Source organism: Ptychodera flava, chromosome 1, assembly GCF_041260155.1.
Source record: "Ptychodera flava strain L36383 chromosome 1, AS_Pfla_20210202, whole genome shotgun sequence".
NCBI lineage: Eukaryota > Metazoa > Hemichordata > Enteropneusta > Ptychoderidae > Ptychodera > Ptychodera flava.
Window position 1 is genome coordinate 31116484 of NC_091928.1, and position 119793 is coordinate 31236276.

The 119793-nt window shown below is 36.8% G+C and overlaps 6 protein-coding genes and 2 long non-coding RNA genes across 9 annotated transcripts in view; 3 read left to right on the top strand and 5 right to left on the bottom strand.

Annotated features, from left to right (window-relative positions):
• LOC139135144 (histamine N-methyltransferase-like) overlaps window positions 1–617 on the bottom strand; it is a 13220-nt gene extending 12603 nt beyond the window's left edge. Inside the window, exon 1 of the mRNA XM_070702402.1 lies at window positions 503–617. The gene's annotated coding sequence lies outside the window, so the exon portion shown is untranslated. The remainder of the gene's footprint in view (window positions 1–502) is intronic.
• Window positions 618–13228: 12611 nt separating this feature from the next.
• On the bottom strand, window positions 13229–33627 carry LOC139135154 (histamine N-methyltransferase-like). The gene is made up of 10 exons (XM_070702413.1): window positions 33401–33627; window positions 30676–30760; window positions 30065–30188; window positions 29617–29862; window positions 29003–29079; window positions 28264–28347; window positions 27638–27724; window positions 18405–18613; window positions 16367–16708; window positions 13229–14318 (listed from the first exon to the last, which is right to left on the bottom strand). Exons 1-10 carry the CDS (start codon window positions 33486–33488, stop codon window positions 13975–13977), a joined length of 1686 nt encoding a protein of 561 aa, XP_070558514.1. The 5' UTR covers window positions 33489–33627; the 3' UTR covers window positions 13229–13974.
• An 11580-nt stretch (window positions 33628–45207) lies between these two features.
• Window positions 45208–62010, top strand: LOC139143989 (ADP-ribosyl cyclase/cyclic ADP-ribose hydrolase-like). Its single transcript, XM_070714620.1, has 5 exons — window positions 45208–45316; window positions 57930–58014; window positions 59402–59522; window positions 60935–61150; window positions 61957–62010. Exons 1-5 carry the CDS (start codon window positions 45229–45231, stop codon window positions 62008–62010), a joined length of 564 nt encoding a protein of 187 aa, XP_070570721.1. The 5' UTR covers window positions 45208–45228.
• A 3315-nt stretch (window positions 62011–65325) lies between these two features.
• Window positions 65326–68381, top strand: LOC139135161 (uncharacterized). Its single transcript, XR_011552939.1, has 3 exons — window positions 65326–65512; window positions 67363–67449; window positions 68145–68381. It is a non-coding gene; the product is annotated as an uncharacterized lncRNA (long non-coding RNA).
• A 9491-nt stretch (window positions 68382–77872) lies between these two features.
• LOC139135169 (ADP-ribosyl cyclase/cyclic ADP-ribose hydrolase-like) lies at window positions 77873–86194 on the top strand. Its single transcript, XM_070702432.1, has 8 exons — window positions 77873–78067; window positions 81132–81216; window positions 81690–81810; window positions 82184–82399; window positions 83111–83184; window positions 84297–84377; window positions 84741–84827; window positions 85521–86194. Exons 1-8 carry the CDS (start codon window positions 77980–77982, stop codon window positions 85642–85644), a joined length of 876 nt encoding a protein of 291 aa, XP_070558533.1. The 5' UTR covers window positions 77873–77979; the 3' UTR covers window positions 85645–86194.
• A 2524-nt stretch (window positions 86195–88718) lies between these two features.
• On the bottom strand, window positions 88719–97133 carry LOC139135176 (uncharacterized). The gene is made up of 7 exons (XR_011552941.1): window positions 96941–97133; window positions 95885–96009; window positions 95306–95539; window positions 94953–95029; window positions 93445–93527; window positions 92607–92693; window positions 88719–89848 (listed from the first exon to the last, which is right to left on the bottom strand). It is a non-coding gene; the product is annotated as an uncharacterized lncRNA (long non-coding RNA).
• A 3501-nt stretch (window positions 97134–100634) lies between these two features.
• Window positions 100635–108415, bottom strand: LOC139135182 (uncharacterized). Of its 2 annotated transcripts, XM_070702459.1 has the most exons (6): window positions 108344–108415; window positions 104892–105464; window positions 104088–104144; window positions 103191–103337; window positions 102197–102322; window positions 100635–101869 (listed from the first exon to the last, which is right to left on the bottom strand). In XM_070702459.1, the coding sequence occupies exons 2-6, from the start codon at window positions 105120–105122 to the stop codon at window positions 101867–101869; spliced, it is 564 nt and encodes a 187-aa protein (XP_070558560.1). In that variant the 5' UTR covers window positions 105123–105464; window positions 108344–108415; the 3' UTR covers window positions 100635–101866. The 2 variants fall into 2 exon arrangements, with proteins under 2 accessions (XP_070558560.1, XP_070558552.1); XM_070702451.1 differs by lacking the exon at window positions 108344–108415 and having other exon boundaries at window positions 100635–101866; window positions 104892–105211.
• Window positions 108416–110269: 1854 nt separating this feature from the next.
• LOC139135196 (mesocentin-like) lies at window positions 110270–117376 on the bottom strand. Its single transcript, XM_070702469.1, has 4 exons — window positions 117281–117376; window positions 116670–116783; window positions 114935–115001; window positions 110270–113585 (listed from the first exon to the last, which is right to left on the bottom strand). The coding sequence occupies exons 1-4, from the start codon at window positions 117281–117283 to the stop codon at window positions 111157–111159; spliced, it is 2613 nt and encodes an 870-aa protein (XP_070558570.1). The 5' UTR covers window positions 117284–117376; the 3' UTR covers window positions 110270–111156.
• Between the last annotated feature and the right edge of the window lie 2417 nt (window positions 117377–119793).

The following is a 119793-nucleotide window of genomic DNA, read 5'->3' on the forward strand; positions in this document are numbered from 1 at the left end:
AACTTTTACTTGGGGGAAAAAAGTTCAGTCCTAGGATCATAATGTTTCGTGGCGCGCCGCGCGGATGCTGGCCGTAAGTTAGTTTGTGTTCAGAAGTTGAGAGGTCACGGCCCTACGTCACTGTAGTGACGTACTGCAGGGATCCTCGACCAACAGTTTTACGCTAGCAAAATGGCGGTCTACGTGTAGTCATGTCGCGCAAACTTAGAAAAAAGGCGATATTTCAGTGAATTTTGAGCGGATATCTGGTCTGGTGAGTCCCTAATAACCAAGCTGTCGATGAGTGTTGGCAATTTGTAATTTGGATGGAAAATTTTTCGAAATATCGTCGAGCAAACTTGCGCAAAGGGTGCTTGCGGCGGATTTGGACGCTAGTCTATGGAATATCCCATAGCTGTGGTGGCGGGGTTTAAAATCGTAAAAGTCAAAAAACAGCCCGTAAAAGGCATGAATCCCGTCTGAAAACACCACAGCTATGGACCCACAGCTATCTTAAACATACCTATTCGAGTCTGTAATTTCAGTTTCTTGACTATGATGCTGAAGAAGTTTACGCCTTGACACTTTTTACAAAATAACGTGCAGGTCACTGGCTGAATACAAGAAGTTGAACTGTGTCCTTGTCTGGTTCCCTGACCCATTTCTACCGCTGGCTGCGCTGCTAACGAAAATAGGGTCAGGTATGGACTATTGTAAGTATGGCTATAATTGATCAACAGTACGAGTGCAGTAATTGCGTTGAATATATTTCCAACTTGGAGCTACCTTCGAATTTAGATTTCGTATGCCCATGGAGCCATTTTTAGCTCACGTGTTCATACACGTTGGCTAATGTCGCATCGATGTCTGTCTATGTGTCTGTCTGAATGTCTGTCTGTCTGTCTGTCTGTCTGTCTCTCTGTGCGCTAAAGCTCGATATCTCAAAAACGGCTTATCAGATCAGAATCAAATCTTGTACATAGATTCAGTTTACAAATGGCAAAAACTGATTAATTTGTGGTGGGTGTGACTTGTTTACTTTTTGCTCATTTGCATACTTAATGATTTTAGAAAAAAACGGCTATACATTGAGAACGACTGTACACAATTTGATGTGATGTGCTACAGATGTTGATCACACCAAGATATATCAGTTGTGGGAACGATTAAGGGGTGACATGAATGACAGTTGCTAGTTTGCATATTTAATGATCTTTCCTTATTAGGGATATATATTTGACTTGATCAAAATTGACCAAACGTGGTTTGTATATTGTAGATACTATGATTTAACATTATCGAAAGTCATTGAGCATTTTAACTTCAGCCAATTCCTAATTACATGTTTAATGAACTTTCCTAATTAGGGATATATATATCTGAATTGACTTGACCAAAGTTGATGAAACTTGCTTAATATATATGATACAACATTCTTGAAACTCATTAAGCATTTTTACTTCAGTCAATTCCTAATTTGCATACTTAATGACTTTCCTAATTAGGGATATATGTCTGAATTAACTTATTTGCAGTTGTTGAAACTTGCTGTTTACATCGAAGATACGATGATGTAACATTATTGAAAGTCAAAGGACATTTTTACTTCAGCCAATTCCTAATATGCATATTAAATGAATTTTCCTAATTAGTGATATATAGCTGAATTAACTTGACCAAAGTTGATGTAGCTTGCCATGTACAGCGAAACCTGTCTAAACTGAACCCTGTCTTAACTGGAAACCTGTCTCAACTGAACCCTTTTCCCAGTCCCATTCAAATAGAACTTACGTTAAAAGGACCTCTATAAACCAAACACCTCTCCAAACCGAAAAATTTTCTCAGTCCCTGAACGATTCAGTTTAGAGAGGTTTCACTGTACATTGAAGATACTATGTTACAACATTATTGAAAATCATTGAGCATTTTGACTTCAGCCAATTTCCGATTTGCATATTAAATAAACTTCGCTAATTAGGTATATATATCTGAATTGACTTGACGAAAGTTCACAAAACTTGCTACACATATTGAAAATATTATGATACAACATTATTGAAAATCATTAAGCATTATTACTTCGGCTAATTCCTAATTTGCAAATTTAATGAACTTTCTTAATCAGGGACATTTATCTGAATTGACTAGACCAAAGTTGACGCAATTTGCTATTTACATTAAAGATACTATGGTACAACATTATTTAAAGTCAAAAGACATTTTTCTTCAGCCAATTCTTAATTTGCATTTTCAATAATCTTTTCTAATTACGGATATATACTGGGATTTACTTGATCAAAGTTGACAAAACATGCGATGTACATTGATGATTATACCAGGTTAAAGCAATATTAAAAGTCATTCCACATTTTCATGTTAGCTAAATTATAATTTGCATATCTAATGAGCTTTCACAGTTTGGCATATATGGCTTGAGGGACTTGGCCAAAGGTAATTACACTTGCTATATAAAGTGGTGATAGAATGACAGCAGTCAAAGAAATTCAATATTTTATTTCAGCTAATTACATATTTGTAATACTTTATGACCTTTTAGAATTAATCTGTGATAAATATTGTTCATTATGTTGATCATAATACTTTCATTGAAGTTGCAAACATGTGGCAAAGGTTCAAATTTACATATAACTGCAAGATATAATGAAACACGTGAGAATTTTCAGTTCATATCTGGTACCTTCACAGTCTCCCGAACCAAGCATCCTATGTCGACATTGAATAATATGCAAAAGGTCACCACGGTCACCAGGCCACGTCTGAGAAAAAAATCATAGACGATAATCGTCATTTCACAAACATTAGCCCATACCTGACCCTATTTTTGTTTAGCAGCGCAGCCAGCTGTAGAAATGGGTCCGGGAACAAGACTAAATTTGTCCTTGAAAGTCATCGTTTGATGGCGCTCGCCTATCCTATTAAAACCCATTTTGAGTGATAAATTTGTTACTCACAGCATTGTGTATGGTTACAGCACATGTCCCATGCTAAATGTTCAAGCACTTGCCACCCGATCATAATTTATAGTAATTTACGCCTATCAAGCTCCAGCCTATTCTTAACGGTATTGGTGAGGAAAGGCGCCAGATGGTATTTGAAATTTTAGATAATTTTGATGATAAGTAATAAGGGGTGAATGAAGGCTATTTTCACTACAGAAAATTAGAACAGAAGATTATAAACCACAATGGACAGTTAAAGGTTCAGGGACTTGTTTTTTTTCAGCATGGTATCTTTCCTAAAAATGACTCGGCCGGTCACCGGATTAAAATATGATTTTATAGATTTGTAATGTCACAAGTACTTCTAAATTTGCAAATCTGTACACATAATGATTGTATTCTGACATGGTCCATACCGATTCCTATGATCATTCGCAACAATGATCTAGTAGATAACCCCGGGTATTGCCAAATGACCACTTCTTATTTTCTATATTATGTAATAATCACATTAAAGCTACCATTAATTCATGTCAAGACGCAGTAGTAAATACTTAGAGGTTATTACCCAATATCGCCTGTTCCTGTGTCGTATCAGCATTCGTGTCATTTGTGCTGCGTCAGACACTCGACTTCGTCTCGTGTCTGACGCAGCACAAATGACACTCATGCTGATACGACACAAGGAACAGGCGATATTGGGTAATAACCGATTTATCATATACCCATGCCCATAATTTTAGGGAATTTTTACTAATAGAACGAAAAACCTTAAATTTGAGGCTTTACTTTATTACGCCTTGCGCATAAATATCAGAATGTTTATGTGAACAGGCTTCATTCATAAAGTATACGACGAAGATGTCAACATCACGCGCGACATCGCTGCAAGTCGTCCATATCTCAATGAAAACCCAAGAAGGAAGACACCGGGATACAAAAATCGTCATACAGAAGGAACATTTTAAGGTGCAATATGCTATTACAACTGTAGCCGATCAAAAACTGTTCAGCTTTAAATCTATCCTGATTTCGATCGTCGTACGGCACGGAGCTCGCGCGGAGAGGGGACGCCATTTTGTTAGTTTACCTTTAGAGTTGCCATGTCAACAGTCGTCGCGCGCGCGACATCGCTGTCACGCCACGCGCTCACTACCTGTTCGGTGGAGACCGTGCACAGTGCCGGCGCCGTGCGAACGGCAGAATGTTTGCTAGAACTTGACCAAAAAATACCATGGGAAAACATTTCAAGACTCAACGTGATATTTCCGTATTTTGCAACCAGAAATACTCGTGTTCCTCGAAGCCCTTCAAGTTTTTACGTCGGCGACATCGCTTCGCAGGCGGGGAGCGGCAGCCATTTTGTTGTTTACGTTGTTTACCAACAAACTGCTAATGTAGTTCGGGAAAACTCTAAAACTGATGACGTTCATCGTGCATATCTCGACGTTTACCGTGAAATATCACGGCTGATATTTTACGTTGAACGTCACTATGATGTAGCAATATGGGCATGGGTATATGATAATACCACTAACTTGCTGAGTAAGGGACGATTCAGAATTTACTTCCAGGGGGGTGGAGGATTTTCAGGGGAGGCCCACCCATTTTTCCCAAGAAAATTTAGGGGGCCAGACAAAAATACCACAATCTTTTAGGGGGGGCCAAGGAAAAAAAACATTAATTCAATATTTGCCAAGAATTTCTGATCTCTACAAAAGAGAACCATAGACGCTACCTGGGTGACAGATAAACTCAACATGTTTAGTTAAACTCCTTTAGCTGCCAAATTCGGTAATATTCACAGTGGTTTGTTTTATGCATCTATTGCAGTATCTTGTTCTCCTCCCTGATGCGCTATGAAATGTCCAGTATTTAGCATGTCAATACAAACCATACAGTGAACAGTCAGGGTTGTTTTTGTTGAAAAGAGATCTCAGATCAAGTCCAGACTAGAATTCATTATCAACAATAACAATGGTCATTTATGTTCACACTGGTATGTTGCTAAATACAGCATTGGGTGTTCTATGTAGTGATAGAATAACAAACAAATGCTGATACACAGAGATGAACATTGAACAAATGCTAAAAATTACAGCAAATGTCTTTTTAAGGTTGGGTTTACCGTGCAGCTTGTAAAGCAGTTGAAAGTTGCATGATAAAGAAGTGTTAATTTATGCAAATGTATGCAAATCACCCGATTTCTTGGCTTCTTTTGCCTCCCAATTTCAAAATTTCCAAAGAATTTAACTCCACTCCGGCTGGGTCAAATTTTCTGAAATTTCACATTATGTTTTTTAAATGCTATATAACACAACAACTATCAATTGGTTTTGTTTTGCAATAAAGCTCTTACATTTTTAATAAGAGGCATTTTGAATAAGAGGCATTTTAATTTTGCTGATCATGATTTTAATCAATTATTAGAGTGTCAGTCTTTAAACCCCTACAATTTTAAAATGAGGATGGATAATGCCAAATAAAATAGTTGTTTTTTCTACATGAATACTCTCCTTTCAAGTGAAATATTACATTTCAGAAAATACTGTCTAGATTTTGACTTAAATAAATTTTTATCATTAATACAAAAATTGAGGTTTTTTACCCCAAATATACACCCACTTCATCCTTCGAGTAAACTACTGCTACTGATACTCTTCTTTTCTGCTACTTTTTTCTATGTTTCATTCTCATCAATTTTACCCTTTCTAAATTTTTAAATGTTCTACATAACTTTTTACAGTGCTTACATCTACTATAAACTTTTTGAAAATAAATTTATGGCCGTCTCATCTTCAAGGTGTTTTTCAGCGAATAGTTTTTTTAAGTTGAAAATAAAAATATTATGTATTACTGTCAAAAATATATGGTGAAAAATTTACAAAAGGGTTGATTTTCCAGTAATCCTGTATGTGCATCCAGAAGATCATGTGGCACTGCACCAATGCTATGGTGTCGGATTGTTGAAATATTGTGTACACAAGAAATTTGCTGTAGTCCAAGAAGTGATCTCAGTGTGTATGAGGCTAGGAGAAATGTGGATAGGCTTACACATTGTGTATTGATGCTAATACTTATGTGTCCCATTCATTCTGATATGTATAATCAAAGATTTCACAGTGGCGGCTGGCAGAAAAGGCAAAAAAAACAAATTAACATGTATTGTTTCGTGTCATCTGAAAACATGCGTATCATGACTATTTTAAAATTAAAGTTTGTTAAAAAAATTTGAAATATGCATGCTCTGTCAATTTTGAAAAATACTGCTGACAAAATGTGAATTTTGACTTGCACAGGGTTGTCTGCATTTTAATATGAACATTGGATTGTGAATGGAATGAGCAGAATAAAATGTGAATTCATGTTTTGGATAAGGTGTTTTGTCCAAGAAATGTTCTAAAATATTCCTCAGCATTTTTGCTTTCAGTGGCAGCTACTTGGTTTTATGATAACCAAATTAGAAAAAAAGAGAAAATTAAAAACAAGTTGGCTTTCACCAATTTTAATTCCTAATGTTTAAAACTTTCACCGTGAGTCTGCAAATATTCAGCATCATCAGCAGTGTATGTTGCCCGATTCAGCTAGAACTGGACGCTGACACTGCTCGTTGCATCCGATGTCAACTTTCGTCGCAGTCACAGGAATCATCGCATTCTTGGTCTGCATCGTTGGAACACCCTGGTATGTTACAGCCCAATCTTCAGGAAAGAATATCTGACATACATTTATTCTGAGAAAGTGTCAACTTATTGCCTATGACAGAACACTAGGTTTATTTTATGAGTGGTGAAGTATATTTATCGAGCGTCTCGACTCCCGCTGAATCAAGCAAAGTGCACGCTTTTGCCGAAATGCAATGATTTGTGTACATCATACTTAAATGTGCTGTTTCGGAGATTTCTTTCATCATCGACCCCAACTTATTTCACCAAGAGATGCGCTACAAAAGCATACTTTATCTGTATGTAAGCTTATCGAAATTCGGATTTCGGTCTTTGAAACAAAGCGGACTGTTTTGAATTATAGTTTAGATACTAAAAAATAGGCACGGAATGCACCGACTTGGCGATTTTCTTATATGCTGGTTTAGAGGCCTCTTTACGCACTGCTAAAACAAACACCACGGCAACTTATTTTTGTTAACTGGGTCAAATTAATTGCAAAAAAGAAAGTAGATGAGCTTAGATTTGCTGCTTAAACCAACGGTATTACGATATCATATTACCCAAAATTAGTTCTGATCGTGTTAACAGTATTTAAGCATCGGTGGAATGATCTCCGCTCAAATTAGAATGGCGCACAGTGGCAAGTAATAATATAATTGTCATGTTAAATTATGTCAAACATGATTTGTCTTTACTATAAGTGATTAAGTGCGGGAGACCCCCATCAATCATATGGCCAAACATATATTTACCCAACAATTATTAAATACTACAGTTTTTATAAGTTTTACTTTTGTGCTCTTCAACGCCAATGTCTGTTTTTCAACCTACCATGTTGTCAATAGTAATTATTCAGCTAATCAATACAGCTTGCTTAACTGGTATGTTCACTTGTTTTGCGGGCAGTTTATTTCTGTCCAGACAAATTAAAAGTGAAATATCATTAAGGCAATACTGCATATTCATAACTATATCCTTTCAAACATTTAAATGTTTCAATTGATGTGAAGTAAAATATTCGTTGTCTGACAGACATGACATTAAGGAATGAAATTAAATTCACTGAAGGGAAATCAAACGGAAGTTTAAAAAGTGTACATACAGCTCTTTTCTGAAGTATTAAAACGTTATCAATATTCTTAACTGTTGTGTTTCCCGAAACTACACAGATATAATCAAGAATGCTCTGGATTAGACCATAATACAGTACTATACGCTGATCAAAAGGAATATAAGTACGAAGTTTACGTCAAGATCCAGTGCGCATACTCAATTACTTGCATAAATTATCAATATGAACATCCCAGGATAAGGTGTCATCTAAAGATATACCTAAAATCTCCCCTGAAATAACTTTTGGAATCTTGGTATCAGCTATCTCTACAGTCGGTGAAACATCAGATTTATTCAAATGATCAAACTTGAAAAGTGAAGTTACCAAATGCACTTCGTTTTCTTGCGTTTATACGCATATGGTTATTGATTATCCAATTAAAAATTGAGACAATATCATAATTTACAAAATAATAGACTTCACTTATACACTTTCCCTTCGTAAGTAGTGTCTGATCATCAGCATACATATGGAGGGTAGAGGAATAAACAGACAATGGCATATCATTAATAAAACTCAAGAAAAGTAAAGGTCCTAAAATAGACCCTTGCGGCACACACACGACAAATGGTCGATCTACTACCCATGTAATCCACAATCTGTTGACGATTTGAGACATAACGTCTAAACCAGTTATTCACTCAATCAGATAGCCCATTAACGTGTAGTTTAGCTAGTTTAGCTTTTCCAAGGTTTGTCTCAACACTTTTGGTGAAGGTTAGATTGAACCAGATGATGTTACGTTGTCTCTGCCTTCTTGCCTGACCTTTAAATTCATTTTACTCTGTGTATTTTATCTCTTCGTCGTAGCCGCTGGCCTTGAACGCGTTGTTGTAGATAGGTACTACTTTGTGTAAGATCTGTTCATCGCTTGAGAACGCCGATATACGCTTGCTGATCGCGGACGGTAGGTTTTGGTGATCGCGGGGGTGGGATGGGGGTGGGTAGTTGGACTGTTTGTGAATATATACAATTAGGTCGTTCGGCTTTCTATACGGAGAGTACTTCCCATCTGAGAGTTTCAATGTTAGTTCTAAGTAGTCAACTATTTTAAGTTCGCCTCGATAATTGTTTTCAGTCCTAAGTAGTCAACTATTTTAAGTTCGCCTCGATAATTGTTTTCAGTCCTATATCGCGGAAAAGTGATGCAATGTCTTTCTTTACTCTCTCTGCCTTGTTACCAGAGATATTTTTGAAGACAACGAGGTCGTCGTCTCTGTAAAAACCGATATGGATTTTGTCGTATTTTTCTGTAAGAATGTTTAGGATGTAGAGACCTACCAGTTCACATATTTTGGCACTCTCAAGCGATGAACAGATCTTCAACAAATCTTATTTCAATGATATAAACACACTGGACAAGATTTTTGTGAGAAGAGCTAAACAGATCTGAACACATTTTGAGCATGCAAAGGGAAAGCAAGACAGGAAGATAAAAGAGTCGTCAGTGTTAATCTACATCCGGCATATTCGAAGATTTGTGATGTATCTCTTGTGTCTTTACCTTCCTCAGAAATCCCTTTAAATTTGCTGCATTGAACATACAGTCTTCATCGTTTGCGGGGAAAAAAACCAATTTTTTATTACGCATCGATTAAACAAGGCAACTTCTAAATGTCAGTTATTCGTGTATTTTTGTTCGGATCAATTTATTACAAACAAAATATCATCTTTCTCTTTTCCGCCATGAGATGTTGACCGTTGATAAGTAAAAATGAGAAAATGATTTCTTTGCCATTGTGTATTACAGAAGTTTGAGGCTTGAAATTTCCAAACGAATCTTTAAACTCTTGTTTTTCTTGACGAAGACATTGAAAACACGATTGGAACTTATTTGGGATAATTTGGTGGTGAAGTAAGGCCAATTTAATCTACAAATATAATCTCATCTGCTTTTTTTACATTACACACTTGTTTTTATGTGTAATTTGCAATATTGTAACATTCAGCTATACATCACCTAACACTTTTGAGAAATATGAAAAATATGAAAATCCAACTATCCCAAATTAGTTCCAATCGTGTACCAGGAGGCTTTGTGCAACATATTAGATTTGAAAAGGCCAGAACAACAAAGTCACCAATACTTGAAGTTTCAGATTCCTTGTTCGAATTCACTTTAATATCACCAAGAATGAGAGCTGGCACCTAAAATCGTTTGAAAAGAAATTACTATGCTTAGTTCTATATTCTCGTTTTTTAGTCTGCACTGCAGATTCAGCACATCATACAAACCGTCAAGGCTCGGAATCAAATTAAACAGTAATGAGCTGATGCTGTAACGCATACAATAACCTGAATTTGTGACGAGTCAGAAATCTTTCACGTTCATTTTGGAAGGAACATCATTAATGTGATCAATTACTTACTCAGGATCATCGACGCAAGAATAATCGAGTCGAAGACTGTCGATCTCTTTAGTTAAATCTAAGACTGCCGTTGGAGCAGTTTTCTCTGAAAATGCAAAGCAAGACATCGGCCATAATATGATGTTACAATAAGTAATGATTTTAGTACTGACATATTTCAAGTCATAAAGGTTTAACATTCGAATTTTTATCACCCTTTTATCCATTGATGTCATGTTCTCCAACGATACTATACCACTTACAAAAATGATTTTCTTTGTCCTTATCACTATACAGATGCAAACGAACGAACGGAATAATGAATACATCCGGATCTGTGAGAAGTTGAAACTAAAAGAGGAAAACGCTCGCAAGATTGAACGTTGGGGCCGTTCGTCGTCAGATGTACATACATGCAGAATGAATAGGAAATGCTGACCTTCTTAAGTGAACTGCCAAATCAATTCAACCGAATTACATGCGTCGTGATGGCATATGATACTAACTGGAAACATATTTAAATATTACTTGTCAGTTTTGTCAAGGAGAATAATTCTTACAACGTTTACTTTTCCATGAAGGTTAGGCAGTTCGCAGCACGGCTGTAGGCAAGTTGTTAAAAAGTTCAAAAAGGTAACCAAATTGACAGAGAGACGGTTCATGTTTGAGGAAGCTTAGACACTACTCGGCGACATTTCACTTTTCGATTCTCGTGAACGAGCTGGACATGAAATTAAGCCAAATTATATTGCCGAGCGAACAAGACCTAACATACTCTTGCCCAACTCAAGTGATTTTGTTTATTTAGTGCTGTGTGGTGTGTCCTTTTGCGGGGGCAAGGGTTACATGATGAACTTGGTCACAAATCGCAAAAACTAAGCCGTGGCAGAGACAAGGAGACTTGTCTGTGGCGTAGTTAAAGGTTGTGAAAAGAGTCAGTTCTTGCATAGACGTCGATAGGTCCATGATTTTTGCCAAATTAGTTAAGTATCACTGAAATGTGCGAAGAGCCTATTTAGTCCTGTTTTGCATTGTTCTAAGTTGACCTCGCCAGAGTTGTAATCCCTTTCTCTCTTCTTTGTAGCATTTCGTAAAATGTAAAGATGTGGTTTATTTCAGGCATTGTCTTGATATCTGGTTATCGTTCAAAAACTCCTTTGCTTGCAAAGGCCCTTATGACTTAAACGAGGAAAGCTATTCCATATACGTTAAATGACACCCTTCAAGAAATACCCACTAACAAGATACGAAACCAAGAAACAAACATTATTTTACACCAGTCCTCCTATTATATATTATATTAATTAATTTATTTCCCTTCAGTTGTATGAAAAAAAGCAAGGAAACATCTAACCGGGTAAGAGACTCAGTAAATATACTCCCGTCGTAGCGTATGTGTGAGTTGAAAATACCATCGAGAAATGGGATGTTTGAAAGTAATCGAGATACAAACTATAAGCTGTTGACTCATATTAATTAGCTCTTCATTATATTCATCAGCGAAGCGAGCAATAGCTTTTCATCATGATAATCACGGTCAGGTTCATGAATTTGCATTGACAACGCGATTGGAACTTATTTTGGATAATTGGATTTTTATATTTTTAAATTTCTCAAAAGAATTAGGTGCCATATAGTTGAATGTTGCAATAATACAAATTGCTCATAAAAACAAATGTGTAATGTAAAAAGAAAAGCAGATGAGATTACATTTGTAGCTTAGATCGACATTACTTCACCATCCAATTATCCCAAATTAGTTCCAATCGTGTTTGAGAATATCGAGAGTAGATGATCGAAATTCTAGTAAACACGTTTAAGGCGGCTCTGAATTTCATTCTGTCAAAATATCTCACTCACAGCGAGGAAATCAAATCAAAGTACAGTATTTATTTATTATTTATTTATTTATTATTATTCATTCTGACATCCAACAGGCATAGCCCAATAACTGGATGCAAACAGAGAAAAATTAAAACATGAAAAAGACAAATTACAACATGCAGAAACTAATTTAAAAAAAGGCACTAAACAAGTAACAACAGAGACTGACAAACATCAAAAACTCTCGGTAGTAAAATGACTATCAGCAAGAGATAATAAAACAGATGACACTTGTGTTTTAAAAGCACTAAGACTGGTAAACAAATCAATATCAAAACGATAGACACTATTTAAGCAAATTACTAATAAAAACAAGTGTGTAATGTAAAAAGAAAAGCAGATGAGATTACATTTGTAGCTTAGATCGACATTACTTCACCATCCAATTATCCCAAATTAACTGTGATGGTTTGTTGAAATGACTCTTTCAGACACTTTTATGATCAGGAATAGAACTCATTAACAGTCCTGCAATAAACTACTCAAGATCGTGATATTTAATAACCCTTGGAGACACGATCACCGGTTGCCTGCCGGATGACCTGTCATGGTCTGGAAGGCAGAAAGAATTGGATTATAACTTTGATTTCGGTCTACTTCAACCGGAAGACCATTGTGTTGACTTTGATGCCTGCATGACGTGTGACGATTATGTGACGTCGTCAGAGGCAGTTTTGTTGGCGCCAGGTATCAGTTAGTGTAGGTATAGTTCTCGATGGAGCTGGTGTTAACTTTATGCTGGCGTTTTTCTGTTTCATAGCTCCTGTTTGCACACATTGATCTAACATGGCAAACTCACCTGCAAACACTCCGCGCCCTCGTTCAGCCAACTTTGCAACGTCTCGGGGATATTTATTGCCTTTGTATCATTTTTGAAATGTATAGATCGCCACGCAATCATCAGAAGTTGTGTCAGTAATGCTGAGCGGAGGACGGGATGGCGGAGCCTACCGGGAAGACAGACAAGCAACATTTTTCTATTTTGAAAGAAGGCGAGAGAGAGAGTGAAATTATCGCCGTTTTCCCGTTACCGTAAGTTATGGAAGTGATGAAATAAATAGCATGTATTACAACCCCTTCTCCTACATAATTATATTCTTATGGAAAATTAAAAGCGTGTATCCGTCTGATCGTCATATCTCATCTTCACGTCCCTTTCACAACAAATTTATCACGAGTTTTAGTCAAGTGCATGTTTTGGTGGTTTGCGAGAGTAATTTCATCTCTCGACTTTTGATGATCTCAATGAAAGAAAGTTTGTTTTCACGCATCAAATGATTTTGGGTGAGACGTTTATTTTGAATATTCATGTCTGATCTCATGCTAAAAGCCAAAGTATGGTCGAGGACAAAACAAGCATTTAGTAGCTTTACAAGCCTTCTATTTATTTTAGAACTTGCAGTGAATTAGATACAATAAGATGACTTGACTAAGCCCAGCTCTACTATGTTAAATTAAGACAAAGAGTTGGTATACCATAGAGATATCACTGTTCAAAAGGCAAGTAAATTCGATTCGTACGTCTAAGGTCATACCACGGGAATTTCAGATTATAGTTAAATGTAAGAATTCAATAATAGTTTGATATTTGACAAACATTATCCCAAGCTTAATGATCAAGCCTACAATTCGTGTAAAAAGGTAACTTAATTTTTCTACTTTTTTTCTGATACACACCTATGATAGTCATCGTAGTATTATTTGTTCAGGCAGTTCATTTGTTTATTATATATAAACATAGCCCTTCCAACTGTATTTTTCATAATGGAATCAGATACAGTGACTAATATTTTTATGGCATGTATATGCTATATTTTGGTAATTTTGTAAAAATTTGATAACAATAGTGATGCGTTTAAGACCTTGTGCTGCCCGAGTCATGCGTTACACTCTTAGTATCATAGTAGCCTGGACTTTATCTTCCAGTGTTATTGTTTGTTCGGTTCTCTTTGGAGGGGTGTCGAATTGGTATATTTAGTGCAGATGGATTCTACTATGTGTGTTGTGTCTCAATTGCGACACTAAACAGGTTTCACAACAACTATGTCAACCTCATCGCAGGTCATATAACGTCTTCCCTTCTCTTCGCGAGAATTTTCCGTTACAAAATCTAGGACTTTCGTCAATAAGGCCTTGGGAGCGTTCACGCGGAAGTCTCTCCGTTCCACAAGAAAATTAAGAACCACGTTGCCCTCCGTTGACTTCTCTTCAAATACGCCAGTTATATTATTGAGGGCCCTGCGCATATACATTTGATAAGACAGTCCCTTTGTTTTCATGTACGAAGTAACATCGTTGGAAATTACAAGGTTTGTTGGATTTCCTTCCCACTCCCTGTATTTAATAAACAGCTTACCGCAATCACCTGTAGTAAAAAGTGATAAAAAATTCAAGGTAAATACGCGAATGGAGTTAATGTCATATATATATAATATATATATATATATATATATATATATATATATATATATATATATATATATATATATATATATATATATATATATATATAGATATATATATATAGATAGATAGATAGATAGATAGATAGATAGATAGATAGATAGATAGATAGATAGATAGATAGATAGATAGATAGATAGATAGATACATAGATAACCGGGAGGGCACATTGTATACATTATATATATATATATATATATATATATATATATATATATATATATATATATATATATATATACACAAACAAACACACACAGGTATAGGCTAACAGCACATAATGATCGAACTATATCTGGCACTAAAAATCTAAGGACAAACCATTCAATATTTCGTTGACAATCCTATCAGATTTAAGCAGTCACTTCAATTTGTCTAAGGAATTCAATATTTGCTTTACTGAGTAACCAAGAAGCTATTTATGCCGAATTTAGATAAGTTCGTCTCTTTAACAGCGAAGCATAACTTATAAGTTCGGTTCAGCCAACCTCAATGTGATAAAAATCGTGTAGCGATCCTGTCTGTTTTGCTCTACATTAGAAAACACAATCAATACCGATAACAATATCCTTAATGTCAAGGAAAATATGTAAATGTCCAGAACAACATGCCTAATGCCCCTTCACCTGAGTTTACACTGGGCTAAATGCTTGATATACAACAATATATTACACATATACTGATTCCGTACATGTGTCAAATACGTTGTGTATACACTTATATATGCTTATTAAATGCGTAAGTCAAGTGTTCACTTTGTGTGCAAAGATACGTATTATGTATACTCTTGATCTGCATAGATATACAATACGCATATCAATTGCAACGTATTGAAATGTACCATATACAAAGATATACGTTCCATATACAATCAATATTGTGTTTCATACACGTCAATACACGTAAATATACAGCACGTATATCAGGCATTTTGTCTAATTAATCTAGAATGCTATTCAGGTCATTCTCCTCCATTACCTGGAATTCAGTCAATTGTGTTTACTACATGTGAAGATATTTAAGAAAAGTAATTAGCATATCGATAGATGTTCCATATTGTTCTTATATTCTCTAGATCGATTCATTCAGTATAAATAGGGGCGGCACGGTTGTTCAGGGAGACTTTTTCCGGATCATGGTATAACGGTGATTACTTCAAGATATCCACACACACGCTGTATTCATTCTTTGAACTTTGCACGGACCAACCTCAAGCCTAAACGACTTCTCACTAATCAGTCTGTCTGACGTAACTCTAGAGCGTTGTGCCGTCCCGGCTGAGATAAGTAGCCTATAAACTTTACAGTTCGCACTTTACCCCTTGACTCAGTGATCAGTTTTATTTTATTTCAATAAATTTTATTTTAAAGAAAATCGCTGACTTGAGCATTTTTGATACGTTACACTAGAACAGCATATTACATGTCTAGGACAGCACAGTTAATGCCTAAGACAGTATACTAAATACCTAGGATAATATGTTTAATGCCTAGGACAACATAAGTAAAGCCAAGGACAATAATATAATGCTGGTGCATGATGCCAAATGCCTGGGAGAACATTGCAAATACCTTAAAAGATATATTAAATGCAAATCACAACATGGTAATACTCATGACAATATTTTGTTAGGCCAATTATCTACCACGGCTAAAGCAAGTCGACTCTGTCTATTACAAAGTGCATACATATTCTCGTTAAATACCTTTGTGTGGTGCTCTAGCATTTTAATAGAAGGGATCAAAGTTTTACTCTATTACCAATGCAATCTAATTTTTGCTTCTGTTATCATTGCAATCAAGGTAAAATACATCTTGGACTTTGGATAAAATGTTAAGCGACCGTGTGCTCTGAAAAACTTCATTCAGGAAATGTATAATATATGAGTTTTATTTATTTCAGTGAATTCACAGCTTTTTTGCGACTTGACTATTTGAAAGTGGTACTCACTGTCTCCGCTAGCGATTGTGTTTATCATCACTCCCCCCGGCAACACGAGGTCGTAAAATTGGTCGACTGCCCATGACCAGTCTTCAAAGTAATACACACCGTGTACGCACATCAGGAAATGGAATTTAGTTTCGTAGTCATTCTCTTGTCTTTTAGCCATGTATCCCTCGAAAGTGTCCTCAAACCACTGGAATGTGACATTAGGATGTTCCGTGGCAATGTCTCTCGCACTGCCTCTGAACTTGTCAAGCTGGATTTTGGCGGGCTCGACAACGTCGACCTTTAGCTTTGAATTAGGGAACAGTTTTACCAATATCTCGATGACATTTTGTTCTGAATTACCTATAAGAGGACGCGATAGAGAAATGAAAGAGTTTAAAATTTGACCTTGATCATTGGACGTGTACATATATCGCTTAATCTCTCTAGACTCACGCGAGCCCGAGTTGTCTCTCTCTTTAAAACATATCAAAATGACTCAATCAGTTATCAATTAGAATCAATTAGACCCAATAAATTGTTTAGAAATTACGGACGGCATCGAGACCACGTGAGCCCGAGTCTCTTTAAAACATATCAAAACGATTATAATCCTAAAAATATACCTGGCAATGTTGAAAATGCTCAAAAATCGAAGAGTTGAAATAACTAATTTAAATGGTTAACGTCAAACACTGTGCATAGCAATCACTGAAGGCTGGGATATATATAGCAAAAATGGGTTTAAATCAGCAAGAAACAACAGCCGCTTATCTATTTTTGGATTTCGCTGATTGTTTGCTTTGTTATTTGGCATATAAAAAGGAAACTGAAAAAAAATGTTTTATGGACATATTTACTTTATCCAGCTGGTATTTCTACTGCTAAGGCTTATTAAAGCTTCAACTTTCATGATTACTCGGCTAAACCTAAATCCGCAATACTTACCATGAATTGATTTAGCGTCAATGATGTGTATTTCTAGAATATTTAAAAATGTGAAAGCTCCTTGAAATTCACTTTGCTTACGTGAACGCGAATAATATTCAATACAAACCCTTTCCTTTGATGCATTATGTTGCAATTTACTCACTACGACGTTCATTGTTGCACGACCAACATCGTCATCGAGCAAGAAATACCACCAGTACATAAATGTTCAAAACAGCACATTATGGGTATTTCATGTTTTAGCACTGAACATTTGTTTCGTTTCGGAACAAAGCATGGGAGTACAGTTCTACTTTTCAGGCATATGAACGAGAAACAGTCTGAAATCTCTGAATACTGAATTAAACACTGGCCAACACGTACTTTACCCAATTCATAATTCCCATTTGTAATTTGAACATAGGATCCATTTTTTCAATTTTAATCGATTGATCATGTGTATCAATCATAAATAAGTAAAAATTGCCCATATTTCGACCGCCATGGTTTGATTTTAGGCTTAAATAATGGTTGACCCCATAATGTCACTGATTCAAAGATACTGACCAAAGTACACGAGAGTTTCAATATTGACTTGACGTTTTCAACGCAATTGTATTTAGCTATTTTGAGTGCCTGTCAACAGAATCTGCTACAGATTTGTGAATACATGGAATTCAAGTCCTGATTCCCAGTGAATATTCTTCAATGTATTACTTTTAATTGCATTTGACAACGATGAAAGTCCACAGAACGCTAGAGATTGGTTTCTGGTACAATGTGTACATGTCTTTACATCGGTAGCCTTTTCTTCACCGAATCAGTTTATTAGAACAGCGATCGTTGTATATAGTGCGTTAAAGTTTTGCAAAATATATCAAAGGAGAGGTTTATTATGAATACTGTTAGCGTTATTTTCATTTCTTGTAAAGTTTGTCTTATTACCCTGGCACTGTCACATGCCAAACTATTTTTAATATAATACTATAAAGGCAGTAAATGTGGCATGAAATGAAGTATGCTATTTGTACTTAACCACCAATTACTATATATAGAGTCATGTTATGATCTTCAATTGAACTACGAGTCCTCATTTCTCTTTATGAATATCCAAATTATACTCATCTACCTTGTCCTGTTGCTACTGTCAGCATCCTGATATCATCCTTATCTTTAACCACTGCCCTCTCAGACAAACCCTTGATGATGCTCTCCCATTCTGCCTTCCATTGTTCATCAAACACAGTGGTCAATCTCTGTTTGTAAAGTTCGAATGTCTTGAAATAGTATTCCACGTCGCTGTATATGTTTTTCAGGGAAGACGCCATTCTCAGAGTGCTAGTTAAAAACAAATTCCAAAGGCACAGAATATAACCGTAGAAGTTTTTGCAGTTTCCAAAATAAACGTAAATCTATGTAACCTCCAGTAGGAAAAGGTAGGACATAGTCTCAGTGCGGGAAAAGACACATTTACTTAACTCTTCATCATAATCATTTGTTCATTGTGGATATTTCTACCTGAATGTTTATTGCCTTGTCAAAGTGAGAAATCACGTACATTACGCGTCATAAATAATTTACAAACGATAATATTACTGCTTTTAAGCGATATGTTACTTAAACTTGTCATATTTACATCAACCAGTTGCACACTATAGTTAATAAATAACAAGTATATAGCAGTTTTCGATTGATAATCGCACCATTTATAGCTGTCAATTGTATAGCTGTCATTTGCTTCAACAGCGTATCTATACGCGTCAGAGCTAGACCTTCGAGATTAGCTGTGAACGATTTGAGTTATCCCCTATTTGAAATCACTTTCCCACTATTAATTCAAACTTTATGCTCATCATCTAGCTTGATCACTGAAAGTTGCAATTTCACATTGAAAGTCACACCTTGTATGCGATGTTACTTATGATTGATGTTACTTATAAAAGTCAGCAAAACCTCTAATTCTATGTCTGAATATATTATAAACGGCATCATTTAACAAATATATTGTCTCTTAATTTGCAACTGTACTTGGGATTTTTTGGAAGTATATGATGGTGATATAAATTTTTGCATGACTAAATTGCGATTACCTGACCTTTTTAAGTCCAACTTTTCCAAACGTAGCTGGAAAAGCAAATACCATTGAAAACAAAATGACAAACACAAAGAAGTCCTGACAGAGTACAGAGGAAGCACTTAAGCTTTGAAGGACTGTACACGTCATTTCAGCTGCGAGTTGACTTCAAAAACGTAGCGGCTCAAATCGGCCACTTATTAAAGGTATACAGGACAAGCAGCTTGTTGTGAAATAAGTCTGTGTAGCATCAACACCGTGTATGAATTAACACAACTACCGAGAGGTATTTCATGTGATTCAGCTGAAAATAGAGTGCATTTGTATAGCCTTCTAATTTCACAGACTTTAATCCTTCTAGGAACATACAAACTAAGTTTCAAAGCAATTGGAGAAACGGTTTCAGAGAAGATTATTGTTTGACCAAAGGGGAACCTGACCCGAAAATACAAATATTCAGCTTAGATTTATCATGCACTCAGAAATCCCAACTTTGCTCTTTTTATTCACTCTTTAAGTTGCATTTTGATTTTTCTACCATGCAATGTGAAGAGAAATGACGCAAGATGCTACAGTAACCCAGAGTTCTTTCGATAGCAATATCCCGCGGTACATAGCAAGTTTCATCAACTTTGTTGATGTCAATTCAGATATATATCCCAAATTAAAAAATTTAATTAAATATGCAAATTAGCATTAATCTTTCATGTCAACCCTTAATACCTTTCATAGCTGATATACCTTGGTGTGATCAATATTTGTTGCAGATCCCATCAAATTGTGTGCAGTCGTCCTTAATGTATATCCGTTCTTTTCTCAAATCATAAATTATGCAAATTAGCAGAAAGTAAGCAAGCCACACCCACCAAATACAAAACGTTCTTACCATTTGAAAACTGAATTATTTGTGTACCAGATTTGATTCTGATTTGATGAGCCACAGACGGTCAGAAAGACACAGAGACATCGCTGCGACATTAGCTCAACGCTGTAAACACGTGAAAACACTTAGAAATCAACCATGGTCGAAAGAGAGGCTAGCATAAACATGTAATTCATCAAACAAATTTCAGAACAAACTTACAAGAGTAAATGAAGTGAAGTAAAAACAACAAACAAAACAAAAAATAAATCGCCAAACGGAGTCAAAGTGCGATACAAACATCGATATACCTGGTGCTTCTTTTCTTGAATAAGAGGAACACTGAATTCACAGAAAATATCAAAAACGTAAACACAAACAGGTGAAAGAATACACCTTGCGACTGATGAGAAACCACATTCAAAATGTAAGCACAAATGACCACCCTATTAACATTTTACACACTTTAGGTCGAAATCAGCTTTCCAACACTAACAAACACAAATATTACACATTAAATATTTCCTACACAAACACTATTGCAACAAACAAAATATTAGATCGTTAGTTCGGGAGCCGCTTTAACATTTTTATTCTCTTTGTGAGTGTGTGGTGCTTAATGATCAATTACACTCGTGGCCGCTTAACAGTTGATAAAAGCCAACTTGTACAGTCAGAAATTCTGTTTCTACAAAGGCAAATCCAGCTCTATCTGGGGGTATAAATGAGAGTGTACGATTGGCTACCTGTGTTCAAGATTGAGATACAATATAACATTACTATGCATTGGTCCATGTGCAAGTCTTGTTAAGACAACTTATTTGTAATATCTATACCACTAATCAAAGGGAAAAACATATGTTATTGTATCTTACAGACTATCGTCTATAGACCAAATATGAATCTAATATCACTGTGTCCTGTTAGTTTAATGAAAGTCAGTGCAGTTGATTTCAATTTCCCAAGACACACTGTCTGCATTACACACACACGTTTGCGTGATTCAATAGCAGTGCAGTGATCTCATAAAAGTGTGTTGCCTCAGTATACTACTTTTCACGTACAGCCTTTAATGAAAGGAATTGGTATCATTTGTCTTAATTTTTAACACAGGGTGCCAATCATTGGCTCTTATTTACAACCCTTGGCATGGTCTGTTTTGTCTGTATACAAGCAGAATTTCTCACTGTATCAAGTAGGTTCAATCAACAGTAAAGTGGCCATGGGTGTACTTATTTGTAGCTGTGGAAACGCAGCTGTCGGTGGTGGGGTAGGCTGTGTCTGTGCGAGTCATCGAAAGGTCAACCCGGCTGTCCGATTCATCGAAGGCAACTCGCTGTCCGTTCACGTGCTTAAGCGAGACCCAGCTGCAGTTTCACACAAATTTACTTTATCGATCAAGTACACTGATATATCACAATGTGGACTTCAAGGGCGCCTTCTCTATGCATGACGTGGTTCTCTACTGTGGCGATGACCCTTAACCCGAGCGCGATCAATAAACGGCAATGCAACGCTGCGATATCAAAGCTACTGTCAAGGTACATCAGGCAAAATGCTTGGTCATGATATACATCAATATACACATAGATAGGTTTAGAAGGCCATTCAGCCGGTACTCTTTGTCTTCTAATTATCTGTACCCAAAATATACCGACGTTTCGACAACACACAAGTTGCCTTCTTAACGGTAAAAACTGACAAATAAAAGTGAGCACATACAAAAGTAAAAATCGGGTTGGTAAAAGGTAAACTAGGGATTGAATAGAAATCAAATGAAAATTACAATGCTAATGAAAACTGGAACTACAGCAAGCCAATAAACCTATACTACAGTAGTATAAAACGAAATTATGATATATAAGCATTGAAAAGCGCTATTACTAAAAATTAAAAGATCAGTTAACTGTTTGAAACAAGAAATATGGTGAAAACAAAGGTACAATGGAATGAAACTGACCTGGGTACGGAGAGTAGAATTATACAGGCTGAAGTGGAGGGTTGGAATGAAGAAGTTCAAGGTGGAGGGACTCCTTAGACGAAAAGAAATAGTCAATACTAAGGGGTCCCCTAAGGGTTGGAAAAAGGGAAGAGTTGAAAACGTGGGGAAGTTGGTTTCTCTTCTCTTTGGTTAATGCCCTTGGGTGTGAGTGAGTCAATTTCTGCAATGTATTTTTGTTCACGTAGTCTTCTTTTGTGGGTATTCGTGTGTTCGTCTCTGTTTTTTAACGAAACCTAACCGATAATCTTAAACTCATTTCATAACTGTTAATTAGGTGTAATGTCCAAGTTCGATGAAACTTGAAAATAAATAAAGGTATTGTGAGTCTTCAATCAAATGTGGTTCTGTGTTCTCTCAATCTCTGACAATAACATGACTCTCAGAAATCAATTATGGCTTCCAATATCTTGAAACACATTATGTATTCATGTTGAGACTATAAATTTCATCAGCTTAACCGTCTTTTTCCTCACGGGAAACTGCCTTTTAAACTTGAAAGGCACTATAAGAAGAATGGTGTAATACCAAGACAACATGGTTTGAAAGGGAGAAAACCAGTCAATACATACACCTTTCAGGTAAAGATTGAGTACAATACTTTCTTGGATCCAGTCACTTATTTTTCACCAGTAAATATTTTCTGTTATAAGTTTCTATGGTTGTAAATTGCTTAGACTTCTTCAAGACAAATTTGAACATGGGGGACTTTCAGTTGACTTAACAATTCAAACCTGGATTTAAATACCACTGGAAATGTTGAAAGTTGAGTGGGTAGGGTGAGAAAATAACTTTTGTCAGTAGTTCGGTTTTTTTAAATATTCACTCATTCTACAATTTGATATATTGAAAAATGTTAAAACTGTCTTCTTATAAGTCATCTACTTTATATCTAAAATTACTGTTATAGGTAACGTCAAATTCCATTTTTTTACATAGCCATAACAAATAAGGCAATGCTGTGTATGAATTCTGTTTTACTTGCTGTTGTTTCATTTCAGAAATATGAAATAGACTTTTAAAAGAAAAGATATTGAGACTGTATAGCTGTAACAGTCATATTTTGAAGGGTATCGCAAAATCACTGTATAGCCGACTAGCATGCATTTTGTTAAATCTGTCTTCTTACAAGTCATCTGATGAGCTTATCTTTTAGCTTAACCTGGTTCGTTTCATATCCTTAGAAAGGTAATTAACTAGTTCTTAAAATGATCCATTGTAATATGCAATATCTTGTATGGTTGACATGGAATATGGCCAAACCTTACCCCTTTCCCCCAAGTTTATATCGAACATTACTGTTATAGCTACCATAAAATTCTGCCAATTCAACCTAGATACAACAAAAAGGCAATGCTGTGTGTAAAAATCAGTTTTATTTGATACAGGGACATGTCAGAAATATTAAATAGAATTTAGAACAGAAAAAATATCAGGATTCTATAGCTGTAACAGTCATATTTTGAAGGGTACCGCAAAGTCCCAGCATTGCTGACTCGCATGCATTTTTGTTAAATCTGTCTTCTTATAGGTCATCTACTGAGCTTGTTTTTGTATATAACCTGGCTTGTTAGGTATCATTAGAAAGGTAATTAACTAATCTTTAAAATGACATATTATTATACGCAATATCTTATTTTCATGAAGTAGTACCAAAGCTTACCCCATACCCCAAATTGTACACAGCAAATTACAGCGAATCTCAGACTCTACAAATTCTTTACAATTTATTAACTGTTTATACAAAAGAAAATGCTTGTATAAAATATGTATTTTTGTTACAGAAGTATGTCATAAATATGAAATAAACTTTTAACAGGAATATGATATCATTTAGTAGCCATCTGTGATTATATTTGGAAGGATACCAAGGTATCATGGCAAATTTGATGCAACACATACATTTTCCATGTCTGGGTTACCCTCCAAAAATGATCCGAATGGCTACTAAATCATATTGTCTTCCGTTAAAAGTTTATTTTATATTTGTGACATACGTTTTAACAAACAAATCAGATGTCATACAAGCATTGCCGTTTACATTAGGTGGTAGAATTTAAGATAAGCCGTAATTTGCGATTTTAACTTTTGGGGTATTGACTAAAGTTTGACCCTATTTCATGAAAACTATAGAGGACATTGCATATTACAATATGTCACATTTAAGAGGAATAAATTGCCCTAGGGTTTGTATAAGTTAGGCTAAGTAGATTGCTGACAAGAAGACTGATTTAACAAAAATGCTCGTTGTTCGCAAAATCGTGACTTTACAGTACCCTTCAAAACATGACTGTAACAGCTATTGCATCCCAATAGTTTTTATGTTAAAAGTATATAGCATATTTGTACTAAGCAGATGATGACTTACAAAAAGACAGATTTGACGAACATGCATGTTGATCGTGATTTTGCGATACCCTTCAAAGCATGTCCGTAACAGCTATTGCATCTCTATATTTTTTCTGTTCAAATTCCACTTCGTACTCTAGGGATCCCAAGGCTTCTGAAAAATAGAGGTTTTTATCCTGTTGGATGGGGGTGCACGTAGGCCCCCTCTAGCCTACTGCCTATGTGGTCGATTTGATTAAAAATTTCTGAGATTTAGTTCCCTTTTCGTTTCCCCAATGTACTGTTTTGTACACTTTTGGCAAGTGATAATGTAATGAGGTTGCGGGCGTTGCCTGAGATTTTACTTATGATTTTATGGGTTTTGCCCGTAATTGTATTTGTTTCTGTAATAAATTAGCGAATAATGGTTGCAGTTGCCGCAGCGTTTAGATTCACCTGCTGTGGGTTGATGTGATTGTTGTTTGACATGTGCTCTCACGAGAATTTTTTTTCGATTTTGAGGTTGTTTGAAGGCTGTTATCGGTATGGAATCACTTTGCTTATTTCTGAATCATCATTTTATTAATATTGTACAATGAAGATCCAAAGACGAATCATCATATATTCCACTACAAGGTCAAATAACAAAATAATAACAAAGTTTTTCATCGACAGATATATAATGATGATGAATATTTTCATATCTTTCATACCTACCATAGCAACGTATTAGTGTAGACAGTCTACGATACTTAACTGCCATAATAAATAACACAGATATTCATTTTCCTGTTATGCAATCTAATATAATAATATAATGCTACTTAGAGACGTTTCAACATACGTGTATTTGGATGTAAAGATTAACATCCTTGCCCCATTATAGGATCTAAAATGATGAACAAACTCAACTGAACTTTGACTTCTGATAACGGCAAAGCATAAACAGCACCAAGGCTTCATGCGAGAGCTTAATACTTTCATGTTTACATAGAAGAAACAAAGAGAACGTAAATATTTTGCATGAATGATGTTTTTATAGTTCTGAATTATTGTAGACATTAACCCATGTTATCAACAATGTTAACTTTGCAGGATAGGTGTGTACACCATAAGCTTGGTAAATATTTTACATTGGGTAAATTGACAAAGTGATATATGACACGAATGATATATATAGACACGAAGGCATTCATCAGCCTCTGTGCGAGTAGTAAGTGATATTAAGTAAATTGCGTATACCGTAGTAGGCTATATAAGTCATATATGCTCATATTCTTTCGACAAAGCCATGCGTCAATCAAATAAAAATCCCTGTATAGCCAGGTAAGAATCTGTAGCTAGAAATTAAAAGGGTTGCACTTTCGCCCAATCTTTCCGTGAAAGACCTTTAGAGTATTCCCTTTAAAGTCAAAATTGCAAATAATCGATGTCCGTGAAAATTTTGGTACAAGAGAGAAAACATTAACCTATATTTCTAGACACTTGAAATTCAGAATGGCCGCCATTTCTTTGTTAACTATTTGTTGGGGAAATTAAACTTTTGGTTGCCACAAAAATAAATAATTAATAAATGATCAAAGAAAATACTCGGGCAAATTGCCAACTTAATCAACTTTTGATAAACAAAAGTATATTTCCGCCAACCTAATCTTGTTCTGTCGTTTTTGAGTAGCCATTTTACAAATTTTAAAGTGGTTTTACCGACGGATTGTGTAATATCTTTTTCTATTCCTGCCCCTTTGCTCATATTATAAAGCTGACATTCCTACGCTGTGTTCCTGGCAGAAAACATGAGGAAAAAGTGATAATGGTTTTGAAGAACCACCGCCAGTGGTCTGTAATAATTAACGGGAAGACAAAAAGCACATGTAGATGGTAAAGCATACGGCCAGTGATTATTTTTTATTGTTTAACATGTCTCAATATACCGTCCAATGTTTGTGAGTTTCCTCAAAAGCGAAGTATTGAGCATACACCTTAAAGTTAAAATCACAGTTATATACTGACAATGATACAGTAATATTGTGTCATATCATTGAATGTGAAGGAAAATAATTACTTTTGGATGATACATGCGAGAAGTTATTATAATTTATGTGAATGCTGTCCAAGGTCAAGAAAACTTATGTGTATATGTTGTCCGGGCTTTCAAAGGAAGAGACAAAAAGGTGATTGCAGGAGGCCGGGGACAAGCCGCTAGTAACAGACTTTAATTGCATACGAATTGACGGTCTAACTATTCTTTCTCCTTATCATACCAAACGAATTTTAAAGCGGTGTGGCAATTATGAATCAAATGTCTTATATCAACGATTTAAGCACACTAGACAAGATGTTTTTGTTAGAAGAGCCAACAAGATCTGAACACTTGTCTGAGCATGCAAAGAGAAATCAAGACAGGAAGATAGAGAGTCGTCAGTGTTGATCTACATCCGGCACATTGGTAGAATTGTGATGTATCTCTCGTCTCTTTACCTTCCTCACAAATCTCTTCGATTTCTCTGCAATGATATAAAAACAGTCTTCTTCGTTTGCTTGAAAAACGATCTTTTTATTTATGCCTCAATTAAACAAGGCTCTCTGTACAAAATGTCAGTTATCCATCTATTGTTGTTCGAATCAAACTTTTACGAACAAAATATCATCTTTCATTTTCCAACCGTAAGGTGTTGACCTTTGATAAGTAAATGGGTGTTAGAGTAGTATGCGACTGGAAAATTTTGAAACGAATCTTTAAACTCGTGTTTTCCTGAAAGACAGAGGGTATCAGGAAGCTTGGTGCAGAACATTAGATTTGAGAAGGCCTGAACGACAAAGTCGCCAATACTGAAAGTTTACGTTTCCTTAAACCTGGTCGAATTAACTTTCAGATGACAAAAGATGAGAGCTTGCAACTAAAATCATTTGAATAGAAATTAAAATGCTTAGTTCTATATTCTCATTTTCTAGACTCAACATTTTACATTGAACGCGTTATACAAACTGTCAAGGCTCGGAACCAAAGGTCAAATAATGAGCTTATGCTTTAACCTTCACAATAACCCACATTTTTGACGAGTCAGACTCCTTTCCGGTTCTATGTGATCAATTACTTACTCAGGGTCATCGATGCAAGAATGGTCAAATCCAATGTCTTTGATCTTCTCAATTAAATCCAAGACAGTGCCTTTTGAGCATGTTTCGCTGAAAATGCAGAGCAAGTCATCAGCGATAATATGATGCTACAATATGTTAGGAGTAAATGACTTGTCTTAGGACTGCAAATTTTAATCTTCGATTTTCATCGTCCTTTCATCCCTTCATGGTTGTGTAAAGTTATAAAGCACCGCAAAATGTGAACTCGGACATTATTAAGCGCTCTGCATGCTACTCAGAGATACAGTTATTGAAATCCCTGAAGTATTTTATATTCATTTGAACTCTTTTTTTTTAATATTAAAAGTATATTTTATGTCATACCAAAATCAGTGAAGAACCATACTGTCTCGTTGACGCAATATGACATGAAGAGATCTAGAGAGATTAAACTGTGTGGGGGAAATAGGTGCTGTACTTTAACGGTATAAGAACACTTAAAAAAAGTGATCTTCTTTGTTCTTATCACTTAGATCAATGTACGGAGGAAAGCGAACGAACGAAAGGACAAATGAACACTTTCCAGATATTCCAGATGCCGTGATGATATATGACGTTAACTGAAAACATATACCAGTATTACTTACCTGTCGGTTTTGTCAAGAAGAAGAATTCTGACAACGGTTACAATTTCATGTTGAAGGTTGGGCAGTTCGCAGCACGCTAAGAAGCTGTGGGTAAGTTGTTAAAAAGTTCATAACGTAAACTAAACTGAGAGAGAGGCATGCATGCATGCATTCGTGACTTATATTTCGGGAGAGAGAGAGAGAGAGAGAGAGAGAAGAGAGAGAGAGAGAGAGAGACCGATATACATTTCGATGAGCTTGATTTTTACCTGTTCATATCATTGTATATTCACTTATATGAGTATGTATAAGAAGATAATGAAACACATTCTGAATATTATAGTTTACGAATATCGTAATGTTAGCTTGGTTAAAACATAACTAACATTACATTTTGCATTATGACCAAAAAGAAATTCAATTATCAAGCGTATTCTATAAACTTTTGGTTGCCCTTCATGACTTAGAACCGACTCACAGGCACTCTATACTACATTGCTTTTGGCCGTCTGTTAAGTCAAGGTAAACTAGTGAGCATTTCAGTCTAATACCTTAACTTATTGTGCCGACAGTGACTATAAAAAGGTGAAAGAAATTTAAGATTAAGATAGCAATATGTTGTGACCAAAGAAGACATTAGAATTTTCGTAAACATTTCAGATAATGCGGCAATTGAAGGCTAAATACATATACATCGTTAATCAGAACATTTTCGAAAATAAGCGAAAACAAGCCAAACGAAGCTGATATCTCATCTTACCTATCTTCATGATAAGCGCCATTTTCTCTCTTTCCACTAAGCATTATCGACACTGTGCCTGAAGACAAACTGGCAAGCTGAAAGAATTCGGAACAGGTCATTATAAGGTAGCAATTCCTGCAATCCAGCAAATATCTATTTATTGTTTAGCACAGTCTCAACGGCACAAAAGTATGTACTTGAGAAGGAAGGTATGTTGATATTTAGGCAGGTAGGTAGGTAGGCAGCAGGTGGGTAAGTAGGTATGCATGAAGGCATGTATGCATGCATACAGCCAGGCAGACATACAGACACGCAGGTATGTAGATAGGTACAATGGTCTGTCTGTCTGTCTGTCTGTCTGTCTGTCTGTCTGTCTGTCTGTCTGTCTGTCTGTCTGTATGTATGTATGTATGTATGTATGTATGTATGTTATGTATATGTTTGTATCTCTGTTTACCTACCTACTACCTAATTACCTACCTACCTGCCTATCGATCTATCTATCTATCTATCTATCTATCTATCTATCTATCTATCTATCTATCTATCTATCTATCTATCTATCTATCTATCTATCTATGAATGCATGCATGCATGAATGAATAAATGAATGAATCAATGGAATAGCTTACATTACTGGAAGCTTGATTCCAAAATGATCCCATTGACGATGTTTCTCTGTTTGACTCGCAGTTTTCACATGACTCATAGTTAATGCAGTTATATGCAACGACTTCATCTTCGCTTTCTTGTCCACACCAAATAAGGTCATCTGGCATACATCCGGTGAGTGTGTCTCCAAGCGTAACAAAAGCACAATTCTTCGAGTAATCCATCGCTCTGTCTTTAACAATGTCATACCCAGACCAAAAGAGCGTCTGTTAAGAAGGCAGAACAATTGCTTTATATATATATATATATATATATATATATATATATATATATATATATATATATATAATTTCTTCATTTAAATCATAGTCTTCTTAATTGATTAAAGGGAGTCATTCAACGGTATGGTTTTTCTGAGCAAACAAGGTAATACTCTTTCATTGTTTCTGATCTGTGTCCTATCCTTACCGCATCTTTTGGAATATCTTGGTGTGTTTTTTCTATATAATCAGAATAGCCGTCTTTCTTAAGATCACACTGGTCTTTGCATGCAAATGCATCTTGGAATGTTGACCAAATGGTTTCGCAGTCCCTGCCAGAAGGAACATTCGCAAAGACAAAAAATTGTGATAGACATGACTTGCCTTTGATTCTTGATATAATGTGTGGTGTTCATGCAGTCTTTCGAACTCACAACACTACTTTTAAAGGCACAGTATTGATCCAACCCTACGTGGTGAAAAAGGGTCCACTTATCAAAAGATATCTTTAGGTCATAGATGTAACTGTTAATAATGTTTTGATATGATATGTACACATATACGCTTCGATCATGGATTCGGCCGTCGCAGCTGTGTTCAATTCATATAGCAACATGAATTCAGTGGTTTTGAAGCATAATGGTGTAAGTGGAAACATAGCCTCATAGTAGGACTAGGTTATCGTTTGCATGACCTATGGGCCTGCATATTTTCTAAGCCAGAATTGGTCACTTTTTTCAAGACCTGACCGTGTAGACGTAAAAGAAACAACAACGAGAGCATGCTATTGATTAAGGACACATATATGAAACCGCACACCATTGTGTTCCCGTTTCGTCCCCAAATTTCACACATCGCTCCATCATGATATTATCGATATCTTCCGTCGTACCGCCGCCATTTGCTGAGAGAGAGAGAGAGAGAGAGAGAGAGAGAGAGAGAGAGAGAAGAGAGAGAGAGAGAGAGAGAGAGAGAGAGAGAGAGAGAGAGAGGAAACAGCGGAGACAAGGGGTTACGTGAACGTCGAATTGTTCATTCCTTGTCATCCGATAGGGGAACAGTAGAACGCAAAGGGCAAAGTACAATTAGACCATGAGGTGCAATTGATGAAAAACAAGTCATCAAATAGTCACAGGGATTGATTAATACAAAAACACGTCAAAAAACTTGCAAGATTACTTACAAACTTATGTTTAACGGATACACTATCAGACCCTACCACAAATTATTTAAACACAAAACTCCTAAACATAGTTTAATAGCCGCTGTGCGGTACCACGTTCCTTCATTTTACTACACGACGGCAACCGAGGACGCTCATGAAATTATTTTTAATGGTTTACTCAAAACTGTTGCACGATAATTCTTATTGCTGTCACTTTTTTTTAATATTAAATTGCATTTCCAACGTGACTTAAATTTATCAAATGTTAATTAAATCTTTTTTTTTTAATAGCATGGTGATTTTGCCCTACTTTAGATATCCTTTATATTTTCTTTTGCGTTTTAAAGATAGAACCATTTTAATTTCTTAAAATGAGATTCATTGTAATTTCGAGATAAATTTAATTTCAATTTCTATTTTATTAATTTTTTATCGAAATTGAGATACATTTTGCTTTATTTTCTGGTTTGAATTGTGTAAGATTTTGCAATTGCAAATGAAATCCATTGATTTAAATTTTGATTTTGATTTTTAGCTGATTTGTAAGGAGAAAGTCATTCTCGTTTTAAATTATGTTCTTATTTCCATATTAATACTTAGTTTAAAAATTGTCTTAAAATGAAATACAAAATAAAAATCAGAACAAAAAACAAAAATAAAAATTAGTATTCATTATTTAAAAAAAATGTATTTACCTTTACAAACGGAAATCAAAACGGAAAGAAAACCTGAAGTCAAAATCGCCATTGAAATTAAACTTTTTATAAAATGACAAATAAAGCTTTAATGAAGATGCAATTTAATACTAAAATGCATATGAAAACCTGAAACATTTGTTATATTAAATAAATTATCTAATAAATCAACATGGCTTGATGAGCCTCCTCGGTTGTCGTCCTACACATTTTGACCTTGAGGGCGCTTTAAGTAGTCCATTGTTTTTATTTGGTTTGTAAAGTTCTCACTGCAATGGTCCTGGAGCAATAGGAAGTACGTGGAAACAGATATATGATAACGAGTTTGCAGGGTATCTAAAGTGTTTTTTTTTTTAATTTCGTGCTGGCGCGATAAGGAATCAACATCGCTTTTCGTGGGTATAAACATGAGCGGACTCAAACTATTAATCCTCCATGTTTGCAAATCACAAATAGTGTTGCTAAAATATGTCCAATTTAACCTAGTTTGAACACAGTAACAGTAGTAAAACTTTAAATCTCTTAACAGTATGCCGCTCTAACCATCACACTCAAGTTAATGACCCGTAAATCAACACTGTCGTCGTCATTTTCTCGTTACATATAAACTTAGGTGAGTACTCGAGCTGTTGACATGCTGGTAGAGTGTAATGAAAATATCAGTAAAGTATCCGAGTACGTGATGAGGCAAGGATTTTGTTATGTATTATCTAATCTGATAACAAAAACAATCACGTTAGTAATTACATTTGAAATGCCTCAATCATGCTGCTCTAACCGTCGCAAATAGATTACTGACACGTAAATCAACATTATCGATATCCATTTTCCCTCGACCTGTAATCGCACTTATGAACTTTAGCAAGCTATTGACATGCTGGTTGAGTATTATAAAAGTTGTGTAATGTTTTTGAGCTCGTTACATGGAATGAAGTTAATTTATTATATAAGCTTATAACAAAACCATCCTAGGTAAAAATTTAGGTAACATTGGAAACCTGTTTGCATGCAAAAATATCGTTAAATGTTTCAACTATACAGGTCTCTCTGTTGTAAAGAGATTACTGACCCGTGATTCAACATTATCGGCATCAAGTTTCTCGCGACCTGTAATCGCAATTACAAACTTACGCGAGTAACATTGACATGCTGGTACAGCGTTATAAAATTCCGTACATTAAAAGTATTTGAGTATGTTATAAAGCATGAATTTAGTTATATATTATCTAATTTGATAACAAAACCAATTAGTTTAATGAGTAAACTTTGAATATCTCAACTATGCCGCTGTAACCGTCATAAACAGATTACTGACCCGTACATAAAATCAAATCAATAAAGCAACATGTAATTTTCGCAGAAGTATATCTTTGAGTCATCTTCTATAATCAAAATGTCCGGGTAACGACACATCCCCCATCCGGAATATGGTATGGGATCGGTACGGTCATTAGTTTGATTTTTAAACACAAACCTTCAGCAAACAGCCGTTGATATTCTTTTATAAAAACATATGAGGTTTAAATTCACGCTCACAGCAGTGAAGGTAAAATCAAGGACATACGGACTACCTGGAAGAATGAGGTTGATTGACATCTATGAAGACAGGCACTGTATACGAATGTCATCGTATGCGAATCAGCACGAACAAGAAGAATATTGTTATCAGCAAATTAAGACTCACCTGCAAAGTGACTGTATGATGAAGTACGAGGTATTGACACGGCAACTATGGCCATAATAGTGAGATACACTAATTTTACCGCGTTCATTTTGGTGGCAAGCTTATGAAAGCTCTTTGACGATGTGCATGAGTGTGGATGGACTGATTTCCAGCTATCTATAGGAGTGACGGGTTAAAGAGTGTTGTGGTCGATTTGATTATTAACCATAGCATGTAATTGTTCTAGCGATTACATCTGTATAGGTGTTGTAGCACAAAGGTGAAATAAACACAAAATATAAATAATACATCAATATTGATATATGAATAATTTCCGCCTCGTTCCTAAAGAGGCACTCCCATTTTGTAACATTTTTAAAACACATTTTTTAATGCCAACGGTCGATATTTGACTTGGCGACCGCGCGCGGATCGCGAGATATCGATAAAAACATGTCATTTCCCGAGCGTATTTTTCACATCCCGAAGTTTTACGATCGTTCTAATTTTGACTCGAAATCCCCCGAAGGTTTGTTGTTGTGCTGATTGACGATATTCTAGGGAGTCTACAATAAGTTCGAACGACGCAATTAATTTACTTCCCACTGCAAAGACTTTATATACAGCATTATGCCTTTACCTCAGGTAAGCTTTTTAAAACTTCTCCGTAGTTTTTGTCGTTTTCATTATTCTAAATCAGTTGTATTATATTTTTAACCAATACTTCATAAACATCAGTTTTTACGTGTCAAATATTAGCCGCCTCCGATGACTACATTTTGTCGTCTGCCACACAGTACGCCGCGCGCGTGGTGTGCGCGCGTGGCATGCGTCTATGCATATCACGCGGCGGCCGCTATGTATCAACCGCACGTAACTGTGCTAGTCACCTTTGCCAATTCTGGTGGAATCAGCAAAAATTGTTTTTCGTTTATACGCCAAGTCAGTAAGACTCAGCTTTCTCCCACAGGCCATGACCGATCACCGACGCCAGTGGTACTGTGGCGTACAGCAGCGTCAGCGTAGACTCGTACTCCATAGCTTAGTTGACAATGGCCCCAGTGCCGAACGTTCGATGTTCGGAAGCTGAATTTAGGTGGGCCACCGGAATTCAAACTTTTACTTTTTTGAAGACATGTTTTTATCGATATCTCGCGATCCGCGCGCAGTCGCCTCGTCCAGTATCGACCGTTGGCATTTAAAATGTGCTTTAAAAATGTTACCAAGTGTGAGTGCCACTTTAATGTCCCTTTTTAAAAATTGCATAAGTCGCGATTTCTGTTTGTCAGTTTGCGACATTTATGATGAACGCATACAAGTCAATTTTGGCAACACTTGCTGACCTGATGGAATTCCAACTTGCAACGGCGGGCGGATGTTCCTTCATTTACAGTTTTTAAAAATTCGTTAAGAAATGGGATTTCTCAAGTATTTTCTTTTTCACTATCGTTAGCTTATGCCGACGCTATTTGACCTCGTCGTTAACCCTCTCTATCATTGACTTTATTTTTGGTTGTTGAGTGAGAAATAAACAAATGCAATAATGAAACATTATTTCCTTTTGACACCCTACAAAACACTGTTGTTTAAAATGTGTGACTATTGACCTGCTACAAATTTACGAAGTTAACCATTGATACTTCGAAAGCCCTGATAGTAACAAAATAATCTTATCACAAAAGTACGGTGATAGAGGAAACATGTTCACATACGGTAACCTGCTTGGGGGAAGGAGGTGATTAAACACAGTGCATTGACGTCAGCATATAATTAACGTTTGCGTGTCGTTATCCCAAAAGGCATGTAAAACATGCTTGTTGTTATATATCGTATATTTTGACAGTACCTCCAGATAGATACTATTTTCAAACTCATGAACTGAGTAGTTGTCATTTTGCACTCCCAGGCTAGGTCAGCCTAGTCAATTTCAAATTCCAGAGACTGGTTATATGTACCTGTTAGAATACACTGTGCCAAACATACAAAACTTTGCGACTGCAATGCCAAGTTGCATTTTTGTTCGATTTTGCATTTGATTATAAGTAGTAAGTACGGGAATCGGGGTTAGTTGGCGGATAGTGTCACATATAGAATACAGCAAGGATACAAAATAAGGCAAGAAAAATATATTAATTGTTCGGAAATTATGGACATTGAATTATCATATTATTAATATGCAAGGTGTAATCTGAACATGAAATATGAGTTATCATTTCCATGCAAACAAAGGAGCACGATATGGCAAAGCCGACTTTTAATATTTTAACCATAGATGTTCAACACTAAGTATGAAATTTAGCAAACCAATGCTACAGATGACTATAATCATGATCAAATGCGGATTAGTGATGTGCAAACTACCTTTATAACGGTAAAATATTGGATCCACCGCTTTCATATTACAACGCGACGACACCTGAACAATTTCACAGAGAATGTGAGTAAAATTACCCATGGAAGCAACGAGGTCAAGAACTGGACAATAAACTATGTTGATTACAAGTACTAGTGTTCTTGGAACAGTTCCACGTTTGATAAGAAGTATGGTTCGATATCAAAACAATATTTATCATGTTCTGACAAAGGTTACTCGGCAGGTGGTATAGATATGTCTCGCAACCGCCGTAGAGTACATCTGATTACAGTAAGTTTACACCTTTGTACACACTACATTTCACGCAAACGATTCAACCCTGGTTGCACTTCAAACGTTTTCACAAACTTGCGACAAAGGCACTGGAAATATTTTGTATTGGCTGGTCATTAAAAGCCAGACAAAAGAAACCAATAGGAATAAGATGGTGTGCCTTATGAGCAATTGTGCAGCATTACGAGAGAAAATTACCTTGGAACTTTTCGGCGTACTTATTTTGCCTCCAAATTGGTTACTTTGCGACAAGTCAACCAAGCGGAGGGGAAGATCACGAAATTCGGATCAGAGCACAGCGTAATCAATACGCTATTGCTCATGCATATATTGATTGAATTGGTCGAAATCGACTGCTAGACCCGTATTTGAGGTGGTTAATAGCTACTGTGTCATTACAGTATATTATAATTCAGGCCGGAAAATTAAAAAAAGGAATACAGCTTAGACCTCGAGCTTGTTCCAGCCTTGCTGTGTCGTGAATATAGCACGGCTTTGCTGCCTCATATCTTGGCAATTTAGATCGCTGTGTTTGGACCAGATGACTACGAATATTATGGGCAACCATGGAAAAGTTAAGAAAGCGTTGTTAGAAATCGCATCATCATCACAGCGAAAAAAAATAACATTAACTTCACTTACACTGATTTTTCAAAATATTTACTGTGGTGAACAAAACAGTATTTGCAAATTGACTGGAATTTTAAGTTTTTAAACTTTTAACAATGTACCTGTAACGTGATGATTGTCAATTCTTCAGGTTCGACGCTTGTGAAGCTGTCTGAAGCCTTCTTAAATTTGACATTCCCTAGTAAGCAAAAAAACAACGCAAATTAGGGAAAAACAATCTCAGATCAACCGCACAAAATGCAGTATCTTTTCTCTTACAAGAAAAACCAAACATAACGATGTTCAACAAGTTTGACCAAAATCCGGTAAAGAAAGTGGTACTTAAACTCTTCCCGTTATTTTTACCATAACGTTATATTTATTTATTTATTTATTTTATTTATTTATTTCTTTACTTACTTACTTACCTACTTACTTACTTAATCTTACTTACTTACTTACTTACTTACTTACTTACTTACCTACTAACTTACTTACCTAATTTCTTACCTACTTACTTATTCATTATTTTTTTCGAAGTCCGACACAGACATGTTACACGGGTCGTCGCAGGTTTATATGAGGGTAAAATGGTCTGTCACCAGCTGTATGGCGTACTCTTAAAACAAAATCGATGCGATGCAGAATACAAGTGACATTCAAGATTTGGATTAATTTGGTCAAATAATCTAACTATCGAGGAGTAAATATTTTGAAAAGAGACATAAACTTAAGCTAGTCCCGTTTTTTACGACGTTTATCAAAGTTCATTGCGTTAGACGTCTCATACGGGCCAGTATCACGTATTGCAGCATTAATTGGCAAAGGATAATTATACAATATATGATAGTAGTACTGAACAGAGACAATAAAATTCAAAAGATGCCATGACCCATCGCCTTCATAAACGTTTTCTCGCCCTGCATCTACGAGAAACTGAATTCTCGCAATCAACCGGCAAGAAATTAGTTAGTGTAATGGTTGTGAGAAATGAATTTGTCACAGATGCAGAGCGAGAAAACACAGTTCTCTCTGAGTTTTGGGTACGAATGTAATACCTTGTGCATCCGTACATCTTTGCTAGATCTGTATTGAGGTCTCTTGTACTTTGTAACCTAATTATATGAGAGCTGCATTTGTTTTCCTATCGATAGACATATTTTACAGACAACAAAGGCACATTTTGAACAATTTTGCGATATACTACAACGACACTTGACCCCAAAAAGACGTGATATAGGCCTATATTAATTCTGATTCATAACGTTATTAATACCGTCATCGATATTGGGCTATTCATCCATACCGTAATGATACACGTACAATTCATTTTGAAACAACAACACTAAATGTATTGACGATGTATTATTACATTTATGTTGGATTTCATGTTCACATGCTCTGTTACTGATTTGTTTGTACTATCCGCACTTCCATAGCTACAAACAGCTCGTCAAAGATTATGGTTGAACCTTAAAATGTATTATAACATGCCACATGCGCATTCCGTGTCGCGATTCGCCATAATACGTCACGAGACGAGAAAATATATACGTCTAGTCCCCACCAAATCGACAAAAGTGACGTCAGAGGGTATTTTTTTGAAAAGCTATTTCCCTAGGAAAATAGTTCTGACCAAATTTGGAAAAGTGTCCGGTCACGTGACCGTAGTGTCGTCTGCAGCTTTGCAACAATGGTGGGTGACTAGAACCTGGTGTGCGTCCCGATAAGTGACGGCACATTCTCTAAAACAGATTTCCAACATTTTCCAACATTCCAACAGCTTAAGAACTTGAATAGCTCATAGACGGAAAAGATTAAGGTGATCTAAGGATGTCGCTAGGTATGCTTAGAATATTTTTTGAAGAAAGTGGTACTACGTACGACTGAAAGCGCCTTGGAAACATCGCCCAGTAAACTTGTCACAATGGATTGTTGCGGTGAAAAATATCAAAACACATTAAAAACTATATAACAATACAACATGAGCATGTGGTGTGTTATAAAACACCTATAGCCTGGTCTTTATTCGGGCAATAGCGCTCGTCTATTACCCCTCGTGGCCGTGTGTTACCAGAAACACATCGCTATACCCCTTGGCCTACGGCCTCGGGGAATAGCGATGTGTTTCTGGTAACACACGGCCCCTCGGGGTAATAGACGGTCGCTATAGCCCTCATGACCAGGCAATAGGTGTTTACTATGAGCACTTGACGGTGAGTAAATGATTAACTATGTTAATTCCATTTATCAATATGAATTCCATCGAGCAGATAAGAAAGGTTTTCAGATGAGCCAATGTCAGCAGCGCGCCATCATGGAATCTCTCAAACCATATTATTTAATCCCGATTATCGCCATGAACTTGTCTTTTCCTTGTATAGACGCGCTTGATTACAGTGTGGGTGAGTATTGATACTATAGTGAGTTGTTCATCATATACGGCTAATGTACAAATTCGATCAACGTTTCAAAATTATGTTCATAACCGTTGCACATCGATTTGTCTTACATGGTAGTCAACAATGGGTCATTTGCCAAAGGTTAGTGTGAATTGTTTGAGTTGTTCTACTGAAGAGTTTATTCAGCCAAATCTACGTATTCGAGGCATGACTTTAGGACGTTCTACGTAAAGTTTCCAAAACCGGCATCGATACCATTAGACAATATCAAGTACTTCAATGATAACAATATCCGCTTGTCTGTCTATCTGTCTGTCTGTCTGGCTGTTTTTTTCGTCGTGATCATAATAGTCTTATTACCCAACCTCTTGTCGACGCAGTCTTTCGTTAATAGTTCTCCTAAATATTCCTTAAAGCGTTAAGCAGCGGTACGACAGAAGGAATTGAAGAGATTGTCACTCAGAGATGCAACATCTTTAACGACGAGACGAATGGTCATTGGTAGGACCTGTTTCGGAATTTTTATCATATATTCAGCACAAGAGTCTTGCTAATTTCCTTTCGTTGCGGGAAACACTCGTCTATTTCGATGACATTAACATGATAAGTCGTATCTTTTTTCTCTATGAACATGGTGGAATATTACAAAATACCAAAAAAAAGGTGTCCGCTCATGTGTAACCTATACCCCAGTGGATTGACACAGCACTGCATCATTGGCGCCGATAAGCTTCATCGTGTAGGGATTTCTATATAAACTTCTTCAACAAGACATAGAAAATTAGCAGAATCAGAATCAGAGAATCAGAGTGAAAACGTTGTTTTCCGAAGGTTTTATGCAAGCTTTCTTTGAGAGCTCATAGTCAAGCCACCCAATGACCAACTCGATCCAAACAAGCTCGGTCTCCGACAAACTCGGCACGCGTTTTGGGGAGCCAAAAAACTACTCTACCAAATTTCACTTTTTGATTCTCATGAAAAAGTTAGGCATCAAATTTGGCCGAACCGTTGCCTCGCAAACAAGGCCTAACTTACTGTAAACCTACATCGGTGACCTTGTTTGTTTTTTGCTGGATAGCGTGTCCTTTCCGACGACAGGGTAACATGCTGAATAGGGTCACGAATGTTAGAACAAATTTCAAAAACTAAGCTATAGCCAAAGGTCGTGAAAAACACACAAACTGCGATAAATCGTGACTAGAAGGTCAGTTTTTGGCATATACCTTGATAGGTCTATGAGTTTGGCAAAATTGGTCAAGGGTCACTTGATTTTTTGATAGGGGCTGCCTTTGCTTTGGTCTGGGTTGGCCTCAGCAGAGTGGCAGTGATGCCAAAGAGCATTGATCCCATTTCTCTCTTCTTTGTAACATTTCACAAAATGTAAAGATGTGGTTTATTTCAGGCATTGTCTTGATATCTGGTTATCGTTCAGAAACTCCTCTGCCGCAACAATATTTGGTCAGGGATTGGGGCCTATCTATGCTAGTAGGATATAAATGATTGAACAAGTGTGCATGAAGTCTATTTTGTTATATTTTAAGCCAAATTCGCCAATCAACCACACATAAATGTGCTTTTTTTCAATTTTTGTTCTGTGTAAGCCGTAGTCACCAACCTACTACAAGTACCACAGAAACATCAGTGGCAGCCTCGTTTTCCTACTGATTACGTGTACGATTTTTTCAGTCGAAAGAAAAACTCCTTCAGTTAACTGTAGTGTTTCGGCGCCCTGTAGCTCCTTGTTGTTCAGCGATTCTGCAGGAGAAATAACAAAGCGACCAATGTTCCATCACTGAAACCTCTGCAACTTGTTTTGTTTACCCATATAAAACTACTTCTTTATATCCAAGGTATAAACCGAACGCTTCGTCACTCGTGGTTTTGAGGCATTATCGCTCGTACTGCAGCTAAGGATTACAGGACTTGCTAAACAAATCAAGAATGCAAAGCAAACAAAATAATTCAGTATGGTACAGCTTTGCGCCAATTAAAGAGCCAAGCTTTCACTACTTTGGTAAAAGAACTCAACCACTGTGGATGTAAATTATCTATGCTGCATTGAGGAACGTTGAAAACATGAGAGGAAAATACAGTAGAGAACATGAAGCTCTAGGCGTCGTTGCCAAACCATGGCCGCCATGCACGTTATACATGGTAACCTGTGGATTCTATCTGACTAACGTAATTTACCTCGGCATCACACCATGAGCTGCTAACAGAGCTGTTAGAGAAAATTGCGTTCGTGCGCAGATTTTCAGCGGGCAAGAAGAAAAATTCTATTTTTAAAAATAGTCGTGGAATAAATTTAAGTTTTACAGAAGGCAGAGAAAAAATTACTGGCAGTGGATACCGGAAAATCTACACAGGTAGAGGGAGGGGAAAGTTTGTTAATAGAACTTTAGGAAGATTAAGCGCCAGAGAATTTCTGGCAGTGGGTACCGAAAACTTTACATAGGTAGAGGGAGGGGAAAGTTTGTTAATAGAACTTTAGGAAGATTAAGCGCCAGAAAATTTCTGGCAGTGGGTACCGAAAACTTTACATAGGTAGAGGGAGGGGGAAAGTGTGTTAATAGAACGTTAGGAAGACTAAGCACCTAACTTAGAGGGGAGAAATATCTAAAGGTTGAAATGATGTGTATAACAGTCCAGTAGCTTTACACTTATCACGGGTGTATATTACAATCGTGCACTGAACAATCGCACACTGGTTGATAGATCAATGGTAAACGCCCATTACCTGATCATGAGGGCTATAGCGCCCGTTCATTACCCAGAGGGGTCATGTGTTACAAGAAACACATCGCCATTCCCCGAGGCTGTAGGCCGAGGTGTATAGTGATGTGTTTCTGTAACGCCCTTCCCTGTAGAGATTTTATACAGGAAGCTTCCCTCACGTGGTCAAGGCTAGGTGAAGTCCATTGACTCAGATCGTACAAGAAGCAGATAAGAGATAGTGTTAAGATGTGTTAAGGTTAAGATTTCAATGAGAACAATCGAGAACGGAATATATTCCATGGTTTGATCTTATTTTATTTTATGTTAAGAAACAATCAAAAACTGGCGGGAAAATTACCACGTGATAACCATTGTAACTATGTAAGATTTAGAGACGTATTAAACTTTGTAGAGAACTTAGACTAGATGACTTCAGATCAGAGCTGAGACGGTGAACGATACGGTCGCCATCTTGTAATAAAGTATACGGTTGTGTTACAATCTACGTCTTGGTGTGTCAGCTTCAGTTACTGAAAGCATTACGATCCAGACTGGTACCTCAACTCGTAATTCCCCCAAATACGAGTGCGACATTTCTTGTAACACATAGCCGCGAAGGCTAATTAACGTGCGCAATAGCCCGAATAAAGACCAGATTAAAGGTGTTGCAAACCACGCCTGTGTTGTAATATGTTATGGTTTTAATATGTTTTGATAATATGCACCACAACAATCCATTGTGACAAGTTTACGTGGCGATTTCTGCACAGCGGTAAGAGTAATACCACTTGCTTTCAAAAAAATACTCATACCTAGCAACAAATATGGCTGCATTTCAAGCATTCTCGTCTGTGAGCTGTTTAAGATCCTACGCTGTTGAAATGGAAAATCTGGTGGAAAATCTTGATTTTTCAGAGAGAGGCCTCGTTGCTCATCCCCGGCGCACATGACGTTCTAGTCACCCGCCTTTGTTTCAAAGCTGCACACGACACAACAGTCACGTGACTGGGCACTTTTCCAAATTTGGTCAAAAACTGTTTCCGTAGGAAAATAGTTTTTCAAAAATGCCCTCTGACGTCACTTTTATCGATTCAGTCGGGACTAGACGTATCTACTTTCTCATCATGTGACGTTTTCTGGCAAATCGCTTCAGGGAGTGAGCATGTGGCGTATTATAATTGCATATATGAAATGTACATGTGGAGATATGTGCATCTAACAGGCAAAAGAGAGCTTTTAGTTGTGGTGGGAGGGCAATGGGAGCTTTAACTGTAGGGGACAGTAGGCATAATGATTCAGTACTAGTGGAGGGCATATTTTCCGCAAATGCAGGGGGCAGTTACAAACAACGACACTTTCCCTCAAAATTTTAAGCTCGAAAATATGTAAAATTATTGTGCCGCACCTCCAATCATGTTTTGTGATTATTTTGTAAAGTCGACCGCATTTACCCGTCGGCTGCACCTGATACTTTGACGCATGTTTCACGTTCACTGCACACCTAGAAAGGCTTACTCTCGTACTTTGATGGGCATAATAAACATTAACAAAAAATGTATGATTTCATTCTATATTGTACATTTCTCTGCACATGATGATCTCTCAGTAACAATAGGAGTAGAAATAAATTGAAATGCGCATATCAATCATCATCACAAAAATACGATCAGGGGTCTGATAATGATTGTCTGATTTCTCTTAAAAGTCTCCAAGCAATACTCCACGCCACAATTAAAGGTTATGGTGGCTCCTTGTAAAATCCCGCAACTTTTAAAGCACTTTACACGATGCAAAAATACATTCAAACAGTAAACTGCTCCCGATCATGTTGAAAATGAGAAATGATTTTCAATAGAGGGGCAGCATATTTGAAAGACAGATATTATTACTTTGCCGTTGAACGCTGTCAAACTCTTTCAAGCTGCTTATAAGTCACGTTACACGTTAAATGGACTCATAGTCATTTGTTTGAAAGTGAACACTATGCAAACCCTTTTCCGAGCAACAACGGGGGCGTAAGCTCTAAGTATTTGACTTTGCTAAACTAATTTGAATACTTTGATGTCTGAGTTGATAACTGATTATTTATAACCCCGTTGCTGCTTGGATAGACTCCAAAGTTTCGGTGAACCACCCCTTCATGATGACTTGTACGAATTTATAACCTCTCGAAGCCCATCATAACACTCCGGTTTTACGTGTCTAGCATGGCAGTAGGGCACGATTAGCCATTGCAGACACCTGGTGCCATCACTGAACTAGTGTTCTATTGGATTTTTTTCAGTGTGTTGTTTTTTTGTTGTTGTTTTTGTTGTTGTTTTATTTGTTGTTTCGGGGACCTGGTGATTGTCTTGCCTTGAATGATAACGATTGCTGGAATAGATTGATGTCACGTCACTACGCTAAAAAGGAGATTGAAATGAAACCGTTGACCTGATCACGGAAAAATAGAAACTTTTAAAAAGGTAACAATCATAAAAATCAAGACATGTATCCCGCATAGGTATTTCTCTGGCGAGTCCCAAATCGGTCAGAAAAAGTCCATATTTCCGGCCCTTGGTGGACAATTTTGTCAGAATTGTCCCGGTGACAATCTAAGTTTAGTGATGTGTTCATCACAATGCTAGAGTTTATGTGCGAACACGCTAGCATGCACGTCTGTGTGTATGTTGCACTGCAGCTGTTGCCAACGTCAAAATTCCAACAATACGGTTATTGAGCCATCTCTTCATAGAGTTGTAAATGTAGCTGAGTGGTTTCAACGACTTTGCTAGGTGAATAGTTATTGTGTATTGCGAATTCTAATCCGATAAAAAACATTAACCTGTGTTGTCCGAATGATATATTGGCCTTAGTTTCGAAACGCTTGAAGTTTGTTTTGGTTACTGTGTATGTGAACAGCTTTATCTGGACAGGGATCTGAGACAAACTCCTGCAAACACATTAAAATATTGGGGATACTATTTCATTCTTTAAGCCATCTGTTTTAATGTGTGCATTCTTAATTTGTCATTGACCTATTGATGTTCAACACTTTAACAGGAATATCCTTACTAAAACCCGCGCTGTGATAAGTAGTCCATCTATCATCATTGTCACTAACCGCATATTTTTGCTGTAGCGTAAACAATATTTGTTTCACAAATATACAGAAAGTATTCATATTTACGGTGATTATTGACCATGGGAAAAAAAATTAAACCATGAAAAGTACATTAATCAAAATTGAAACAGGGATCCAGCAGTCCTTAATGTTCACTTTTCATATTTTTATTGTTGTCGCTGTTGATCTTATTCAGAATTCGTTGCCATTTCTTCAGGATACGCTGACCTGTAACCTTTTCGTCCGATCTTTGCACTCACTCTGTAAACACGACACAATAATTTATTCTTGAAACTCCCCATTTAACGTCTGTACGCCGGGTCATTCTTCATTTGTGATTTTGCCTAGTTCCCGATATACCAAGATCACCATCATGGAATCTGCGGCTTCTATCCATTTTATGATCGTTTTGGCCCTTGGTGCATCTCTTCCCTATGTGACTTATTGTAGTCATTTCACAGGTATGTGAGGTATATATTCCTGTTCTAAGTGGTAAATGTCGCAAAAAGGCAAGTTTTTATCTGGTATTTCATTTTAATGGTGCTGCAGCTTGACAACGCACTTACATAATGTCAGCAGGTAACCTTGTAGGCTTTTGGCTTGTGTTAAATTTGTTTTCAGACACGAGGACAATGCATCGCTGAATTGTCTTAAACAGTATTGCAGAGGCTAGGCGTTTGTAACTCTACTTTATCTAAAGAATCGTGTTATATTCCTTATTAAATATCCATTAGCTGTAACTTCGGTCATTTTTTTTATTTTGTATGTTCTGTGTATCATCTGCAGTTTCTGGTTTGAATCCCTGAACCATGGAGAAATTGCTGATATTTAGCTCATAAATATACCCTATATGAGTTTAATCTGCATTGTTATTGTTTAAATTTTGTATTCAGGTCAGGACTAGAATACACTTATCAACAATAACAATGGTCGTTTCACATACACAGGTTGTGTTGGCGAGCCTGACACCGGGCATTGGTCGTGATGATCGGATTATAGTAAAATTCTGTAGTTGATACATTGAAACAGAGTAGTGAAAAATTAGTCAAAAGTTACAGCTAATATCCCTTTAATGCAAATGCAATACTATTGCAATAGATAATGTTCCGCTGATTGCGAGATCTCGCGACACTTTAATACATGTCCGTAGAAACAGGATGCCAGCTTAGTAATACAAGTCAAACTTTGTATGAAACTAGAAAAAGTGCAGAACTGAGCAAAGATTGCAACTTCATATATTTTATGCAGTGTTAACGTAATTAGCGACTTGTCCTGTTTTACGCAGTTTGTCCTGTGTTGCGAGAACACGTCCCCTGCGAACCACATATTCTCGCGATATCTCGGAATGTCTCTCGCGGTTCAGAACATGGTCTATTTCAACATGATGCCTGCATCGTCAATTGCTAGGGCTCCTTTCATTGCAATGTTTTTAAATAACACCATGACTTTTTAAAATGTTGTGTAATCGCATGTTCCCTACCGTTAAGGTAAAATGGGCCGAGGGCGGATTTTCGGTCTTTCAAATTTTTACATTTCTTTTCTGATCTACCACTTGTGGCGGCTCATTTTAAAACTCTTGGTGTAAGAAAGATTTTCACAATCCTAGTTTTCCGAAAATCGAATTATTTTCCGTGATAGAGTAGGGGCATTTTGAACTGCTGTAAGTTGTTTCTCTAGTTCCTAACTTTGCACGGTGACGCCTGATTTTATTTGTGCTTTTGTAAGAGTACTGTGAGGAAAGTTTAAGCAAAAGTTTAAGTCTTTTATCATCAAGGCACACACTACCTTAAATAGGAGTTTACCTGATACAAGTATATCGATGAAATGGTCATAAAAATATTTGGTCAGGGATCTTGGTCTATCTAAGCTAGTAGGATATAATGATGATCGAAGGTGTAATAAGTGTGCTTGAATTCTATTTTGTTCCATTAAGCAACAGTGTGAGTGGATGGACTTTGATTTGGCCAAATTCACCAATCTGCCACACGTAACAGTGTAGTTATTCAATATTTGTTATATGTAAGCCGTAGTCGCAAATCTATTACAAATACCACTGTGCAGAATCTTCAGTGCCAGTCTTTTTATTCTTCTGCTAATTACTTTACTAACTTTTCAGACAGAAGGAAAAGTCTTTACATGTAGTTTTTCAGCGTCCTGTAGCTCCTTGTTGTCAAGCGATTCTGCAGGAGAAATGACAAAGTGATCAACTTTCTACCACTGAAACCTCAACAAGTTGTTTTGTTTACCAAGAACCACACCTATATATTCAAGGTATAGAGCGAACGCTTCCGTCACTCTCGTTGTGTGGAATTATCGCTCGTATCGTAGCTCAGGATCCATAATGACTTGCTAAACAAATCAAAATACAAAGTAAACCGTACGGCAGTAGCTTTGCAGCTACTTAAGAGAAAAGCTTTTATTATCTTTTGGTAAAGAAACTCAACCACTATAAATTTAAATTATCTATGTCCTAATAAGTATCATCGACAACATGGGCGGAATATATTGTCAAGAAAGTGAAGTTTGCCCCGTCGTTGCCAAAATATGGCCACCATACACATTATATATGGTAACCTGCTGTGGACTCTACCTGACGTTATTGATCACCTCGGCATCATACGATGCGCAGCTGACGAAGTTCTTCATGCAAAATTGTGTTCGTTAGCAGATTTTCAGCGGGCGACTAGAAAAAGTGAATTTATAAAGGTGGGCGTGGAATAAATATCAGTTTTACATTGGCTGGAGAGAAAATTTCTGGCAGTGGGTACCGAAAACTTAATTGGAAGAAGTTTCAGTTTTACAGTGGGTGGGGACAAAATTTCTGGCAGTGGGCACCGGAAACTTTACATAGGTAGAGGGAAGGGTAAGGCGTGTGAATAGAACTTGAGGAAGATTAAGCTCCTAACATAGAGGCGAGCAATGTTCAAAGGTTGGTAGCTTAGACCTGATCATGGATGTATATGACAATCGTCCACTGAACGTTTGCACTCTGGCCCGATGATAGATCAAGTGTTGCACAAATGAAATGTATTCAGGAGCTTTCAGTGGGAATGTCTTCAAAACTATATATACATTGAGGAGCGTTGGCATTATAATTCAGTACAGGAGGGCATATTTTCCACATACGCCAGGGGGTAGTTACGAACAGCTATATTTCCCCTCCAAAGTTTGGGATCAAGCTCGAAAATATATAAATCAGTGTACAGTCTTCAAAACATGTTTTATGATGATTTTTTTTAATTAACCGAATGTGCCAGTCGGCGGCAAATGATACTTGGCTCATGTTTCACATTCCCTGCACACCTAGAGAGGTTCTGAATCACTAGTGTGCTGTAATCGGAGCAATTAAGCTTTATAAACACTCTATGATTTTCATTCGATATTGTACATTTGTCTGCACATAATTATCTCACAGTAAAGTGAAGTGCTGAAATAAATTTATATGCACAATACAGTATCACAAAAAAGTCTATTGTTTCTTTAAATAAAAACGAATTCCAATCAGAGCTGTGATAATGACTATCTGATTTGTTAAATCACGTCGACAAGAAAAGCCTAGGTTACTCTGATTCCTTGAATAGTCACGCAATGTTTCCAGCACTTTACACAATGCAAACATGTATTCAAACAGTTCACTGCTGACGTAGAAAAGTTTTAATAGTTAATATTTTTCAACACAAGAGCAGCATATTTATAAAAAAAATAATCGCTTTGCAGTTGAATGCTGTCAAACTCTTTCAAGATGTTTATTATAGTCACGTTACCTGTTTTGACTCATAGTCTTTTGGAAAGTACACACTATGCCAACACCTTTTCCGAGCAGCAACGGGGGGCGTAAATTATAAATTCTTAACTCGGGAATCAAAGTATTTACGTGAAAGCATTTAGCGATGCGAAATATGCCTTAAATATGTTGATGCCAGACGTAATAGTTAGTCATTTACGTCCGTTGCTGCTCGGATAAACTGTTAAGTTTCGGTGGACTGCCCCTTGATTACTTGATTGGAATTGTTAACATCTCTGAGCGCATCTCAACACTATATTGTTACTGTGATTTTACTACGCTAACAAGTATATTAAATTGAAATCGTTTTACTTGATCAGGGAGAAATTCGAAACTTTAAAAAGGTAACAATGATGAAAATCACGACATACATGTTAAACCCGAATCAGTATTTATGTGGCGATGCAAAATCCGTCAGAAAAATACTATATTCTCTACCTATGGCGGACATTTTCTTCAAAATTGCCCAAGTGACAATCTGAGTTCAGTGATGTGTTCATCACATTTCTAGAATTAGTGTGCGAGCATATTAGTGTGCACGTCTAGGTGTATGTTGCAATCCCATAAAAAGACTAACCTGTATTGTCCACTTACGGTTTATTGGCCTTGGTTTAGAAACACTTGAAGGTTGTTTTGGTTACTGCTGATGTGACCAGCTTTATCTGGACATGGATCACGTCAAAAATCCTGCGAACACATTTGAATGCCAGGGATACTATTTCATTCTTGAAGCCGTCTGTTTTAATGTTCGCAGTTTTCAGTTGTCATAATGATTGACCTTTATGCGTCTCACACTTTAACAGGAATGTCCTTTTAAAACCCGGGCTGTGATAAAGACTCCATCTATCTTCATTGTCACTATACTGACCACTAGAAAATATAAACAGGGATTCGGCATTCGATAACGTTGACTTTGCATACTTTTATCGTTGTCGCTGTTTAACTTGTTTAGAATTCGTTGCCATTTCTTTGGAATACGCTGACCTGTTACCCCTCCGTCCGATATTTGCCCTCACTCTGCAAACATGGCACAATAATTCATTGCTGAAACTCCCAATTTAACGTCTATACCCTGGGACATTCTTCATTTGTAATTTTGCCTAGTTCTCGATATATCAAGATCACTACCATGATGAAATCTACGGCCTTTGTCCATTTCATTATCGTCTTGGTCCTGGGTGCATCTCTTCCCTGTGTGACTTATTGCGGTCATTTTACAGGTGTGTGAGGTATTTATCATGTTGTGGTAAATGTCGCAAACAGGCAAGTCTTCATCTGGTATTTTAATGACACTACAGCTTGACAACGCATTTACACTATGTCGACGGGTTGTAAAATATTGTTTCAGACACAAAGGCAAGCCATCGCTTGAGTCCAGCGCGTTTGTAACACCATTTTATCTAACAGAGTGCAGAGTAGTACCACAGTAATTCATTTTGTATTACATCCATCTTAAATAAAAATGCAGATCTCGCGCTTGCGCGGCTTAAAAGCTGTCATTTACGGTTCTGAGAATGCAATATTAGTACGTGCCACCGTGTCTATTTAAATAGTTGTGTGCCCGCGCATTTTCAATATTAAATGGGAGTTTCAAAGATGCAAGTATGTCGATGAAATGGCCATAATGATTTATAGTAAGGGATCTTTGTCTATTTGAAATGAAAGGAATGAAAGACTTTCGAACGTGTGATTGAATTCTGATCAATTTTTGTTCTATTTAAGCCACCTTTCACGAATCTACCACAAATACAACAGAAGCTTCAGTGGCAGCCTTATCCTCCTACTGATCACACCTTTACATTCAGGATGTCGAACGAACGTATTGTCACTCGTTTTAGTAGGATCATCAATCATATAGCAGCCCAAGACACAGGACGGCTTACATAAAAAACAAACAAACAAAATGCAAAGCACACAGTACAATAGTTGTAGCTTATTGACCACATAAAATCTAATATTTCATTCTCTTGTAGTAAAATAATTACACCCCCATTATAATGTCATCTATGTTGTAATAAGTAACGAGTAACGTCAAAAACATTGAAGTTGAACTTTGTCGAGAACGTGAATCTGTCGGCGTCATTGCAAAACCATAGCCGCCATGAAACGTATATATGGATATCTTTGGAATCTATTTGGATGACGTCATTGAGCCCGGCACCGGCCTATACTTTACCGTACTGTGACGTAGCCACTGACAATAACAATGACTGTGACCTATAGCAACCCCTTTTGCACGTGGGGCATCGTGAGAACGATTACCTTGTTTATCTTCGAGACTTTTTGATGTAACCGTTCATCCGCTCTTAGTGAACGTATTGTTTTGACAACAGCTTACGTCATTAACACCGACCGGACACTTAAGCTGGACCTCCTGCGATATGTTGACAGATGTACTGATGGGAGCGACCTTCCTGTCTTCCACTTCTACCGACTTTCTTTTAGTTTATTATAGATGCATACCAAAGGCGTGACAATTTGCGGATTTAGAGACGATTTAAGTTGTATACTTTCCAGACAGAGAGACACTTCACTTTATTTCATGTCTTGACGCATTCCTGTACAGAGATGTAGACGCTCTGAGACTTTGACGTGCTATACCGACTTTAGTGAGAAGCCCAGTCTGTTTGAAGTAGAAGCTGTTGGGAACCTGTTGCGACGCCCGATGACGACACTGACCGTGACCGACGCCTATTATTAGACTAGTGTGAGACATAGAAGTTTTACTGTGTAACTTATGTTACTCAGGTGAATAAAGTGCTTCGACTCAGAGTATATTTGTGTACCAGTTGCCGTCTCTACTGCCTGACGTTCCACGCCACAGAGTGTACGTATCCGACAATAGCTATATCACAACCACGCTACGTGACGGTATGTTTTGCGATATGTGGGTCGTAAATCTATCAATCGTTACGTTATTTGGTGTAAGGCGATCTATATGTTCTTACCTTTACACTCTAAATAGTCAGGTGGCTTAACAAAAATATCGTTACACGGATGACAAAAGTGTCAAATTTGCTACAGATGTTCGCATATATATGTAGATCAAAATTAGCTATTGCTCCAAAAATTTGGGCCACCGAAAATGCTCGATGACGTCATAAATTCCAAATGGCCGTCATTGTAACCCTTCAAAGTGGTAAAATACGTCTAATTCAGGCAGTTTTCAAGGTTTTCTTGAATAAACTGACACAAGCATCTCAAATAACAAATACAACATACAATTAATGCAAAGCAATTATTTTGATGACGTCATAAAGCTAAAATGGCCGACCAAATTCAAAATATCCCCAATAATATTGTCTGATAATATTCAAATACTGTTAATTAAGCCTGTTTCCAGCATTTTAGTCCCTGAACTGAAATTAACACTCCAAAGTACAGAAAAAACATATGATTGATGCAAATCAATTATTGTGATGAGGTCATAAACCAAAATGGCAACCGAAAGTTACACAATGGCCTATTATGAAGCTCACTGTGCTTAATACAATAGCCCATTTACGTGGCAAAATGATAGTTTTAAGGTAATGTACAATTTGTCTTGATGATCCATAAACTCAAAATAAATGATAAATGTACTAAAACGTAGCCAGTAAGCTCAACTTAAATTATGAAATTATTTAAAAATGGCCTCTGTCTGAAAAACTGAATCAATATAAAGGAAATGATGGCAACTTTACCTATCGGTTCTACCTTTTGAAAGTATTACTATATAGTGAGTAGATCAATAGTAGTGTGATTTCATGATAACGAAAACCATGGCGAGAAACCGGTTGATAAATCATGCCTTGACCCTCGTCATGTGATCTTGGTCCCTGAAAAAAGGTTTTATGTTTGTGATTTTGGTCTTTTGCTTCCTTTGTTTCAGAAGCCTTTTTCGTTTGTTGAATTTTCTGGGTTTTTCATGTCTCGGTGTGTCATGACATACACATAGTTTTGTGCTACAGTTAGTTCTCTTTTTGGAGGATGTGCTGCCTAAAACGACCGTTTGGTCAGGGTTTCATGAACAAAGAGAAGACTTTTTTTGCTTTTTGAAGCTAGCTTACTTACTTTTTTGCAGCTTTCGTGAATTTTATGAAAAGTGTCTTTGCCTTTCGTTTTTGGTCTCGTTTTGCTGTTTGGAAACCGAACTCATAAAAAAACACCAGGAAGAACATAAACAGAACTGGAAGGTTAAACAAAGACAAGAACTCAGAAAGATTCTCAGATTCATCAACAATCTTACAAATAAAACCTAAACAAATGTTGCAATCAAAGCATTAAGCAAAGGCTGGAAATTTATTCCCACTCCGAAGTGCTTATACAGAACAATTGTCGTATGAGATATCAACAAATTTATTCGTATAATATGATTGTGCGATAAACAAAACAATCAGTCAATCAGACATCTGTTCTAATATAAGTAACTATACGGTGGGTATTGTATATCAAATAATTTATCTGCGACAAGAAGATCATTGACGAGGTGATTTACAGTTTCCCTATTCCCATAAGAAGAATAATTTGTACACCACGATGGTCTCTCCTGCCAAAAATACACAAAACCAAAGCAGAAGGAACAATCATCACCCAACGTCGAGCCTAATAAACCAAAAACCGGAATTTCTAGACTTTGTCATAAAACCAATCGTCCAAAGACGACTTACATATGCCAGGGACACAAAAAACTTCATTAACTAGTTAGAATCAATAAAAAACAAGCAAACTCTATTCTGGTAACATTAGATGTGGTATCAATGTAGTTAAAAAACATGTCAAAAATGAAGCCATAAATGCAGCGATCGTAGCGTTTGACCCTGAAACAATACCAGTCAAGTTATGATACAAACACCCACTAACAGCGTACATGAAAGCCTTACTGTCGATTATTCTGAAACGCAGCATATTTTAATTCAACTGAGAAAAATACAAACAAATTTATGGATGCAGCATGGGCTCAATAGAAATAGCTGATATCACATACCATGAAACGGAGAAAGTTACATTAAATCCTAAATCCGGTCAAATATTCGTATGGAAATTTAAAAGGTGACATTTTCATGATTTACAAAGGAATAGAACATCAACTTCTAACATTCAGAATATTTGACGAGGAATGCAACACCCTGTACCCTATGTTCAACTTGGGAATTCATAATTGAACATTCTATCGACAAAATCTCATACCTTGACCTTGTGGCCTTCAAATATCAGAGACGCAATCGAGAGAGATGGCTCGATTTTAAAACCCACACAAAACATCTGACGATATTTATCTTCCACCACCCTTCAAATGCTTCATTGAAGGTGAATTACTCAGATATGTTCGTACATGCAACAACATTATGGACTTCATAAAAAATGTCAATTTCTCAACACAAAACATTCAACAACGAGATTTAAGACATAGCTTGTATCAAAAAGAAGTTAATGTAACAAAACGTCAGCCATCCTTCATCAACAAAAGTAAGTTCATCAACAAAAATGAGAGTAATGATGTAACAAAATACTTGTCAGCACAACCTCATCAAAACCAGCCTAATCAAACAATGTGATAAGAAACTGGAAAATAATGAAGGGCGATTAAACGCTGGCCATCGTTTTTCCAGAAAACCTATAATAATTTTAAAAAGGAAGAAAAACATACAAGATATCCTCCTTCAAGCAAAATTCAAACACATGGAGAGTACAAAAGCACGGTCAGAGAAAAAATTCACGCAACAATCAGACCACAACATAATGATCTTAGCATCTATTTTTGATGAACAATGGCTACCATTAAACTGAGCATGCGGGGATACACAACCATTGAAGAGACTGAAGAAGGGACCCACTTTGGCCCGAAATGCCACTAGGAGGAATCATCAACATAAAACCTTAGGAAGAATCATCAACATAAAACCTTTTTTCTGGGTCACGATCACATTACGAGGGTCAAAGCACTATCAATTCACTGGTTTCTCACAATCTTTCCCTTATCACGAAACCACATTGATCTACTCACTATACCGTATCACAAGCAAAGGTAGAACCAGTGTATGAAGTTGCCTTCATTTCCTTTATATCGATTCGATTTTTCAAACTCAGACCATTGTTTAATAATCAAAAATCTCATAAAAGTGTGTTACCTATGTTGAACTAATCGGCTGAGTTTTGATACATTTATCTTTTATCGTGAGTTTATGGAAAATTAATACCAATTGTACATTACTTTCATACTATCATTTTGTCACGTAAATGGGCTATTGTACCAAGCATAGTAAACTTCATAATCGTCCATTTTGTAGCTTTTGGTTACCAATTTGGTTTTATGACGTAATCTTAATAATTAACTTGCATTAATTAAATGTTTTGTCTGTAATTTGGGGTGTTAATTTCAGTTCAGGTGATAAAGAGCTGAAAACAGACTTAATTAACAGTGATTTAACATTTTTTAGACAATATTACGGCGGATATTTTAAATTTGGTCGGCCATTTTGGCTTTATGACGTCATCATTATAATTAATTTGCATCAATTCAATGTGTTAGTTATAATTGAGAATGTTTGTGTCATTTTATTCAAAAAAATATGGAAAACTGGCGGAATAAACCGTATTTTACCATTTTTAAGCAGTATAATGGCGGCCATTTTGAATTTATGACGTCATCGAGCCTTTCCGGTGGCCCAAATTTTCGGAGCAATAGCTAATTTTGATCTACATATATATGTGAACCTCCGTAGCAAATCTTGCACTTTTGTCATTCATGTAACGATCTTGCTGTTTTTTGTTGCTAAGCCACCTGACTAAAATCATACTATGTCAGCACGTTGATGATTTTATTGAAATTCTAAATCACGAGACGACATTTTGTCGTTTGGTGAGTACATATGAACGGTCGATTTAGGGCTTTGGGTCATGGTTCATAAATTTAAACTTTTATTGGAGCTTTAAGAGCAATATTCGTGCCTGGAGCCCCCAGTATAGATACTTAATTGCAGAGGTCTCCGGGGATATTGGAGATTTTCTAAATATAGAGGAGGTGAAGATGGAATACAGGAATAAAGGATTATTAATTAATTATTAATTAATTAATTATTACTTGGAATAGCAAAAGAAACCGAGTTGTACCAATTTCAATTTTCTGTTTAGTCTAATGTAACGTAATATATGTTCATTATTCTTTTTGATTTTGGTGCAGTCGAAAACTTCACTTATTTATGTTACTCAGAATTTACAATTTTACCATTTATGTGTGGGGGCAGATGAAAAGCTGCGTTTGAAAATATTTGCAAATTGTTATTTATATGGTACTGGTTTGAGGGCGCTGTGAGCACAATAAGCTGAAAAGGTTGAGACTGTTTGGGGATAATGTTTCAAACTTTGAAATTCGGATGGAATTCTATTTTTCGAAGCATATCTTCCTATTTATTTATTTTCACAATCCTCATTAAATTTATTAAAATGTTTACTGAAGGATGTGTTGATGATGATTAAAGAGAAATGCGAAAGGAATGTTGGTAATCGTTGATGTAAATGGAGATAAATGTTACGATCGTGCAAACTCAAGAAACTTGAGTAACACATACCAAGCATACGTGATATGCTCACATCGTTACTGTAATATTGCTCCGCAAAGTCGATGGAGCTCTTTACCTATCTGTTTACTGTATCATAGAATAATAATCTTTACAGCCCTCAGGCTGATATGGCTTTTGCGACCCGAGGTCGTACGGCGGAAGTGCCCGAGCGTGCGACGGCCTGTACGCCGTACGATCAAGGGCCGCAAAAGCCGTATCAGGGCCGTAAAGGTTTTATCATGTACCTTATGGAATGATAAAAATGTAGTTTACATAATATTCAACATTGTTTAGGAGATAAAAATGCGTTTATATCAAACATTCTTCGCCATTTGTGTCAATTTTTTGCTCACGTGAGCATATGTCGCAGCGATGTCTGTCTGTCTGTCTGTCTGTCTGTCTGTCTGTTGGTCCGATATCAGTGTCGATAGACACTTTACTGCATTCGAAGCAGAGTTTCGAAAACAAAAGTGTTTGTTCGGTGTAATGAAATTAACAACTCACGCCAGCATCATCGGGCATCATCAATATTACCGTCATGAGCACCATCCCTTGGGCGGGCAACAAATCGTGATCTTGCCCTTGCTGGCGTGTGCTATTGTTTAAATATACTGAACAGGCATGCATTAAGTATACACAGGATTTCATTAGAATTCGGAAATATAAGCCGATGTCACCGGCACGGCTCCATTGTCGCCACTCGCCACTGAGCGAGCAGACGTTTTCATAATCTCGCGCTGGCTTTGTGTACAAATTGAACGCTTGCGGATAGCAGCGCGCGTAGTAACCAGAATCGCTTTAGTTCAGAAATGCACGCGATTGCCCATATTTGGGCATCGGACAGGGGCGTGATACGTAAAAAAATACACGGATCTGAGGGCGCTTTCTCCCATAGTTTTACACACGCACGTGAATGTAGGTATATTGATAAAACACGTGAATTCACACGAATCCACATGAATACAGGTTTGCTGAATACAAGCAATGGTTTATTGACTGTGTTCATCTGTATGTGCACTATTCAGCTAAAATACTGTATATAATACATAACAGCAATAGTCCACGCAAATATAGTAATTATTATTGGCTTTTCATGCAGTGTGAGGGACTGTGAACTTGCAGTGGTGAGAGACAGAGACAGAGACACACAGACAGACAGACAAACATTTGAGTTTTTTATGTAAATATTCACCAGGACAATTTAAGAAGTTTGTAGGGTACATTTCATTTAAAAGAACATTCATCACACCTACATCTAAAATACCCTTCCGCCAACCATTATCTTCCAACGCACTTCAGACCTGGAAACTTCCCTGCTTTTCTCTTCAAGTTCAGATATTCGTTCACTCGAAACATTACAAAAGATCTTACTCTCCCGGTCAGATAATTCCAATTTTATTTAAACATTTTAATCATATTTTCTGAAGAAAAAAACTGCGCCAAAATGAAAAATCAGTCCGCCGCCAATAATCACTTGCGATACATGTTTGACGAACACCTTTGTTCGCTGACGATGCGAACGACGAGATTAAGAAAACAGGCCATTTATCAAGGAGTAAAGATTCAGCGCAGGGTTGCGTGAACAATACATAAGTTAAACCAACCGCTTCTTTTTAAGATATGAACCTGAGACAAGAGCATTGTCCAAGCGTACATGCCTGCCTCGCGAGATCTCTATATCTGTCTGTTTGTCTCTCTATTGCCATTTTGTCCCGAATATTTATCTTGTTCAGTTTACTTCTATCACAGTGTCATCACAAGGTACCCCTAAAGATATTGAAAATACTATCACGCAGAGATGCGACGCCTTCAACACTGTAACAGGGAGTAGCAGGTAGGGTAAGAGCTAATTATTAATTCAAGTATGGCCCGCATACAGCTTTCTGAAAACCAAATATATTAAGCGGGAAAACAGAGATATGACTCCATTGTCCTTGGCTCGAACTATGATTTTTTCTTCACAAGGTCAAGGCAAAAAGATACAGGGCTCGAAATTAGCGGTAATCCTGCCTCTACAGACTGCCAACTTTTCTCCTGGGCTACCAATATCCATGACATGGTAGCCCACACGGACTACCAAAGCCTCGGACCTGAAATTTAGTCAGTATTTGGCATGCCATTTCTGGTCCGTCAGTTTGGGACGAGCTAAATTCAGTCAAACCCAGCTGGACACAGAAAGGCCATGATATGACTTTATTATGCAAATCACGAAGACAACTCGCCGTGCGGTGGAACATTGCAACATAATTTCAATATCGGAACTAACGTACTTGAGTAACAGGCACAGGAAATGATGACAAATGACCTGCTACAGTATGTCTCAGTGCTGAGAACGTCGTATTGGTGTCATGACGACTATCAAACTTTGCGTACAACTCTGAGAATGAAACAGATTGTCAATAGGTCACCACACCTTCGAATATCACTATCGTCCATTATACCTGTTTCCTTGGGTATTAAATGTGTGCAAGTATTCACATCAAATGAAGAGACGATTCACATCATGGGCACAATCTTGAAAATAGCCTTTTCTTGCCTGGCCTGCTAACGAAAAATGATACCCCTGAACTAAAATATGTATGGCCCACTAGCTATTGTCACTGGACTACAAACTTCAGAATATGTTAGCCCAAGTCAAGTGGACTACCAGGGAAACGTTGATTTCGAGCCCTGAGATAGATAGATAGATAGATAGATAGATTGATTGATTGATTGATAGATAGATAGATAGATAGATAGATAGATAGATAGATAGATAGATAGATAGATAGATAGAGATAGATAGATAGATAGATAGATAGATAGATAGATAGATAGATAGATAGATAGATAGATAGATAGATAGATAGATAGATAATTAGATAGGTAGATATTGCCCTACAGAGAAAATTGTTCATAATTAATGGTGACAAAGGAAAATGTATTTCTTTTTTGTCTCAAAGTCTCGATGCGAGAAAAAAAAATCAACGTGTCGTGAATGTCAAACTTAATATAGTATGTTCTTCAAAAAATTTACATAAACTTCAACTAGTTTATGCAAAAAGGAATAAATTAAATAGAGCTTATCTGGTTTATTTGCAAGAGTGAATGTTAAATCTATTATTACCTTACAATCAAAATGTCATCTGAAATCGATAAACAATATATTTTTGTACAAAATCGCTCTTTCAGATGTTATATGTGATCATCAACTAATACATTTTTCATTTCACACACCCCAGGTCATGCCAAGGTATATGGAAGTCGTTCACAAAAGCGTTTGAGAGAAAAGGGCCCTGCAAATCTGATTTCAGCTATTCCGATTATTTTAAGGACACCAAACAAACCATACCAAGTGGTAAAGTAAGATTTACATACATACAAATATGAATAAATATTTATACTCCTGTAGAGATTTTTCCGTGTTTCTTTAAAATTGCTGAACGATGGTATTATAATGGGAAATATTTTATAAATATTGTACAGGTAGGAAGACATGCACGAAAGTAAACTTGGCAGTTTGATAAACAGATAACATTTAGGCCAGAGAAAAAAAAATCTTGTTCATCGGATTTTTTGGACCAAGTTCCAGGAGCGGCGAGCGAATTTTTTTTTTTTTTTTTTTTTTTTTAGGCCGAAGGTAAACGCGGTTCTCTGGCATTTTTGCACAGATGCAGAAAAGGCAAGATAATTGTTTCCCTTTTTACCAGAAATATCTCAGACAAGAAACACTGATACTGGTAACTGAATTCAAGACTATATTTCCCAACAATAACATAGGCCATTACATTCACAGTTAGTGTTTGCACAACATATTCTGAATATTTCAACATTCTCTAAGAATAAAACTGAAATGTACAACAAATCACTGAAATCCAACAATTTAGTATTGTCCTTTAATATTGTCCTGGTGGGACCTAGCATCTGAGTTTTTTCATTTTACTTTGGCCCCATGTTTTGACCTCTTTACCACTGTCTGCACTGTCTCTACACAGTTTACACAATGGTCTAACAACACTGTACTGTGATCGGAGTGAAGTTATATAGTCATCATTCAGATCGTACTTTAACATCGACGAAACCATGTGTTTTGTCATTGCCGTAATTTTTATACTTTCGATGCAATTTTCATTCAATCGGATGCACCGTCCATCTGCTGTCACGATCTTGTTGAACAAATCGCCGAACGTAATATCAGGACAAACACTGAATAGCGTCTTTAGAACTAACTGTTGGCCATCACGTCGAATGTTAGCGATCAAATTAATACTCATGATGTGACATGTACTAACCTAACCAAATCGACCCACTTTGCGTCGTGATTCGCCAAATTCAGACGTCACAATAACGTGTTGGCAGTCAACTAAGTCCGTACAAACACGTAGGAAGTCTCATTAAAAATCCCGTGCCCGCGAAAACCCGACAAAGTGTAGGGCGCCACCAGCGGCAGTACTAAACATATTTGTAATGCGGAAGTAAGAATTTGCCGCGATCAAAAAAAAAATCCAAATATGCCAAAGTAGAAGACGCGATTCCGATGAACAATTTATTGTTTCTTCCTGGCCTTACAGTTATTTTGTAGGAAAAACGTTTAAACTCTAGTCTTTGTAAGGCATTGAATGTCTTTATGGCGTTTATCGAGTCAGATATCACAAACTTTAAATCGTCACTTCTAGAGATTTGTTAATATTATCACGACTATTGTTAGATCACTAGTCCTACGAACAATTGGGCGCGTAATCTTTGCTTGTGTTCTCTTTTGCTTATCACTAAAGACGCTTTTATGGTCAGGAGTCCAAGCTGCTGCAATGGACTACTCAGAAAAATGCGGATTTGTGACACTTGGTGACACGCTTACTGGCTGTCTCCTGACCGATCTCACATGGTGTGGAAAAGAGGAAGATCCTGGTATCAACTATGAGACATGTGATACATGCAGAGGTGACATCGCTTCCCCTTCTTCAGTCTTTTGGAGGCAAGCTTCGAAAAATGTATGTTTCTTACGTCTTAGACATAATGATCGGATATACATTTGATCTGAATGTGCCATAATTGTTGAAGAAGGTATATTTCTATAACGCTATTGAGGAATTTATATTCGAAACTATAGGTGTTAAGAATGATAGAAGCAGTGCGCCGCTCATATCCCTTTTACGTAGTTCAAGATGTACTTTTTCAAATGTCTAAAAACGAGCGGTAAAATACAAGTATTGAACATGATTAAGCTCAACGGCTTGACAGAGATCGATCATATTACTATTAACTGCACTGCACTTAGCTTGTCAATTTATAAATTGTTACTTATGTTTTTGTTCAATATTGCGTGCCATCACCATTACAAGTTTATTTAAGCTTATGAATTGCCTTCAATAGGTTAGACATCATTTAACAGAGATGCCATGACTTCTCTGCGCTGCTACGTAAAACTCCTTCCAGTATAATGACTTGGTGCGATATAGTATATGTGACGTTTGATTTTATATTCAATTTATTTAGGAATGAATCTCTCTCTCACACACACACACACACAATAGCGCAGCACGTCATGCTACAATCGCGTGAACCACGTGGAATCAAATGTTAACGTGTTTGTGAAATTTTCATAGGAATGAAACGCTGCTAATTAAAAGACAACCATTTTTTCAAAAAATATTTAACAAATCAAATTAAACAACAAATCAGAACTTTCCATTAAAAACTGAATATCCTCCAAACGATCAATAACAGATAGTTTACCGCGATGATGTCTGTCTATACCAGTACTGTAACCTCTACCTTTTTATCTGGTACGTTTCAGCTTGCGAGTGAGTCTCGTGGTGTTGTCTCCGTGATGCTGAGTGGATCAAATTGACCGTCTCTAACACTTCTGTCCCCTTTCTTGATGTTACACAGCACGTGGACCAAGATGGAAACATAGAAACAGACCTTTACAAAAAGCCGACCGACACCAATCAATATTTGCTATTTACTTCTTCTCACCCTAGACATACAAAAACAGGCATTCCATACGGCCTGGCGTTGCGTATCTGCCGCATCTGCTCCAAAAATGACTGGCGGGATGTTCGTTTAAATGAACTGAAAACATCACTCGTTCAACGTGGCTATCCAGAAAATCTCGTAGATGATCAAATACATCGCGCCAAACAAATATCCCGAGACGGCCTACTACAATATAAATCAAAACAAGACCAGTCACGCATACCATTAGTAACAACGTTTAACCCACACCACCCCAACATCAAACAAATTGTCAATTCCCACTTCGATATCTTACACAAATCAACTCGCTGCAAACTGCCATTCCAAATCCACCAATAATAGCTCATAGACGAAGTCATAATCTACGAGACCTCTTGGTCCATAGCGATATACAACAGTCAAAACTTCCGGCAGGTTTCTACAAATGCGGTTCAAACAGAAGTTGCAACATCTGCAAGTACTCCACTAACGCCAAGCAATTTCAAAGTCACGTAACAAACTCCGTTTACACCATCAAACATAACATTACTTGCAAATCCAAAAACCTTGTTTATCTAATCACATGCAACAGATGCAATAAACAGTATGTTGGAGAAACTAAAACAGAATTTTGCCTCAGGTTCAATAACCATCTATCAACCATAAGACTCAAAACTAACAGTCCCATTGCGATTCATTTCAATGAAAATCAACATACCTTTCACGACGTTTCAATAATAGGGATTATCAAAATAAATAAACAAGATGACACGCTTCGCAAGAAAATAGAATCCATCTGGATTTCAAAACTGGATACATTATCACCAAACGGCCTCAACATTCTTAGCTAAAAGCAATTTAAATAACAATTGCTCACAGCGCCCTCGGACAGGCACTATAAATAACCATTACCGCCAATTTTGAATCGCCACTTTCCATCTGCGCCACACATAAACGGTAAGAATTGTCATATTCTATATCCTTTGTAACTTTCAAATTTACTCAGCCTATAAAGTCCGTTTAGCATTTAATTAGGATCAACACTATCCTTACACTGTTCTGTATTTGTCTGTATTCTCCCTTGTAGACATCTTCAACCTGATGAAGTCCTACTTTTAGGACGAAACGTTGTATCAAAATTACCAACAGAATAAACAGAAAATATACAAGCAGATCAGTAGACGTGTGCAATTTTATTCATCCGCTATATATATATATATATATATATATATATATATATATATATATATATATATATATATATACTTGTTTAGTTCAAGATCAGCTGGAGTAGAGTGCTCAATACTAGAGTAGACCTAAATACACAACTGAGTTGATCAGGATAATCTAAAATATTACATTTCCACTACAAATTTGTTTCGTATAGGCTGCAGAGCCGCCTATACTCACTCATCGGGTGGCTGTGATCGACTGAGACTTTAGGCGGGAAACGATTTCTTTTGTTACACCAAACCAAACCAAACAACATCCCGCTATATGTCAACCACAGAAGCAACCACCCACCCTCCATAATCCGTAACATACCAGAATCCATCAACAAACGATTGACCAGCATATCATCAGACAAACAAACATTCGATTCAGCCATCACGCCATACCAAGATGCACTCAAAAAGAGCGGCTATGACTACCAACTCAATTTCAAACCCGTACAGCAACAGGAAAAACGCACAAGAACACGAAACATCATATGGTTCAACCCACCGTTTGACAATAGCGTCAACACCAACATCGGGCGCAAATTTCTACATTTAATCGACAAATGTTTCCGGCACGATCATCCACTCAGGAAGATATTCAACAGGAATACACTCAAACTAAGCTACAGCTGTATGCCGAACATGCAAAGTATTATCATTTCACACAACAAAGCAGTACTCGCCAGGGAAATGGAAAACAAGAATACAACCGCCACCATCGCCAGTAAAGAATGCAACTGCAGACAAAAGAGCAAATGCCCATTGCCAGGAAAATGCCTCACCGAGGGCGTGGTTTACCAAGCAACGGTCACCAGAGAAGACAACAACACACACGCAACATACATCGGCCTGACGGAGACTCCATTCAAAACAAGATATAATAACCACATGCTATCATTCCGCAACAAAATACAGAAACAGCACCGAACTGAGCAAGCACATTTGGTCACTGAAAGATGCAAAGACAGAATACAGGATTGACTGGAAAATAATAAAGCAATGCAATCCATACTCAAACGTCACAAAAAATGCAATCTGTGCCTCCACGAGAAATTCATACTCCTCAGATATCCAGAAATGTGCTCCCTCAACAATAGAAACGAATTAGTATCGACCTGCAGACACAGGAGAAAATTTCTCTTGTGCAGTCACTAATTATTCAACCTTTTGCAACAAACAGGTGCCGACAAAAACATAACAAAGAAATCGTTTCCCGCCTAAAGTCTCAGTCGATCACAGCCACCCGATGAGTGTAGGCGGCTCTGCAGCCTATACGAAACAAATTTGTAGTGGAAATGTAATATCTTAGATTATCCTGATCAACTCAGTTGTGTGTGTGTGTATATATATATATATATATATATATATATATATATATATATATATATATATATATATATATATATATATATATATATATATATATATATATATATATATATATATCAATACAACGGCACCAGACTTTCAACCAAATAAGTCAAAACGTCATTTTTGCGTGACCAATCACGTCTAGGTGATGTGTCATCTTTCAGCTTTTCTGGGCTATCATCGGAGTAACTATATCAGTGGGCACATTGCTTTAAATATTCAATAAGGTCAAGTCTTAATCACTTCTTGCATATGAGCAACATATATATAAAGAAGGATGTCGTGCATCTGATTTCTGTTTATTCACTGTGAACGTTTGAGGACTTGGGCATTGTCACGACGTAGATCATCGAAATTTGAAATCGAAAATGCCAAAACAAGTGTTTTACAATATGATATATCTAGAATCACAACATCAGAAGGGATGGACGTAATTTGTCACTGATTTTTTTGCTTTTAATTGACATTGCCTCGTTTTCATCATTCCGATGTAGACATTTCCACTATTTGTTCATAATAGGATATGGTATCATGTTTTTCATTTTGTATTTGTTTGTTTGTTTGTTTGTTTGTTTTTATATTTTGATCACTTTTTTCATGACTTTCGCCATCGGATATGAAGAAGAAAGGAGAAGAAAAACCGATTGCTTACAAAAGTTACCACGCAATGTTTTTGACGGATTGTTGAAAATGTTTCCATTTTTAAAATTTAATTCGCAGTTTCTTCGCAAAGAATGAACTGCCAAACCTAGACTCGACGAAAGTGACTGAAGTGCGGATTCTTCTTCGTGACAAAACTAACGAGTATGTAAATGTTCTTTGCAAATTTCAAAAGTCTTTATTGCACAAGTGTTTCTTCGATGACATCGATTAAATTGTGATAAGGCGTAATACCAGTTCGCCTTTCCGATCTTTCAACGGAAACATTTTCTCGACGACGGTCGATATTCCGATCTATGATGTATTCGGCGAGCCAAATGTTTCAAAAATATTTATCGATTCAGTGCAAAAATAAACTGTCTTTCTCGATTCAAATAAAAATTCAGTGCCATTACGGAAGAAAATAGGTAAAAAAAGTATAATTTAAAAAATAAAAGACAGAAATGTCATTTAATGGTTAACGTTGAGCTTCATGTTGCCGACACAGTTTTTTCAAAGCAATATTTCTCATCAAAAATGACAAAGAAACCCCCTCATACTATATATTTTCAAACAGCAGAGACTCTAAAGTTTAGTATGGTAGCAGTAGTTAACTCGAAGGATGAAGTGGGTGTATGGCGAGAGTGTCCAGCTTTCGTAACGCCAGACACTCTCACTATACTCGCAGATCCAGACCGGCACATACAAGACATGTCGATCTCCATTGCAAGTTTTATCTCCATAAAGTCGGACGCGTTCTCGTTCTCCATATACTAGTGAAAACGTTACCTCGAATCTAAACGGAGTGTTTTAGCCTGAGTATGTTTGCCTTCGCCACTCTCCGTTTAGTAACTAAACCAATGTAAACGATGAAGGTCCCCTACACACAGCCGTGACATCCGCAAAACTGATCTATGTATTGTCATTATCATGGTATGGTGAGTTCGAGGATGTCTGACTCTGAGGATATTTTCCTTGCAAAACGGCGACTGCATGGCCAGTAGGCGTTTAGGGAGCCGTCATTACTTACGGCCTGGGGGTGGGAGGAATTAAGGGGGTCACTCAAAAAATTGAAAACTTCAAGGGTTCCCTCAAAATGTGGAGAGAAAGAAGCGGGCCGGGTTACTCATTTTTGCGTTCAATGAATTGAAACACCTCAAAGATTGCATCGTTGCCCACATCAATTTCTCAAAGTTTTCACGGGATCTAGGGACGAAACAAAACGTTTTTTAATTCATCCTTTATTATCACTGAAATATATGTTTTGATTGACCGCAGTTCAATGACAATTTTGACGGTTAAACATACCATATTCAGGCTTTTCATTAGAAGCTGGCAGCTGAAGAAATGACACAAGAAGGCCACAGATTTTCCATTCCTGCATATCCATTTGTCTTCCTGAATCTCTGACAAACTGAACGGTGTTTTTCACAAAAAGTATTGTCATTATTGCGTTTTTGAGTATTGTGACTCAAAAACTGATCGTGCAAAAAATGTAAAAAAAGTCAAATTTCGAAGTCATTTTCATACAGTTTTACCGAGTGCAAAATAAATTGAAACACCTCTCAGCTTGCATCACAACACACATAAATTTCTCAAAATTTTTAATACGAGAGGGGGAAACCCTTTGGGTGTTCTAACATTTTCATTTGGTAAAAACAAACAATTTAAAAATTCCTCTCAGATTGCACCAGACTGCACCATCGCACATATCAATATCTTGAAATTTTCGATGCAAGATAGGAGAAAGCCCCCCTAACATTTCCCCCCTCATATTCATACATGTTTAGGACTTTATTTAGAAAGAAAATTTTACAGTTTATTTTTAAACATTTTGAAACGTTTGGCGCGCGGTAGATGTAAGAGACTAATAAAGATGCCCGGAATAATTTACTATCGACGTTGACATTATACCTGTAAAACATGAATTTCACACTTATTTATGATCAATTTTTACAATTGGGATAAAGTAGCAGGTCTTGTTTTGACAAATGTAGTTGGAATGATATTTTCAGGCATCACTGTGATAGTGGTTCAATAAACAAGCTGAAGTCAGAAATTCGCAGCAACAGTTTGAAACCAGCCTGCATCGACAAGGAAGAGTAAGTAAATAGTATGTTCATCTCTGACATTTCGCAAAGGTAGACGTTATTACTCTATCGGCCTTTCAATTCAATGAGGTACAGAAAATTTAACATTTATCTTGACCTTAATTGTGCTCAACAAAGTTTTGTTGCCTGATTGTTATCGTAGTATAATAAATTAGACAAATGCGTGAGACTGCCAGTGGTCTTCCCTGAAACATGCACACTTTACAACATTCCGTAAAGGAGAAAATTCACCTTCTTTTGAATATTATTGTTGGGCTGGAAATGTGTTAAGGTATTGCGAGTCGTTTGCTGTCGCGCTCTTTCTCTAATGCCATGTGAATTAAATCATCAGATATTCAACAGAAATAAACTTTCCACGTTCTCTCTGCTGCTGAAACATGTTTCATACATAGTCGGTAGGGCAACAAGTTTTTTTTAAATGGTCCTCCTGTCATGTTACGGAATGATCGCCACCCCCAACCCCGGGGCTAGATATACATTGACTATCCCTATTGCACGAGGTAATGAAATCCGCCAAGCGAAAAAATATTTTTTATCATCTTTCTGTCTTCTGCCAAAGCTCAATAAGTCGATAAGTGTGCGAGACAAACAAATGAATTGTAATTGAATATATTCTAAACCCTCAATCTAATAAATATACATTTACCGTAATTTTTGTTTTGCTCTTTTATATTTCATTATTACAGGGAGATTAATAAGATCTGTGATGAAAATAAAGTCAGTGATGGCGTGTCGAAAGAATTCTACCAATGCGGCGATGGGAACAGTATTGTAGCTAGCACAGCGACAATCTATTCATTCATTGCTTTCTATGTCATGCTGACAAAAATTTTGTAATTTGTTTACTGTACAGTGAATTCAGAATAGCTTGGAATCATGAGTGATGAGAAAAACGTTTCTGGCGATAGAAAATAACGCCACCTGCATTCATTACAAACGTTCTTCTTCGATAAACTTTGTAACAATTTAACCCAATACAACGTGGAATGTGCCACAGTCAACATCGTCAGTGTCGCCGTGCTCCGATTGCAAAACTCACACGTACACTGACTGCTTGAATATTCTTATATGCTATGAAACTGCACTGAACGATCGATTTTTTTGTTGATGCAGTGTGTATGGGTCGATACAAACATTATTATTTCCTACACTGAACGTGTTCTGTAAGTGATAACAGTGTACGTCGGGCTGGATTAAATTGTTGCAAAATCTATCAAAGGAGAACATTTGCAATGAATGCAGTTGGCGTTATTTTCTGTAGCCAGAAACGTTTTACTAAGGGTGGACCATTTGATATCCTTGGGGTCTGGAAGATTTTTTTTTTTTTTTTTTGGGGGGGGGGGAATTATTTTTTTCCCACATGTTTCACTGGATGTTATTTTTTCCCTTGTGAATCCTGGCATTTTTTTTTCATTCTTCCTTCAAAGATTTTTTAATGTAGCGATGTTGCAAAATCAATGTGTTTTTCAAACATCAACGGACTTGTACATAAGTGCAAAGTTTATAAAGAAACTAAACTTTAATTCGAATAACATGGCACACTGACTTAACATGGTTGTGCCTGGACAGTGGCTTAGGTCGAGATTTGTTTGACAATTAATTCGACACTTGAATCCTTGATGTTTACACTTGTTTGCGTTAGAAAGATTACGTTCATAATATAGAAGTTTATTTAGTGAGTTATTTTAAAGTTAAAGTTATTTGTTAAAGTTATTTGTTAAAGTGACCTAAACTAAACGTAATGGTTTTTTATATATAACACCCTTGATTTTCAAAAGTCTTTGTTGGCATGATAATAAATCCGTGGGACATTTCGGCCAGCCGATAAACAAATTTTCAACTTCAAAAACGAAAATCTAAATGGAGCTAATTTTCAATTTTCAAATGGTTTAATTATCTTGATTATTAACTGTTAGTCCTATTTTTAAATTTGAAATCTTTGGTCTGAGATTGATATATAGGAAACAGGTCTATACTGCCGCGAGGATGGCACTTTGTGGCCATTCAGATTTTTCTCCAACAAACTCTATTTCCCACAATGCATATTTCCGTCTTTCCAATTTTCAATTCACCAAATATCTTATTCTCTTATTATCTTTGGGGCGTGGCAGCTGAATCTATCTTGACTAGAATCTCCCTCCGAGGGCCGGAGTGTATCAAATTCTGACAATGGTCGAGTAACGAACATACAAAGAACAATAGTGATGCGGCCGCCGGAAAGGATGGTCCGACATAGTCAGTTTGACCTGAGCTGCTGAAGTTTTTCGCGCTTCCCGTCAATGTCGCAAACTGGAACGTTGTGAAAAATTGTGACAACCATCAGCCCAATTAAAGTGCGGCATCGACATTTAATTTTGTCTGATTACTTTATTCAGCTGTCAATCCTTGTACGCAATGATGTTCTCCTCATAATGATCGAAGTACCCCGTAATACTTTTTAACCCGTATGCCGGCTCACTTTGTGAATTGCACCCGTTACAACCGATCCGAATCTTGACCTTGGAGGCGTTTGATATCATGTTTGAGACAGTATCGTCTTACAGTTCGTTCAGAGATACCACTTGCCCTGGGCAAAACCTTTCGGAGATGAACACCTATTTCGCGGTGACTTCTTCCTTTATCAACCATGTCTAGCATTTCTCGCGGCTGAACGCACCAACTTAAATTCATTGCCTGAAGTGCACGCGCACTCTACCAACCAAGAATAGTTTTTCTTGTCTTCCAATATGTGAGACGATGCTAGGGACTGGTCATAGTTTGTTCAGCCTCGCGCGCTCTGTACCTGTGCAGTACACACACTCCAGAGCTTGCAGAAGCCGTCTGAGATAGCGTTCTACATTTGCACTATAAATCGTTGACAAAATGTTGACATTGCGCTAAAACGGTCACTACTCTGACAATTTGATGCCCCAGTCAAGAACGTAGGATTTATAATAATAAGATTATCACGAAAATACCGCAAAGGATGCACCAGGACATCAATTTGGCGCCGGGGCATGGGCGCCGTGCATCCGTCACCCTCCGCTTCGCGTCGAGCAATACGCTACGCCGATGTCCTCGTGCATCCTTTGCTGTATTTTCGTAATAACCTCATGTAATTCAAGTTACGCACCCGAACGGCGCGCCAAAAAATGAAACTGAATGATAAAATTCATGGCTAGCACGATGCATGTGATGCATTTTAGGCAATTTTGAGCCCGTGTCGAATTTTAAAAACACACTGACCCCCCAATTGGGCATTTCAAAATAGGTGACCCCCATCACCAGTGTAAAAAACAGGTTGACCCCAATGAATCCACCGGCCTCCTAGGCCCGAGAAACTGACCAATCCCTCATTCTCGCTAATTTTTAAAAGTGTCCTGTGCGAATTATCTTAACCAAGCCCCGCCCCTAGCACATTTGGTTACACTGAGATAAATGTTCCATCTTATTTCCACTTCGATACAGTTATTTCCGCCATAGTAATGAAAAGATACTGGGCAAATGGGCAAATTGGACATTTGGTAGATCGGAAATTGAAAAAGCGGAAATGTGCATTGTGGGAAATAGAGTTTGTCACTGGGAAATTTGAATGGCCGCAAAGTGCCACCCTCACGGCAGTATAAACCTGTTTCCTATATTTCAATCTCAGCCCATAGATTTTAAACTTAGAAATAGGCCTAAAACTTAAATCAAGATGATAAAACCACTTGAAAATTGAAAATTAGTTCCATTTTGGTTTTCTCTTTTGAAAATTTAAATTGGTTTATTGGTTTGCCGAACGTGCCACGGATTATAATACTTGATGACGAAATTTTTGTTTTAACATCTTCTGAAATTCTCTCATAATTGACTTGTCAGTTCAATCTGTCTATGTAGCAATCATACCAGAGAACAATATTATTTACTGTTAAACACAGAGGAGATAACGCATGTATCGACAGAGTGTGTTCACTTATCTAGAATCAGTGAACAATTCAAAAAGCCATATCTAACTGAAAATTAATTTCAAGAGGCTTTTGGAAAGACAAGAAGGGTGCACGGAAATGAAAAAGTTACATCCCAAAAGGTTCTTGCTGATACTGTGATAATTTTTTTTTTCTTCCACAGTAGCTTGCCATTTTTTTCATAACTCATGTAAGGCAGAATTTTTTCCCTTGTATCTGCTGGGATAATTTTTTTGTTTCGAAAATCTTCCAGACCCCCAGGATATCAAATGGTCCACCCTTAATCACCCAAGCACGTTGCAAGTCCAAGCTATTTTTAAATTCACTATAATTTCCCTACACATTCTGTCTCCTTGAATACACAAGTCAGTACTACTACCTTGTTCGTGAGTACTCAAGAAAACCAGATATAAACTGAAAATGCTTACGTGTTTCATTATATATTTCAGTTATTTTTAAATTTGAACCTTTGCCATTGAAAGTACTATGATCAACATAATGAACAATATTCACCAGATATTAACTCTATAGGTCATTCAGTATTCAAATATGCATCGAACTGAAATAAAAATAATTCATTCCTTTGACTGACGTCATTGTATCTTCACTTAACATAGCAAGTGTAATTGTCTTTGGTCAAGTCCTTCAAACTATATATTTCAAACTTTGAAAGCTCATTAGATATGCAAATTATAAATTAGCTCACATGTAAATGCGAAACGACTTCCTATATTGGTATAATCTGGTATAATCATCAATGTACATAGCATGTTTGCAAACTTTGATATGATAAATCCAAGTATATATCCCTAATTAGGAAAGTTCATTAAATACACAAATTAGGAATTGACTGAAGCAAAAATGCTTATTATGCCTTTCAATAATGATAGCCTACATCATAGTATCATTAAAGTATTTAGCAAGTTTCATCAATTTTGGTCGTGTAAATTCAAATATATATCCCTAACTTCAAAAGTTCATTAAATATGCAAATTAGGAGTTCGATTAAGTAAAAATGCTTAATGACTTTCAATAACGTCGTATCATAGTATCTTTAACGTACCGGTACATAGCAAGTTCAGTCTAGTCAATACATATAAATATCCCTGATTATGAAAGTTCGTTAGATATCCAAATAAGGAATTGGCTAAAGTTAAAATGCTTGAACTGGAACTTACCCTATAAAACCGGATTATCGTAAATCTATGCAAATGTAAAAAAAGCCACGCTACTGATCGGACGTGTGTTTGGTCCCAGAATCCCATAATTTTGCCATGTTACAGGCGTTCATTGTCACTGAATCTTGCATTATGATGTGTGTGAATATAGAGACTAAATTTGAGACGGAAATAAACTTGAAAAGATGTTCCGTGTTTTGTCAGAGAACGTATATTTTTCAAAATGTGTTTCCTGTACGACTATTTGACCGTTCTTTGCATGTGTTAAGAAAGTGCCCATCAGGATTATTCAAATTTATCATACGGTCAAAGCTATGCTATGAGAATTCAAAAACGCCCTCCCAGTGTACGACAATTGCTGCGTCATCAGTAATCCCCCTATTGTGCGCCCACGGTCCCATAACTTCCCTTTTAATGACTTTCAATAATATTCTATCATTGTATCTATTAATGTACATAGCAAGTTTCGTCAACTTTGGTCTAGTCAATTCAGATAAATACCCTTAATTAGGAAAGTTCATAAAATATGCAAATTAGAAATTTGCTGAAGTAAATATGCTAAATGACTTTCAAGAATGTTGTATTAAATTATCCTCAATATATGTAGCAAGATTCATCAATTTTGTCAAGTCAATTCAGATATATATCTCTAATTAGGAAAGTTCATTAAATATGCAAATAAGGAATTAGCTGAAGCAAAAATGCTTAATGCCTTTCAATAATAATCTACCATAGTACCTTTAATGTACACAGCAAGTTTCATCAATTTTGGTCATGTAAATCCAAATATATTGTCCTTAATTTCAAAAATTCATTAAATATGCAAATTAGGATTTGGATGAAGTAAAAACGCTTAAAGTCGTTCAATAATGTTAAATCATTGTATCTTCAATATCCATACCAAGTTTCGTAAATTTAAATCGAATAAATTCAGATAAATGTCCCTAATTAGTAAGTTTCATTAAATATGCAAATTAGCAATTATCTTTCACGTCATCCCTTAATAACTTTCACAGCTGATATATCTTGATGTGATAATATTTGTAGCAAATCTCATCAAATTGTGTGCAGTTGTCCGTTTTTTCTGAAATCATTAATTATGCAAATAAGAAAAAAGTTAGCAAGCCACATCCACCAAAAACTAATCAGTTCTTGCCGTTTGCAAACTGAAGCAATGTGCCACATTTGATTATGATATGATGACAGACAGACAGACAGACAGACAGACAGACAGACAGGCAGACACACGACAGACAGACAGACATCGCTGGGACATATGCTCACGTGTGTGACCACGTGAGCAAAAATAAATGAATTTGACGAATTTAATCCTTAATTCTCTAGTTGAAGCATTTGTTGAAGTTGCAACTGTTCCAAATATGTATTTCAGGTCAATTTATTATCACAGCAGTAATATTGGCATATATCAGGAATAAAATTTTGTCGAGTTGCCACTTCTCTTAACATTGTCGATATTACCTTGTGTACTTTCCCGTCGTCTGCTTTACTTATTGTGTTTACCTTCTTGTCTATAGTTGACTGTGTACTAGGCGATATTTGAGAACAAACGAAATCAAATTGTAAATCTGTAATGTGAGCCTGATTCATTATTAACTTACATACAAAACAAAAAGCTTCAGCAGTTTATTCTATTATTAATTAGAAACGCGGAGAGGAAACTAGAACTTTTTGTGTGTCTGTTGGCGTTTGAAAAATATCATTCAATGAAATTCTGATATATCATTCCATTTAAGGTAGCATGCGCCTCGAAAGCGAAAGACTTGAACTTTTGCCAAAACTTTTTTTAAGGTTATCCTTAAACCATTCTCTTTCAAAATCAAGGATAAAAATCGGGGATCACCGTGCAAACTATGGTACTAAGGAAACAAATAACCCAAGATTTACCGATATTTATTATTAAAAATGACGTTATACTTTTGTTAACTCTATGGAGAAAAAAAAATATTCGAATTTTGGAAAACTAAGTCGGTGAAAACTTTCTCATTCCAAGAGCTTTAAAATGAACCCTCACAAGTGATAGATCGGAAAACAATTGATCAAGCTTGAGAGTTCGAATATCTGTCACCGAGGCGCATTCTACCTTAATTTATACTTGCAAGAATATTCACTGAGTTGCCACTTGCTAACAATAAATCATACTGAGTCTGAGTCAGCAAGTTAAGTTTGATATGTCAATGGAATCAAATACGATATTTTAAAGTCAGCAGCACAAAAGTCGTCAAAAAGATAGATTCACTGATGACTTGAAATTCAATACGAAGTAAACAAACAACGAAAATATTGAAGAAAAAATTCACAGCGTCTGAAACGTAGTGTCTATCATTAACACTCACTCATGTATTTGAGTTTGCTCATTTAGTCTAGACTGAGTGATTTGACGTTAAAGTTTGATTGGAAGAGCATGAAGGAAAATAAAGTTCAGTTCAGTTTTTAACGATATATTTGTTTGACTTATTGGTAGGTTTACCCATCCTGCAAGATATTTTTATTCTTTTCCTCTTCCCTAATGTCAGCCTTCAAATCCCGATATCTTATCCCACCGAGCTACCTATCTACACTGAGCTGTGTAGCAACTAACTGTCGCCCTGACTGGTTATTAGTGTTTCGCAATAAAAGTTTCTCTTGCAGCACAGCTAACCAAGCTACTAAACCATCCATTTTCCCTTTCTGTTGCTCACCCATCAATATTATAGTGTCCATCAAGTGTGTATCTGATATATTACGCTCTAAGGTATTCATCGGCTGTCTGAAGTTCAGCTAGTAGTACGCTGTCGTTAGAGGGCAGCAGACAGGCATAATAATTGAGGAGCATATCATGTATTAAGCATTACAAAAGCGGTTTTTCTATTATTATTATTATTGTTTATTTCAGGCACACATAGGCTCATATCAAAACAAGTACAAAGAGACAGTTATAAAAGAACATGAATACAAAAGAATTTTTAAAAAAATAAATCTATCTGTACATTACATTTCTAAAATGACGCCAAAAGGATGAAAACAGCAACGAGTCAGAATCCGTAAAAGTGCGAATTAAAATATTCTCACTTTCAATCAGACGAACCCTGAATTTAAAAAGAGCTTGGCGTTGAAGTGAAGTAAAATTCAGAATGCTCCTCTGCACACCATTGTTGCTTATACTACAGGCAAATTTAAGTTGAAAGATGATTCTCATAGAATTATTGTACGCAACTCGCATATCATTCATATGTTTTACACTATAGTCACTCCAGATATTCAGACAGTATACACTGTACATGAAAGCTCTGAAAAGAGCATTTTTAACCTCATAGGAACAATGACTGAAGTTACGGATGATATAGTTTGCCCTAGCATACATACACTTCAGCTGTCTCTGGATGTCATTATTGTCGTCTCCAGTAGACGACACCTTGTAGCCCAAATACCTTTTTATTTTTACAAACGTGAGAAACTCTCCATAGAGGTACACTTTCGGGTTACTTACTAATTTCCCAGACTTTGGCAGAAAGTACATACATTCAGATTTAGTAGAGTGAAAGAGAATATCGTGATCATTTCCATACAGTTCGCATATCTTAATCAATTTTCTGAGTGATTTAACTGAAGGGCAAATCAATACAATATCATCTGCATAAAGCAAATGGTTGATTATATTACCTGCTATCTGGCAGCCCACACCAGACCCTTGCAAAATGTAACTGAGATCGTCTACATAGACTGCAAACAGCCTTGGGGAAAGAATGCTTCCCTGACGAACACCATTTCTGGCACAAAACGGTTTAGAGGTGGCAGAAGCCCATCTTACACAGAATGATTGGTTACGATACCACCACATAAGAATGCAAACAATGAAAAGCGGTGATCCTCTATCAATTAATTTTTTAAACATTGACCAATGATTAACTCTATCAAAAGCCTTTCTGAAAGCAAGAGAAAACTGGCGAATTTAGTCTCTTTTACAGGTCATTTATCTCCTTTAAAATGAAAATACACATGAGAAAAGTTTTTTTATATTCATTCGTGGAAAATCTTAAATATTTTTGTATTGTTTTCGGTTCAGCTAAATTTGTGCAACTGATAAACTTTCAGCTGACAGAGAATTTCAAACATCACTTGTTTCAGAAAATACCTTTCAGCTGTTAAAGTTCATATGCATATGAAAATGTCGGCACGATTGAGGTGCTCTTCTCATTATTTAAGAATAGAAACTGACAGAAAACTAAACATTGATAGAACAGGCAGAATTTGTGTATTATGTGAACGAAATGAAATTGAAAATGAGTATCATTTTGTTTTGATTTGTCCATTTTTGATACTTTAAGAAGTAAATATTTTCAAGCTTTTTATTTCAAATCACCATCAAAAAGGTTATTTGTAGGTTTGATGTCTTCGAGTAATCATGATTTATTACAGAGATTAGCAGCTTTTACCTTTCATGCTATGATATGTAAGAAACATATTGAATGTAAAATATATTTTTCCCAAGATTTTTTGTTTTTTTCCTGGCATCTAATAATGTAACCCGAGTTTTGTTTGTATATTGGGCCGATGGCCAGGAATAAAGACCACATATTGTGTGCAGGCATGTTAGAAGGCATGTCTGTGGTATGTTGCATTGATATCAAGCTGTGGCCGCCGTCAAAATTGCAACAACATGGTTATTGAACCATCTTGATAGAGGTGTAAATGCAGCTGAGTGTTTTTCTAGGTGATATGAGTTAGGTATTGTGTATAGCGAATTCCAATCCCATAAAAAGTAACACGTATTGCCCATACGCGATATTGGCCTTCGTTTCGAAACCCTTGAAATTTGTTTTGGTTACTGTTCATGTGACCAGCATTATCTGGACAGGGATCAGGTCAAAAAATCCTGCAAATGCATTTGAATGTCAGGTATAATGTTTAATTCTTGAAGCCGTCTGTTTTGACATTCCAATTCTTCAGTTGTGATTAAACTATATTGTCTCATATTTCAACCGGAGTGCCGTTACTAAAACCCAAGCTATGTTAAATAGTACATCTATCATTGTAATCACTAACATCTTATTTTTACTTTAGCGTCAACAGTAATTTTCTAGCATTGCAGTATGTCACTTTAAATGTATTGATATTAACCGTGTTTTTCACGGTAGCAAATAGTTTAGATCATTCATAGTACATAAATCAAAATTGAAACAGGGATTCGTTATTTGTAAACATTCACTTTACATATTTCCACTGCTGTCGCTGTTTAATTTATTACGAATTTGTTGCCACTTCTTCAGAATACGCTGACCTGTAACCTCTGATTTTTGCCCTCACTTTGCAAACACGACACAATAATTCATTCCTGAAACTCGCCATCTAACGTTTTTGCCCCGGGACATTCTTCATTTACGCTTTTGCCCAGTTCCCGGTATATCAAGATCACCATCATGGAATCTGCGGCTTTTCTCCATTTCATGATCGTTTTGGGCCTGGGTACATATCTTCCATGTGTGACCTATTGTAGTCACTTTACAGGTATGTGAGGTATATATTCCTGTTTTTAGTGGCGAATGTCGAAAACAGGCACGTTCTCAACATAGTATGCAACAGCTTCACAACGCACTTACGCAATGTCGGCGAGTAATATTGTAAACCTCTGGCTGGTGTTAAATTTTGGTTTCAGACGCGAGGGCAATTCAATGCTGAATAACCCGAAAGAGTTGGGCAGAGGCTAACGCGTTTGTGACACCACTTTATATAAAAGATCACGGTGTATTATATTATCACTGCAATTCTATTCGAGCTATATTCATATTGAATAAAAATGCAGAAATCGCGCTTGCACAAAATGAAAGTTGTCACTTATTTTTTTTTAGAATGCAATGTTAGTAAATGCCACCGTTTCTATTTAAATAGTCAAGTACCCGTACTCAACCATTAAATAGGAGTTTAAATGATACAAGTATATCGATGAAATGGCGAAAACGATATTTAATCAGGGATTTCGGTCTGTTAATGCTATTACTTTAAGAGTACAAAAAATATTGTGATTTACGTCGTAACCCTCATAATAGGATCTAAAAGGATTTGAGACAGTCACATGTATACTGGGATTCATTCTTGTTTTTAAGCCATATTTACCAGTCTATTACAGATACAACAGAAGCATCATTGGCAGCGTCATCTTCCCATTGATCACTTCTTTACCTCTAGTATGTCCAACTAACGTTTCTTCATGTTTTAGTAGTACCATCACTCATAACGCAGCCCAGGATACAGGAGCTCTTGCTTAAACAAGAAATCAAACAAACAAAACGCGAAGTAAACAAATTACTTCAGTATGGCAGTGGCTTAGCGACCACTTAAAAGTCAATATTTCATTCTCTTGTAGTAAAATAACTAGACCACAATTTAAATGCAATCTATGTCGTCGTCTCTAACGTTGAAAACATGGACGCAAAATGTTGTCGAGAACGAGAATCTTGCGACGTCACTGCCAAACTATAGCCGCCATGAAACTTACATATATGGTGACCTTTGGACTCTATTCGGGTAACGTTACTCAGACCCGAATCGCACTATACATAAACATGTGTTTTGCGATACGTAAGTCGTAAATTTGGCAATCATTATGTTATTTTGTGCAAGGAGATTGGATATTTTAACGACTTGACACATTTGAAATCATGCCCTATCGGCATGTTGATAGTTTTATGGAAATTCTAAATCACAAGGACATTTTTGTCGTGTGTTAGGTAGATATAAACAGTCTATTTGTGGTGAGGTCATATGCAATAAATTTTAAAGGGACAAAGTCGGCCATTTTTTGATAAATTTTGTTTGATACGAGCTACTACTTATATCGCTTGACATCATAAAGATACTAAATGAATAGGTGACCCTGCATATATTCGACCCCGATTTTACATGAAACCATCGCGATCATCAATGTAATAACCATTAATTCATTTTCGCGATGGTTTCATTTAATTGTCTAAAATCGGGGTCAAACATATGCGTAGTCACCCATTTATTCAGTATCCTTCAACATGTCAAACAATATAAGTAGTGTCTCGTATTAAACAAAAATCATGAAAAATGGCCTACTTTGTCCCTTTAACTTTTAATGGAGCTTTAAGAGCAATATTTCTGCCTGTATTCCTCAGTATAGACACTTAATTGCAGAGGTCTCCGAGGGATATTAGGGATTTTCTACATATGAATTAACCATCTTCATCAACCAATACGAAGTTAAGACGAAATACAGAAATAAAGGAGTATTGATTAATCATTATTTATTTAATTAATTAATTACGAATCTTAGTCAAAAATACATGCTATGCTATAAGAAACTTCCAGGTAATGGTCTCATGTTCATCCTTACATGACGCTAAACATACATTCAAGAGTGTTTGCTTCCTCAGTCATCTGGAAAGTATCAAACATTGTATTCCAGTGATGAAGTTTCATATTTTTATATTCTTTCAAAGAGGACTGATTTACAAGTCACACGACAAGTGGCCCTATTTGACAAAATGACAATTTAGCTTACAATATCCAAAGATGCCATTTGCAAAATTCGGCAAGCACATCTGACTGCTAGGGTTAGAAAACGTTATTATTTCACATTTTACCGTTGGCTGGTGAAGATAAAATTCTTTACTTGTTTGTTAACAACTATCAACGAGTGAGACAGTTGGCATGTTATTTTACTATTTGCTCATACTTTTAATTTCATTGAGATCGAAACACCGGGAAAATGATCTTTTTAAGATTTGTACCCTGCGGCTTGACAAGAACTTTGATTCAAAATATATTAAGTTAAAAGGTCTTGTCAAGCTGCAGGGTACAACTCTAACTAAAATATCATTTTCCCGCTGTTTCGATCTTAATGGTGCATAGTGGTCGATACCATTCTGCCCTGAAGTTATACTGACGGAATTGTAGCACAGTAGTACGAGAGAAAGGGGGGAGGGGAGGGGGAGTTACATTTGGTTTTAAATTTATGTAATATTCACTAGGACACTTTTATACGATTTTTTTGGTAATTAAAGTTGAATTTCGTCACACGTTGCACTTCCACCCGACAACATAATCCTACAAACTTCAGACCTGGAACTTCCCCCACCCAGTTTTACTCTCCCAATTCCGATATTCGGACTGCGCTCAGTCGAAAAATTCCAAAAAATTTAACCCCACTGGTTAGCAAAGTAACAAAAAAGCTATTGAAACACATTCGCTACCCACCAACTAAGCAATTTCATTTTGAGCAAATGAATGAAATCCTGCACCCTGATGGTAAACATATTGCCAGTCAGGCCGCTAAAAATCTCTTGTAGGACAGGTTTGACGAACACTTATGTTAGCTGATACTTATGCCAACACGAGACAGGCAATTAATAAGAAAGAACAGAATCAGTGCAATGCTGCTTGAACAATGAACCTGTAACATCAAAGTATCTATTTTAAACTATTTACTTGGGCTAATAGCATGGCCCTAGCGTACATGCCTGTATGTCTTTATATCCATCTGTCTGTTTCTCTGTTATCATTCTGTCCAGAATATATATTTATCTTGTTCAGTTTATTTATATTACAGTGTCATCAGAAGGTACTCCTCAAGATATTGAAGAAACTATCATCGACAGATGCGACACCTTCAACGCTAAAGCGGAAAGTAACAGGTAGGCGAATGGATATTTATTAATTCTAGTATGACCAATATACAGGCTGCTAATTGAAAATCCAAATCTAATCAGCAGGAAAATTTGTAACTCCATTGTCCTTGGCTCCAGTGCTATGAATTTTCCTCAAAAAAACATTTGCCTTAAAGTGTCGATGTGAGAATAAATTGTACGTGTCGTAGTTCAAAGCTCTAAACTATCAGAAAAATTTACTACTTCAATAAAATACAAATGACCTAGTGTATGCAAAAGGCTGAAAGCTAAATAAAGCTGGTCAGTTTTTTTTTTTGGGGGGGGTGGTTTTGTTTGTTTTGTTTTGTTTTGTTTTGCAACAGTGGACATAAAACCCGTTTATCATACAATAAATAGGCAATAACATGTAATTGATAAACAATTCCAATTTTCGTACAAAATCGCTCTTAAATATTCTATGAAACCATGTGAACATAAACCTGTTATCTCATACACTACAGGTCGTGTCAAGAAATATGGCAGTCATTCAAAAAAGCATTTGCCCTAAAAAGTCCCTGCCAATCTGAGTTCGACTATTCGGAATATATGGAGAAAACCGAGGACCAAATACCCAATAGTAAAGTAAGAATTATAGTCATACAAATATGTGATAAGATTCCTCTTTTTCTTCGACAAAAATTTCGAGCGATGGTATAATAATAGGAAATACTTTGTAAGTGCTCTAAAGATAGGAAGGTATGCAGGTAGGTAGGTTGGTTGGTTGGCAGGTTAATAAATATATTGCATTATTTTACAGTCATTATGTAAAAATATTTGACAATCTTATTTCGATTTTTAATGAAGAATTGAATATCTTTATAGCGTGTATCGAGTCATATAACACTAAAACAACAGATTGGTTAATTCATCTATGAAGATTAATTTTATATCACACTTCCGGTGAACATTTGGATGGGTAATCTTATATATGCTTTCTTTTGCGTCTCGCTGTAAGACGCTTTTATGGTCAGGGGTCAAGGCTGCTGCAATGGAGTACTCCAAAAATTGTGGGTTAGTGACTCTTGGTGACACGCTTACCGGTTTTCTCCTGGAAGACCTCACATGGTGTGGGAAAGAGGAAGATCCTGGTATCAACTATGAGACATGTGAACCATGTGGAAATGGCACCGTTTCCCCTTATATAGCCTTTTGGAAGCAAGCTTCGGAAAATGTACGTTTTTAGCGCTTTGACATAATGATCGGATAAACATTTGTTCTGAACTTGCCATAACTTTTCAAGACGGTCCATTTCTATAACGATATAGAGACTTTATATTCAAAAGCCATAGGTGTTAAATACTGCTAGAAGCAGTTTTTTGCTCGTATCCCTTTTACGTAGTACAATATGTATTTTTACAAATGTCTAAAAACAGTGTACAATACAAGTATGGAACAGGATTGAAGCTCAACATCTCTACAGATATCGATCATATTTTTTTTTCAACTGCAATGTAATTTGCCCTCCATTGATAAAATTGTTCAACAGTCAATTTGTTAATTGTCATTCATGTTTACTTGTTCAATATTGTGTGTCATTGCCAAAACAAATTTATTTTTAGCTAACGATTTGCCTATATTTGGTCAAACGTCACTACACGATGATATCATGATTTCGTAATTGCGCAAAATCGTAACAAAAATTAACAGATTTGTGATATCGTAACTGTATTTCACCTTGAATTTATTAGGAATTCATCACAACAACTGCAACGCCGCAAAATCAAAAACAACATTTCTTTCAAAAATAAAACTTAACGACTCTAATTATTAACTGAAAAGCAAACATTGAAATTATAAAATCTCCATACACCCTACAGTTTCCGAGATAATGTGTTTTGATATCTGATTCAGTACTGTAACCCTTCCTTCTCATGCGTTTCAGATTGCTATTAAGTCTAGCGGTGTAGTGTCTGTGATGTTGAGTGGAAAAAATGATCTTGCATACAACAAGAGCAGGCAAGTACAAGTTTTACCTTTTTTGAACTTGTTTTCTGTTCGTCATTTGATTTATAGAGTTTAAATTGTGCATTCATATCAATTAAAAGTGACTAGACAAGAGTTTCAACAATGCTGATACGTTCCGGGTTTTATTTGATGACCGTATAAATGTTTGCAGTACGTAGCAATGTCTATTTATCATTTTCTTTTGGTGAAATGACAAGTTTAGGTAGTGGGCGGTAAAATTTAACAGTTGCGATGTTAACTACTGCCAACGTACAAAGAAAAGAAGTGGTCAGTTATAAAGGACACAGCCCTTTGTAAAGGGGGTATGTCTTTGAGCAGCTTAGTATCTCTTGTTTAAACATGACGTTCACAACTGACCTCCAACCCCCCCCCCCCCCGGCGTCAAATTGAAAATTCTTCGTAACCATGATTGACCTAATTTGGATCTTTTAATTGTTTTAATCAATCGAACATGTTTGGTGCCCTTTGGCTAAAAGTTGCAATTGTATTTACAATTTACATATATTTGTTATTATACCAACATTACTACAATATCCTATTCTCCCAATATAGTTCCATTCATTTTAAATACAACTGAAAACTTTTACGACAGTATATCTCTCTCCACTTTATCATTTTTGATGACAGTCACTTTAACTTATCAATTTAATCGACCGTCTCTTATAATAGCTTGCTGTATGTACTATATGGTAACCTATAATCCTGCGATAAATTCAGAATATGAAAAACTAGATTTTGGTAATGAATATGTTTTCTGTGTGCATGAACTTCTTTTTGGAAAATGTAGGACTATGATATATGCAAAAGTTTGCTGACCAGGGGAAATATAGATTTGACAAGTATTTTGTCACTCAAACTTTTTATTGACACTGCCTCGTACTCATCTTTCCGATGCACATATAACCATATTAACTTGTTTGTAATTTTATTTATTTTATTTTTATTTTTATTTTGTATAATTTTGACATTTTCGTCACTTTTTTCTTAAATTTCATCATCGAATGTTCGGGAGAAAAAAAAACATTTGATTGATTTAAGCAAAATCGTCAAGCAATATTTTAGGCTGATTGTTACAATGTTTCCATTTTAAATATACTTCACAGTTTCTTCGCAATGTATGAACTTCCCAACCTAGACTCAAAAGTGACTGAGGTACGGATTCTTCTTCGTGACAAAACTGACAAGTAAGTAAATGTTCTATGTAAATTCGAAAATTCTTCATTGCCCAAGTATTTCTCCGATGGAATAGATTGACCTGTGATAATGCTACACTAAGAGAATTACAAGAGATGCGTATTGTTATTTCACCTCTCCGATATTTTAACGCAGACATTTTCTTATTCGATGAATTCAGAAGTTCTGATCTATGTAAGTAACCGCTAAAGTATCCGGAATATCATTTTTGTCAATTCAAGTACAATTGATGTTGACATTACACCTGGAAGACAATAATGATCAACCGTCACAATGTGGTTAAAATAGCAGGTCTTTCTTGACGTGTGCGATAAACATATTCCTAACAAGTATAGATGGAATGATATTTTCAGGGAACACTGTAACAACGGTACAGTAAACGAGCTGAAGTCAAAACTTGTCAGCAAGGAATTGAAGCCGAGCTGCATCGACAATGAAACGTGAGTATACAGTTAAAACTAACATGTCAATATCTATCATTTCCGTAAATGTTCACGCTATTAGTTTATAGGCCTTTCACTTCAATTGAACATTTATTCAGCCTTAATTGATCTCCACGACATTGCCTTGCCTTTCAATCGGAGCCATCAAAAAATACCAATGCTTTATAGGGCAGCGTTTATTCTCGTTATAGTCCAAGCACATTAAACAGACATGCTAGAGACTACTGTAGCAGACTTTACAACATTCTGTAAACGGGAAAATCCCTTTCTTTTTAAAAAGAATTAGTAGTCAGCTAAGGCGTGGTAAGTACATCGTTTGCTGTTGAGATCGGTTTTTCAAGGCCATGTAATTAATCATTAGAAATTCAAAAGAAATAAACTTTCGTCTTCTTCTCTGCTGCAGAGATATTTTTAATGTATAGTCAGTAACACGATTTTAAAATGGTCCAGGTGCCATGATACAGAATGAACGCCCGAAAGATACATATCTGCTATTCCTTTTGCACGTGTCAGCTCACTCACAGGTTATTTTTATCATTCTGTCTTCCAATGCTTGATGATTGTGTGAGACAAAAACTATGAATTGTGTTTGAAAATACGTTTATTACAGAGTAATTTCACCTAAAACCGAAATCTAATGAATTTATATTTACAGCTTTTTTGTTTTTATTTTGTTTTTCATTATTTCAGAGTAATTGATGACGTCTGTAATGACGATACAGTCGGGGATGGGAGCAGAATTATCGCTAGTACAGAGACGATCTTTTCATTCATTGTTTTCTATCTCATGCTACCAAAATTTTGTAGTTGTTAAATTCCCGTACACATTCTGTCTCCTTGAATGCATAAGTCAGTGGTAGTAGCTTGTTCGCGTGTACTCAAGAAGAAAAATGCGGATTTAATTCTACAACTATTTCACTTGATGAACTTGTCACCATTTCCTGCCATTTTATTTCTCGCACCAGTGATATTGCCATATAACAGGAATCAAATTATTTCGAATAGCCACTTCTCTTGCCATTGTCGATATAAATTTATGTACTTTCCTTCGTCTTTTGTGAATATTGTGCTAACCTGCTTGTCTATAGGTGACTGCATGGGCAATATTTCATAAAATAAAATCAGAAATTGTAAATATTATTGTACTGATTTAGCGTTAATTTAAAGATAAAGCAAGTTGCTTCCATCCACAAATTATTCTGATATCAATTAGAAATACGTAGGAAATTACAACTGTTTTAATTCGTGGACGTTTGTAAAACATCATTCAATGAAATCCTGACATTACTTTCACTTAATTGATATTTGTAAGAATATTTAATGATATGACACTTGCTAACAATAAATCTTACGGCCTCAGCAAATTACATTAATTTGTCAATGGAAACAAAAAGGCGATATTTTAAAGTCAACAGCTAAAAGTTATCGAACAGATTCACTGATGACTTGAAATCCAATATGAATATTAAAACAACAACAATATTGAAAACAAAAAAAAATATTCACAGCGTCTGAAACGGAATTTCTACCATTTTAATTACAACGGAAATAATGTTAAGTAAAGTTTAACGGTGTATGACTTATTGGCAGATGTACCCGTGATGCAATGTTTTTTTATTCTTTTCCTCCAATAGTCACAATGTGACTGTGATGACTCAGCAAAAACTAAATGAGCGAAATCTAAAATACATGAGCGGGTGTTCATTGAAATCAGGAAACTTGAAACAGCGATCTTCAAAACAAAGGAATGGCATAAACCTTAAGTAAATATATGGTTGCATGGTCACTCTACATTTTGCATAGGTAGTAGACGCGCCAATGCTCACTCATACCATGCTGATACAATTAAGCAGGGGAAAGGACCCGGCGAATAGTGTTTGGTTTGCGGATTGATTAAAATTTGAGAAGTCGAGGACAAGGTGTTTGAAAAACTAGTTTCGGATATCTATACGTAATGACAATAGACAAAGGAGCCAATGTCATTCAATTTCTCGCATCACTGAAATAGAGATCGAAAAAAATACAATATTTTGAATGGGCCATGCCAGAGTCTAGGGAAAATCCAATTCGTTATAGTTTTGAATTCTCGATGCGATTAAATGGGAGTTGTGTGGAAATACAGTGCTTCTTAATATGTATTAAAACTGGGAGTTATGGTGGTTGAGGTGCATGTGTTACTCATATCGTTGCAGACCGTGTAATGGCATGCACTAAAAAGGTCATCAGTAAAGCAAGCCTTTTATATGAAAAGCTAATTATAGCATCGTGCTTCACAGAGTCTAATAATGAAATACGTATACGTGAGCCCCAGAACATAAAAGACAAGAAAACAACAGAACACGACAACTGGTATTTTGGATTTCGTATTAAGGAAGTTTAAAAATGTTCTGGATGGACGAACACAGTGATCTAGAGGAAATGTAGCTACCAAACATATTTCTCAGATCATCCGAGGTTAAATTATTAGTTAGTTTGTAAATGTTGGTCAAGCTGTTGAGACTGAGTTCTATATAAAGAGATAAATTTTCTCAAGTATTTTTAATGAAAATTATCCCTTGTAACTGTTAGCATACGGTTAGTATTGATTTACCTGTGACAAGGTAGGTATTACCAACATGTTAATTGTCAGCGTTTCTCAAAAACAGAAAAATGACACTGAGTTTTAAGGATTGCAGGTTGCCTACAGCACGACAAACGTCCTGCCAGTGAGTTCAACCGTTATAACTTATTTTGCGGTCTAAACTTGTCAGATTTCCAACTGGCTTTCTCCCCACGAACTTTCTATCTAAGGATGGGCAATAGAGTGAATTATAATACAATATGATCGACTTACTCACTGGCAATACAAGAGATCACCGGTAATCCAAACCGTCATTTCGATTAATCACTTGAATTTAAAGTCAACATAAACTCATTTTTCGCGTTCCTTTCCATCCATACTAAGACAGATGGCAGAGTGCCAGTTTATCTAAAAAGGAATACCCTAACTCTAACCATAGCCAAACCTAATATAACAGCGGCACTGCCATGAATCTATGTGACTATTTACGTACCGGACGACATGGCAATCTATCTCACCATGTAGCGCTCCCCCACTATCTTCTCTGATGTCCGCCTTACCATCTCGATATCTTATCCAACCGAGCTACCTTTCTACACCGAGCAATGCAGAGATGCCCGACGCCCTAGCTGGTCATCGGTGTTTCGCTATAAAAGTTTGTCCTGCACTTCATCTAACTAAGCTACTAAACCATCCATTTTCCCTTTATGCTGCGCGCCCGTCAATATATGTCAATCAAACGTGTACTTATTCCTTGCCTGTCTGAAGTTCAGCCATTAGTACGCTGTCGTTAGAAGGCAGCAGACAGACATGATAATTGAGAACCCTGTTTCCGGAGCATATCATTATTAAGCATTAAAAAAGCGGTTTTGACTGTGATGTTTTCGGAAGGTGACTGTGTGCCGTACGTTGTGAGTTTGAATCCAATCAAAAATATACTGGAAAATGTTGGTTGTAGAGTAATGATATTGAAAATTTAAGATGTCAAACATTACCTGTGTCTGTAAGTCCAGTAGCTTTATTTGTACTTTTGTATACTGCTTTTGAACATTCTTAAACCAGCACGTAAGTCAGCAATACTCGCTGCGTTCAAGCGATCGTACAACAAATGACATCTTCAACGTCTAAACCCGATGAGTAAACACATGTAGGTAAAGGATAATTCTTCGATGTTAACGACTGCTTAAAAGTTAAATGATTTTTGATGAATAAATCTCTCAAATAATCTGTCAACTTTGACGGTCGATGCATTGAATTTTCTTGAAAAGTTTCTCTGACGTGTGCATCCTTTTGGTCTATTTTATTGATTATTAATTTGCAAGCTCGAAATACAGGCAATCGATTGATCCTCATTCACATGATAAATTCAATCATTATGTAATGAGGAACTATTTCATAAAGACAGTCATACATAGAATCAGTGGCTCCATCGACTGATTTAATTGCCATCGTCTTGCTTGTAGCATCGCTACATTGTATTTTAAAGCAAAGTTGAACGATTTTATATTATTTTGACCTTTGACATTTTGACATAAAGAGCTGGCAAATTTTACAGAATGGAAGATTGAAGCCACAATACTAAGAATTCGACTCTCCCGCTACTATCATTGACAGTGATTGTGTTCTAAGTTCTTTTATATTGCAGATTGTTCAATGCTCGGACTAGAAATATCAGACCTTTGACTATTAAGATTCCGCCGTTTACTCGATGTCAAATGACTATAAGCGCAATCGCAAGGTCAAATATCAACTGGTGATATAAAATCAAAATGTTGTAACGTATCTACGAAAAAACAATGTAAATTTACTGAGTATTAAAGGCCAAATAAAATATGTGTTTTAGTAACCTGACCGACCCAAGAAAGACTCGTCAACCCTGGAGATTTTTTTGCATATTTATTCAAAAAATTGGTGTGAATTCTCAAAATATTTGGTAAATTCTCTAAATTTTATTTTATAGATTAAAAACTGATGAAAAGAAAAGACATCCTTCGACCTGCCCTTCCTTTCGTAGGCATGTAACCGGAAACACACATTTTTGGTCTGGTAACAATTAAACTAGAACTGACGCTAACAAAGATTGCCGAAACTCCAGATTCTGTTTTATTCGGTAGAAGAGCGACAACTTCCAATGAATCACAACATTTCGGCCTCTGTTTATTATTTGTATTTAAAATTTCCCCAGGGTGTGCCGGAAGAGATTGTGCTGACACACATAAATTGGCTAAGGTGAGAACTGCACTTTAATGTTACACATCAAGAATTACTATTAGTAATGACGAAGAGGGTTATGCAAAGTGCCAGGATGTTCACAGAAATTGAACAATTAATGACGGTAACTTTGAACTGAAGCCTTGCTGTGCTTGCTGTGCTTGTTATGAGGTCAGGTGAGGCGCATTGATGGAACTCTGACGTGTTACCTTGGGCTTGGCTTTCAATACAAATTGCTTCAAAGGCTCTGAAAAAACAAACAAACAATATATACGGTGTACAAGTCCATATTTCAAAGCCAGGTTCCAACGAATTCAAGAATACTAATCTCCCGATACAAAAAAATAATTAGTCTATGATCGACCAATTAGATCTATGTTATGTGTATGTGAAATATGTGTATGTGAATTTCAATTTTATTGTTGAACAATACGTTCTTGTTTGGATTGCAATAGATTTATCAACAATAATTAGTTGTTTATAGTGCAGATTTCAGACTTGGTGACTTTATTTTTTATTGCAAGATCAACGGTATTATATTAGAAACTATTCCCTTGAAGTCTTAAAGAGGCACTCCCATTTGGTAACATTTTTAAAACACATTTTTTAATGCCAACGGTCGATATTTGACGTGGCGACTGCGCGCGGATCGCGAGATATCGATAAAAACATGTCATTTCCCGAGCGTATTTTTCACATCCCGAAGTTTTACGATCGTTTCTGATTATGACGCGAAATCCACCGAAGGTTTGTTGTTGTGCTGATTGACGATATTCTAGGGAGTCCATAATAAGTTCGAACGACGCAATTTTACCTCCCACTGCGAAGACTTTATATACAGCATTATGCCTTTACCACAGGTCAGTTTTTGAAAACTTCTTCTTAGCTTTGTCGTTGTCATTATTCTAAATCAGTTGTATTATATTTTTAACCAATACCACATAAACATAAGTTTTTACGTGTTAAATATTAGCCGCCTCCGATGACTACATTTTGTCGTCTGCCACACAGTACGTGTGGTTCGCCGCGCGCGTGGTATGCGTCTATGCATACCACGCGGTGGCCGCTATGTAACTGGGCTAGTCACCTATGCGAATTCTGGTGAAATCAGCAAAAATTGTTTTTTGTTTTATCACCAAGTCAGTAAGACTCAGCTTTCTCCCACAGGGCATGACCGATCATGGTACTAAGGCGTACAGCAGTATCAGTGTAGACTCGTACTCCATAGCTTAGTTGACAATGGCCCCAGTGCCGAACGTTCGATGTTCGGAAGCTGAATTTAGGTGGGCCACCGGAATTCAAACTTTTACTTTTTTGAAGACATGTTTTTATCGATATCTCGCGATCCGCGCGCAGTCGCCACGTCAAATATCGACCGTTGGTACTAAAAAAATGTGTTTTAAAAATGTTACCAAATGGGAGTGCCACTTTAATACAATGTATCAATTCTGAAATCTGCAACAGAAAATCAAGTTTTCCTTTGTTTTTTTTTTCGTTTTTAGGGGGATATCTTAGAAATGCTATTGACATATATTCAGCTTGAACATGACGGCTTTATAATTCTACAAAAAGCGTATCTTTTGGAAACAAAAGCGAAACGTAGTGGGATGAGAAGAAAACAAAAAGTGAAAAATGATTAAAGATATGTGATCGAAATGGATGAATATGTAAACTCAAAAAATGTAAAATCTATTCAATGGATCTCTCTCTCTCTCTCTCCTCATTCTCTCTCTCTCTCTCTCTCTCTCTCTCTCTCTCTCCTCTCTCTCTCTCTCTCTCTCTCTCTCTCTCTCTCTCTCTCTCTCTCAACGAAATTTACTGACGAAAAGTGACCAACAAAACTCAAATCTAGCAACTAACTTGTAGTATGACGTCATTGGTAATGATCGGAAAAACTCATGTATCAGAGTCGTTTTCCTTAGTTTTGACACTGTCACATCTGTTTCGTTAAAGAATTTTCCGTTATATCACCATAGCATAATCACCAATTTTTTGAAGATTTAAATTTTCTCAATTTGTTGTTCTACGTCTGATAAAGCTTGATGACCGATTATATATATTTTGGAATGTAGTTTGAATCCAGAAGAACGCCTATTTCTCATTGACATTGCTCCTTAAATTAATTCAGCGTGCAGAACGGGAAATTGAAATTTAATGTCATAAATAGAAATGCTTCAACAATAACCTTGTACAGAAAAATAGAATGGCAGAGCTCGATGTTTTTATCAAACAAAATCAAACAAAACAAAATCAAATCAAATGTCCTTTTGGCTTCACAAAGCATCTCTTTACAGTCAAGCCATGGTGTTGACATGCAATCAATACAACAGGTGTACAACACAGTAATACTGAATTTAAACACAGGTAATGTAAACAAAACTGAATTATAATGGAGAGAACCCAGAGTGTAAAATAGAAAAAGCCGATGGAATAATGGACTTTTTTATAAATATTTTTTTTGCATGAGGAACGTTGAGTCGTCGACCTGACGGTAGGGTTTGGAACTGGAGTTCAGAGACTTGTTTCTGCTCTTCAACAACAATACTGCATGCCAGGCTGACAACTCACATCTATTTGTTTTGTTTTTAACACAAATATTACCATATTTCGATACAATATTGAATGTCAAGAACGCTTTCAATTAGTGAATGACATTCTAATATTTAAATATCACTATAATGTTAAACCTGGCGTAGAAGCTAGAGACGCTGTTGAGCCATTTTTAAAATTAATCTGCATATTCTTCTAAATATAGATTGGAAGCAAGCAAGGTTCAAAAATATATAAAACTATTGACTTTAGGTACTTCGGACCTCTCAGTGTACTACAGTTAAAACTCCCCAAAGTGATCAGTCTTATATCTGTTGCCCTGATAATGTACATCATCTTCGTTCTCCGACCATTGAGTGTAAGGAAGCTCATCTTAAATAGGGATATTAGGGTATTGGTGTAAAGAAAATCCTGATAGCGCGAAACTTTATCTTTCAAACATGCATCGTACTTACTCTAAATTATTGACACATATATCCTCAAAACCATATTTCCGAATGTCTTCCTGCAGTATTTTGATCGTTCATATGTCGCAGTTATCTCTGAAAATGAATGAATGAGTGAATGAATGAATATGAGTGTTTGTAACCATCTCTTATATATATATATATATATATAATATATATATATATATATATATATATATATATATATATATATATATATATATATATATATATATATATATATATATATATATCCGAGTTGTCAAAGTTTGTATGGAACTTAAAACGTAAGGACCCGTTTTTGACATTTCGTTGTCAATTACTGACAAAACATCGAGCTACTCTAGCATAAGCATGCGATGAAATCTTTGTATATCAGTAAAGCTGCACATTATCAATGTTGACAAATCTACACTGTTAAACAAACTCTCTGATATGCTTTCAAAGTGTCGCCACCAAAACAAATATTATTTATCAAATTTTAACACCACCTACAAAAAGAATGGTTCGTCTGAATCATATTTGTAAGAGTGTCAAGCTAGGAATCCTTTCACTTCTATCTGAGGATTGCAGGATGCATGAAACTTAAGTAATAGATTTCATTACTTTGTACTTGAAGTAATTTGTTTATACATATATATATATATATATATATATATATATATATATATATATATATATATATATATATATATATATATATACATATATATATATATATATATATATATATATATATATATATATATATATATATATTATATATATATAATATATATATATATATATGTGAAAGGGAAAAACCAAATTTTCGGAAATAGCAAAAGTTCCATGAAAATGCATTCACTTTTCGTTTGGGTCACGAAGTAGAATTCTAACATGCGTAACGCTTGCATTTCGAAGTTTGGAAGTTCATACTTTCCGAAGAAACTGTAGAAATAATGTCAAATCGTTATTTGCCAATTTATTGGATACGAGCAATTAATAAAAAATTATACTCATGCTTCTGCAGCAACCGGGTGCTTATCGTCTTTTGAATTAACTGAACAAGTCCGATATTTAATGTAAGGTCCTTTCTATAGGGTACCGGCTTAAGTCACAAAGTTAGCAAATAAAGCAGCTATCTCTGAACATGGATGTCCCCAGTCCACTATTTCGGCGTAATTTTTGTATTACGTCATCATCAATGCTAAAGTATACCTTTACCGAGTGCCCCTTCTTAAGATAGTACGCGCCTCGAAGGTGACAGACTTAAACTTTTGCTCAAACTTTCGATCATTCTCTCTCCAAATAAGGAATAATTTGGAACTAGCGAAACAAATTAGCAAACATTTACCGATAGTTGAAATTCAAAATGGCCGCCAATCCTATGTTAATTCTATAGGCAAAAATAGAAACTTGACATTCCGAATATCTGTCGCCGAGGCGCTTTCTGCCTTAGGAAAATAAGTGCCTCGGAATCAGATTCTGTTTGTTTGTTTGTTTGTTTATTTGTTTGCCGAAAGATATATATGTTTTACATAGATATATACCTAAATTGCTGTCACTCAAGATAGATAAAAGAATCATTTAAGGTCTCCGTGAAAAAAATTCATTCACGAGAATCAAATTAAAATTACAATAAAATTGACTGGTATGTTAACATCGAAGTTGCCAATACAACGTCCTCAGTGTTCCATCTTTGGAAAAAATCGTGTTTGTTTCTTTCACTAAAATGACACTGAAAAAAGTCGTATCTGCTATAGGTAACAAAACGAGTCAGTACAAACTATGCACCAGAGATTATCTGTGACATCCAAGATAAAGAAAATCGATCTCCAGGTAAAGTGAAACTCTGCAAGAAATATGTCTATTAATTATTGGTCGTTATTATTGATTATGCAAGTATTAACGACTTACTTATTTTGCATTTTAAAAGACTGTATAACAACTGAAGTCTGATAATACAACATAAAGGTCGTAAACATGTTACTTATCGATGGGCGAAAAGATGGCAAAACGATCACAAAATGTACATGCCTTATTGTTATCTGAGAAAGGACAATGCAGTAGTGGTGGTAAATTATGAACCAAAAACACTTGATTTAAGAAAAAACCACAGGGTCTAGCGAACACTGCAAAGATTTATCATCATTAAAACACCTATATGTAGTACTCGCTTAACCCTATGACAAAACATTTCACTGACCAATGTAGTACTCGCTTAACCCATAGACCCTCGAGGGTCTATGCTTAACCCTATGACAAAACGTTTCACTGACACTGACCAATGTAGTAATCGCTTAACCCTATGGCAAAACGTTTCACTGACCAATGTAGTAATCGCTTAACCCTATGGCAAAACGTTTCACTGACCTATCCCTCTTGTACGCGCCTTCAGTTCGGTTACCACTGAGCATGACAGATACAACACCAGTGGACATGTTAGCAATCTAAAAGTAATGGAAGTAGTGCATCATTAGCTGTTTGTAGGAGCATGAACATTTCGCATGTCATCTATAACAATTGATGAATCTTTAGAATAAAGTAGATTCGAACATGACAGCTTTTCCATCTCCACACAGATGTAGATGTGCCCAGATAGACATATCTTGTCAATACAAACACATTACTAAATGAATGAAAATAAATAAATAAACTTTCCACAAGTCAAAAGCTTTTACAGCTTTGCTTATCTACTTAATATTAAAACTTTTACTTGCACTTACATTGACGGATGTGTCCCTCCAGAAACTACCGGATGAAGTGGTAGCATAGCCTTCTAAGCACTCAGCCGGGTTGCAGTGATCGTAGTTAATACCCGGGTAGTCTTCTTTGCCGCACCATATCAGCCCGTCAACTAGACAACCTGTGAGTGTGTCTGCCAGGGTTACAAAGTTGCATCGCTTGGAGTATGTGAGTGCAGCTTTCTCGACCTCGTCTTTTCCAGACCAAAGAAGTGTCTATATGGTACAAGTAGATGATATGTTGGAATGAAAAGATTGATATAAGAATAGACCATTAACGTTTTATTCGCATAAATGAAACAAAAATCATCACAAACCACGTGTATGACATACATACATACATACATACATACATACATACATACATACATACATACATATATACATACGCACACACATACATACATACATACATACATACATACATACATACATACATACATACATACATACATACATACATATTAAATCAGTTGAACGACGTTTTATTAACGTGCTTTGCTACACTTTTACCTTAAGTTTAACGTCATCATCTATCGAAAATTCCCCATGACGCCTTACCTTGTTGGTAGGGATTTCTTGGTAAGTCTCTATCAAGTACTCTGAATACGTTCCATCCTCTAAACCACACTCAGGTTTGTATGAAAAGCTGTTGTTTAAAGGTCGACCAGATTTCTGAACAATCTCTGCAAAATATGAGACACAGTGGTATTGTCACTGTTTGGGTATCGATGCTTTTGATGGCGCATTCAGTGATAAAATATCATTGCGAAATCGTGTTATAATTATGACCCACGATTTTTTAAAAAAGTGGGTTCAAGAGTAAGTATTCACTAAGCATTCGCAAAACACTTGATAATAGTAGATTTCATTGCCAACATTTATTGAAACCACTGATTTTATTTGATATACTGGTAACATCCTCCGTTTACAATTATGACTTTCTGATGGTAAGTTATTTGAAATACAATAATGTTGAGTAATCAGCTGGTACACATTTGCTACTCAACTGTAATTCCACTGTACTCGAAGACATATTTGTAGCTCATAACAACTGAAAGTATTCAAATATAACGATGGAACATTGACATCCCTCTCTTTGACCAGTCAGTTTACCTGTGTACGTTCTAATAAAGCACCGCTTGAGGTAGAATGCGCCTCGGGGACAGATATTTGGCATCCCAAAATTTTACGATTCTTTTCTGATCTAACTCTAGGTTGGGCTCATTTTAAAAGTATTTGAGTAAGGATCATTTTCACCGTCTTGGTTTTTCGTAAATTGAAAATTTTATTTTTCAGCATAGAAATAACACTGGAATAGCGGCCATTTTGAATTTATGTCAGTTAATTTGTTTCTCCAGTACAAAAATTTGTAAGATAACCCCTGATTTTTATTTTTTCATTTGGTGAGAGTACGTTGGAGATTTTTATTTAGGAAAATGTGAGAAAAAGTTTAAGTCTTTCACTTTCGAGGTACATACTTCCTAAATGTAACCCCACTTCGTTGATTCTATACAGCTGTGTAGATAATGCATAGAAGCTGAAGAATTTGATAGCCTGTTAACTGCACTGGCTTTCAAACGAGAGTCGCTGATAGATTTTCTTTATGATCAGTACCCGTTGTGATCGGTCGTCTGAACGAAATTTTCACATCTCCGGATTACTGTGTCTTGAATGTCCTTGGCAGCGCCATTGCAGGTCACTATGGGAAAGAAAGGTAGAGACACGGAAGCTATAAGCCCAAAGCAGACACCCGAGACATTAGCACAGATAAAAGGCATGGCAGATAGAGAGGTATAGTATAACATAAGGAAAACCATCATAAAGGTGAATGTCAGGAAAACACGAAATGCGCCCTCAGCTTAGGGATTGGCAGTTCCTCAGCTTCAGGAGGAGGGTCGGTGGATTACATTTTTTACTGAGCATCGATTTGGCCCACCCCCTCCCCTAACGGATACAAGAAAAAATAGTTACCCATACAAACTTTAAAAAATAGACTGAAACAACAAAGTTATACTTTTATGTGGAAAAAACTCTTGCAATATTTCACAACGCCTGTCTCTTAACCACTTTGAAATTATTACGTACATACTTTTGTAATCAAGTTGATCAAATTATATACATCATTAGCTTCTGTAGATACAAGGGGGTGATATGAAGTATGCCATGTAGGTTCCAGGCATAGAAATAAATGCCAAAAAATGAAATCAGAATCACCGTTCAAAGGAAACTTTGGCTAGTTTACAGGTACACGCAGATAAAAGATCATTCTTGTGTGGCTAAGATCAGCGAATCATGATACAAACATGTTGAATTCACTGCCCTAAGACTGAATATTTAGTTATTGCGCTGAAATGACACGCTATGCAAATGGCAGCTACAAACAAGTAAATTAATTCATAATTCATATTTTAATAGCTAGATTTTAAACTTACGGTAAAATACATTTTTGTCACGTCAGCGTTTTGCATACGAATTTGAATATGGGAAAAGTGTGGAAAAAGTATTTAGAAAGAGCAGTGAATGTAAGTTGTGATTTTCTGCACACAAATTGGTGTCACCACTTGTGCAGAGAGAGCGGTAGTGAACTAAACTCTGACGTGGGGGAATCAGACTGTAACCAGACTTCTAGTGGAGTTTAAATTTACCCATGCTTTACTCACATTCGACAGTAGCTGTAACTTATGGCAAATGTTCGTGATTTTGTTAGATTACGTAGACTAGCTACAGACATACCAGGATCTCAGCTCGTCGAGAAGCATGCGTATATTGAAAATGTTGTGTTAAAACTTGAACTTTAGTCTTGACTTAAAATTCACTTGCTGCCTTTACATACGCATGTTTTGTAATTAGAATAACACTTGGCATTTCAACATGCCTTTATCCCTTTAACCATCATGGTTTGATCCAAGTATTTTCTATTTTGTGATTACGTTGGACCTCTACAGGGGAATATAGGGGTGGAACGATGGTTAACGGAATACAAGATACTGTCGCTGGACTGTGGGCACTCGGCACAGCCTGAACTTTGTCCGTGATTTATCGATGCCAGAATGCTCTGTTTCCATGGCATTTACAGGTACATTTATCACCTGGGTTTGTTTGCTCTGACCAAACATAATGACACATAAGTTTTTTCACATAATCTATTTAATTGTTTGCGATTTGTTTCCCAATGATCATACTGTGCAGGTCGATCGATGCCTGGATGCTGCGAAGGGCAAAAACATTTTGAACACACGGAAGTGAAAAAAAGGAAACTAAACTTGACCTTTTGCTAGACTTAATGTTATTAAACACCAGCCCGTGAGTGTATTGATAGTATGGGCCTGGAAAGTGAAAGGTTTAAACTTTTGGTCATTTTTTCTGGTTGAAAGTTTCAGCAATTCTATTCTCAAATCAAGAATGAAAATTTTGAGGTCAGCGTGCAAAGCTAACCCAAAAGAGTGGAAGATCAGAAAAATTATAAAATTTGTTTCCATGACAAAGACTAAGCCAAGTGTTTTCACCTTTGTCATATTATTTCAAAGAGTGACATGTCATGGGAGGATTGAGAGATAATACCACATGAATAGTGTTAGCAGTTATAAACAAGGTAATAGAAGAAGGGAAATCGTGGGGTTACACTGAGTGTTACGACGAGCAGAAAATTAGACAATAACATCGGAAAACGAAAAACATATACGACTTTTCACTCATTGGATTGGGAAAGAAGAGCATATACTCTTACCTACAACATGACTGAACGCAGAGATGCCGGGAAACCGTGATGATAGGAAAACAGCAAACACACAAGTACACAAGTCTTACAGGTCCCATGTTTGTGCACCGTTTTTGCTACTATGAGGTCTCACACAGCAACCTGAAAAGCATTACCTGACGATATCGCATGCCATGGCGCCAAAATAAACCACGCCTTCACGGCTACGTGATGTACAAGCTAATTAATACCCTTATCATGAGTTGTTATCTTGAAATGCTTCCAGGGGAATACTTGCGCATGCCTGTGTTCAGGCCGATTTACCCCGAAGATCACCGATTATATGAATATTAAGGGTTAAAACACTGCAACACACTGATTGGGAGATCGAAAATTAAAATAAAACTCTGGGCATTTTTTCCAAAATCATACTGCATTTATTCAGTATTAGGCAGTACAATATCATTTGAACGGCATTCGTAAGGTCACAACAAACTTGAAGTTGAGGTCAACCCAGATTGGCTATTTCCTAAAGGTCTTGTCAAAGGTCACAACACTTAGTTAATTTCAAACTGTTGTTTGCCTTGCGCTCTATCATTGATTCAATGAAATCTATATTAATAGCATTCCAATGAGTCGTTGACAACCGTGCCTTTGTCTTATCTCTTTTCCCATACTACGCCTATTATTGAACTGAATGCTATTTTATTTCATATTAACCAGTGTTATCAATTGGAATCGCAGTGAAGGAGGAATTGAAATGAAAACGTACGTGGGTAAATTAGTAAATTTAAATATTTTTTATTGAAAAATGGGCGATACATAAATACAATACTTGCAATTTAAAGAACTTCAAGTTCATTTCATTGGCAATGATGATAAAAGTGAGCTTATAAAGAAAGCTCACGCATAACGTGATATGTTATGTTAAATATTTCATTTCATACATTATACGTTAAAATGTTATTTGTGTTATTTTAATTTATTTTGATCAGTATAAAAAGGCACTTATTGAAGTTAAATTGACATGTAAATATAACATGAATCGCAATAGAAGCATTACCCTGCCACAGAAAGGACGACAGACAGACACAAGTCGACATACGCACACAGACAGGGAGATACTGACATAGACAGACTACGACGGACAGACCGTAATAAAGACAGAGAGAAGGTAGAGATAGGAAGAGACAGAAACGACGAACACCGACGTCCCAGCTCGATAACATCTGAAGTTTCCCAACATATCCATACTGAATCACCAGACCACTCTCTGGACAAATGTACAAATTATTGATAGAGATTTCTGATACTGCGAAAGGGGCGTAAAGAAGGCTATTATATATCCGTGTTAACCAGCCATGTCTTAATAGAGACAGTGAAAGTCATAAATTACCAAAGTCTATGACCCGATTTTGATGTCACGTGTCCGAAAGGTAACGACATTAAGATCGGCTTATTCTGCTGATGAAAGTTGTAGTTCTGCAACCAAAAACTTCAGTGACGAAAATCTAGTGTGTTAAATCACAATTCATTGAAAATAATCAATGATCAAAGTATAGACACATACACTTATTGCTATGCAAATTAAGACCTCACGCGAAAAAGAATCAGATTCACATTCCTTTATTCTTCAAACAAACATGTACAAGCCTTCTCACAGTTGTAAATATAGCAATAATATAGTAGACCAAAAAATATCTGTACTGTAAGAAACAACAACTTTTATCGTAAGCAATATCCTACATGTCAATTTCACAAAAACTGTATCTCGCAGATCATCAGTGAAAAGGATTTTCTTTTAATGTCTCCCGTGATTCCTTAATAAATGTAGCGCTGTAAATTCAAAACGTCGGGTACCATATCATTTCTCCTCAAGGAAAATGTCAAGTTAGTTTTCAAGAGTACATACAAAGGGTGAGATTTCCATTGTCAGATTGTCCTTATTTAAATACTAGTAGTTTTTAATATGAAATCTAACTAAGGAAAGAACAAGGGTCGAGCAATATTTCAACGCCTTCTTTGGCATATACACGAAAAAGCGCTCGGAAGCTAAGACATTGGAATAAACTTAGCCTTGACATATGAAGAGGTTAACCGCAGTCGCGAGACAAAAATTTTAAATACTCGACAATTTTCTTTTCCGACTTTTAAGTGTCAGAGCCACAAGACCTGTAAGTTATTTATATATTGATATGACTTTAAGATGACATATTTCCAAGTTTAACTATGGTCTCTTTACATTATTCCATCTAATCTTGTCATGAATGGCTGCCTATTTAGAAAAAGACCGTAAACTTTGCCACGCTGAAAAAATGGAGAAGGTTTTTTTTAGATGGCAATCTTTCAAGAATGTGAAGGTTCTAAAAATTTGAAGTACACAAATTCCCTTGAGAGTTTTTCTGTCTGAGATATGGCAGAGAATAACGTATCGGAAGGGTGAATTTTCTTACGCTCAGGAACTTAAATATATACAGTGAGTAAATTTTAATAGTTCGGCTCCGATTTGCCAGCGGGCGTTTGTCCAAGAAGTTCTCGAAGTTGTAAGATCAGGTGGTTATGTAAATAGGGAGGAGTCATTAAATTTATGTTGACATCCACAAATATCTGCGTCTGCAGTCAAAACAGCGAGTCCAGGCTGTGTATTTTATTCCATGCACATTCATCGTTCAGCCTGAGTTTGAGAAACTTCACTGTTGTAAGTATTGTTTTTTGGGATGGACAGAATTGTACACCGCTCATAATCCAAATTCATAGTAAGTATTTTCAGCGACTCAGTTTTCCTCAGTGACGACTCCCAACATTCCGTTGATGCCAGTTGGTCTTCTGAGTGGAGATACTGGCTACTGACAACAAAAAGTGCAAAGTGATGTGAAGAGAAAAACGAAGACAGCTGTAAACACCAAGGAGAGCGCCCTCTATAGGAAGCGAGAAATACTACACTCAGAATGTGAAAACATGGAAATACAGCTGAGTTCTCCTGATGTATAGATGTTTGATTTTGAATATAATCTTTCTCATACGTTGACGGAATTTTCGTTTTTCTGTTACCGGAAATTATTAATTAGCATTTTCATCCGATTTTCTTTGCCTTTTTCCTCATATTAGCATCAGGTGCATGCACTGTAGATAAGAATCTTCAAGGAGAAAATAACATGTTTTGCCTGGCTTACCTGAACAGTTGAGTTTTTACAGCAATGTGCATTTGAAAATGTTCCGCACAGAACGCTGACAAACACAGCCAATATAAATGCGCAGAGGCAGAAAGCTAGGATCATGGCATCGATGAACATCCTGGCCTGAAATTATTTAGAATGTATATAGATTCAGTTCCTTTGAAACTGAGCTTGTGAGGGCGCTGGCGTTGACAGACCAGCCAATAGCTTCAGAGCATACGCAAATTCAGGATAAATATAAGAGCACTGTTTTGCCAAGATTTCATGTGGCAAATGTACAGTGTCCTATGAGATCGTATATAAATTGTTACAACTTAAGTAGACGTGAAATAGGTTAATTTTGCTTAGACTGGGTACATCACTTGTTCAAGTTCATGTCAACGAACGTCTATTATGGGTGAAATACGAATAAACATAATGCAAAATTTCTCCATTGAAGCGCTCCGTGAATTTCTTCGTTAAAAAGAATGTTGCACCACGTTGCACATCGCAAATAATGAGTCACCCATATGGCTGACGTCATGAAGGAGATAAAACTGTGAAGTCAACAGGATAATCAAAATCTCTAAGAACATTATTAGGAATAAGTTTATGAACAATGAACGGACACCAATCAAATTGTAAATCTGCTGAAGAAACATGAGCTGTAACATTTTTAAATATATGTTTATCACTTTTTGTTAATAAAATACGTATCTTTTCTTATTCCTCTCCCCTTTTAAATATTCGATGTTAGCTTTGCCGCGATAATGCAATATTGATAAACATTAACAAGCATGAGACGCCAATATCAGCAATAACATTAGGCATACACACAGGTTGTGATGGCAAATTGAAGTGGAACTCCATGCATTTTAACAGGATTTTATTAGTCATTACAAGCTACAGCTCACGGGGTTTTAACAATTTACAAGCATTATACAACGACCCATGCATATTTTACCGCATCGTACAGCTGCAAGCACGCCATGTATAGATCGAAAATACTTACATCCATGCTGACGTGACAGAATTGCCAACAGTTGCAGTAGAACACCCAGCAGTCAATTCCTTCGAAGGTCATGGCGATCGATGCGTGTATTATCGGCAGCAGCGAAAAGAACGTGGTCAAGTTTGACGACGTTGTGGCATGTTTCACCTGAAACGACATTCGAAAGGGCTGTATTTAACAAGCGGGAAAACATATTATTTCTATAGGAGCACATCGTTTCTCTGAATCACGGTCTCTCCTCGTACGTACCATGCCACCTCGCCGGAAGTGGTTATCCAGGCACTCGTCAAAATAAGCTGTAACAGTCATCTTTACAAATAACAGATTTCCAAATTTTAAAATTTCAAGCGTATCAAAATTGATTATTTAAAGTAATTTTAGATTGCATTTTATCCGGCAAATACTACGTATGAGAGCAGGTCACCTGAGTATACAAATATTACTATATGCTTCATCCGTTGTCATGGTGATCTCCGGATGAATAATTCGACCATCGTCCTGTACCTATAGCGGAGGGCATTCTTTGACTGTAGTGTTGTGTCATTTTAAGGGGAAAGGTGGTATTCCTTATTCTCTCATGCAGCCGTGCATTCAAGTGTTAGCGAGGGCAGAGTTTGTGTTAAGATCATTACGATACAATTCACCATATACAATGGTTAACAAATACCCTTCATTAGGTGTTCAAACAAAACAGTCTATGCAAGACTACTTCTGCAAAAGTCACGAGGTTGACTGGAACTACTCCGTAAAAGTCGAGTTTGTGGCCCGATGATAATATTCAAATACAACGTCATATGTAAAATCATTCTAGTAAGGATCACACTAACTTACTTCAGACTGTTTTGCACAAAATTCCTCTATTTTTTCTTGACAATATAGTTATCAGACATTACTTACAGCGTTAGGGGTCTTCAACCGTCCTGCTCTTATACCTAAAATACCAGACACAAGGATCTATATACAAGGAAACAAATAAAGATATGTAATTTATTTTATCGAATTTTTGATAGCGCAATTTGTAGCATTATGATACGTGCACTGCAGATCGGGTTTGTACTACCTTTTTACTTTATGTCTTTATTAACTGAGAAATTTTGAAAAAAAATATACGAAAATAACGCTAGAAAATCACAAACTTTCAAGCGTGAAAAAATGAGACAATGACATCATGACGGGCTGTGAACTTGTAACACCATGACCGTAAATTTGATAACTATCAACAAGGGTAGCGTCAGTAAATATATATACTCCTGGGTCCACCTGATGTTCAAGGTAATTTGATAATACAAATATTCAAAATTCAATCTTAAACTAGTGTATCTACTGCACGTACACTGTCACAAATGATGAATTTGAAATTATAGTAAGCTGCGTTTGGTAGAGGAAGTATTTAAGGCAATTAGTTCAACGGTCATTAAAGTGTAAAATTTTTGAAGTTAATATTTAAAGCGAAAATTCACATCTGAATTCTCAGTACCGATGAGATGCATTGCCGACATTTTGTTTTGTCGCTTCCAAAATTGTCAGGATTCTAAAAATTCGAATAATTAAATATTCAGCTAGGGGATCATCCGTTGTGCTCACATTTTCAGATAACGAGAGCTATAGTAGCAACAGTATATGAAAGACAGAATTGTTGCCTTTGGGGATCAGAGAGTTGATGAAACGAAGGACAAACCAAATGGATCTGTTCAATCTTACCACAATTCCGCACCAAATCCCAGTACATATGTACGCAAGATAACATCCTACGAATATTGCAGCTATTGCAAATGATATAACACACACTCCCGTGATCAACTGCAGGACGCTGACGTCTTTCACTCGTTTTGCTCGGAGAAGAAACTGCAGTCTGTACCGAGCCGGGTAGATATGCATTGCTGACGTCACAGAGTCCTGCCGGAAGTTGAAGCGGGTGGAAGGGTCATCCATTCTTTTTGTAGTCTGCTAGCGGTTAATCAATTGTGGTGCTTCTGTGTTCTTTTTTGTCCTGTTTTTCGTTACAAATTATTTTCTTTTTCTTTCTGTTTTTGTTAAGAGAGCGGAATTTTTCTAGTAGATACGACCACAGCATATACGGGAAATTTTGAATACTTCCATAGCCGCTGTACAATGCAATACATGGGTCCAAAGTTTGAAGTCGGAGGGAATCGGTCGAATTATGAGATCTCCAGGCAGTCTTCCAGCATTCCTCTGTTGTGTTTACCTATGGAGTGTGCTTCTATGCTTGTTGACAGATAAACACTCGGCTTAAAGGTTAAATTCCATCGATATCTGGAATATAAAATAGTGTCGTTTTAACACTGGTATTTTTATCATCCGCGCTAAGTAGACCGAGTAACACAGAATTATCAGTTTCTTCAAAGATATCTAATTGAGTATTCGCTAAACTTCAGAATCTGGGGTTCTTTCACCTCATATCAAGTGATACAGCTTGCTTGCAATGTAAAAATTTCGCATAACGCATAGTTCTGATATCGTTCGAGCCGTTACCTTCCACAGTCCGTAACATGTTTTTTGTACTATCAGACACTCTTCTATAATAAAAACAGTACACTGTTCACAAAGGTTTTTGTATGTTATTTGTTGGTTTTGTTTGTTTGTTTGTTTGCTTGCTTGTTTGCTTGCTTGCTTGGCTGTGTGTGTTTGTGTGTGTGTGTGTTTGTTTGCTTGCTTGCTTGCTTTGAAAAGTAAACAGATCACTAAGTGCTCTATTCTTAATGAGAAGGCCGAACACAATTAGCTCGATTGTTAAAGATTGCTAGGAGACTATGAAGGGTATGACAGACATCACCGTGCTTTTCGGTGTTTACATTAAGTCCATTACACTCTAATGATATTTGAAAATTATACTAGTTTTGTCGTGGTGGAGTTGGCAAATATTGACGTTGAAGTCGAAAGAAGAGGCGATATGATGATGAAACGAAATGTTGCCTTTCTGATTGCAGTTTCGAGCGCACAAAGCGAAGGGCGTGAAGCCATAAATTGAAAAACCAAAGCACGATAAAATTGAGATACAGCTAACTTTTTTTATGACTTATTTGTCATTTTACTTTTTATTTGTAATATTCTAACGTACGTACAAATTGCACAGCATTACAGCTTCACTTTCAACACTTTGGACCAATCAGCTACTTGGTTGCAAATGTCTACAGCCGGTACTGGTAGGTAATAAAATTACATCACAATAACGTGATAAAGTGTCAGCTTGGAAAAAATGTTGCTTTTTAAAACACTGTTGTCAAACAAAGGCAACGACACAATTTGTGACTATATATTCCATACCTTTGTAAAGAATTTGAACTTATTCGACGGAAATTAATCATAGAAACAAAATTTGAGGATTCCCTTACTTATTTACATTACAGAGGTCGATGACCTTCCCGCCTACTTCTCCCCAAAGCAAAACGTAGAATCGCTTCATTTTACGAAAACAGGCGGCCATGGGAGTCACATATTAAAATATGTAATCACTAAGTCACAAAGCATGACTGCCACGATGCCTTCTTTGATGATAAATCATAAAAGTCAAGTGACATTTTTTATTTTGTACTGCCTAAAGAAATATGGTGAATTTCATGTAATACTTGCGATCAAAACGTGTATCTGTGCTGCCTTCTTTTTGTAAGAAGAATACTTAGGTGTCATTTTATATTACTCAATCATCATTTGTAATCATCAAATTGCACATGTTACCATAATATGTTTTGTTGTGCAGCCGGATGACTTCATTGACCTTGACAGACCCTAAGATCAACCGTACTTGGACCGCCACGACATGATCAATAATTCCTACATAACATCAACTAGCAGAACAAGATGGCGACGCCGCGTATACATTCGAAAAGATATCTTCTACAACATTGACAACTGTCAACGCTTTAAATCACTACAAATTATCTTATCCTGTCACTCCAAACCCTTCAACAAGTTACTATGTAAATTGATAAAAACCGTTTTCTGCCTCGAAATGTATCCGCAGCTGAAGTTTGTTTGTTGATTTTTACATGTGAGCTGATTTTCACGGCAAATACTGCTTTGTTGTTAGTAAAAACGTCATTTTTGGACATGCTGCTTGCAACTAAATCGACAAAATCATTTCGGATTTCCGTAGAAGCGGAACAAATTTTTATGGAGAGATCAAATCACTTGAAAAACTTATCATTATAAAGTGAATGAAATGGTTGAATTACTAAATATTTAAGACATTAAGTTTTTCTAGGAATCAGTAGTACAATAAGGCTTCTCGACTGAATTTATTGCTTATTTCTTTTGGATCACGGATGAACATTTTCTTTGCTTGCCTGGCGACTGTTCTTGTTAAACATGTAGATGGCCTCCACTGAAATTAGCCTTGGTGCGTACACAGTGCGTGCAATGCTGGTTTTCAGATCTCTGTCGCCTGTCGGTTCGCGTTCATACAAGACAGAGGCATTTACAGTAGGATATGAGGAGCCTATTTATTCGGTTGTGCAATGTAATGATGCTTGGCCACTTCTTATTCTTCGTTGATTGCTCCATTCTTTTGGCATTTCGTGTGTACAGACGACTCTGATCGTGACTTTGATCGACTCGAGTTCTTATATAGTGATCGATAGCTGGCAATATGCTCGCTAATCAGAAGTTTGTCTAGAACGCGAACCCTATTTTGTAGAAGCCATATTGTTTTGTTAAGTCAATCCCGACGCAGAGATCAGAACGAAGGTCGGCACTGCGGAATATCTTTACCTTCTCGCCATCAAACTTTATTACACTCTACTCTTCTCTTAGACGACAGGAACTGACGTTGATGGTCCCATATGTGCAGGGAAGTAATGATGAAATGGTTGAACTGGTATGCATTTTGGGTGAACTTCAATGTGTTTCACCTTTGACGGGAAAACTTTGGACAACTGGCCTCTGTTGTTGATGATACCACGACACGACCTGACAGATACAAGGCGCGGATTGTGTGTGCATGTGGCGATGTCACACATGTCAAACTGCAAGCTGAATATACGCCGTGACGGTGAACCACTTGACCGAAACGCAAATACTGTGGACCTGTCCGATCATTGTCATTGTGTTCCTCCGACCAAACTCATTCCCTTAAATTCAATTCAGAAAGGGTAAACTTAATTTAAACAGGATAACCATGAATATGGACATCTTACCTTTTCCAAGATAGCCCTGAGCGCTGCAAACAGAACCCACCATAATTGGGAAATTTTAGGATTTATGTCGCCTGTGTTATCGGTATACCGTTCAAAGTTCTGTAAATACAGTGTATGCGAAGCAAAGGGCACTCTGCACACATACTTGTCAATCATAACAGTTGCATCCTGTGAGTAGACCAACGTGGGATTTAGCAGCCGTTATAAATGTCATTTGCTCTCGTGAGAGTCCAATCATAATGAGCTTAATTTAAAGTCTAATGAGGATTATAAATATTTGAAGCTCTTTTTTCGCGCCGAGAAACGCATGAATAATCGTCCCTGAGTTGCGAGAGGCCTTCCCGGCAACTGCTGTCTTGCCGTGTCCATCAACCCGTTTTTTTAATAAAGATTCAAAACTGTTGGGCTCTTGCAGCGTTGACTATGTGATGACTTCATCGTCAGAGTAGCACTTGATCCCTGGGAACAAAAAGCCATGTGCTTTTACACAGTTTCCAATTTTAGCGCCATTATCTTTAAATTGGAACAGCACTTCAAGGAACAAGAGTTTATTTTATTGGATATAATTTGTTATCTTGTCGTCGCGCACTGCTGAAATATCAGTCGTGCGCACTCTGCAACCAACTCTATGCACAGTATGACCACACAAAGATGAATACTCAACTATCAAGAAGATGGCTTTCGCTTCTTTGCCATCTTACAATTTCGTCTCAATCGAGATTTTCTGTACTCTACGTGATTTAGTATAATAGTGATTGACTGATCGATTGATTGATTCCAAGACAGAAACTGAAGACCTTTGAAGAGTTTGTTTTTAGAACTGGTGTCACTCCAACTACAGCGCTTGGTACCAGGAGGCAATGAAACTTGGTCTTGAGAGTAGTATTGAGCGGATGAAAAACAAGACTCTGTTTCAAAATAGAGTTTATTTCTAAAACTTCGACGTTTGATTGCACACAGGGAATCTTCATCAGGAATCTAAAATACAACAATATTACAGTAAATATGGGATAGTAACAAAGGGACTAGTTCACTCTCTTTGTTACTAGTCCCATATTTACTGGAATTGTGTTGGTTTTTTTAGATTCCTGATGAAGATTCCCTGTGTGGAATCGAAACGTCGAAGTTTTAGAAATAAACTCTATTTTGAATTAGAGTCTTGTTTTTCGAAGACCTTTGTACAAAAATACATTTTATTAACTAACTTTTCTATGTCAACCTCACACTTTGACGTCTGTCGGTTGCCGAAACAATGTCAGAAACGATTTACAACACACTTGGTCGTTTACGTTTTGTCATTGTAGACGTCTCGCGAGCTCTTCTGAGATATTTGAACTTTCAACTGAGCTAGAAGGATACAAGAATGTAAACGACTAACTCGACAACACTTTGAAACCACATTGTCAGAAAAGGTTATTTTTAAAAACTAGAAATGAGGTGGGCGCTATTCTGATAAGCAATATTCTAGCGTGGTAACACAATGTCACCAAATAATAACCAAAACGAAGCTATACAGCGTCAAGCCAAAAAATCTTTCAAAGTATGGTGAATGATCCATTCTGTCCCTTTCGGACATATATAATATATCAACTGAGAGAGAGAGAGAGAGAGAGAGAGAGAGAGAGAGAGAGAGAGAGAGAGAGAGAGAGAGAGAGAGAGAGAGAGAGAGAGAGAGAGAGAGAGAGAGAGACAGACAGACAGACAGACAGACAGACAGACAGACAGACAGACAGACACAGGCAGAAAGAGAGAGAGACAGAGAGAGACAGACTGACAGACAGGGTCAGAGAGGAGAGAGGGAGGGAGAGAGAGAGACAGAGAGAGTGTGCGTGTGTGTACTGTCTGGTGTTTCATTACAGGCAACCATGGCATACATGTATAGACAGCCTTTTGTGCAATTATGGAATGAAATGCAAGCAAATGGTATTTTATTAAATAAAAAATCAGTTTATGTTTATTAAATAAATAGCAGTAGGAGCTTGTAAGCTCCGATATTGACAAAAATAAAATATTTATGAAATATTGCATATGTAGCATTGCATTATGGTTTCATTAAAAGACGTAATTGTCGCGAATATAGCGTACTTCGCAAGAATCCTAGAAAAATAACTGCAAGTGAAAAATAGAAACAAGTTTTCAATAATGCCGTCAAATTGAATACAAAAACTGAGTATATATAAAATCCTCAGGCTCTGACTTTCATCGTCACAACTACGGTCATAGATTGGTAATTATCGCAATAGTTACATAAAAAGTGATCAATTTTCCATTTAGAGATGTTCTCGTCTTTACTCCTTCAAATTGGGTATATTATGTATGTTTTTTGTCAGATAACCTTTACAGCTCATCAGAATCTTCGTACTTACTGAAAATAATCTCTTACGGCGTAAAATTTCTAGTATTTTAAAAATTAGAAGCTGTGCACATCAGATCTACACAAAAACAAAAAATAAAGGATCTTGAAACGTTAATTCTTGAAAAATTAAGGAAAGGTCGTCAGTTTCATTTGTAAGTTATTTCGCATTTCAGTAACAGTAAGGGAATGCATTGGGGTGTACATTTTGAAATGTAAGGCGCCCTCTTCCGGTGATTTGTCGTGTTTCTGAGGTAGAAATCATTAACAAGAGATGATAACCTATGGTCTCAGGACGCAACGTGTGAACATACAAGTGTACTTTGTCTGTCCATGTATCTAGGTTACACCTGTGAGAGATCACTGTGGCAGTGACTGTTAGAGCACACTCTAGAGTTCGTCATCTTCTCAATGAATCTGACTTGACTTCACAAAGATATATCGTTCATCAGTTTAATATTTACCCTACGAAATCTAAGTTCCGTGGCTTCCCGGGCTGTGACAGGTACCTAGCTGAAATACCGCCAGACTCCTGTTGACTGTCATCGTGTTTTCCCGTTGGCGATGTAGTGCGCTGATCAGCTGGCGCGCTGTCGTTGAATCCGATCTGGTCATCCGGGGATTTCGTTGTTATCATCACAGGCTGCTCTGGTTGCGCTAAATATTTCCCGGTCACGCCATCAACTTCACTGTCAACTCTCCCTGGTGCAATTGGTTTTGTTGGTTGAGATAGGTACTTGGATTTGACATCTGCAGCCTTAAACGGCAAAAGAAGCGGCTTCTCTGGTAGCGAGAGATATTCCCCGGAACCTCCATCAACTTCACTTTCCTCGCTTTTCGATGCAATGTCAATCGGTCTATCGGGCTGGGACAAGTACTTCGATTGAAAGTTTGAAGACTGCGATGGAATTATTATCGGCTCCCCTGGTTGGGATAGATATTTGGTGGAGACACCGTCGACTTCACTTTCTGCTCTGCCTGATGGGATAACGATCGGTTTGTTTGGCTGCGAGAGGTACTTGGCGTTTGAGTCTGCGGTTTTCAAAGGCAAAATTAATGGCTCCCCTGGCTGAGACAGATATTGGCTAGAAACGCCGTCGACTTCACTTTCTGGTGTCTTTGACCGGATAACAATTGGTTTACTGGGTTGGGATAGATACCTTGCGTTGACCTCTTCTGTTTTCAAAGGCACAATTATTGGTTCACCTGGTTGTGAAAGATATTGACCAGAAACGCCGTCGACTTCACTTTCTGGTGCCTCTGATGGGATAACGATTGGTTTACCGGGTTGGGAGAGATACCTGGCGTTGACATCTCCAGTCTTCGATGGCACAATTATTGGTTCACCTGGTTGTGAAAGATATTGACTAGAGACGCCGTCGACTTCACTTTCTGGTGCCTCTGACCGGATAACAATTGGTTTACCGGGTTGGGATAGATACCTTGCGTTGACCTCTTCGGTCTTCAAAGGCACAATTATTGGTTCACCTGGCTGTGAAAGATATTGACTAGAAACGCCGTCGACTTCACTTTCTGGTGCCTCTGATGGGATAACGATTGGTTTACCGGGTTGGGAGAGATACCTGGCGTTGACATCTCCAGTCTTCAATGGCACAATTATTGGTTCACCTGGTTGTGAAAGATATTGACTAGAAACGCCGTCGACTTCACTTTCTGGTGCCTCTGACCGGATAACAATTGGTTTACTGGGTTGGGATAGATACCTTGCGTTGACCTCTTCGGTTTTCAAAGGCACAATTATTGGTTCACCTGGCTGTGAAAGATATTGACCAGAAACGCCGTCGACTTCACTTTCTGGTGCCTCTGATGGGATAACGATTGGTTTACCGGGTTGGGATAGATACCTGGCGTTGACATCTTCGGTCTTCAAAGGCACAATTATTGGTTCACCTGGTTGTGAAAGATATTGACCAGAAACGCCGTCGACTTCACTTTCTGGTGCCTCTGACGGGATAACGATTGGTTTGCCGGGTTGGGATAGATACTTGGCGTTGACATCTCCAGTCTTCAATGGCACAATTATTGGTTCACCTGGTTGTGAAAGATATTGACCAGAAACGCCGTCGACTTCACTTTCTGGTGCCTCTGATGGGATAACGATTGGTTTACCGGGTTGGGATAGATACCTGGCGTTGACATCTCCAGTCTTCAATGGCACAATTATTGGTTCACCTGGTTGTGAAAGATATTGACCAGAAACGCCGTCGACTTCACTTTCTGGTGCCTCTGATGGGATAACGATTGGTTTACCGGGTTGGGATAGATACCTGGCGTTGACATCTCCAGTCTTCGATGGCACAATTATTGGTTCACCTGGTTGTGAAAGATATTTTCCAGTGACGCCGTCAACTTCGCTTTCTGCCCTTTCTGAAGTGATAACGATTGGTTTACTGGGTTGGGAAAGGTACTTAGAATTGACTTCATCAGCATTTAAAGGCAAAATTAAAGGCTCCTCTGGTTGAGAAAGATATTTTCCAGTAACCCCGTCAATCACATCACCCCCATCTTTCTTCTCATTTGTAGGCAGGTCATCAGCCCGCGTTGAAGAATAAGTACTTGACGAACCTTTTGATTCTGGTTTAGAGTGTTTTGATAAATATGTCGCACGAAGACCGTCATTCTGTATAAAACGTGATGCTCCCCTCGAATCCGATTTCCGGGTCATATCTGGGTCAGATCCTTCATTAATATTCGCAGTCTTCTCCGGTTTGGTCGGGCTAGATTCCTTGGAGAGTTGAGACAGAATGTGTTCCTTTCCCTCCTTGTAAAATCTTCCGTTAGCTTCCATCGCGTCTGCTCTTCCTAAACCGGGCTGCATGGAGTAATCGCGGTGCACAGAGTATGTAGCTTCGTCAGCTTGATGGCGATCTACGGAAAACAAACACGACACACCTAACATGAACACAGCGTTTATGGAATTAAGTAGATTGGGTGCTACTTCAGAAACGTGTTTGTTAATTAAAGCCCGCTACTTTGGAGTGTTACCCTATTGACAGAGTGTCTGATCACGGAGTGTTTGCTTCAGTGTTAGTTTGATAATTAACATTTTGTTTGCTCGTCTACATCTTCGTCACCCTATGCTGTCCATGACCGATACCTTTAACATAGATCGTAGAATATAACTCACCAACTTAGGAATTTAGAAACAGTCGAGGTTAATATATAAAATTTTTGAAGAAAGAAAAAGTGTGAAAATCATGGACAACTTTGCATTAATACTACATCGTGCATGACATCTGTCGTCGCGTTTTCATCTACATCAACCTATGAACCTTTGAAGGGGCGGTTATGGTTAATCAAGCCTGAACTGTGACATATCAGTACCGCTACCTAGAGATAAGATGAGACAATTGCCGTCATTGCAATTAGTATAGCGTAGCAACTTCGGCATGTGTTTTATGAAACGCATTTATAAACACTGACCCCATTTCGTACCAGACACACCATTTATCTTGTAGTAGTTTGAATTGAATATAGTTGTAAACGCCCAAAATGCCGCTAGCCTAGTTTGTTATGGAGTGTTATGGCAATACTAAAGTGATGCTCTCCTCTGGTGCAAAATGTGATGTGTTTGTTTGATATTTGTTCAGTCTTGAGTGTACGATAACAGGCTCGGTTAGTGAATACTTAAGTCAACACCCATACTTGGCCGTTAATTATACAAGGTATTGATTTAATGGGATTCGTTTCAGCACATGTTTATAAACAGTAGTTCAATTGGCCTGCCATCTTCCGACAATAAGTGGAACAAACATAGAAATACGTTTCTTTGAATTGTACACGTTCATGGTCAGAGGGTTGACTGTGGGGACTTCAGTGACGAGCATTGCCTTGTAAAGCGTTCATGTAATAGATATTCTATGTAGACTCACACGTTTGAAATTTTCTATATCCAATTTTAATGTCACGGGTAATTAAATAGATGAGATTGATGGTCGATGAGACTTGATTTGTTTACCGATAGATTACCCCAAAGTATTTTGACGAATTTTGTATAAGGCAGGCTAAATACAATATGAAAATATAAGGTCTCTTCTGTATATATATATATATATTATACCAAATGTGGCTAAAATATAGCCCTTCTGACGGTTAATATACAGAATCGTGGATGAGTTTTCTATGAAACTTATTCCAAAGCCGGTTAAGATAGACTGGGCACTGATAATATAGAATATATCATCGCGAATACAATGTAATGAATAGGATCAACTTACCACCCTCTTTTTCGTACATCTGTGGCTCTGACAAGAACATGGTTACAGACAAATCCACACAACCAAACTGTTGGAAAGAAAAGGAGAAGGATTAGTGTGAAGCCTACAAATTTTATATGTACGTTCGTCGATGTACCATGTGTATCCTGTGTATGATCGCCTGTATCATTGTCTGTTTAAGTCCAGATCAAACTTTAAGGTACATGTTTACTAAAATACATTAACTTGCCGCAAATGATCCCCATGTGTCGTTAACATTGAGTCTCTTAGTTTTTTGTGTCCTAAGTAAACTAATTTGAACTCTTCCTTACTAACATTTGTTTTCTGCTTCGCTGGAAAGTTTTCCTGAATGACACCACGGTTACACCGAAGTATAAATCGATATGGATTAGTTGTGGTGAACGTGAAAAAAGCCACTCATATATGTTCTGGAAAGGTGAGGGGCGTGCGTCACGTTAGGGTCAGAGATCACGGCCTGGAAGTGTTGGCGTGGATATTGTTTGACACAGATTCGATAGTACTATATTTTGTGTGTGATATCGCTATGTGTTTGCGGGGGCACCGGAAACCACAAAATACGCAAACTTGTAGATTTTGTTCAACACCCACTTACCGACGTAAAGACCACAGAATTGCGGGGTGAGCCTAGTTTGAGCATGGAATGGCAATTGCAGAGCAATCTTTACTATCCCGCTAGGTTAATCTGAGTTGCACCGGCAATCAACTTGGTAGAACGGAGTTGTGTAAATGGCTGAGATATCGCCAAGGTAGCTCATGCTACATTTCAGATAATCAGTCAAGCTGAGGGCTTAACCATGGAGGTAACAGAAGAGGCTTAACAAATTCATTACGTAATGTCCAAAGTCTCCTGCCTCTCACGAAAACAAATTACTTATGTCTGCATTAACGAAGAAGAACTTCATTTTAAAAAAATCGGAGGAGACAATAATAGTTGTAAGAATGCTGTTTGTTACTTAGTTGAAATCCGACTCAAAGAGTGGTAAATCCAAATCGTTGCTATTAAAATGTTCTCTGAGCTTTCCCTTTATAAATGAAGGCAAATTAAATTTGCCTTGCAGTATTATGTTCAATTGGAGCAAAATACTATGACGAATATGAAACCTTGAAGAGTAACGAAGAGATACGACTGCACCGTTTATCGCACCGAAAGATATGCCTTTGTCGTCTAAGACGTTTATAAGAAGATCCAAGACGGTTTACGTTTAAGGTAGAGTGCGCCTCGGGACAGCTAATTGGACTCTCAAAAGTTTACGACAGGTTTCCAAAGTACCACTTCAGTGTCATTGGGGTCATTTTAGGGCCTCATTTTAGAGCCTTGGACTGAGTTAAATTTTCAACGTCTCAGTAATGTGAAGATCGAAAATGTAATTTGTCCTCATACAGTTAACTAAAGATTGGCAGCCATTTTGAATTTTAAAATTGTTGTAAATGTCATGCAATTTTTTTTCTCTGCAGCCGAAATTTACCGCTTGATTTTCCTTGTTGATTCTGTAACTTGAGAGTATCGTTGGAAGTTTCCTTAAGGAAAAGTTTGAGAAAAAACTGAAGTCGTCTTGAGTTTCGAGACGCTAAATTCTTGTCAACGGTGCCTGATCAAAGACATTGACACTGGCACAGCTTTTGTGAACATTAATTGGATGGAAACACGCAAATATATCCGTAAAGGAACTTTGGAATTTAGTACACAGATGTTTGATTTGACCTTTCAACTCACCTGAATTTCTCCCAAGTGTAGACAAAGCTGACCTGTCACAAGTGATGACGTCACGGCCACAACGAATTGCAGTAGTCCAAGAGATAAGATTGACGTGATAAGCACAAATTTTGTCTGAAAAAAGATAAAATAGTCCTTAATTTTAATGAGTGATTCTAATGGAGTCAATGTCGTGACGAGATGACGTCAATGCTTTCTCGATCACCTTAAAAGGCGAACTTACTATCGTGGCAGCAAAAGACATTAGATACGTAATTACGGTGAATTTTCAGTCACTTTGTTACTGCGCTCTGATGTCACTGAGCAGATCACGCGATCGCCTGCTGTGGCATGATTTTGATTTTGATTACGCCCACCATCAATGTAGATTTCCAAGGTACAGAAGTAAATGTTACGTTCGTCCGACAATTTGTGTCTCAGAACAGTTTGTTCAGTGGTAGCGAACACTGAAACCAGGGTAACCAGGTAATTGTGTGAAACTAGGTAACTATGTGACAGTGTGAATTTGGCCAAAAGGTTGTCACGCAGCAGTATTATAGCTCCATGGACTCACGAATAGACATGATTGAGTTGATAGGACTTAAAATGACACATCTTCATCACGTACTCACCATTGGAGCTTTCACCAGACTGTAGAATTCCCAATAAATAGAGTAATAAATATAAAATAAATAAGTTAGATAAGTTAACTCTTCGAGTATGTCCGACTTCTTTGCAGTATAGTAAAATCTATCCTTACTGAGATTTCACAAACCTTATATACATCTTTTTTGTTTACTATTCGCATTATGCATGTGACATAAGATTATAAGTACAGCTTTGATAGTCTCAAAGCCTTGTGACGTCACTGAATGGAACTGCCCATGCACTGAACATCATGTCACTTGACCCCATAGCTTCTTTATTAATAAAATTTATGTTTTAAAATAAAAAATGACTCATTTTTGTACCTCTTGTAGAGAAATCCTACCAAGAAGTAATTTCTTGGTTTAATACAATAATCTTTCAACTTTTTCAATTGCAATGACAATTTTATCACATCCTGAAGTTATAGTTGGGGGCGTTCTCTTATTTCTGTATAAGTTCATAGGAAATTATTAGCGACACAGACCTAGTTACCAAGAATTCAAAACGAAACAATTATGAGGTCACAAGTACATTTAATCGAGTTGTTAGGCGTCGCCTATGTCGTTACTAGCAAGCCCAAGTCGGAAAGGTAGGACCATGGTGAATTCCATATTTGGATTTCAGAAGTAGTTGTCTGGCCGGAAATGGCAAACATCCCGGATCGAGGTGCTGATATTGCGCACGTTCCAATGTCGGACGTGATTGAGACGACCAGCCGTGACCGGACATGGAGAAGGTGCTTAGTTAGGGAAGGTCTTAATCCTCATTTTTGTTAAGGGTTTTGGGACATTTTCTTCGTCAGTCACTGAGGTAATTGCATCTTTTTGAAAACGTGTCCATCTTCGTGTCAGCGAACAATAACTACTGACTGGCAAAATCATAACACCTAGTAAAACGTGGTGGTATCAGATATATGATACATAATATGCAAGATCTCGTTAAATTTGGGCATTTTGACGAACTTTGACACTGGCTGTACGGTGTCATGTTTTTTAAAAAGTTTTGTCAGAGAATGAACCCTGATGAACTCAAACATGAGGACCTAAGACGGAGTAGAATTTCTACTCATGCAAAATTTGGCTAATATTTGTCTCGCAACGTGATCACCAGACCAAGAATTGTTCTAGGTATCAAATTATGATTATGATCTCGAGTCATTTTTACCTTTCGGACAAAGACCAAACGTCATCCTAATATTCCGAAAATTAACTTTCTATCGGAGTTAGTGAGATTCAAGCAACAAATGTCACAAAATCTCTCAGCTAGTACTTTTGGTTCTTCATGATTTTCTAAACTCAAATAGCAAATAATAAAGTCATGTTTTCGTAGAGGTTTGAACTCTAAAGTTCAATAGCGTTTAACTTCAGAGTCCAATGGCTTTTATTTAAATATGTACTTTGGCGGGAAAATTATTTACATGTGATGTATGATGAGTTATATTACCATGCCCCGTCCCTTGCATTTTAATTGGTCGAGCTCAACCACGTGGCTGACTACAAATACTCAGCAATGGGTTGTTCACATGCTCGTGAATGGTAACATTACAGTATCCTAAACATCCTAATTTCACAGCTAAAACGTAAATTGTGATTTTTTACAAAGATCAAAATCGGGGATATAATGATCCAGGAGCACTTGTGGGCCAAGTTAAGACACTTTTCAAAAAAAATCTCCGGATTTGCAAAACTTTTACAGCGCGAGTAACAGTGCGTCGTGTATCGCACTACTCACTGAACTCGCATACAGCGCAGCGCAGCTCGGCAAGCCTCGTCCGTTAATTTTTGGCTTTCCTCTAGCCCTTGCCCATAAATAATAGTCAGGGTGTCGCCCTTTATTTCTATAATATTTATTGCTTACATTAAATTTTTTCATTCATTTGATTTATGGATTGTAGCATTTTACGTTTGACGTCGTTTAGGTGTTTCGTAACGTACCTAGACGTATTAGGTACGGTGTGTCGTCAACGAGATAAGTGTGTGTGTCGACCTAAAACCTAGATTAGACCACCGATGTGTCACTTGTGTCCAACTATCGACATTTTAGGATTCATCTACATTTCATAAAAATATGAAAAAATGTGTCATTTCGCAAACAAGGGTGCAGTTACTATATCAAAGCCTTGAAGTATGTGTGATTCGTATTTGGAATGGCGTGTTTGGCAGCTCCATGTTGGTCTGAACTTTTCATCCGGTTTGTGTTAACTCAGCACATACTTTAATAACTAACATACGAGATATCTTAATCTTGTGTCGATAAAATCTCCACAATTCAAGTTGAGATTAAAATGAGCCGTCCATCAAAGCAACAAAGCACAAATGTAAAGCCGGCCTGTCAGTACTTGCTGTCAGTTACTGTTTTGTTTATTTTTTCTCTAGATCAGAAGCAGTTCAGTCTACTGTGACATGATAAGTACATGAAATGGCATATTGCTATAACAAAACTACTAATATACACGCATGTCCTTGTCATAATTCTAAATTCGAAAGCGTTTATGGAT

Coding starts and splice junctions, on each gene's coding strand:
- LOC139135169 (XM_070702432.1), top strand. CDS start 77,980: ATGGAATCTGCGGCTTTTCTCCATTTCATGATCGTTTTGGGCCTGGGT. Junction 81,217..81,689: donor GCTAAAGCGGAAAGTAACAG/GTAGGCGAATGG, acceptor CATACACTACAG/GTCGTGTCAAGAAATATGGC. Junction 82,400..83,110: donor GGAAGCAAGCTTCGGAAAAT/GTACGTTTTTAG, acceptor CATGCGTTTCAG/ATTGCTATTAAGTCTAGCGG.
- LOC139135182 (XM_070702451.1), bottom strand. CDS start 105,122: ATGGATGACCCTTCCACCCGCTTCAACTTCCGGCAGGACTCTGTGACG. Junction 104,145..104,891: donor GGATTTGGTGCGGAATTGTG/GTAAGATTGAAC, acceptor CCTTGTATATAG/ATCCTTGTGTCTGGTATTTT. Junction 103,338..104,087: donor GGTTGAAGACCCCTAACGCT/GTAAGTAATGTC, acceptor ATGTCGTTTCAG/GTGAAACATGCCACAACGTC.
- LOC139143989 (XM_070714620.1), top strand. CDS start 45,229: ATGGAATCTGCGGCTTCTATCCATTTTATGATCGTTTTGGCCCTTGGT. Junction 58,015..59,401: donor ACTGTAACAGGGAGTAGCAG/GTAGGGTAAGAG, acceptor CACACACCCCAG/GTCATGCCAAGGTATATGGA. Junction 59,523..60,934: donor AAACCATACCAAGTGGTAAA/GTAAGATTTACA, acceptor TTATCACTAAAG/ACGCTTTTATGGTCAGGAGT.
- LOC139135196 (XM_070702469.1), bottom strand. Junction 115,002..116,669: donor TACACTTGGGAGAAATTCAG/GTGAGTTGAAAG, acceptor TCTTTCCAACAG/TTTGGTTGTGTGGATTTGTC. Junction 113,586..114,934: donor GATGTACGAAAAAGAGGGTG/GTAAGTTGATCC, acceptor TGTTTTCCGTAG/ATCGCCATCAAGCTGACGAA.
- LOC139135154 (XM_070702413.1), bottom strand. CDS start 33,488: ATGAACGCGGTAAAATTAGTGTATCTCACTATTATGGCCATAGTTGCC. Junction 29,863..30,064: donor AAGATATTCCAAAAGATGCG/GTAAGGATAGGA, acceptor CCTTCTTAACAG/ACGCTCTTTTGGTCTGGGTA. Junction 16,709..18,404: donor GACAGTAGCAACAGGACAAG/GTAGATGAGTAT, acceptor GTCCTCTTATAG/GTAATTCAGAACAAAATGTC.